The following is a 144,179-nucleotide window of genomic DNA, read 5'->3' as shown; positions in this document are numbered from 1 at the left end:
CAGCTCTGCATGACTGTTAGTGTCTGATTCCAAGGTTTCATACAGAAGACCCTCCATTGTTTTCTTTGTACCGTCTCTGTGAGGCAAAACTAACTTTTGACAGTCATAGTAAGTAGCAGTTATAACGTAGATATTAATTTAATCTGGAGTTGTATTACTCCTTAAGTAGTTCAGACTTTGCCTTTATGTTTTGATGGTCAGGAAAACACTGAAAAATTGAGTATGAATGGAGCCTAATCATGGCAAGGATGGCAAATCTTTTCAGTCTCTCTTAATTTTCCTGTTCTCAGACTTCTACCTCCAGGGCTAATTGAAAAGATGCAAGTGTTACGCAGGCGCAGTCACTTCTGCTTCTGTAACTAGAACCGTATTCTTCTTACTGTATTAAACATTTCTACACACTGAAAGTTTACAATTAAGCTACCAAACTTTTCAGCAGACATTTTTTTCTAAGCAGCAAAGTGTTTTATAGCTATGCTATTGGCTTAGAACAATACACTCACATAAATCTAACTGTAGAACATTTAGCAGGTATATTTATTAGGGCTGGATCCAATCAACCAGACTTGAGAATCTCAAGTTGAGCAGATGCCCATTTTGCTACTACTTTGTTATTTCATCTTCACGGTGCGCCCGGCAGTAAACAAAACTGTGAGGCCAACCTGTGAACGCATGGTGTGACGGACTCCGATGCAGTGGTATCTTTAGATTACAGTTCCTGGGCCAAAGTTTGTTCTCGGTTGAACAGGTGTAATTCCTGTTGAACCACGTGGGAATTCCGCAGTTTTAACTAAAAACAGCTCTTGGCCCATTATCCACTTCTACGCACTATGCCCAGGGGCCAAGACGCACAGAGCTGAGAAGTGACTGGGGGTTCCTCAAGAGCCTGAAGCTCTGCTACACCCAGCTGAAACAAAGCAGTGTTCCAGGCAGCAGGGAGCATGTGCCAGTTTCATTTGTCTGAATTTCCTCACCCAAAATAAAGGCCCTTAAAATCCCTAGTCACTTTCCAAGAAAGACCAAAACCCCCCAACTTAAAAATCATAGCAGTGTCAAAGCCTGAATAAATGCATATGTCAGCTGCCAGGATCCGGGATGTCAGTTTTCAAGGCAGATATTGCCCCAGACTAGTCTGTAAATAATTCCTTTTTTATTCGGGACTTTCAAACCACATCACTAGTGGGCTGGGCTTGTGGTTCTTCATTTGCATATTCTGTGTTTTGACCTAAATTGAGTTAAATGCAGGGGAGAAGAAACGAGAGTCAAATTTCATTAACAAAATAAAGCAGCTCGTGTGAAATCAACATCTAGTGATGGAAAAATATGCAACCGAACTGAGCCCTTCACTGGCTGTTTAACTAAAACAAGGTCTCCTTAATAACAAACACTCCCATCTTCAACTGCATCACAGACACTAATGGAAAATCTTGGCATCTCTCATTGTATGGGAATACGAGGCAGAGCTGGTGAGGACTTTTTCCTGCCATCCCCTTGCCAACTGTACATTCCATCTGACTGAGGATTACTGATAATTTTTGGCAACTTCATGGCTACAGAGGACTCTTCTGTACAACTATTTATTTATCCAAGACTTCAGGAATTTATTTTTAACAGAACTTTAAAAAATGCTGTAAGCACAAAATATGCTAATTGTATTAACAAAAGGATTCCTAAAACAAGCTTTCCTTTTTTTTAAGCATACTTTGGGGCCAAGTTCCTCAGTTGGTGTAAGTGGGTAGACCTGCTCTCACTTCAGTGGACTTCTGCCAAATTTACAACAGTTGTGGATCTTTCCCAGTAGAGCAAAATGCTTATAAAAATCTGAACAAAAGGCGTATTTAGTTGTATGCATATTTTTTCCTTAGTAGTAGTACCAGGGAACCTTTAATAGCCATGTCTCTATAACTAAGTAAGGGACTTAATATGCCAAGGCAGCATGTATAGACACAGACCCTGTCACACAAACCTGACAATCTAAAGAGAGAAGACAGGCCAGGGATATATTATTCCCATTTTACAGATGAAAAACTGAGACAAAAAAGCAGTCAGTATGTGACTGCGAGAGCGTCTCTAAGGATCTGGCCGCCTCCTGACCACACGGCTGCCTTGCAGACAGCCTGGAGACCATCTGTAGGCGACTGGCGCAAACGTGCCTTTTGAGGCACGATCCAGCAGGGATGGCGGACACGTGGGGTCTGGCACGACCACAAGGGCAGGCTTCAGCCCCCCGAGGCCGTGCCCTAAGGCGGGCCACCAGGGCGGCGGGTGAGCCTGGTCTGGGGGCAGCCTCGGTGCGGCTGGAGCCCCTTCTCGGAGGCGAAATGCCCTCCTGAGCTGCGCACAGGCGAGACGGGGCGGCAGTGACAGGGAGTCGAGCTTGCTAGAAGTGGTTTTAAACTGCCAATTTGTTAACTGACTTTTATTTTCTACGAAACCAGACAGCACTGACTCCAGCAGAGCCCTAGACCACCTCTCTCAGGCCATGTAGACATACCCAATCAGACTAAGTAGCTTGTCAAAAACCTTTGACAAAGCTGAGAACTGAGCTATGGTCTCCAGTGTCCCCATCCAGAGCACAGCCTGCTATTCCCTAAATGTCCTGGAAAATCTCAGGACTAGATTAGAAACTATTACTTTCACCACAAAAAATTCAGTGACAACTTTTTGGTTTTCAGCAAAAGAAAGCTGAAATGTTTTCGTTTTGAACAGAGTTCTTCCCCTCCACTTTTGGGTACTGAAAACCAAAGAATTTTTACAAGCAAACCCAGTTCCTGGTTTTAACAGAAAGTTTGCTACCCAGTGAGAGCCCCCAGTGTCTTCAGAACCTGAACCTGAACATTTTCAGGTATAGTACTGAAAAAAGAAAAGCAACTTTTGACCTTACCAAAACTTGCCATTAAAAATCACAAATAAAGAAGCTATTTTCTGTTTTCTTCCTCCTTTTCATCAATATTTTGGGTAGTGGGAAGGAAGCAAGGGGCTGTGTCCCAGCAGCACCTCTCCAGGCACGGCCCTGGGACGCCCGCATGGAGACTCATCACTGAGTCACAGCCTCTCGCACGTCCCCTCCTTGGACTGAGGAGGCAGCAGAAATTGCTTTTGACCTACATCAGCACTAAACCGTGCTGCCTGGCACGCGAGGGGTTCACCGGGGACAGCTCTTCGCCGCCACAGCTCCTCCCCACCCACGCTGTCTCCAAAGGGAGGCAGGTGAAGAGCCCCGGTGCCGCTGCACACATGCCATGAGGGAGGGTCCACTGCAGCGGGGAACCTAACTCGTGTACCTGCCATAACTAAAGATGGGCAATATAAAACTGGCTTTGGTTTAAATCTCCTGTGTTCGGTTTTCAAGACAGTCAGCGTTACCTTTTGCCTTGAATTAAGCGTACATGCACAAGCTACCAGCCAAGCTCAGCTGAAGCACAGTGACGTACGGGGCCATGGCTTCCTGAGCACATGCCTTAGTGCTGGGTGGCGGGGAGGCTGGCGCACAAGTGGCTGTGTAGCTCTGACGCAGGAGAAGCATTATTTTACAAAAATGAACATTTCTCCTTTATAAAAGGTTTAATTATTTTTAAATGTAAAATAAAATATCCATAAAGTAACCAAAAGAAGTTAAATGTTCCCTTTGAGGGAAATTCTCTCTTTTTAAAATTATCCGTTTTTCTAATAAACTAGTAATTTATGTAATCCATATAAAACCACTAACATTCATTCTTCTATTTTTAAATAACATTGGAGAGCTTTCCCAAGGCTTATTTTATTTTTATGTGAAGGATTAAAAATCATGATGGGCCAGATTCTTCCACACTTCTATCTGCTGACAAGTAACATGCTCCTGCCATAATCCTAGTGACTAGAAGTTGGGGATGTGTCACTGTGCCCAATTTGCATCACTCCATTGGCTGCAGGGGAATAATACCAGGCTGACAGATTCACTGCTCTGAATGCAGTGCCATCTGATCTGGAGTTTGACAAACAAGTCATAAATCAAGTGATCTTTATGTCTGTATATAAAAACTTCAGGAAAAAAATAGATAAAGGGTCTCTACATAGAGCAATTTGTTCTATCCAGTCTCTTACCCAGCTTCATTTTCATTTTGCTTCACAATGAACCTGCATATTGTGATTTGTCTAGATTGCATAGGAAGGAGTTCATGCTGCATCCCTATTTTGGACCCAGAAGATGATGATCATGGGAAGAAACTACGGCTGAGTCACCATGCTTCCTGAGGCTCTCTCTTTCAGGAATACAGCTGTGCACCAACCCATACCTACGACATGCAGAGAGCATAATCTATCCATGACATACCAGTGCTTTCATTTTGGATCCAGTTTAGATCATGTGCCAAAGTGCGGCAAGACTGTGTGACTGAAATGTCTAGAAATGACACACTCTCTGAGACAGCGTTGCAGACACAAACCAAGGGACACGCTAGCCGCAAACACTCAAAGGAGTGGTGGATGAAGTCTACCCGGAGAAGAGAATCCCTCCCACTCTCTCATTTCCCGTCTGCCCCTTATTGCTCACTCAAATAATTCAGATGTTTTAGCCCTTTCAGACAAAACCTGGAGCTTTAAATTAAAATGTCATCTGTTAGTAAAGAAACTAAGCTATGTTTTTCATTCCTGAGAAAGGACTCACTTATGCTTATAACTATAAGTTGCTAGTGATTAAGCAACTGGTATATTTTCACACTCATTAAAAGAAACATGGTGTGTTCACCTTTCTAAGAAAAGGCATCTTGTTTGTAATACTGTAATACATTGGGAACACCTTCTAATTGGCTTCTAGTGCCCCTTGCCAAAATTCAGACACAAGTTTGTTTATTTACACAGGAAAAAAAATAAAACATTGTATAATTAGTCAAGTAATGGACTCCTAAATTCAGCAACTCAGAGGTATGCAAAACTGACAAACTTTTTAAGATTCCATTTTGGTTTATGAAATATCTCAATAGGTAGCTCAGACTGCATCATGGCTATTGTAGCAATGTGCTGCTCAATGTGGTGTTTGTGTCGAGATGGAAAACTTTGACATGTTTGATTTTTATGCAAGTCAATTAACTTGTTTTTTAAAACTGTAAGGGCATGCTTTGCAAATAAGATTACTTACTATAAATTATGAGAACATAGGGCTCCATTCAGACAAAAATGTTACACACCCCTTACACATGCATAAGTCTGCAGAATATAGTTCTGCACCCTGACAACCTATTCAGCTAGGGGTAGGAGCTTATTTTGGTCTATTCCATGGGGGCCTTCCTAAAAAGATATGAACAAAAGGGGATAGAGACTTAATTAGAATGTCTCTCTACACCCCACCTCCCTTCGCACCACCCAGTCAATTCCAACAGGCCAAAACCTCTCCTTATGTGGTGAAGGAAGAATTTCTTTTTTCAGTTAAGTCAGCCCACAGCAGAATTAGCAATGGTATGTCCCCCTAACCACAGTACAGACAGACATTTGGCCATTCCCACCTGTGAATTCTGCTCTCAACACTCACACTTAAGCATGGTCTCTTGACTGACTGCAGTCATGTCCATCTGTTAACATAACATTCATTATGCTTGGCCCCAGCTCAGATGGGACCCTTAAACCAAGACATCAGGGTGAAGCTGTCTCTGGAAAAATGACACTGAGAAACAGAACTGACATACTTACAGCACAAATGAAGATGCCAGGGGTACTGAAGTCAGCAAGAATCGTTTTCATTTACTGAAATAGGCGTTTCGTCAAGACTTGAGTTGTGTCCATTTCTGGTTTCCAAAACTCAGATGCTTAGATGGGCGCATAAGAAACTCAGGATGTCTATCTGGCATTTAAAACACAACATAAAGAACTGCAGATATGTACTTGGGGCTTGAAGACAACCACAGTGCCAATACATACACAAAGCGAATCCAGAGACAAGTATGAGTCAGACAAAGAAAAAGTGCAGTATTTGTCCAGGCCCTTTCTACTTTTACACATGCAGAGAATCGTTACCTAAGCAAATCATCCCATTGATTACACATGCGAGAAGGAATTACTTGCATGGAGAAAGGTTACTGGATCTGGTCCCTGCTCTATGCACATTGTGATATAAAGCCAACTCTTACTAAGTCCAAGACTTGTTCCTATTAGTTCTGAGTATTAGGTTAAGGCACAGGAGACCACACGGCAGAACGTTTTGTCTTCCTTGCCAACTTCAGTCTAGGTAATGAAGTCATTCTCATCTGAGTTTGATGTCAGATTGTTGGTTCCAATTTAAAGTTTGCAGCACGGATAGACTCTATATTGCAGAGTTGCTCATTTCCTTGAAATGTCTTTTACCAATAAAAAAAGGTTAAAAACAGAGCAGAGTAAGGGACAAATGGCTTTCCTTGTTTCCTGGCTACATTCTGGAAGAACCTGCCCACACACTGTTTGCTATTAGAGCTAATTTCCAGCCTAGAGTTGCAAACTTGTACCCTTAGAAACAGTTGTACACATTCACAGGAACACACATATGCACATACACATTTAGAAAATGACCGTCAGTCAAAAGGCTTTCCAAAGTTAGATTCCCGTAATTGTGTTCAGGATAATGGAAGATGCTAGTCTGATTAGAAATTAGTCATGTCATTTACCAAAAGTGACCTGCCACGTAAGGGAAGATACCTCCCAGAACGGTAAAACCCATTCATCACGAGAACCAGCGTGGCTACGTGCCTCTGAGCAGCCTTACAATGTCGGGTCAACTGTTGTTACTGGCAAGACACTGCTGTGGAAAGCCTGCAACAGAATCAGGGACTCATCACTACCAGTATGTGTTGCTATGGACACCATTGAAGAAAAGCAAAATCATTTGAGAAGGAAATAAAAGACTCTTTTCCACCAATAGTGGCAGACACTCTAATAGGTTAGTGATCCTGGTGGAATGCTAATCAACAGCACATAGAAAGACTTGGAAGTCATGCAACTTTTAATATTCCCAGTGGAGGAGCGCAGAAGTAAAGTCATGTAATACGTGGCCATACACACAGGATTTGTATTAATCCTTAGTACTGAAAACACAGGCATCAAATGGTAATGCTACAAATAAATCAGATCATATTTCTGTCCTACGAATCTTTCTTCTCGTGGATCTCATATACAAACCGTATTCACCTGAAGACCTCCTCTACACAGTCCCAGTGAACCAGATGCTTAAGTGGACTTGGATTCCTTGCTTGTGTAAAGCTGAATAGCTCGCCCGACACCAGCAAAGCTATGCTGATTTATGGCAGCTATGGATCTGGCATCTGATTTGAGCTGTGAGACAATCTAATTTTTCCATTCCTAACAGCTCTGGTGAATAATTTAAATAAACGCTTGGAGCTCACCAAAAATAATATATTTTCAAAATTTTTGGTGAATGGAAAAGTAAAAAAATACTGGCTTAGAATCATGCAAATTGCTCTGTTCAGTCTTAAAGAGTTCAATTTTGACTGAGAGGTGTTTTTTGTCTTACATTGATTAAAAACTGATAGATTTTTATGTAATAGAACTGAAGGAGGATAGGACTTTCAAAATGAAAAACCACTTTAAATAAAAAAATCAACAGGCATTCATATTAATCTGAAAATGTCAAAACAAAATATTTGGATTTTTTAAAATTGTTTAATGGTTTCCAGTCTGGAAAATGGCCACATTTTTCAGCAGGTGTGAATCTGTAAATGTTACACTGCCACTGAATCACCAGAAAAACTGCTAATATATTTTTATATATTTTTATATATTTTTCTCAGCTGTAGGAGTAGGTAAATCCATTGACCTCAGTAAGACAACTTGCATAAGTAGGGTCAGGAGCATTTACTCTTTTAACAGAACCTAAAGTATTCTGAGCAATTTACGGCAGAGATATATAAGCACGGACATTTTCTCAAAGGGACCTTCAATCTACTTTCACTTGAAGTGCAATGAGATGAATTCAAAATACCACAAAGAAGGACAAGGTTTACAGCAGTAAACTATAAAAACGCTCAGGAAAGGCTAGAAAGCAGCAAAATCCTTTGAAATAAAATGTTTGACTCGCACATTGCAAGTACCATAGCAAAAATGACTCTCAAGAGCCTCTGAAGAAGATTTGGGGATGATCTGCAATAGGCTATTTAATACCTGCAGTACAGCTATTCAGGTATTCAAGGTATTCAGTCCTATAATTTAGTGTCGTGACAAATTGTTTTATTTTCAGTTTTGCAAAGAAATTAGGCTTACTGGGCTGTCCTGCCTGTAAGTCCGCATGCTCTCTCAGTTATTAATATTAAATTCCTGACAGTGACAACAAAACAGTGGCCATATTGGGAAGACAGACCCTATTAGCGCTTCCAGTTTCTAGGGTGAGCTAGAGCATGAGCTTAGCTTTTGTTAGAAGTGGAAGTGGAAGTGGAAGAAGTGCCTCCGCCGACGGGGCAGGCGGACAGCCCAGGACCCAGGTCAGGTCTCAGAGCGCAGCTCGGCTTATTCACAGTTGATGTCACCTGGCTTGCAGCGCCCAGCCAAGACATCACTCCCCAGAAATGGGAGGGTCAGGTTAGTGCTGTCCGAGTTTGGCTCCACATAGATTTGGCAAATGAGCTCCAGAAATTCACTGTCAAGACATAAAACCACAGGAAACCAGGTTTCACATGTTCCATGGCTCAATATATTCTAAATATTGCAATTTCCCCTCAGTGTTCAAATTATTGTTTCCAATGAGCAGCACAGCAGGTCATTAGAGGTTACAGTAAGAGCTGTCACAAACTTGAACATAGGAAGATATCCAGCACACTTGTAAAACACATGTATTGTACTCTTCTCTAATGGTAGGTCTGCATGGAAGACAGAAGCCTCCTACTGCTGCCAGCTAATGGTTTTCTTCAGATCAGGTGGCAGAGGTCTCGGCAGAGGCACCGGCGCTCCTGCTGCAAGCCGCTGCCAGGGACTATTATACCAGATACTGCAAACAGCAATGCAACAACTTTTCCTCAAAAAGCCCCTCAACACTACTGCTTTACGCTATGAAGTGTCCAAAAGAGTTCTTCTAATTACAGATTTTCATCTTAACTGCAGCAAAATCCCAATGGTTATACTGGAAATTTCTCATGAGCTTCTCATGAATGGGCAATATAACTTTAGAATGTATCTATTTTACAACAGGAAAAAGGAGTGATAAAAAGCCCATGTTTTGCTTTTTACAGAAAGCTACAGAAATTTCACAAAACTAAGCATTTTCGCAGAAAACTTTCAATTTCATAAAACATCTACTATTTGATCAAAAAATATTTAAATCAAAATATGTTGACCAGCTTTAGGGAAAATATGTTAACAGACAGAGTAACTTCAGTGACAGCTCGTTACTGTGCAAAAGGCAGAAAGATTTTAGGCCACAAGAAACAGAAAAGGGGACTTCTAAAAGGACTTAATTTATTTTATAAGCAGATTAAGATCTTCAATTGGCATAAAATAGCTGTATTGAAGTCAATAGGCTTATCCATTACATAGGCAGGGGCTGATGGAGAACTGAATGAAGAAGGGAGGGGACTCAACCACTCGGGTACTTCTTTAGCACGTGACAGCATCAACCGAGCTGCTGGGAGGCAGGAGAGGGAAGAAGTGAAAGCAAGGTAATGCTGTCTTAGCCCTGCCTCCCCCATCCTCCCTTCTTCCCCACAAATCCATCCTTCCAGAAGATATGGCTTAGAGCCTAATTATTTTGCTTTAGGATTTCTCTTGCCTGTGAGAAACTCTAAGTCCTCTTCTTTTTCTCATGACTTCAGAGCGAGCAGATTTGGGAATGAGTTTTGCTGTAGCTTCTAAGTAAGTTATATACCTAAATCACATACTTTTTTCTATGTGCACCTACCTCTGTTAGCTGGTTTTGAAAAAAAAATCTCAGTATAACCAGAATTTGCCAAATGTACATTCACAGTATCAGATATGAACTCAAGCAGTAAGACTCCATCTGCTGTTTTTTCACTGTGCGGAGTATTATCATTGTCTCCTACTGGGAGCTGTGAATTTAAACATCCAAAACTCGACCTACAGTTTTTTCCCTGATAGGTGTCTGAATGTGGAGTAAGATGCCTAATCTTAGGCATCCCAGCTTGAAAATGTTGGCCTTAAAATCTCTTGGCATCTCTCAAAAGCTTAAAAGTAAGAAGAACCTAGTCTGGCTGTCTGAAAGTTTCATTTAGATTGCTTTAAATATATTGTGGATGATTACAGTCTGAACATTTGACTACATGCCACTTCATTAGACTTGCCCACTTTTTTGTTCGTACCATAGATGGGAAATTAAAAATGATCTCTTTAAAAACTCTGATATTTAATTTCCCATAAGATATGAGAAAGATTCAGGGCAGTGTCTGGAAAAAAATTAGGATAATAAGGTGTATAAATCTCTGCTTCATTTGAAACAAAGCATAAAAGCCAACCCCACATTAGTTTTTTTGCTGAAAGAACTTCAATAAGTTTTAAAGTAAGTGTTTCATTTACTGCCACATGCCACACATACATGGCAAACAGTTTATACAAACCACAACACTCAGCTGTTCCTGGTTAGGTAAAACAGCGCTCCCCTGAACACCCAAGCTGCTTTCGGTTCCCGCGGGACTCTATAATATAGGGTGCTCAGCATTTTGGCCTGATCCAAGGAAGAACTTACATACGTGTTTTACTTTAATCAGGGGAACAGTCCTTCTGTGGGAGTACTCATGAAGCCTAGCTTGAGTATGTGCTTAAGATTTTGTTGGCTCAGACCAAAATGCTCTGCACTTTTGAAGACAGCTTAAGTACAGCGTAACTATCCCTGAGCTGGTGGTCTAGCATTAATGCCTTCTTCATGTAGGTTTAGTGAACTTTATTAGACTTTCCAGCTAAATAGGAGAACACTCCAGTGTGTATATATACAACATAAGATCCAGATCCTCCATGGAAAGGAACTGTTCACACGCTTCTGAAGCCAACAGCCTATGAGCAAATACAGCAAGACACAGGATAGATATCAAATGTTCCTAAGGCCATGAAAAGATTTCTAATGAAGCACTGAGACTGAATTTAGTGCTTGATTATAACTGCAACAGCAAGCCTCATTCGCAAGCGCATCAAGGTTCAAGTCAATGACCTCACCTATTGTACAAGTATTACCTACAAAACAAAATTCTAGCTGCTTACTCCAAAAGGACAAGATGCACCTGGAAATCCACTCAATTTTAAAAGAGAGTATTTCAGCCCATCTCACCTGCCTATAAATTCACTCTGTCAATATATACACATTTACAATCATATTTAAGCAATATTTTCCAGCACCCTGTTGCTACATGAAAGACACAGAGCGCCCTTAGAGGAGCAGATCTTTGCACAGGGCAAAATAAAACTGATGAGATATGTAGTATCTCTAAATGTCCAAAGCAAACTAGGAGGGGGAGTGAAGGAAAATTATTGTCTGTCCATTCGTCATCCACAGACAATATTATGAAGTGCTTGGAATACCAGAAGGTTCATTTTGAAACAGAAGAGTGATGTTTACACTGGCCCTTACATAAATATGTGCTGGGTTTATGTACTTCTTTTTCCTAATACATGAACTTAAATTCAGCTTATTTATTGCTGAGAAAAGGTGCTGGAGTTTTTATTGCACTGATCAGGTACAACACAGCAGCTTGGCAAACATATTCCGAGTCACGGCCTGTTCCATCCTTCGTTCAGTGAAAGGCTGCGTTCAAAAAGCTGCATGACTGGGGTCCTATGAAAGTGTAACCTCTAACCTGGCCTGGAAAGTTGTATTGCTTTAACCAAAGCAGACCAACCCAGCTAGCAGAATGTGTTTGTACTGGTATGGGTACAATGAATTTACTGGAAAATCATTTATACTACCCAGTGCAGCAAGCACTTCCAATTAACGTAACAGCAAAGTAGGCACTTACGTTTGCTGCATCCTCCTCTGGACCATGGTTTTGCATCCAAGCCAGGTAAAAAGATTATACCAGGTTTAGGCCAAGTATGAAGACATTACTGTGCCAGCAGGAATATACTATAAGCTATTAGAGTTGCATCTAAACAAGAGGCTATATTGGTCATATTCTCCTATATCAACCCCCTGAGAGAAACAACCTCCCCCCCCAACAACAATATACCCTTATTGTCACTTAATCACAAATGTAGACCAAACTCATTCCTGTTTCATTTTGCTCTTTCAATTGAGAATCCTTGCAAGCATGTCAGTTCTGGTGGTGGCTTTGTGATCTGGATCCTGCTTGGTAGGATCTATGCAGAGACCAACAACTCACTCTGCACAGCCCACTATGCAGGCATCAGATGACTGTGGCTTTCAGTTACTACCTCTGGACTGAAGCCAGAAGCCTAGCGGTGAAAAGCTCTTTATACCATTACCAATCCCCCGAGCCACCCAGTCCTTCTCCATTGCATACAGGTTTTTAGTGTTGTGCCTTAAGATCTGTTCTGGTTCTGAGTAACGTTCTTTGTGATGGGAATCTTGCCACTCCCCCTCTCATGAGGAAAAGAAAAAATACCCAAGGAGGGAGTGTGAAACCTATTTTGAAACTCCTTTCTGATTATCTGATGCAGCTAGCGCTCTTGGATTCTCTAAGGGAGAGACCTGAGTCCCAGGGAATGTCTGTCTTAGGTGAAGAGTAGACTCCACCTATGAAGTATTATTACCTGTGTGCCTTCAGTCAACACTGGTGGCTTTACCTTGGTGGTAGCTCACTTGCAAAGGTACATCTGCACACTGCCAGAGGAAGCCCTTGCAGGAATGGCTGTTTAGCTTTCTGGGATACTTGCAGACTGACTGGGCCTAAGCACACATCCAGGTTGGTCTGGTCCTGAGATTTGGCTCCGACCCATGCATGGGTCTGACCCACATTTAATGGCATCCCTAGAGAAGACTGAAGGTACAACCACTGAGCCCCCAGGACATCTGTTCTCCGTTGGCTTCCATCCAAACTATCCATCTAAAGAGTTAGGGGCTAAATTGTACCATCCCTGCAGCCCCTGTCCTCCACTTCAGCAGAGGAAAGTGACACTGTGAAGTCGTACCCAGGCAGATTTCTCTTCCAGTATGTTTTCTCCCAAAGTCCTTAGAAAGCACATCACATGTAACAGCTGGTTTTCCCTATGCAGAACAGCAGGAGACTTAACAGTAATACAGTGGTACCCAGCCTTCACGAAAGAGGGCTGTAAGCTGCTGATCCTGCAATAACACCTTTAAGGATTTAGAGCCTTTAATGTTGATTGCTGAATATTTCTGTTCCCCTCTGAACCATTCCACCAGTTGTTTCGAGTGAATGTATTCATTTCTTTCCTTTTAACCATTGGAGCTTCTTGCTCAGTTTGTGAGCAAGGAAGAGGGAATGAAAGGGTCTCTTCAAATTTGCTGTAGCTGCTCTCTTAAAAGAGAGCATTGACACAGATTCTGCAGCCCTTGCGTGTAGCAAAACTCCCAGAGGACTTACATGCACAGAAAGACTGCAGGATCCTTGTGGGTACTCCAGGAAGAGTGTGGCTATTCTCCTCCCCACTGGATGAGAGTATCGTATCTATTCCTAGCATGGATCTACCAGGTGGCAGCATTCCCCTGCCAACATACCTTTGGTTTGGCTTACCTTGAAAGCTATGATGTTACATTATATGATGACGTCATTATATTTATTTCAACTTTCAATGAAGAGTCCTGGCAAATCTCCGAGCTGGAATATCTTCTTTTTAATGGATCCAAGATCCAGCCAACATGGTACAGATTACATTAATATAACACAACCCAAGTAATGTGAACTGCTAGGAATTTTTTTAACAGCTGTTGACATTACTAAATTAAGGATATTTCTCTATTAAAACTATGGAAGAGGAAAAACTTGTCCAGTGTTTATACAAACACTAGTGCTCTAATGTTTAGCTGTGGTTATTTTTGTGATAATTCTACCATGTGTTCATCTAATCTCAAGAAGAACTTATCTTTGTGGTGGTATTTTTAAAGGGGCAAAATGAATCACATACACTTTCACAGTTAACTACAAGTGTGAGAACACCATATCTTAATGGTATGTGTAACAAAGTTTTCCTAGTTAGTTCTTTTTCTTCACGCGAACTGGACTCTTCTGGAATGGGCTTATTACAAACCTTTGGAAACCTTACCTCCGGACTTCATTTTTTATCCTTTTATCAACCATGTTACTCTTAGCACTTTCAAATCGGACTGCAACACAACAACTTGCTTTAAAAGTCACATACTTTTTCTGATAAACTGAAGTATAAAGTTTTCAAGAATGCTACATAAGATACTGTTCTGCACTGGCAAAAACATGCTTGGATGCTAAATCCAGTACCATCGAGGAATCCCCTTAAACACTGGGCCTTACTTTGCTAGATTTTGTATAATCACATGATGTGAGAAAACAAGTTACTCTGGACAGAGACAAACCACACAGATAAAGAAGACGAGGTCCTGTACGGCTGACAGGGAGCCGCAGCACACAAGTTAAAGGACTCACCCAAGGTTAGGGAGTTTGTGGCGGAGGTGGAAATGGATTTATATTTCCAATATTACACTTCAAGGCACTAAAATTGCAAAGAAAGAAACTGAACAGCAACTACGAGCTCACTTTCAACCCTTCCCTTCTTATTTCTTGCCCACAGTGGCCTCTATGAGGTCTTACAATACCACTACAAAGATCAGCAAACAAAACTTGGCTGTGTTATGAATTGATTTCAATTTAAAAGAGTCATAATTCAATTTTGTTTTAAAAACATATTACAAAATCTAATATTAAAAAGATTTGCATAGAAACATTCATCAGAAGGATATTTTATTTGTTTGGCTTGAAACACTTCCACTACAAGCCAAATATTTCAACACTAGAGCAGGAGGACCAGAAAGTGAACCTGACCAGAAACAACAGTGAAAACTATTAGTTTATTTTTGCTCTAACAGCTGACAAAATTTAGTTATTTATTTTTAAAAAAGCCTTGTGGATAGTGAAACCTGATTTTTTTAACCTGAAATATTCTTGGAAATTTATTAGGAACCGGGTGTTATTAGTAGAGAAAGTATGTATGTAATCTTATCGATTACAATCACTATCAGATTAAAAGATAAGACAGATATGGAGGTAGATATTTAGAGTATATATTAATAACACATTTACTTTACACTCACATAACACCCACAAACACATGCATCCCTGCATGCATAACATTTAAAAATCTTTAACCAAGCAGTCAAAGGTAGTTTCCAGATGAAGTCTCTGTTTGCCCCATTGCTCTGATCACAGACAGATAAATCACTGGGTGAGTCCTCTAGCTAAGTAGTGAGAATATTACTTTAGTAAAGTTTGCTAATGGGGCAAAGGACCTTGTATTGTAATCCAGTGACATTTTCAACCTTCGGAGAACTTTTGTTGACATTCCCGAGTCGCTGGCTGCCATCCCAGCATGAAATAGTTTCTGTTCACATAATTCTCGTGTTTACCAGTCATGAAAAACTCTTGCTTTTGGCTTTTTTTTTAAATAAACTTTTTTTTTTTTGCAAGTGAAACTCTGTCTAAAAAAATATTGGCCCCAGGCATAGAAGGTTTTGCATAAATTCATATGTGATGAATGGCTGATTTTAATGTTATTTGGGTATTTGTCAGAACCTAACAAATATACATGGTAATGGTGGTTCATAAACATCTCAATATCCCCTTTCTTCTAGAAATAAATTACGTTTGTTTGCCCTGCCTGGAGTCCTAAGGTAGCCGACATTAGGAATATTTTAAATGTGATCATCCATCCAGCATGTCTTTCAGGCGCCACGAAGATTAAATGAAAGAATCATAAGATGAAGGTCTTTAACTTTTAATCCTTTTACAATGAACCCTTAGATAGACATGGGGGCAGGGTGCTTTCTATGTGAGTAATAATGCCTCTGTTCCTCTTCACTAGGTTAATGAATACCCTAAATGTCCCAAGATCTGATTTTTTTTTTCCCAAACTATTGAAATTAGAAGCAAGGAGACGGGTGGTAAAACGCACCGAAAGAGCGAGTGAGGGAATGAATATGCGTCCGGAGATACGCGAACTAAGCGTCGCAGAGCGCAGGGCCGGGCCGGGTCAGTGGGAGACCCGCGGGTTTGAAATGATTAGCATAGATTCCCCGCGAGCTGCAAAAAAAAAGCTTTTCGGTTCCAAGGTAAATACGGGAAAGGCCGCCTGCGCTGTCAGGGAGCCTCGGCAGAGCACGTGCAGCGGCTGCTTCTGCAGTCGCGATCTCCGAGACACCCAGCGCGTAAAAGCCAAGCGCTCGGCGAATCGGGACGGGGCCGCCCGGGGCCGCGCGGCGGCGGCGGAGCGCTGCGCGGCCGCGCCCCGAAGGTCCTGCGGCTGGCGGACCGCACCGCCGCGGAGGGGCGCGGGCTGCGCGGCGCCGGGCGCACCGCCGCGCCGCTTTACGCGCGGGCCGTGTGCGCGGGAGGGGGCGCGCTCGGCGCTCGCAGCCCTTCCCAACCCGCGCGGGAATGCAAGCGGCGCCGCCGGGCAGCGCGCTGCCCTCCGCGGGGCGCGCAGCGAGGCGCCGCGCCAGCGGGCTCCGCAAAAGCCGGGGCGCGCCGCGGCGGCGGAGCTGCAGGAAAACGGCGCCGGGAGACCCTCGCTGCGCGCCCCCGCGGAGGCGGCTGCCGTCCTCCCCCCGGCGCAGCGCGGGGCCCCGCCACCGCGGAGAGCAGCGCGGCCGCGCGGGGCCCCGCCGGAGCCGGGCCTTGGCTGCCCGGGGCGGAGCGGCTCGCCGCGGCGGCGGGCGGGCGGGCGGGCGGGCGGACGCCGAGGAGTTAACCGGGCTGCGGGTGACTGCGAGCCGGTGCGGGAGGGTGTGCGCGCTGTCACGGGAGCAGGCGAATAACGTGTCTGCGCTAGAAACCCCCAGAGCCCCAGGGTCAAGTTTCAGCAGTGTCCCACCACAATGGTAGGTGTGAAAGACACGTGTCCCGTTGTAAATGAAATGTCAAGCGGTTACAGAAAATCCCAAGCCAGCTGCCATCGAGCCCGCCCTGCGAAAGCGGCTCGGAGCGGGGGATCCCGTCGGGCTGAGCAAGCGGGGAGCCCCGCACGCAAAGCCGGATCCCCCACGCATTTTTGTAGCGTAGGTGCCAAAGATTCCCCGCTAACACAGTCATGAGCAGGTTCCCACCTCCCCCTACCACCAGAAACGTCCTGCTGAGCATGGAGAATAAGGAGGAGACAGAAGAAAGCCCCCCCGAAGGTGGCCAAACCAAAAACCAAACAGAATCCAAACGGCTCGTGTTTTAGTGGTTGACTTTAATTCTGCACTGCACTTTTACTACAAGGATATAAAGAATAAATAGCAGATACTCTTCATTTACATAGGATTAAGTCATTCAAACTGTTCTCTCTATTTACAATAACATTGTGCTCTAGGCGTTTATTCTTTTTTTTTAAAATCTAAAGTCCATAAGGAAAAAGAAAAAAAAAAACCCACACACGCTTTCCGAAGAATGGAAAATAGCTTTAAAACGTTTTCTTATCAAAAAGTTTGGTTTTTATTTTTTAATCCTTTTATTAAAAAAACAACAAAAAACAACTTCGCCAAAGCGAAGCAACTTCTCTCTGGAATATAAATACCAAAAAAAAAGATACATTAGCAACGATCAGGGTAATAGTCTTAAAAATACAGTAGACACTGATTATTTCACGTATAATACTGACCTTTTAATAGTATATTAAAACGGTGCCATATATACACACAATATACATTCTCCTACACGTTACAGTGCATTACAACGTTAACCAGAAAGCAAATGTCTTTTATTTTTGTTGCAGCAAAGGTCCACGTGAGTCCGCTAGAGAAGGGGCAGAAGAGGTAAGTGCGAGCCCTAGCAGGAGCACTTGCACTCCGAAATGATGGGGTACTGGATGGGTATCCATGTGCACCTCTGCCCTCCCCGGCGCTGGCACCTCCACCTCAGGATCGTTAAATGCACGGACTTGGCAGGTTTGCAAACCATGCCTTCTGGGACTGAACAAGACCTTTTACTGTAGCAGCTGCCCACTTTGACATACCGGGGCCAAAAGCGGCTGCCGAGATCGTTCCACGTGTATAGGACCGGGCAGAAGGTCTGGGACCAGAGCCACATCTGCAGCTTCCTGCGCAGCTTCTTGCTCAGCCTGTGCTTCTTGCCCGGCTGCAGCCCGTCGTAAAACTCCAGCCCTTTGATTTCGCTGGGCATCGCTCCCGAGGGTCTCTGCCTGAGCAGCAAGTCCAGCTCAGCCAGATCGTCTACTCCTAGCCGGTCCTCGGGCAAGGAAATAGCCATAAAGTTAGGGTCGAAGTGTCCGCCCATGAGGTTCCTGAGCAAGGTCTCGTTAAGATCCTTCTCCTTGGGGTCAAAGATAGGGTCCGGGTGCTCGATTAGATCCACCAAGGGCAAGTTGTGGCTGGGAGCCGGACGGATGTGCAGATAGTGCTGGCAGGCGCCTTGCTCTAGCCGGAGACCCAGCAGAACCACTACGGCGTATATAGTCACAAGGCACTGGGAATGATCCATCCTTGGGAGAGCGGTGGGGGGGGGAGAGGGGGGCTGGGTTCACCAAACAGCAGGGGAAGAAGGTGCAAGCAAATACATCAGAAAACTTGTACGGGGATATCCAAAATAGCTTGTCTTTAAGGGGGATCACCTCCACTCCCCGCACCACCAGCAAAGACAGCCCCCTAATAAGCCAGGAGAACAAGCCCCCTGCAAATACTCTCTCTTGCAAGCTTCTCTATAAAATTTCTTCTGGTGGAGCCGCTCCAAAATTCTGCTGCTGCCGCTTCTTTTCACCTTCCCCAGGAAAGGCAGATGCCTCTTTTTGTTGCAAACTCTGTTTGCTGCTTCTGCTCCTCGTTGTCTGCCCGTCCGTACGGAAGAAGTTGCTGCCGATTCTTCCTCCCCGTTCCTCTCCGCCGTTTGCAAAGCAGCCTCCTCAGCAGCAACAGCAGCCACGCACGTTGGCACCAGTTTGTCTGCTTTGCAAGGACCCAAAGCCTTTAAATTTCCTGCACTTTCAGCTTCATCTCCATGGAAACCACAGACTCTCTTCTAACCCACCCCACCCCCCTTAAAAAAACACACACACACACATACACACACACACACCGCAACCCCCACTCCCACAAAAGTCCAGGAGAGCCTCGCCTCCCCCCTTCGCCACCCCAGCAGACACCCTCTGGTGGGGAAGGCTGCCGGCAGGACCCGCCGCTGCCGCCCCCCGCCTCCCGCGGCCGCTGCTCGCGCCGATCCCGCGGCGCCTCGGGAGATGCTGCTCTCCGAGGGAGCTGCGGCGCCTTCCCTCGCCCTGCCCGCCCGCCGCAAGGCAAAGGCTACCCCGAGCAGAAGTGACGGGTCCTTCCCCGGCCTCCCCGCCACGGCCCGCAACGCGGATCCCCCCAGGGGCCCGGCGGCGGCGAGGGCGCCCCCCTCGCTTGCCCCGCGCAGCGGCGCAGCCCGCCGCCGCCGCGGCTCGGCCAGCGGGGCGCCGCGCCGCTGCCCCCGGGCTCCCTGCCCCTCTCCGCGCTACCTGGCTGCCGCGGCCGCCTTTGCCCGGCTCCGCACATGGGCCCGTGATGTAATTGCCGCTAAGCGCCCGCGCTGGCTCCCCGCCCGCGGGGACTCGGCAGACACCTCCTCTGGCTGCGCGGGGCCGCGCCGGGCCGCGGCCCGCAGCGCCGGCGCGTTCCCGGGCCGAGCGAGCCCTCTGCTGGCGGCGCCGCGCCGGGCCGGGCCGGGCCGGGCCGGGGTCGCGGCGAGCCGGGCCGGGCCGAGCCGGACCGGGGCCGCCGCCCGGCAGGGGAGCGCGACAGCCGGCGGCACTGCCAGCACATCTTTCGGCACTGCGCCCTGATTTCTCGGGGAACTGGCAAAGCCTCTGGAATAAACCTCACTTGGCCATGCCGGGAAGCACAGGTAGACACAGTAACCCGCACAACCTCCTGCAGACTGCGAGAGGGGTGGAAGCAGGACATCTCCCCGGCCAGGGCGGTCAGACCCTCCGAGCCTACGGGAGAAGGAGATCCTCTGCAGAGGACTCCGAGATCCTCTACAAAGGAATCTGGCTGACTTGGTTTGGCTGCAGATTGCTCTGGCAGATCATCAGTCTTCAGTGAACTCCTAGGAAAACTTTTTTAGCATTTTTCTATTAAGTTCTCTAGGACTTTCCCATCAGTACAATTGGGAGTTAAGCACCCAGTCCATATAGAAAAGACAGAAAGTCCACCTCAACAGCAAATACATAAAACATTTTTAAAAATTGATACTAAATGCAGCTTCCATTGCAGAATTACTCTCTCACAAAGAGCACTTCAGAAGGCATGACAGCACGTATAAGGGTAGGTGAACAGTCTATTAAGATTTCAGTAAAATTTCCCGAAGTGCTTGAATCCCATTCCTGCAGGCTATTTAGGCACTTAGGAGCCTAAGTTTAATGGGTCTGAAGCTTAGTCATTTCACCTAAATTATTTATGTATTTTTATATGTTACTTTTCAAATTTAGGCTCATTATGAAAGTAATATACAGATTGTATTACCTAGGTTGAGCTGTTTTTCTAAAAATTAGCTATGTTTTTTCAACTGTTTTCACTTCCTAAGTAAAAATTAAAACAATGTTGCTTTAAATCTTGTTTTTCTTTATTCCTGAGCATGTAGGGCATTTTATAAAATAATACATAACAACTGAAATAAATGACATAAAAGGAGGAAAACCTACCTTAGCTCTACATAGTGACACTTGCTACTATGATGTCAGTTAAGGATCTGCTGGAGTTTTATTAGATTTTTTTTTTTATCTGGAAGTTTAGGTCTCTAGCTTCATCTAGAACCTGATGAGGACTATTGCTTATTGCTGAAACTTGGCATACAAGTTGTCCTTGGAAATAAGTGAGGAACTACACTTATCTTTCAAAATAAAATCAAAAAAAATTCAAGGAGCAGAAACTTATCAGGAACTCGAGACAAACATTTTACTGAATTTAGGACTTTGAAGCTGAACTGAACACAAGCAGGACCTGGAAGTGCAAAGGTCTGCACAGATCATGCAAGTGCACTCAGACACAAGCCACCTCTGGCTCAGGTTCTCACTGGGTGTCTCGGCCTGTTGCAGCGACTGCGCCGCTCCTGCCTCCCAAAAATTTGCCTAGAAGCAGCTGCTCTATCTCTGAGCTGAGCTGGGGAGGGTTTAGTCATCTCTCCTTTACTCCTACACACACCTTTTTTTTTGCCCACTGCAGGACAAAAACGGAGTTGTGTGTCTCTTGACACGCAGGGGCCTATGCCCACATTCAAAGTTGATCCATGGCTTCTCAGCACTGGAGGCAGCACTGAATTTTGTTGAGGAACAGTAATAAGGAACTAGGAACTTAATTGCCCAACTGTGCTGTACCAACAACATTCAGCTTTGTAGTATTGGTAGAGAGGTTTTGGAAAGGTTTCATGGGGCTGATTTCAGGAGGGAGAGCTTGTGAAGATGATGGATGAATCCTGGCAAGAAGTTAATGGTTTTTGGAGGTGTCTCTCTGTCTCTTTCTCCCTCCCCATCTTCTTGTGCCCAGCCAATCTGATCTCTGCAGGAACTGGAACTATTTTAGGGGGATTTTACTCGGACTGTGAGTAAGGGGATGCTGCTCTGACTAACTAAAACATGGACACGTGCAGTGTTAAGTGACTGAGGAACAGAGAATCTGCTCATCTTTCGATCCACTCCTCCTTTCTGATTCTTTTCAGGGAATCTTTCTTTGATGCTACACTTCTACTTCTTTGTAAAGGAATTCTACGAAGTTAGTCAAATACTAGGTTAGATCAGCCCCTTTTCCCAATGAAGCTACTGGCAAAATTTGCCACTGGTATGAGCCAATTACTCTTCATTGCGTACATGGCAATGCTGGCCAAAGAAAAGGCCAGGAAAAGGTAGTAAGCTGTAAGTCAGTGCAAATATTTTTGTATTCATTTTTAAACTTTCTTTAAATGCAGAGACACAGATAACAATACCAGGTTAAAATAACAGTATTTGAACAGAAAGCAAAACTTCAGAAGTTACATTCTGATGTCCTGTATTTCTTCTTCAATAATAAACTCAGTTTTACTCAGCTGGCACGAAAACAATTTTTAGTGACCAGTCTCTGAGTCTAAAGATAAAGCCTATGTCTGGTCTGCTTCATGCCACTTGTGTGTTTAAGATTCTACATTCAAAACTGTGATCCTAAGTCTGCAAGCACGCAAAGACCTTACTTTCATGAACCAAATCACATGCAGGAGACAAAGCCTTCAGGAATGAGGCTGCTGCAGGTGGCCTGCCTCTTTAAGGGCCAGAGTTTCCTTTCGGAGCAGAGCAGACCAGGCTTTGGTAATTCCTAAAGTGCAGGTGTCTGTGTGGGAGCACCAAACTCCTGGCAAGGCCGTGAAGGCTCTAGGGAAGCAGAAGTGACAGAAGTCACTTGTGGCCCAAGAATTTCTTGGTGGAATGGCTGATAGCAGGACTGGGGAAGAGCTGCCAGGAACAGTTCTGCCAGAGGCCTCTGGGTCAGAGGAAAAAGAGATCTGGATTCCCATCAGACTGGTTTATTTGGGGGTTTGCTGAAAACAGTCAATGAAACCAATAAATGAAACCCAGAGGTAAAGGGCCTGATCCAGACGCTGTGTATGACGCCAGCCTTTCCTGGGCTAGGGAGAGAGGCCAGCAGCTCGTGGAGGCCTTAGCTGGTCATTCTACTGGCAATGGTGCATGAAGCAGAAGAGAAAACAACTCCCTTCACCTCAGCTTTATTGGTTCTGGAGTGCTGACAGTAGTAAAAATGTGCTTTTTTCAGTAGACAAAGTAAATACAACTTTCAAGGCACAGAGGAAGCCAATGTGGGCAAGACTAAGATGCCATTGCTACAGGATCACATCTCTGATGAGGAGGGAAGAGGTATGCAGCAGGCACTACTTTGCTTATGACTCGAGGCACAGCTCAGAGAATATGATGAAAGGACCTGATTTCAGTCCACAGCAGCAAGGATGCACAGAAGAAATTCACAAAAGCTTTTTCCCCATTAAATTGACTAATAGAAAATGGCAGGCAACCGAATCCACTTTTAATCGCATGTCCTAGTTAGCTGATCGACCAGCTTTCCTGTTCCTTGGTCAGACCCCTATATGTTTTGTAAGGAACTTTTTAAGGATTGATTTTCAACCTTTTTTTAAACTGTGAATCCATGAAGTATTTCTAAAGGAGATGCAGAGCTTTCAGACATTGTATATAGTTCATACATGCCATGCAGCTATCTACCCAATCTATGTTCCTAGCTATTGTAGGCCTTAGCCACCTCTCCCAGGACTCCATTTTCCACAGGTAGAAAATCACTGTTTTACTGCTTTCATGCCAGATTCTTTACGCTGGAAAGATTCAGGGAGATCTAACTGCACCTTTGAAATCTGGTGCCACACCTCAAGGTACCTCACTCATTTCCTTTTCCCTTTCTAGATTCACAAAAAGAACCACAGAATAAATGTGTTAATGGATCAGCTAGTAGGTGATCAGCTACTCTGAAGGAAAACAATTATGAATCGCATACTTTGGAAGGAAAACAATATTCGAAAGAGAGGAAAGCTCTACCTTGAAATCCCAATGGAACGGAGACAGAGATGGATACATTTGGCAAAGAATCTGCATCTGCATTGATAAACAATGTATAAATAATATATTTTGAAACTAAGCTCTTGGATGAATGTTTTATAGTGAAGTAAATCCTAGGATGACTGATGCATTAAAGCAATGAAAAAAGCAAAAAGATGGAGACCTCCCAATAAAAAAATGCAAGTTATTTCTTAGTCTTCTCTAACTACAACTGTATGTAAAGAACAGCCTTGATGCTTGCCAAATGTATCCACTGCCTTAAAAAGAAGAAAAAAAGTGAAGGCTATAAAAGAAGAGAAAAAAAAATCTTTCGAGGTCCTTAAGGAATTGCTCTACTTTGCTCATTTCATGTCAATCCTGCTCTTAAAATACTGCATCTTCCTGATTCTCAGCCCACTCGCCTCTTGCTCCTGCATTTTTCCTAAGGTATAGACTTTTGTCTTTAGACCAGGGCTTGTGCATTCATCTGCTGATAAACTGTTTATCTTAGCTTTTATGAGGGCGCCTTGCTGCAAGCTAGCCAGAGACAGGATCCTGGGTGTTTGTCTTTTTTTTTTTAAAGAGGGTCCGGGAAGTGGTGGGTATTTATACCTCCCCTTGGCTCTATATATCATGGGAGGTGAACTCCACTGTCTCTGTCTCTCGTTTTTTCTTTCAGCAGTGTCTTCTGCCGTAAATCTGAATCTCAGAATGGAGCTCTGTTGGCTGCAACCTCACTTGGAGGAATTAAACAGAAGTTTTATTTATTTATTTATACAGAAGGTTTGCAACAGAGGAAAGGCAAAGCTCTTCTAACATTCTCCCCTACCCTTACCCCACCTAACCATCCTATTTTTTTGTGCCAGATATAAACATCTCAGCAGTCAAGTGAAGAGACCAAAGCTTGTTGAGTGTCTCACAGTTTGCAGACCAATTCATTACGGAGAGGGAGGCCAGTGGGAGAACTGGCAAAGATGAAACAGAAACCAAGACATTTTTTATGTTAAAAAATGACACTTATATTTACAAGCAATGGCTCCTGACGGGTATTTGAATTTCCACACAGGCAACATTGTTTATCCAAACAAACTCCCTGTAGCAGCATATATTACACATATACACTACATGACAAGTAGCAATGTATTTATGCTTTTTTTTTGCCTGCCAGCTTATTAAGATAAACATCTATTCAGATAAACTAAGTTTTTATTATTCCCTTTTTATAAAGCACTAAAGACAACTGAGTGGCAGGGATTCAATGAAGTGAAAAAATACAGCAATCACTCCCCCCCCCCCATCAAGCCTTGTGTGCATGTGAGTGATTCATTGATGCCAGCTACTGAATAACCCTGATACATAACATTTCCCACCTCTGATATTTAAAAAGACCCTCTCACCCTTTTAGCACCAATGGAGCCCTTGAAATGTTTTATTGCTAATTGTCTAATGCTACTTGATGAATAGCTGCTTGACTGAAAATGACAACCTCTCTTCTCTCAACTACTTCATTTTCCTGGCTCCAGTGGAGGTGAAGAGGAAAAAATAAATCCGATTACATCATATTTAGTCTTCTGGTTATGAATGAAGGAAAATTAAACTTATTTTAAAAGTACCTCTATCAGCTAAGCTTTAAGCTCCCAGGTTCCCTGCACTAAGTAACTCAGATGCCGGGGTAAAACGTTTCGAGAGACTCAAGGGTTTTGTGGAAGCACAAAATCCCAAAGGCAGGGTCTAATCCTGACCAGAAAGCCAGAGGGAGCAGGATCACAAATATATCTAACTCAGAAACCACTGGCCAAATCTAGAATAGCTTCACTTGGTGCTCAGAAGAAATATTTTGGCTACAGAGTAAAAAAACCAGCAGGATTTAGCCTAATATATGCCCGTATAGTCTGACTGTAGTTTGCTTCAGGAGTAAAGACAGCAAAGTAAGGTCCCACAAATTGGGAATCATTGTATTATTAGATATTGTTTAAATTTGTTCTGGCTAGAAAATCTGCAAAGATGAAGGAGCTTTAATAACTAGAACAAGATTAAACTGCATATCAGTTTAATCTTACATGTCTTGCCTCAGTGTTTTGTATTCATCACTTCTTTCCTGCTTCTTATGCTTTATCCCTTTAGGGAACCTGATATCTTCAAAAAGAAGTAGATCACAATGATCAGTCAGACTTCTGTGCCTAACAGTAGCCAGTCTTATCTTTGCAGCCGTCACAAAATGTCACAAAACATGAGTTCATGATGATTGGGCTGGCTGCGAAAGGCTGTGTGTTCAATAGGAGAATTCTCAAAGAAACTTGTATCTTTAATGGCAAGTGGAATGATTTCTGCTTTCTCTCCCAAGTGATAAAACAGGCATATTCATGGCGGTATATGATTAATTCAAATACAGAAACAGACACAAAGGAGACTGATCCCAAACCTGGTGGTGTTCAGTATGAATCTCTGGGATGCGTGTCTTTGGCTTGGGAGTTTCGAGCCTTTGCCTGTGAAGGCAAAGGGACCCAGGCGAGTAAAATAATGAATCTAGGCTTCCCAGACACAGATCTGACATTTGCTCTCTCCCTCTGACTCAGGCTTTGACTGGGTTCAGGGATTAATTAGGCCATGCAAACGAGTTAGGTTCTCTCTTCTGGCAACCGAGTCACGTAGGGAACCCCCACCCCTCCCCTTCCCCACACTCCTCTTCCCCATAATGAAGCATGACTGTAGTAAAACAAGTCTTTTGATGGTGCCTCTTCTCATCACTTTCAAGACAAACAATGTCTCAGAAGCCCCCCAGCTGCTTTTATTTTTCTTATATCTACAGTTACATCTTGGGTGTGTTTACTCATCCTCATTAAATATGTCCCCCCCTCTTTTTTGATATCCTTCCTTTATTGCAGTTTACACAACACATCAATTACAGGATAGAGTTAAAAGCTTTTAGAGTCATTCTTGGGTATAGTGCAACATGCCACAACACCACCACTTCTAAAAGAGAATTGATGCAGGGTATAGTAGGAGTGAGAGACGAACATCTTCTCAGCAAAGAAAGAAGTGGTCACAAATTACTACTTCACTCACAGCAAAACATCTCTTATGCAAAATCAATTTCCTTTGATGAACCTGGGTGAGGAGTTTGGGTTTTTTTTCATTCAAAAATACTCCCAAGTAACTATTATCAGAGGATAATAGTCCTCCTTTTAGCACAGACACTTGGAAAGTCTAAGACAGCACAGTAGGAATAATCACCCATCACAAGACTAACAATCAGCTAGACTTTCATGCATACACCTTGGTCTTAAGATTGTTTCCTTTCAAGCAAGATTGAAATAATGACATTTCAACTGAATACCCTCACTGTTTAGCATGCCTTCTGAAGTTACATCACCTTTTATAGTAGTTGTTTTCACAATAAACATATCAGCTGTCCATTAAGATACCACACAAGGGAGCTTTTTTTCAAAACCGTTATTGTGATTTGTTCTCTGACCACATATGCGTGTGTGCATGCATGTGCAATTGCTTCTCACGCAGGAATAGCCTTGCTGTTACTCCCATCTTGGTAGGACAGTGCGTCTTTGGAACAACTACTGTGTTTTATTTATAAAAAGATCAAAACTAAGCAAAAAAGAATTGTCATGACCTCTGTGGAAGTTCCACAAGAGTTTTCTATACTTTGAATGAGAGGGCTAACTCTTGTAAACAAACTGAGCACATCAACTCAAATATTATGCACTGAAACAGACTTGGACAAGTGATTCAAAGAAGAGACATGCCTTTGTGACAGAAAAGGAAGCAAAAGTAACACTGCTGATTTAGAGTGTCTCATAACAGAGGTGGCTTTTTATGCCACTTTCAGTTAAGATCTCCCCAGTTTTCTGATCGAAAGAAAGGTAAGAATAACCTTGCTCTGCAAACCCTAGCCCAGATCACTCTCTCTGTGAGGACATTTCGGCTCCAGGTATCAAAGTTTGCCTGTCATCACTGTGTTAGATCTCTTAAATAAATAAATAAATAAACAGCCTTCCCCTGCCAACCTAACAGTCCCTTGCGTGCCAAGACTTAGGTCTTGCCCAGTGGCTTACTGCTGCATGACTTGAAGGGAGCGGGGCAGAGGGCGAGGTGGGGGCCATCACCCTCCAACACTGGGAACCGTTTGTAAATTACCCTAAGCTTCCCTTAGTCATTATTCCATTAACTGCCTCTTGGTAGATCTGTCAGTTACTAAGCTGGGACTTATTTGTAGAGAATCAGAGGCTATTTGCTGTACTAAGTGAGCCATGAGAGCAAAAGGGTTTGGGATTTATTTGTAATTACAGTCAGGATTTTTTTCTTCTCCTTCTTGCCTGGACCCCACTGGTACTTTCATTCACATTCCCTAAGCTGAAGCTGGCGCCAGGATCACAGGCTGGCCCTGTGTTTATGTCATTGAGACTAGGACAATATTTCAGTGTGGAGCCAGACCGCAGGGATCCACTCTATAAAACCCTCACTAAAAATAGACAGCTGCCCTGCCCCCAGACCAGTGAACCGCCGGCACCCTGCACAGCGCGGAGCTCTGGGCTGGGCCGAACTCAGCCCTCCCAGCAGGGCCCGCTGGCCCCAGCAGCCCCCCGGTCTCTGCCGGCTCCCGGTCCCATCCTGCCGCTTTCTCGCAGTGCGGGTCCCCAGGAGCCGCCCTGGGAGCCGGTGGAGCCACTCAGGCTACAGCTGGCAGCAGCCTTCCCACGGCTTCTCTCACCCCCACAGCTCTTTGCATGCCTCCAGGTGCCTGCCTGATGCACACAGTGCTGTGGGCTCCCAAAGAAACAGCCTCCACAGTGCTCCCAGCCGGGCAGGAGAAGGCAGGCTGAAGAGAAGACCCCGTCCTGCAGCAATCTCCAACCAGCCCTGCAAAAGCGCAGTGCCAGATGTGGCTGCACAGGCTGAAATGCAGAGCCAGTGACGTATCCCAAAGCCTCACCAGATTGCTGGGGTGTCAGGGTTGCGGCTGGGAGAGTAAGAGACACCTGACAATATCAGCGCTTGGGACTTCTCCTTTCCCTCTGCAGCTTGTAAAGGCGTTCAGCGAGACCCCAGCAGGACAAAACTGGGTCAAAGACTTCACCTCTGTCTGATAAATCTTTCCTGTAGCAAATTAAGAAAAGAGCTGAAAATTTCCATCTCATAGACGTCAATTTTATTCACAAGCATGAACCGGAGCAAATCATTCAACCTTTCGAATGCCAGTGGTGCGTGATCCCCCAGCTTGGAAGGATAAATATAACTTGTAAAGTGTTTATTGATTAATTCAACAGCTACATAGATAAGATACTAGGCACTTAATGCATAAATTTTCAAGGTAAGAGCCTGATTCTGCAGTTCAGATCCTGACATTGGGAAGAGCTTCATTCCAGAACTGTGAATTTTAATTAAAAAAAAAAAAGTTGTTCTGAGTCTGCAGATCTCTGCACTCTCTTCAAATGAGCATCAAGACCTGTGAATTTAGCAATCAGCTGGATTTTATACTTATTTTTAAAGTATTGTTAGTATCTTCTGTGGGAGCAATCAGTGGACTGCCTTAGAAGTGTTTATAGACATGTATTCTTTCAAATAACTACCCAGCATTTCTCCCTACACTCCACCATTTCAGAACAGGAGCACATATACAGTTCTCTCTTTTCCTTGGCATCTGGACAACTCTTCTACTGTCACTGCCCTGTAGTCTTCAGCTGGCATAAGAATTCCAAAATAAATGAGCATGTTGTAATCAGGAGAAAAATATTGTGTCCTTGTGGTGTTGATGTTTTTGCAGCTCAGCTTCTCAATGGCCACCACAAATTGAACTGCATATTTCTTTACAAAAATATGCTGCATTGGTAGCTCGGCAGGCCACTCATTGAATAGACATTTAGCTATTTAACTGTTTACTGTTGCCAATAGAGTGCTATTGATGAACTTGAATTAGGGGGGAAGAGGCACCTTGACAAACAGTACGTGGTTAGCAAGCAGGCAGTCTTTATAGCAATCAGATGGTCTTTACTGCACAAGCAAATCTGCTGGTCAAGAGGCTTTTATGAGCTTTTGTGAAAGCTAAAAAGCTAACAAGAGCAACATATCATAGCAAAATGTCTTTAAATAGACAAAGATACTGACTAAATATCTTCTAAGTCTAAGTATGTTTCAGGAAATCACATTGGCAAAATAAACCTCAGCAGATAATTTATAAATCTGCCTACAGGCAACTAGAGAAGAGCATTCTAAGAAGAGCCTGAGCCAATATTCAAAACCAGCAGGAAAGTATTTAAAGATATGTTGCTACATACAGTCACACAGCCTAAGGGAATGTATTATCCTAGAGAACTAAAAGGGCAAGGATTGGATTTGCTAAAGCACTCACTGTTGGTTTGGCTCTTCCAGCCTCTACTGCCTCCAAAGTGAATCCAGAAAGGCAGATCTTATCTGTGTTCATCTCCCAGAACCAACACTCCTATTGGGGCAATTCAAATTCCAGTACCTTCACTTCTTCCAAAAAGTGAAGTTCTGGCTAAACTTCATTTCCAGTGAAAGTGGATGCACAAAGTCCCAATTTATTTATTTTGTAGTCTTAGTGCTCCTACATGTGTTTTTGCCTGCCCCCATCAATTCACAGAAAAATATCATCAAAGTATGCTTATTTGCACTTTCAACCTGTGCCTTCTTGCCAGGCTAGAGGATATGGGATAAAGCCAGAGCTGTATATTTGCTCAGGCAGGAAGATTTAAGTCAAGATCACTCAAACCGCCAATAGTTTTCCAATGTCCTTCCCACAAGTCTCAGTGGAACGACAGGTTCTCCTGCTGTTGCCTGGAACAGAATCAGCACAAAGAATTGAAGGATATACTCCCACATACAGACAGGCGAGTGCAAAACCAGCAAGGTCACAGTCGGTGGAATATTTGTACCAGACTTAAGAGAACCCAACTGATCAGACCACGTACTAGTCCCCCAAACTAACGGGGCAGCACAGACATGTTAGTGCACTGCAGCTCAGTGCTCTTTGCAGTATCTTCCAAATTGTGGGGCCCAGCGGACTAGGACAGGCCCAGAGAGAAAGGCAACAGAGGAATGGGCACTGCCTAATGGCACCATTTTTTGCAAAGTTGTCAATTTTCATTACAAAAGGGCAGTTACTGTGCGTTATGAAAGTTCACAAAATATGAAGCTAGTAATAAACTGCTAATCTTCATGTGCCAGGGTTTGTGGAGTCTAAAACCATTCTGCAAAGTGTGAACTACGTTTAATTCCAGCGACTATTAACATGCAGGCTAGACCAGCTAACAGTGTTGACTGAAATAATGTCTCACATGCTTTAATTCACACAGAAATTAAGATTTACACCAGCAAGAATAGCCCAACGTACGCTGAAAATACATACACCAAATGTAAATGATGAAGTTACAAGGGAAAGGCGACAATTGTTTTCATTTTCACAGATTTCACAGTAAAGAGGGGAATTGCTATTCTAAACCATCCAGTTCAGAAAGAGTATTCAACAGATAATTCTGAATTTAAAATACACCCCAATACAAGAAACATTTTCCTGAGGCAAAACTCAATTCATTCATCAGTTTTTTTGTGCAACTTTGCACGTAACCTTAAAAAACAAAGAAAACAAACAAACAAAAAAAGAAAATCTGACCCTAGGCTCACAAATTGGGCTGAAGTGTGACCACCTGAATTGATTCTTCTTTTAATGACTTCATCTTTATTCATTTTCCTCTATTTTCACAGAAATAAATGTGCACATGAATAATGCATGAACAGGGCCAAATACAACCTATTCTGAGAGCACGGCTCCTCATAAAATTTTCTTGGGACTACATGCTGTGCTATACTTACCTTATGGTATATGTGTTAAATACTACTTTTAAAGTTCATTGCAAGTTACATTTTTTCCTTTTCCCTACTTGTCAAAAAGTATGGGGTGGAGGCAAAGCATTTCCTTTTTTTCATATCTGATCAGAAAATGATTTTTAGAGAGGCAGTTCAGTGCAAAGGACGCATGTCAATTTTAGGCAAGTTTCTCCAACAGAAAATTGTTCTCACTGATACATTTTGCTCTTTCATCCTACTCAAAAATTCTCTAGTATCGAGACACTGGGTCTCACAATGCAGTTTCTTTTCAATTTAAAGACTCCTGCACAATCTGAGGCATCCTCCTCATGAACACACATCCTGAGTAGGAGCTAATAGTTCTTAGTCACCTCTTGGATAAAAGAACTAGAAAGAGTTTCTTAAGTATCTTGCTCTAAGATATGTTTCCCAATCCCTGAATCATTATAAATCTTTCCTGACCCTTCTGAACCTTTCTGAAGTCTGACTATCTGAACTGGATGAAGTGCTTTACTACTTGCATCACTAATGCGTTAGTATGTGTGGTAAATCCGATAATTTGGCAAAGAATTTAAGTTAAAATAATTGATTAAACCACAGATAGAAGAGACATTTAGCAAGAAAGACACCAGTAAAAGACATTAATTTGCCACTTCAAATGAGATTTTTAACACAGAAGCTGAAAACTAGACTATTACCTGCTTGGGATGTAAGCAGGTAGCTGATGCTCAATACAGGTGAGTTCTCTCCAGCTATCATGACTTCAGTGGATGCTGAAGTGAATCCCCAGTTTGTTTTAAAGCGAATTGCCAAAGCTAAAACATTTTTTTTCCCTCATTGCTTGAACTGATTTTCTGCAAACCAATTTAGCAAATAACATGGAACACAACAAAAATGAAATAATAAAGTTCCCTGTCACAAGAACAACAGGCCTATCATCAGCTTGCTTATTAGTGGGCCCAACAGCATCTGCTCCAAAGTGAAAGTTATCAGCAGGTGATTAAAGGATATTCTATTCATAAATTATAACTATTCCACTTTAAATATCATTTTATCCAATGGATATTAAAGACGCATTACTGAAAGATGGCTGAGGTGGATATGATGGCTGCAGAATGTAGGAGGCAGATGCATGAGATAAAAGGCAACTCAGAAGGAAGTTATTTCAGATATTGTGGGAGTTAGCTAAGATTTACTTTCAGGAAAAATATTACCATACAAACTCCTGCTGAGTAAATGTGGTTTTAAGAGCTTGTTGCCTTAAGCCTTTTATTTTGCTTTATTTTATGTACATTCTTACACAAATCCTCCCTTGACATTGGTACTTATCATGACAACTGTGGTCTTTGAATAAGTCCAGAACTGTTAAAATATAAATGGATGATAAATATAATATACAAACTATAATGCAGTTCTGGTAGCCTCATATTTTGAAAATTAGAGTGGTATCTGTTCAAAGAATCCCTAGGGCCCAATGCTAGCATGAAGCTTAACAACAGAAAGATCATCTGAACTTAAACAAAAGAAGATAAAGCTCCATTTCTTTTCAAGTACAATGGACTAACGTAGGGGAAAAATCAACTGGGCCAAATTCACCCTGAATGTTAAAACCATGGACTACAATGGCATTAAGGGTCAGAGATGAGTTTGGCCTGCTGTGGCTATGGCCATCCATTTGCAAGTACAAAGTAATACAATAAATATGGAACAAAATACCAGCAACAGCAGGGGAGATTTAAAATCTGCATCTTGAGTTTGGAGTCACTCAGAAACCTGTGGTGATACAATCATCCAAACAGAGTAATGTTTATGAGTTTCGCTTTGCCAAGAACGCGCATACAGACCACGTTGCAGCGAGCTGTTCAACGCGGAAGACACACGAGCTGCCCCCGATTGTCTGAACACCTCATGCGTGCGGGCCTACGCCTGAACGTGTTTGCACATCAGGTGTTTCCTGACAACTTAGCGCAGTGGTTTTCCATCTCTTTTGATTTGCAGACCCCTACAATGTTTCCGAGGCAAGATGCAGATCCCTGTACAGTGAATTTAAGGCTATGGGCACTAGGTCTCCGGCAGACCCCTTGGACGTAATGCCGAGGCGCGCAGGAGGCGGGGAGCACAGCTGAATGCTGTGGGGAGCGCGGGGCCCGGCTCCTTTCAGCAGCGGCCGAGGGGCAATGGCCGTGCGCTGCGCTGGGGGGTTCAGCCCCGACAGGGCTGCGCGAGGGGGAGCCGTGCGTGCCGCCCAAGCGCCATTTCTGTCGCGGCCCCTTCCCCTCGGGGGACCTGGCGCACCCCGGCCCTCCCACGCACGGTGATTACCTGGCGGGAGGCAGCGATGGCCATCGGCGGTTAGCGAGGAGGAAGCGATCCACGCGGGCCGCGCTTTAGCAACGAAGCGCCATTTCCTGAGGGCGGCACTGGCCGCAGCATCACCACTAGCGGCCCGGAGGCTGTGGAAAACACCGGAGTGTGTGGGTTTTTTTGTTTGTTTGTTTTTCCTTCCCCCATCCCACATGTTTAGAGGTCCCCACACACGCGAAGCCTGCAGAGCGCATCGGCTCCGGGGCTGGCAGCCGCCCTTACCTGAGGCTTCCCAGGAGAGGGCGCCGCGCCGCCCCGCGGGCGCCATTTTGGGCGGGCCTGTAGCGAGGCGCGGCGGGAAGCGCGGCGCGGCGGGAAGGCTGAGGCGAGGCGAGGCGCGGCGGGAGGCGCGGAGCGCAGCGAGTCTGAGGCGAGGCGGGAGGCGCGGAGCGCAGCGAGGCTGAGGCGAATCGCTCCCCCGGGGCTCTGGGCACAACAGGATAGCCCGTAGCCGCCGAGACCCACTTTTAGAGGGAAACTTGGCACAGCTGCGACATTTGGGCAGTAAAGGCGAAACGCAGCAGACTTCTCGTGTTCGTGTCGGTGTGTGTTAATGTGTGACTCATATCCCACCCGACCCTCAAGAGTTTTTTCCTGCTGCTGGGTGCTGCTGTCATCACGGCAGCATCCGAGGCATCGGTCCACTAGGGCATTACCTGCATAACCTGCGCTGTGGAGCTGACCTGATACACATTTTAAGTAGCAAACTAGGGAACTTGATAAGGATATATTGATTTAAGCTGGTAAAAATATCTATTCTTTTTTGAATAGAAAATGATCCTTCATAGTATCTCAAGACATGTTAGATAGGTATGGTGGGTGAATTAGTTATTTAAGATATGCAGTATATATATGTATAAAACAAAACGGTGTAGGAAGCTGCCAATAAATAAGATTTGAATTCAGAGCTTGCTGGAATCATTGAAGAGCTTTTCTTGACGAGGATGGCCTTTGGCTCACATTCCTGATATTTTGAGCAAAATAGCACAGCGCAGGAGTACAGGGCAGAAAGCGGAGATCCCTCCTGCGTTAGCCACCTACACTGGAGATATTCAAGGCTGAACAGCAAAAGCTGGCATGACTTAAGCGAAACTGCCAACATCTGTAACAGTGTTTTGTAAAATTCAGCTTCTCTGAGAATCTAAGAGAGGGTAAGGCGTACTCTGTGCTTCGCAGTTGTTTACACGCTTCCTCCACGCGTCCCTGAGGCCCACAGCACAGCAGCGTCTTATTTATCTAAATACTGTCTGTGGGACAGGCTGTGGAGTCGAGGTGGCTCGAGTCACGAGCGTGTATCTGTAGCCATGCGAAAGCTCAGTTTCAGGAATGTGGATTCAGACTAGGACCAATAACATGTACTGAAATGTTGGTTATACACGTCTATTCAAATAAAAAGGTGCGGGACAGCTGCAAGTTGCACGGGGGTACATCCGCCTTCGTAAGACACAGCAAAAAGTCAGCAGCGCTCTGTGGCGGCTTTGAAGAAGTACCTGAAACAGCAGTCTCCAGCTGAGCCTGCGGCGCACGAATTTACGCTTGGTGCATCTTACATCTGGAGACAAGCAGCGTATAACTCTATACGTTGGATCTGCGCCAGGGTTAAGCCCCCAGTAGTTGAAGCTGGATCCCTGGTAGCACTCGTGATGGGAGGTCAGGCGCAATGAAAGAGCCCTAGTCGTTCACGAAGGAACACACCAGCACCTCTCCTGATGGGAGGTCAGGCGCAGCGAGCGGGAGGGCCCCCCTCGTGCTGGCAGCTCCGCTCCAGCCTTTGGCCGGGCTCCAGAAGATTAAAATAGAGCCTTAGAATGTCCCCTCGGCAGCACCGCCAGCCCAAGCCCTGACAATCCGGGGGTTGTGCTCGAACGTGAGTCCCGCGGGAGCCCGGGCTTTACCCTAACAGCTGAGGCACTGAGTAGCTCTGAGCAGGCAGGGTTATTGCTCCTGTGACTCAGACCCGGGCAGGAGAGGGATCAGGACAGAGCCGTGAGACAGAAGGGGGTCAGAACGAAACCAGGCGGCAGCAAGGGGGGAAGGAGCAAGTGTGCCCCAGAAGAAAGCTTAAAAAAATCCTCGTTCTTCTGGGGCCGAGTTCAAAGCAAAAGTAGCCACGAGAATCAGGGGGGTTAAACTATTCCACCCCGAGTTCCAATTTAGCTCCTTTCTGTCACCAAAGAGAGACATAAATAAAAAAGCAACATTTTCCTTTCTCAATTTAAAAAGCAATATGGGAAGAGGTGAAGGCTGTGCAGGTTCTTTTGAAGAGCCTCCATATACATGACAAAATCATTTATGACCCAGAAATTATCACAGCTGAGGGGAACTAGACCCACATTTTCATACATGTTTGACTAATATTACGCACCTGAATGAAACGATCTGATTTTCAGAAGTGAGGAGCACTCCCAAGTACACTGAAATCAACAGCAGTGGCAGATGTCAGCATCTCTTACAGAAGGGCATTTCAACCTAATGTGGATTTATTTTTCATCATTTAATGTAGGCATCCACACCTGAAATGTTTTGCTTCAGGATTTTTAGAAAGTGATTACAGGAGTGCTGGACAAAATACTTTGGCCTTGCCTTTTTTTCTGAGAAGTCAAATTTGGTTGACTGAAATTTAAAAATAATTTATTTTGAAAATATCACGTTGCTTCAGTCAAAAGAATGCCCATATCACCAAATTCGAAGATTTTATTTTCATGTTTCCAAAACAAGACTTTTATATTTGCTGCTACAAAATAATGTTTTGACTTTAAATTGACTTTAGCATTAGTTTATAAAGCTTAAAAGCTGCTGTTCAGTTTACCATTTTTGTGTGTATTTGTGTGTATGTGAGTAGCAGAGCAGAGGAGTCTACCTGAATTTTTTCCTGCATGTTTGTTTTCTGTAATAAAAGTGGACTAAAAAATCAGAATAATTAGACCTGTTATTCATACAGTTAAGGACTAGAAGTTCTACTGATAAATATTAATTAAAAAAACTTTAAAGAAAACAGAAACATTTTTAATAACTCTTTTCTAAATGAACACAATTTGTTTAAAGAGAGAATCTGAAAACAGCAGTCCAGGGAAGAGAGAGGGGAATTTTATTAATAAAGATTTTTTGTATGTTTGCAAAACAAACAAACAAAAAACCCAAATCAAACCCAAAGTTTTTTATTTAAAGACAGAATTAAAAAATGAGTTAATAGAGTGCTCAGAAAGATGACAGTTTATATAAGTTAATACATTTGAATGGAACAACAAAATGGTTATCTTTTGCTGTCAGAAGATCAAGTCAAAAACATGCCTATAAGAGTTTGTTAAGTTCTTTCCAGTTGGTTTAAAAGCATTTCAGTAAAACAGCATACAACACAGAGGCAATTATAAAACAGCACTGTCTTTCTTCAAAAAACTGTGGCAGACTTGCTCTAAAGGTCTGTAAGAATTGCACTGTTCACCCACTTATCTTCTTATGTAAAGAAGAAATCTCAGCTCTGGGAAAGCAAAACCATATGAACAACCAGGGCCTAAAAATGCATGGTACATGCAAAAATGCACCAAAGTAATTTAAGTACATGCACACACAAAAATCCTTCTTTATCCTGTGGTGTTTTTTTCTAGTTAATTTCCTTAGTATTACTATACATGATTGATTACTTGCATTTTTTTTCACTTTTACTAGCTCAGTAAATGTTGTAACAATAATATACTGAAATTAAAAATCAAGGAAGCGAAAATGACAGTCATGTTTTATCTTACATTTCAAGAATTATTTTGTTCCGTTGTTTAGCTCCACTTTGGCTGCGTTTTAGTTAAAATATTTTCCATGTGTGAAAATATCCACAGATATTCAGTAGGATGCTGTTATTCTGAAGCTTGCAATGAGTTGGCATGTCATGGCTGAAATACAGACATTTGTCAACATTTACATTACCAAATATACCTATGCACAAGCTATGGATAATGGCAGATGATGTTGTAGGGATGCTAGTCAGAAAATTGTGTCTAACTCCCTGCTCTGTAACAAGCTCTCTGTGTGACCTTGGGCATATCACTTATTCCAGTTATGGCATTATCTGTACAAAGGGGAGAACAGTACATGAAACATGTTGAGAGGCTCAGACAGCATGGTAGTTAAAACAGATGTAACAAGCCGTCCATTTTTGAAACGAAGTAAACAATCAGTTACCCAAAGGAGAATCCTTCCAATTTCACTTCAGCATTCAAAATGGAATTGTTATTTCTCTTGCTTAAATACAGTAGAGCCCAATTTTATACTATATTAATAACGTTGCAGTGCTTTCCTGTTTCTGCTATAAGAATATGTGAAAAAGAGACCAAGAGGAATCACAGCAGAGGAGTGTGTTTCACTTTTATAAGGTAGTTCTCTCAGTAGGTAATATCTGGGGCGTTTCTTGACTATCATCAGATTATATATACCCACAATACAGTATGTTTACAACGTGACTTGAAAGCCTGGATTCACACCAGAAATACACAGCAGATTCTGTCTGGCCTGTTATTGTAAATACACAGCTGAAAACGACAGCGCCTGTACGACAGCCACCAGGCTGGGAGAAAGAAGGCTCAGTCTGTCAGCCTGCAAGGTTTTGATACTGTTCGCTGCTTGGATACAGATGCTTGTATGTCAGCAATTCCTCTACAGGGTACAATACACAGATTAGAAACATGCCTCTTCAACTCTGCCTACCAAGATATCACACCTGTATTAAGGCATTTACATTTATGTAAACTGGTTTTCAGTTTCTGTTGTCTTTGATGGAAGATTATTTTCACCCACAAACTCTGAAAGTCATGCCTGTTTTATTTAGATTTCTGAATAGGTAGACTGATGTAAAAATTTGGAGACCACGTCTGAAAGCTTGGCCTTAAAAAAATCACTTACTTTCCAATAAAAATAAAATAATTCTGAGAAAAAACAAACTACATTCAAATTTCCATTGATTGTAAAGCTCACGTATGTGGATATCTGATGATGGTCAGCTAGAACATATTTGAAAAAAATACAGTTTAAAGATTATATGTATGTATGGTATTTAAGATATTAATCTGTATGCTAGCATCTTTTTTGTTAAGGACAGAAGACTTGAAATGCATGATTTTAGAAGGTCATGAATGGTTTTAGAAGGTTTGTAAGAATATGAGAGCACTTCAAGTCTTTTAAAGCTTGAAAGAGCTAGTTTTCTGTGATATTAGATCAAACAACATCTATGTTAAGAATATTTTTATGACAACGATTCACTCGAATAAATCTAAGATTTCTTTTCCTGACCAATCTTTTTTCTAAAATAGTATCTAATATCTGAAGTTATAAAAAATATTTGTAGTCTTGAAAATTATTTTTATTGTCTATGTTATGTACTATACATGCCTCTTTCAGGAATTATTAAAGAAGCATGAGTCATACGGCACTCATTTACTCTTGGCTTGTGGCCATCCTCAATATATATTTTGCTATTTTCAAGCCATTTGTAGGTACATATGCATGAAAATACTGTTGTGTCAAGTCCCAAGGTCATAGTTAGCACAACATACATTGTTCATCTGTATATTTACAAAGTTTTAAAGCACATAAAATTGTGCATTATTATGTACCAAAGTTTAAACTTTAACATACACTTGGTTGCATATATAGCAACAAGTTACAATAAAAATCTGAACAAAGACAACCAATAAACAGCCAAATTGCTATGTACAAACAAGGCAGGAAGCAATTAAACACTGCCTTGCACATTTCACTTAAACTACTTTTTCTCTGAGGGGAAAAAAACAAGCAACCCCTCTTCCCCTCCCCCCAGTCCCCAACAACCCTAAACAGTCTTCATTTTTCAGTTAAATAACTGGGGGACAAATCCTTCATGGCACTCCCATTGCATTCGCCAGGAGATTCATTTGCATAATATGGGAGTGAAATCTGGTCCCTATTATAAAATGTAGCACTGTATTATGCAGTACCTGTTCCCATCGCAGTACAACTCGTAACACAGCAGCATGGTGGGCTGGCTCTGCGCCCTCCTCCGACAATGGTCCCTTTGACCTCTGCGGCAATATTCCACGAGATAAACAAACTTTTGTCTTTTTTGCATGTATTTTTTTTTAAACCAGCATTACTGTGTTGTTTTCATGATAACTCCACTGATCCAGATCCTCGGCTGTATTAAGCCAGCCTCCTGAGTGAGTGGAGCTATACCGATTTATACTAGGTAATATCTGACTCAGCTTCAGTGGACCTACTCTTCTTGATTCACATTGGTGCAAAAGAACCTGAAATGAGGTCCAAGGACAGCAGGCTTGGACCCAAACTGACCTCTATATAAAGTAAAACACAAAAAGTCTGTGCCATTTAGCTTAAAGTGTGCTTAATAAATTACTACAGTTCACAGTTGAAGGTAATTAGTGCTACACCAATCACTTTCTCTTATTTTAGATCAATTTCATAAAACTTTTTCAAAAAAAGAAAATGAAAATAACAATAAATATTAAAAATTATTATTCTTATTTGACCAGCAAAATAGGAGGTTTTCTGTAGCCTAGTGACAGACAAGCTTAATAACACATTACTCTATTATAGGATGATTGGGTTAAAGGCTAAGTCTTGCCTAAGATGCTGTGATACAAAAAGGCTGAGGAAGCTATTCCAGCCTGGCTCTTATTTCACCCCAAAAGTACAGTATGAGAGACAGCTAGCTGGGTGAGAGCTCATGAACGTCGGTACTGATGGGAGATGATCTCTGAGTTAGCAGTAGCTATATAGCTTCCAGTAGCATGTGGGGCCTGCTCCAAAGCCTAGTCAAATCAACAAGACCCCTAATGACTCTGCAAGCGGTAAGTCGCAGCTAGCAGAAGCGGTGGCTGTAGCTTGTGCCTGCACAAAAGAGCGGCAAAACTACTGGCCAGAGCACATTTCCCCAGCACAACTCTCAGCCTGCCTTGGGGAATGCTGCCCTTGGTTTTTGCAGGGAATTCAGCAGGACCAACAGCCCTGCTTCCCGTGTCTAGGCAGGATTTAGCCTTATGATTTCTACTTTATGGAATCAAAAGATAAATTATACTTACAAATAAAGTAATATTTGTAAGTATATTTGTAAGTTATTCTAGCTATTTAAAGTTTTGCTGTAGTGGAAAAATCAGAGACCCAAACTTGATGAAATCTCTGTTGTCTAAAAATTCAAGGCCCCTTTTCTAAAAATACTTTTTGCTGATGGCAAAGTTCAACACCTCAGAGAAATTCAGAGTGAGTTTCCAAGCTGTATACCATATTTTCAAATACACTATACCCTTGTTTGTAAGGCTGTATTGAAGTTTTACATAACAGTCATGAGCCATGTGTTTAAACACCTTAAAAGAGTTGACCAGCAACTTAATGCATTTCTTTATACCCTAGGGAATTTAAAGATGCACCATCTCTTTCCAAAACACTGGGATTTAAATACTCTAAACATAAATGTTCAGGATAAAATATTCCATCCTCTCCCTCCCCCTTTAATGGCTGTATTTAAAAATATTTATGCTTCAGCAGTGAAGGATTAATTTATAGATTTCTCTGTGTATGCTCTTACTACATAGAAAATTCAGTTGTTAATTAATATCTAAAAAAGGCAAAACACCACGCAAGCATGGGAGATACATGCTGTCAGCCACGGGTTTCTTGAGACAAACTACCCATGGGCAGACTACTGTCTTGTGGATGCAATGAATTGTGAGTATAAACCTTGCAGTTTACCTATATCATTCTTACTGCCAGCAGAAACCAGGAAGTTTTAGAACACAGGAGATACTGGTCCATAGTTTATTTATGGGGGCATAATATGAAAACATTATCTTTTTTTTCTGGCCAGTCCAATCATGTCTAGAAATAGCAGGGAGTGTGTTCAGCCCAGGGGAAAATATACTCCCTGGAAAATGCAGGACAAAATTTCTGTGGCAAGATTTAAGAATAAGAAAGATTGATATCCAGAAATTTGCAAAGCCTAAGTACCCATTTTAGGGTAGAGCTTCAGGTGATGTAAGCGGGTACTGGGTACAGACTTATCATTGCAGTGGAGCTGTCTGCTGGCTACTGAAGTTCTAGTACGCTGTGGTCTCTGAGCCTCAGTATTTGCTGTGTCTATGCAAGATTCCTTGGAGAGGGACCTGTGCTCAAACTGGAGAAAAGGTTCCTAAGAACACTGCAGAAGCAGTATAGTTAGTATTGTGACCATGCTTGAAAGGCACCTCTTACTACTATTTATTTTTCTCTGGGTGCTCATAACTATTCTTTTAGGGAGCTACCTTACTCAACGACTCACTGAATAGGTAGGGATAGCAAGTTAGAATTAAGAACAAATATTGCCACAAAAAGAGAACTCAGTGCTTTACAACCAAAAGCATTTAAGGTCAGAACTATCACTCACTGCTTCAACTATTAAAGTATGTGGAAGAACCTCAGTATGGAGGGAGCAGAATCAAGGAAGCATGTCCCGTTAGGTATCACATAAACATCACTTCCATATAACAAGGTTAAAACCAAGATGGGTTCGATTGTGGCTGGTGTCTGCACTCCCAGGGTCAAATTCTCTCTTAGCACAGGTAGGGATAGTTATTCCGAAGTCAAGCCCTTTCTACCATCAATGAATCCAGCTCTTTATTAGATACTTGACTACTAGAAAAGTCCATCAACAAGAGTAGATAACAGACATTTTTACATCCCTATCTAACTAGTAGTGTGTGCTTGTTCTTCTGCTGTAGATTTTGCCACTTCTAGCAAACTCACTGTTCCTGAAGAGCCACAGAAAAGCAAGGTGGGTTTCATTTTGGGAACATCTCATTTTATCTCATCATTTTCTGAAAAAACATATGGCCTCAACATATTGTTATTTTTATTCCTTAATAAACAGTTCTGTGGCAGTTTTGATTAGAGGCTGAACAGGTTGGGGAGCCTGGGCTAGGTGCTTTATACTCGAAAACAGTATAAAGTGTTCTGACATCTGAAAATAAGCATTACATTGCTCTGGCTCTCATAAAGAACATTTTGCTAATGAACATAATAATCTAATGAAAAAAGCTGGTACTATGACAGTAAAACACCCTGTTTGGTTCTATGGTGTCTGAGTCAGGTTTTCCCCATGCAATTCCATGTGGTGTAAAATGTACAATGTATGCCCTTCTAGCTGCAAGTTGGCACTGACGTTTCTCCCCCCCTTCACCTTCACACCCACAGGAATTTTCAGTGTGGGTCTCATTCAAAGCCTCTGGAAGTGAATGGAAGCCTTTCCATCCTCACTGAGCTTTGGATCAGGTAATGAATATTTTTGGTGCAAAAAGCTAACTTCCCTCTCCCAAAAAACAGGAATTACAAATGTAAAACCCTTATAGAAAGTTTTCTCCCTTATATCACAGTAAAGACTCTTCTTGGCTTCCGCATACTGACCAAGCATAAAATAGTGAATAACATTTATTTTTGAATTTATGGATTGAGTGCTCAGGGATTTTAATAGCACTGGGGTTATGGAAGTGCTATTTTAATAAGGACCACAGATCATGGGCCCAAATCCTTACCTTCACCTCAAGGACTTGTAAACTCAACTATTTAACTCAAATCTCTTTATTGGAGGCCTCAGAATGCATCCACCTGGAGGCTGAAAAATTGAAAGGGAGAAGGCTGCGCAAACATGGAGTGAGGGAATTTAACCAGCAGGAATGTGGCCTATAAAATTAAACTTCAAGAACTGTTTAAGAAAAAATAAAGCTTGTACAACAGCTGGGGTTTCTCTCCATATTAGTTCATTAGTTCTCCAAATGTTATGGCTCTTATTAATATTGATTACATTTCTGAGATCATCTTCTGTAGTACTTATTCTGTCTTACTCTGATTGCAAAGGACAAAATCATGACTCACTGTGATCTGCCTTTAGGCAAATATGGCATGCTAAAACACCATCTCTCACCCTCTTAATGATATTAATATTTATTGAGCCATCAGAGGTGGACTCAAATAAAAAATCTTAGATTCAAATTGCACCCAAATTCCCTAATCTGAATTGCCAGAATATTCCAAATTCAGACATAGTGATCAAATACCCCTGGAGATTACAGTGAGTATTCAGGAACAAAAGTTGGTGCATTTCTTTCCAATGGGTGTCTGAGGGTGCCTGCAATGTAAAGAAATGCACTCTTGGGTGGTGGGCAAAGGAAAAGACCGAGCTTCACTTCAGTCTCATTTAGACCCTGCATATTATTCATTCAGAGCTTGGCCTCATTCTTTCTGCTCTTGACCTTAAAGGTTCACTCCCTGCCTTCTAGGCTTTTAAAATAACTTGCTACTTATCTCATTTGAAATCTAAGCTCCTGAAGCAAAACCTTCAGTGATAATAATTGTCAGATAATTTTCAGTTCTCTAAATGGCTAGAAACTCTGGGATAACTGTGTTACTAGACCAGTTAGTAGTTTAACTGTATGCAAACTAAATCTATTCAAGAAGCAGGCTGAGAAGTAGAAAAAGTCATAGGAAATGGAGGAAAACAGGTTAATAGAAGTTTAGGACACAGTCCTAACATGACGACACCAAGGATGTTACAGTTTCTGCTAACTGGCAGGCAGAACCACTTGTGCTTAAAATTCTGCATGCTCGGAGATACGTAGGAATTAAGAGAATTGCAAAACCTGATTACCAGATTTGCAGCCAGAGAGTGTTCTGTTACATGGTGAATGTCGTGACCCTACCTGCAAAACTGCAGATGCAAATAATAATGCTTGCATCATGACGGATACTCCTGTAAGACCAGAAATCTGGTGGTGAAGAAGTCAAAAGATTAGGACTCTTTTGAGTAGCAAGAGTTGCCATTGGAGGATCTGGATTTTTAAATATGGTTTTGAAAATACGTCCCTATATGCATAATGCTCACTATCTCGTTGTGGAGCAGTGGGAAGAGATGCAGAAGTCTGGGGTTAAAGTGTGCTGCTGAATACTTCTGAGACAGAAGAACCTGACTGGTCATCTGGACCCATTTTCTGTTGCATAGCATTGTGCACACCCTTATGTTCTACAGACTGTGCGCTCATTGCCAAGGACTTGCCTTCTTCACCCAGTAATGTTGTTTTATAAGGCTCAACGTGTATCCTATGGACATGCTGCCTTGATTCCTCATACTTGCCTTTCCCATCTTCTGGAAGGCTGGATGCATGAGGTAAGAAAGTGCTCCGAGACCCATTGGCAGGAATCTTTATCTGCTCAGTGGAGGTAGGTTCTTGAGATAAATCTGTAGATCTCATGAGATGCTGAGTATACACGCCTTCAGACAGAGAGCCAGACTGTGTCTCACTGTGCACACGTAGCCAACGATGATGACGGCTGAAGTAGTTGTAATGCTGATGTTTCCCTAGCTTTTTTTTACCCAAAAAGCTCAATGGCTGCCTGGAGCTAGAGGACTTGTCGATGCCTTTTGATGTAAACCCTGACATTGTTAGATTGCTCATGTACTCTGTGCAATATTCAGCATTCGTATCAAAGGCACTACATTCTTTCAGGCCTTCTTTCAATGTTAGGCAAGGCTTCATGTCATGGACTTGGAGAACATCAGGTGCACTGCCACCTAGGCCACTGACTGCCTGCTGGGATATGTCATTTGAGGAAGAATATATCAAGTCTAATTCTTTGGGACTTAAAGCATCACTGGAATCATAGTCACTGTCAGTTGGAAGGAATACTTCAGAGCAGCCTTCTTCATCTGAGCAGGGCTGGGAATCTGAAAAGAGAACCGATTACTACTAACAAGACAAGCTCATTAGAGGAATTGCTTAAATGCCATTTATATATTTTTTCTTGACTTAGAATCATATCCACAATTCTGAAAATACATGTGCATTTTTTCTGTGAAAATTTCCATAAGCCTAGGAGACAGCAGCAAAGACAGTAATCAGGAAGGATTTGCAGATGTACTAGAGAGGTGGTGGTAAGAATTAGGAAAACCCAAAAGGATTCATGTATTGAAAGGAAAGCACAGGGAAGAATCTGAACTTGAATTGGGATTAAGTTTTGAAAGGATCTGTTTTCTTTTATCTTGTTTTCACCAAATTTTATAAAGGTAGGGATTTGGGAGGCAGAGAAGCTCTAATCCAGATTCTCCTTTCATTAAAGATGTCAGCCAGGTTACTCCAGACTCACACCTCTGTAACTGTGAATATGTTGCAACTGTATGTGTGTGGAAGAGGGCTGAGGCAAGGCATGGAGGTGGATAAGCAAAAACTCCCCACCAGGTGCATTATGTATGTTCAAATTCAAAACTGACACGCTTAATTCAAATGTGAACTTGATAATCAAAATTTGTGTTGGCACTGAAATCACTGTTGTCCTTTGGATACAGAAAGGTCAATAACATATTAAATAGTGTCATATATGACTGGAATGGACTGATGCTCCACTGCTGCCCTGGATAGTGTACATTAGATCCAAGGGAGAAAAACCCTACATTTTATGCAGTGCCAGCTATTCACTTTGACCTAGTGTAAATTACCATATAGCAGGGCAATAATGAATCAAGCCCATGCAGGGCAAGATAATGCTCTAGGTTACATGGTGCCAGAGCTAAGGCACAGAGGATTATTCTGCATTCATGGTATGTAATACAGGGAAAAATTTAGCTCAGGGAGAGGTGCTGAGAGAGAACACCACTGTGTAAAGGAGCAAATCAAAGCGTGTGACACCATAGTCTTTGGGTTTCTTTTAATCTAATCTAATCAGAGTAGATTTATGTGTTGTTCTTAACTGTAAAAAAATGCCACTTTGAAAAACAAATTATCATTACCAAAACGGTCATGGCAGTTGTTTAATGCAGCATCTGCTGCTTTTGTTTCTACCATTTCATTTACTTATTGCTTAAAGATAGACCAGCAGAATGATGTTTTACATTTTTCTCCAAAGTCCTTCCTCAGTTAGCAAATTACGTGTTACTGTTTCATTTACTTCCTCTTTATTTGATGTGATTAATTTCTTTCATTACTTTAATTTTGCAGCTGTTCGGAGAAGCAGTAATGGCCAATGAAGAGGGTACTTATTTGTGTAATTTTGTGTTTTAAAGGGCCTATCTAAACCACTGAGGACTCTGAGGTATGTAAAAATGACTGTTAAATCAAACTGGACTATCGACACTAAAATTTCTTCCATCAAAACAAAGGAAGAGGAGCATAAGAAAGAATTACTTCAAAGCAAAGGAACAGTCAATGGATGGAAAGAAAATGTCTGTAGTACTAGAGAAACAGAAGGTGACAAATGGTGACTGTGGAAAAGTATGACTTCCATCCTGGGCAAAATGTTAGCAATTCAAAGAAAAAGACACATGCACAGTAAGAAAGGGCCAATAGCTTTTGTTCAGTAACTCATCACCAATCTAGTAAAACTCTTTGAACATGTGGACAATGTAATACATAGGCACATTTGGATTTCTGAAGAGCTTTTGACAAGATTCTTCACCAAATGTTCTTAAGAAATGAAGCTGTAACTGAGATGAAAGGAAAGCTCCTTCCACAGATTAATAACAAATCGTTGGTGCAGAAAACAAATGGAGTAATAGTCAGCTTTCACTATGGATGGATTTTACTAATTCTGGAGGTCATGGAAGAATTAGTAGTAGGACCTGTCCTATCCAGCCTATTCATTAAATAATCTGGAATAGCAAGGCAACAAAGTTGGCTGATGATAAGCAAGTGTTCTGAGTAGTGGAAAGCAAAAAATGATTGTAAGGATTGTAGAGGGTTCTCAGGAAGAGAGATTAGCTAAATATTAGAGTAGCTAATGATTGGTAAAATGATTGGTAAAATACCTTGGCAGGCATGGGAAAAACCCCCACTCCTTTTATAAAATGAAGTTCAAGAATTGTTTTAATTAAAAGTGAGTTCAAAGATTTTCTTTGATAAACAAAATCTCTCTTACCACTCACAGCTTTTTTCCTCTGGCTTCTTGTCTCAGGTGAGGGGGGAGGTGAAGGAAGACAATCTAGATGTGACGATGTTGAACTGATTTTCTTTTGAGTCCGTTCTTCTGAAAGATTGACAAGCTTCTTTATGGGTAGGCCAGGGGCTGGCTGCTTGTATCTTGCATACTGCAGTGCTTCTGTGATCCACCTCATTTCCCGCCAGATCTCATCGATTTGCTTTGGAGGGAAAAAAAGTGGTAAAAAACTACAATTAATTCTGGACTATATTAATTCTATTAATTCTCCCTAACCCATAGAGGTTCTTATTAATAGGAGGGATGAATCCAGGCCTGAACTCTGACATTGATAGAAAAATGAAAATTGTTCTTTGACTGGAGGATAAACATCACCTCCAGGTTTTCTCCCTTATCATCATTTTTGGTCTGCATGCATTTCGTTAGTACTAATCTACCCTGGGGCAATTCTAAATCATGCCTGTTGATGGCAACAAGAGACAGGTGCCCAAATCAATAGCAGGATATGGCTTTAAGGATCTAGGCAGAGAGGAAAGATGCTGTTTAATGTGGATCTTGAGAGTCTTTTGATAATGGAACACTTTTAAGGTCTTCAAGCAATTCAAGGTCTTTGATGACTGAGTAAATGTTACCGCAACCAGTGAATGGGATGTAGCAGGGAGCACAATATTCTTCTGTTGCAGTATCCTTTCTAGAACTTCCCTTGAGTTTTGCTTCCTGCAGAAGCTACTGCATTTAAAGCACGACTGAGCCTTCACATTAATATTGCAGTGTTTAAGAGAAACTATTTCTCAGCTACACAAGCCACATTCTGCAAGAATGTAAAGGGAAAGAAGGGGGTCAGTAAAAGGATAGGCAAAAGTATGTGGTACTTGGCACAGTGAGTGTTATCAAATGGGGATATAGCAGAGGGATCAATGAAAAGGAGACTGTATATTGATACATTCTAAGACCGGTTCACTAGCACATTCTCTTAGCTGGAGATACTTTTTCAAGAAATGCATAATCCAGCTGTGGAACTTACCGTCAAAGGATACTGTAGATGCCAGAAACTTAGCCAGGGTAATTCTTGCTGGGCCCAGCTGGAGATAGTATAGCTGGCTAGATGAATCTCTAGCTTGACCTAGTAAGGCCATATTTATGTAAAGGTGAAATCCAGGCTCCAGAGAAGTCAGTGCAAGCCTTGCCATTGAGTTAATTTGGGCTAAGAATCTGCACCAATTAGAATAGCCAAGGGTTCAGGGATTCATTTCTAATCCTACTTTATTTCCAGACTTTGTAGCCCCATGAAGAAAATGCATTGGGTTGACTAGTTAGCAAACTCCTCAACTATTTGGTTTTGGAGACTTTGTATTTCCTTTCTGTAATCCTCCCCCAACCCCAAACAACTGCATGCAATTTATTAAAATGCAAAACCTATTGCTTTTCTCCCTGGTGTCATTCTACAGTGTCTCCTGGGATAATGGGCCAGTCATTTTTAATGAACTGTGGTTCTTATACAATTTAGGAACATTTGAAGCATTACGCTATATAAATTATAGCTTAACTGAGATTTTAGCTCCAGTGTCTGTAGGTTTCTTGTCTTGCTCTCTAAAATTCTGGTAAAGACGCTGAGTACCTTATCTGCTGGGGTTTTTTTAATCTTTACTTTTCAGTTGCCCTCTGACTCCTTTTCAGAGCTGCATTTATATAGACTCCTTTACTCTTTACAATGTTTGGTTTGTGTAGTGACTTCAACACTGTCTTAGATCTAGGATCACACAAATGCTCTTGCGGTTTTGTGGTCACCACTGAAGATTGCGGTATGCGGTGGGCTGAGATATTTTTGCCAATAGGTAGAATACAGCTGGTTTTCATTTGAGAGGAAACCTGACAAGGCTAATACACTGTCACAATAATTCAGCACAAAACACTGAAGTTTAAAATACTCTCCTATATTTTCCCAGCATACATAGGTGACCTGAACACTTTGGAGAAGAGGAACACAGAACTGCCTATGCAGTGTATGTGTATTAATAAAACATATATTTATTTTTGATGTGAAGGGTAACATTTTCCCAAATGCTCCTATACACTGGGAACAACTAGCTTTTCTGGGTGTGAGAATGGGAAGATGAGGAGGGAGAAGATGGTTGAAAGGTGGAAACACAGTGGAACATTCCCCTCTGGCCCCATGCAAGTTTCCAACAGCTCCAGTGTGGACAAGGCTAAAGGGATCTAAATTTAGAGCAAAGAGGAACAGAAATATTATCATCTGGTTCATAAATATGGAGGGTCACAAAAGCCATTAATGGGATACATGCTTGTCCTGGCCCCTATTCCAAGAGAAGGTCGCTTGAGTATTAACAATGTAGATCTGTAAACTGATCTGCGCCTCACTTGTAGAAAGACAGGTCAACCATATCCATCAATACACTATGCAAAGGCCATCAGTTTTATCAATAAATAATCAATCACCGAAATGGTTTGCAAAAGTACAGGCCTTGCTGCACTGCACAACGGGGTGTAGTTCAAAGATCCCTGAGATGAGCAGGTTAAGTCTTGGTCTGGGAACAGTACCGGAAGATTAGTGTGAGAGACAGAGGAAAAGCAAATTAGACAAGTGTGATAACATTTGTGGTCCTACTGCATCAGGGGAGTGAAACAGTATTTCTTCATTACCTACCAACTCTCTAAGGGCTAGCCTGCTATCTTTAACACAAAACTGCACTGTTCACTGTGATACTGTTAATGAAAATCGCCTCCATGACTGAATTTTCATTTACTTTTTTAATTGACATATTATCAGGGTGAAAAAATCTTTAATCCACTAAGATGGAGAAAAACTATTACCCAAATGAATGGCCATTAGCTTCCCTCACATAGATGGGAGGCAGTTTTACAAGCAGACTGACACATTTCTTTATAACAGTCTAGTATAACTGTCATTTGATTTTACCCATAAAAATCCTTGTATAAAAGCAACAACTAAGGAAATCATGTTCTGGGTTTTGAGTTTCATAAAAACAGAATTGCACTTCTGATACAACTGCTCTTTTTATGATGTCTGTGAATAATTCTCCATTTAGATTTCAAATTACAGCCCTATGCAATTTTTAAGAAAGCCACCTTAAAATCTCCTTGGAGTAGTCAAAAACAGACTATTACCTGTATGTAGTCTATAACTTGCTGGTGTCTTTGTTTGGCTGCAGCGACTTCACTGTCTGAAATTGCTTCCCTTAGGGACTGCTGGGTTTTCAGAGAGTCCAGCTCTATGACAGCAGAAAGGCGGCAATACAGGCTTATAAATTTTTCCTTGTAACAGCAAAAATGAACTGTGAAAAGACAAAATGCAAAGGAAACACTGTTATATTCTGGTCATGAAATATGAAATCCTTAGCTTTCAGAACACAAATTTTATTCAATATAATTACTAACACTCTGGATAGGTTACTTTAAGCTAGAAATAAATAATACAGGCTCTAATTCTTCTCTCATTTACACTGGTTTACTCTGTAACTTCCCTGGTTTCAAACAAATCATTTCTAGTTTATATCTAAGTGAGGGGATAATCAGGTCCTTAGTATGCAACTCCAGAGGCTATTTTGCCTTTGACAGCTTTAATCAGAAAGGCTGATATTAAGGCTTTTATAGTTCATTGTGCAATAGCAGGGTTCTTGTAACAGTGACAGTCTAAGAATATAAAAGAGGAAAGGTTTTCAGGAAGGGGTAATTTCTTTTATCAGGCAAGTAGTGATATGACTGGAAAATGGAACCCATCTTTTATTTTAATTGAGTGTTTCAGAAAGAAAGTATCATTCTGGAGGATGATAACTTTCTCTTGGGCTAGACTAACTTAAAATCAGTAACTCAAATGCAAGTGACTCAGCAGTAAAAGCATTTCTGGGATGTCACAATTTGGGTGAAACAATTAAAACTTTGTAGGTGTCAGTAATCACACACTGTCCCCTGACCTCTTATGCAGAAGGGCAAACAGAGGAAAGTCCGAACTGACCTCTTGCCTCATGTAATTTTTCAGGGTAGCACAGAGCTATCTGAGCTACCACTAAAAGAGCTAGTGCAGACAGCCGAGGCAGAACAGCTATGGTGTCACGGAGCTTCCCAAACGCGACTTTAGCTAGCCTCTCAAAGCTGTATTCTTCCAGAACCTGCATTTCCTCACGCAAAGCTTGCCAATCATCCCTACAAACTGCAGTACAGACATACCAAAACCTGCTGAGGGAGAACAGCTTTTCAGAAATACTCCCACATTCATTGGCACTTCAATAAATTCAAGCATACAGCACAATCTCGTTACAGCAGTGAATGGCAGCTGGCTTAATACTGCTGGATTGTGGGATGATATTTTTCAGGGTGTTTCAAGTGTAAATTGCATAAATTGTTCTTATGATAAATCTTAAAACATAAATAAAAATACATATCCTATCTGTTTCTCCTTTGCAAATAAATGATACCAAAAGTAAGAAATCCAACCACAGAAACATTATTAGCATAACAATAAAGGCCCAATCTGAACACAGAAATCCCACAAACGGGAGTGAAAGAAAGAATTCTACCTTCTGGCTTCCCAATGATGCCTAGATATTGCAGGGATCGAGTCTGAATAGTGTGTGGTCTTACAGTATATATGCCATATGTGGTGGACTCTTGAGTGAATTACAGCCGCGGTTTCAGCTTCAGTGCTGAAGTTTCTAGCCTTTGTGGTTTTAAGTCAGACCCTTTAATGTTACTTTAACAAATGTTACTTCAACATAGTCTTTTGTGGTTATGCAATTATATAGTTGGTAGCCACCAGCTAATGGGGAATGGAAGCTTCTAATATTTGAGATGTGAATCACAACCATTTTATAGAACGTCAGGGATACATATATAATAAGTCATACAGAAAATGTCACCTGCATTTGGTCAGATGATTGCTTACTTAAAAAAAAGTCAAAACTTAAAATTCAGCCTTCCTTACTGTTCTTTCCTCCATGAACTGCTTTCCCACTGCAGCAACACTGCTAAATAGAGAGGTCTGGGCCCAGGACGCTATTTTAGAAACTACCCTGTTGAATGTTTATCTGCACCACATCATCCCAATTCAGTGCCTACTGCTTTATCAGCTCAATGCAAACTGTGTCCCAGAGAAGAGAATGACTCCTGCCCAGGGCCCGTGTGCCACATAATGAGAGCTAAATAGTCTGCAAGACCTCTAGTGCAGAGATGACTTTCACCAGAGATGATACACTTCATGCATTAATTTGCACAGTGAATGCAGCAATCACCTCTCCTAGGGAGAAATAATATGCTTAATGCACAGAATCTAACTGTAGACCTTGAGGTTGCAGGTCAAGAAGATAGTAAACCTGGCTTTAGGGCACTACAGTCACATTAAGTGCCACAGACATGTGACCCAAAGCACTGAACTAACTCTGCTAGTTCAGTTATCTTAGTTTTCTTTCGAAGGGGTAACTTTACCCTGGCAGACTATACACCAGCTCACGCATTGTCTCTACCTCTCTTAATTTAACTAGCATGAAAACCTGAAGCTGTCATAGGCACCACTTTATGTGCTCTGGCTGATGTGACATAAACACAATTGTATGTTCCTGCCTGATCCAAATCAAATTTGTGCTGCTGAATGATGGCAGGTCACAGATCTACTGTGACTGCAGAAACACAGCCTTAGTGAGGCCCTCCATTATCATCCAGTCATCGTTCTCCTACATCAGTGACTCTGACGGCACTTTGCAATGATATATAGGAAACAGGATGGTGGTGGTAATGGTGTCACATAAACACTTGAGAGAGACATCACTGAGGACCCAGCTGCACTGGAGACCTACACTATAGTGGCTGCCTGTGTAGTGGCTCCATTGGTTCTGGCTCCTATCTCCTCCTCTCCTCCAAGGCAGAGGAAAGAAGTAAGATACCCAGTTGGGCAGGCCAGAAGGAAACAGCAGAGATTAATGTGTAAGGCTCAGAAGTCCCCTCACTTATCAGGTTCTTTCTAAAATGAACTATGAAGACTTTGTGTGCTGCTTTTATATGGAGCTTTTCTTTGCTCTGTGGACCCAACAGGAAGAAATGAGGAGTAAAGAACCTTGGAGCTAAAGCATCATCTCTTCTGCCTTATGATAAACAGCTGGAAAACCCTCCTTTTGGGAATTCCTACCTAGGCAGCAATGCAGTGGAACAGGAGAGCTGAATCTGCTCCAGCGCAGGATGTGCTCCCTAAAGAAGTGCATTCAAGTCTCAGTCCAGTGTTTTAGCCTTTCTCACTGTAACAGACTTTTCCTGCATCACAACAATAGGATTGAGTCTCCTGAATTATTTTCAGAAATTGAAAGAGATGACCCGGACCTGGGAAACTGCACTCAGACCTTTCACAAAGTTGTGAGCGTGCCGGACCTTGAGTAGGACTATCTGTAATCAGGAACTGCAAAAATTCTCCTCTACAAAACTGCTAATTATCCTTGTGACAATTTAAAGGGGTGTTTGAATCTGCTTTCACAGCTCTAACCTTGTTATCGTGTGTATAATTTTTGGTTCTGTTTTTTAAAGAGCATCATCTTCCAAATAAACTTAGACATATACTGGATAACTGTGGGCTTTTCTCTATGCTTTGCATTTCAATAACGATTGCTACAGTATATGCTTTAACTGCTCTGCTCCCTCTATAACTTGTACACAGTTATAGGTAGTGTTGTTGCCAAAGCCATCATGTGATTTATTGACTCTCCACTGGGACAAGGGGGAAAACAGATACAACTTTGTGATTTTATTATAAGGAGACTGGGTTAATATTTCTAGGTGAAGCAAGCTACTATACCGAGTTCAAACATCTGAAGAGGGAGGTTAAGAAATCCTGAGTGTGGGGTGTAAGGATTATTCTGTCCTGGGGCAGTGCAGACGTCGTCTGAGGCGGGGAGCAGGAGAAGAAAGGAGACATTGTGACCCAGTTCCAACACCTCCTGTGTATACAGACGGAAGTGCTTAGCCTGTAGAGGGACACGCGCGGGGGAAGAAATAGGAGAGAATTACAACATGGCACTTATATAAACAACACCCCAAATGATATAAAACATTAAAGAAAATTTGCACGACATCAAGCTCGGAATTTTTATAAAACATAAATATTTGGGGGGGGGCCCTAAATGTGGGTTCATGTCACTACATAAAATAAAGATTTAAAGCTGCAATGTTCCACATTAAAACAACACACACAGGCACAACCCCCCTGAAAACAACATTTATGTTTCTTATTAGGCAGAAAATGATCACATGCCATGTGCTTTTCAAGATTATGATTGCATAATTATGTGAAAACATGAAAATGGATTCAATTAAAAACCTTTAAGATTCAATTTAGGGTCGGTTAAGAGAAATATGCAACTCTCCCTCAACACAGCACCGAAAAGTTTTAACAAGTGCTGCAGCAAGAGAAAATGGCACACACAGGAGTTGGCCTGAGGCTGCTGTATAGCTGCTGTGTGCAGCAGTGCATTTTACTCTGTGTTTGCAAATGTCACTGTCCATGATTCCATTTACCACAATAATAATAAAAATACATAAATAAATCTGCTGAATCAAAAATTCAATTTATTAACCCGTAAGCTGGGTCCTGAGTCATCAAAAACATTTACAATTGTGTTTAACTGCAAAGTCACGTTTTTGCCTGTCTGTCATGCACAATGGATAGGCTAAAATGCTTGCCTAAACTGCAGCCTAATGAACAAACTGCACATTGATTTCAGTATTTTAGTCCCTAGCTTAAAAAAAGTAGGAGGCACAAAAGCTATGACCTCTAAGAAAATACACTGGCATAGAGATCTGTACACAGCCCTATTGAATTAGAGTGACTGACCACAAGGCAGCACACCATCTGTCTTAATTTTGGATTTACTTGAGTCTTACTTGGCTCTTCCCAGGCTAGAAGGTGCTGCACTGATGGATTCCTTTTACAAGTAAAGCCTAAACCTTTCAAAATCAAGAAATGTAGAAGCACATTAATTTATTTTAAGGCCACATCTTTCTAGCTGCACAAACAGACCTTGAAGAGAATATAAAGATGATTTACTTCTACTTTAAGCCCTCTTTCACTGGTAGACCAAAATACAATGGACTTTGTGTAAACAAGAAACAAATTCCTTAGCTTATTTCTTCGTGCATCTTTCACATCACTGATTATCCTCACTGACTTCTTTACTTATTCACATATGCATTTTTTGTACCTAAATTTAAAGCCAGAAGCCAGATACCTCTCCTACCCATAGCAATCTGGAGGCCTGGTACTATGTATTTTTAGAAGTGCTATGCTTACCTGTGTATAAAAGAATTGCAAAATGCTGTGTCTTCAGCAGGTCTTTTGTACAGCCTTGCTAGTACCTCCACTGAACAGTCAATTGCCCTGCTTCCCTGGGAAAATACCTATCTTTCTTTGCCAGCTGGGTATAAAGGTGCTCACAACCACTAGAGATGTGTGCAAAAAAGTGCTTGTTTGCACCTGCCTGAAGCTGCACAATATGCTGACAGACACAAAAATAGAAGCTAATTGAAAATTTGTCTCTTAATCCTTATATGTTCACATATCCAGGGAAAGAACTCTTCCTGGAGGTGTTCCCCCCCCACACACACACGCTTAGAGTAATTGGATACAAAACTTCTCTGCTTTTCTTCTCTTGCAACCTTACCATTTAATCCCTACTTGAAAGTTACACATTTTGTAGTTTCTAGTTGTGTTCCTAAGAATCAGTTTTTAAAAAGGTGATAAATACCACAAAGGAAAATACCTGATGTGGAGGTAGATTGATCTGTTTAAGGAGAGCTTTCACTGCCATCTGGAGCTCATACAAGAACAATTGAGTAGGGCAGTCTGAAGTATGATCCATACTTTCCACAGATTCTGAGCCAGAAAGTGTTTGGATCCATTCCCACTCATCTCTGTATGTTGAGTCAAGTTAAAATTAGAAATATAACAAAAGTTCAGTGCACAAGGAGGAATTCAGTGTATGTGCATTTGGGATCTGTTGATAGTTTAATCCTCATATAGCAAAACATTGTAAAATTGTGCAATCCCGATTGTTTGTGGTTAAAAATCCAACTTTGAAAAGTTTAATTTTTCTAGCATATGTACATCAGGCTGAACATTCCTTGCTAACATCTGAAGGTCCAACTGCCTTTGAAATTTCACTAAGGTTTTTCACTCCAGGTTTTCTTTTCCACATACTTTATTCCATATCTACCACAATCTTTTAAAAAGCATGCATTGGAAATGACAACAGTGACAATTACTGGGAAGTTCGTTTTCTGTTACAGACTCCCTGGTACCCACTGGAGCCAAAGAACTTCCTGTTTTGGTTTTCTTTTGCTAGACATTTACCCATTCTAGACCTGATAAACATGGGAATCATCTTTCTGGATCAAATTCTTAATTCACCCTGCCTATTATTCTGTCTTGAAAGGCTGCCAGCACCAAATGTTCCACAGAAAGTACAAGAAACCCCACTACAGGATGAATAATAGATGTGGGACAAATCTGCTCCGAAATAAAGATCTGATCTTAAACCTCAAGAATCAAAGATTGTTATAAGCTCTGAGGCATGAGGTTTTATATTCCTTCCAAAATTTTTGTTAGCATTAACTACTACACTCTGGATATCCTTGTTATCCATATAAATATTGAGTTCCTCTTTGAATCATGCAAAATTCTCAGCTGGTTGCTGAAACTGTGTGGGATTAAAAAGCACCAGAAAAAAAAAAAAAAGTGTTGTCCACCAGGCAAGGACTCAGCAGTGCAAATAAATGCACTTGCCCAATAAGACAAGGGAAGGAACAGACGAAGAACTTTCGTGGAAAAATGGCTTTTCCGGTACATAGCAGTTCCATAGCTGATAGCGTTTGTCTGAATACGTGTTTTCAGTTGCCATATGTTTGCTGTGGATTAGGGCTAGAAACCAGCTATTACACAAGAAAGTACACTGAAAAAACAGCAACATCCACATCCAGTGCTGAAAGAAAATCAACAGAAGGGGTGGAACTGAATTCACTGGAGGCTGAATAAGGGCTGCAGGCTATGATATTACCAACAGACACAGGGAAGATCACTATGACTGTGCAGAGCCCAGGATCAGCACTTGAGCAACCACAGCATACTATCCACAGAAACCAATGGCTTTGTATGTGTATGTTCTGGGGCCTTTAGAATTGCTGGAAATATGCAGGTGCACCTCTTTAGTTCAGCACTGATCTCTATAGTACACACCTGGGCCAAACTTTGCTGAAAGCTGTAGTTTTGCAATGGTAACTTGGCATTTGCTTTTTAATTTGACAAATTGTTTCAAAGTTAACACAAATGCTCTCTCTCTACATATATGTGTGTGTAAATACGTACATATTCACTTACTTGGAAACATTGCTGTTATCTCGGATTTTGACTTGACACAGGACATTAGGCAACTTCTGCAGTACAAGAACTTTGATTTGATCCACAGAGCTGCAGAGTTTAAGGTAACCCAAATACAAGCCAGGAGGGAGGCGTTGCTGACTTCGTTTGTGATAGGAAAGTATGTCCTGTTTTAAGAGAAACAGTCCTACATAAAAATCTCATTTTTTTTCCACATAAGCGGAAGAGTATGGGATCAAAAAGCAGCAAATGTTTTTACAGCCGTCTTTTTGTTTCAACAGTGTTCCCAATTCGCAAAGCATTTAAGCACATGCTTAAGCATATAAATAATCTCTGGTAGTTTGGATGCACTTGGACAACTTTCTACTGCCATACACAGATACTCAAAGTTCTCTGCGTCCTGCAGGAATTGGCCCTAAAAACCTGAGGTTTCACATTCTGTGAACTGTGCTATTTAAACTAGCTTAAATAACACTCATCTCTGTACTGTTGTCTGATCATTTCAGCAGTGAGCTGGGTCAGGGAACTGATTCAGCTGAAAACAACCCAGTAAAAGAAGCTGTTATTTTATTATGTTATTTTTTCAGCCAGATCAGTTCCCTGATTCACTTTGGTGTACAGCTACATAGATGGAGTAGAGCAGCACAGGGAAAAAGCTGTCTGCTGGGGAAGGCAGGAGAGAGGGGCTGCATAAGCCAGCACTGTCACCAAAGAAATGCATGTAGAGTCACAGCCTAGGTTTCTCAAAAAACTTGCTCTGTATCACTTGCTATCAACGGGGAAACCTCTATGAGCACAGGGGCTGTTGATTTGCAAAGTATAATTAATGGCTATGTTTTCAAAACAAACATCTTCATCAGCAAAAAGAGCTTGGAAAGAATTAATACTGATGGCATATTTGCTGAAGCCAGGAGACATTTCTAAGGCTATGTACAGCGATCCCCAAAGACTACCCTAAGAACGATGTCTGCTGCCATCCTTAGAAATGTGTGCCTTTGCAATGGGTGAGGATTAAGGCACCTGGCCTTATGCCTTTACTCTTGGAACCATCAAATTATCTGCCAATGCTATGCTTGGCTCTGACCAACGCAATTAGACCCTCATTTTCACAAGCACTTCATGAACAAAATATCCATTCCATGATTAAGCAAGTAATACAAGAAAGGGTGGGCATTAGATAGGAATGTGTAAACCATCAGGGGAACATTTTTTCCACTAGGATCTCTGTGGAAATCTGATCAGGCCTGTATTGTGCGTTTCCTAATATAAAACTTTTGCCCAGATTGACATTTTTCTACACCTTTAACACATTTTAATACAGTAAATCTAACATAGATCAGGTAAGTTTTATTGTCTTTTGGAAATTTTTTAATGTTCCGAAAACCTGGTAATGTGTATTTTGATTGCCTGTCAGTTTCCGGTATCAAAAGCACAGTCTCTGCAAGAAAATGCCTCTAATTCAAAAATTAGCCACAGCAGTCATCATCTAACTAAGGTGACTAAAGAAGAAACTAAGACAACAATATGTCTTGTATTATTTTCAGTAACTATGCAACTCATTAGTTTTAGAGATAAAAGAGACTGGCTAATGACACTTCATGAGAAACAAGTTGCTGTTACCTACAGAAAATATTTATTAATCTTATTGTGAACTATATAGATTCAAGATGAGAATATGGATACCCTGATTCTTGATGGTGCTGAAAACCTGTGACGCTCACTTTTTTAAGTGGGAAGTGGCTAAGCCTGTTCCAGGACCAATCCATTATTTTGGCATCATTCTAAACCTAAAGTCTGTGCAGCATGTTATGCAAAAATTAAATAAGAGATATGCTCAGTAAAGAATTCTTTAGCAACTAAACTGAGCTCCAAGAAAATCTGAACCACAAAGAACAAGTTGATGAAGTAGAATTGTATGGTTTTAAATCATACAAGGCTTAGTGTTCAAGGCTGGATGGAAAAATCTTACAGAGTGTAGAAATTGTAAGCATCTGTATAGGTGCTTAAGAACATCCTAGAGAATTTTAAAGGGTTTTATATCCCTTCCTAAAGAATTCTATTGCGTGGTTTCCCGAAACTGATAGAAATTGCACCGTTCTCTACTAGAACTTAAAAGCAATTTCTTTAGAATCTTATGAATATTTTACATAATAAGGATCTGATCCTAGCCCCATTGGAAGTAATATAAGTCTTTGCTCTTAATGGGAGCCTTGCCATTGATTTTATTGGGCACTGGATTAAGGCCTAAAATTCTACAAGACTCTTCCAAAAATCAGTGCTCTGGCATATGTCTTAAAAAAGCAAACAACATAGAGTAAGAGAAGCAAAGCACTACCTGGATAGTTATAAGCAAGATGTCTAATGCTGTTGGCTCCTCTGGAGTTGAAAGGGATTTCCTCTGGCTTTGTAGTTTGGATATCTGCATCCATTTGCCATTAAAATATGAATAAAGACTCTCCACTTCTCTTATAGTAACTATCAGTATATTGCCATGTCGATCCTTGATTGGCTCATAATAAACTCTGCCTAAGTTGTGAGTTCCCAGCAAATTCTAGAAAACAAGCAAATTATAAAATCAAAATGTTATTTAGAGCATACCAGGAGGGCAATATTTTTTGAAACTTAGCTCTGTGCTTACTGAAATCAGAATGAGCTTTCTTGTTGACTTCAACAAAAGCTAAACACACAGCATTTCTCAAACCCTTGCTCTACGGTCACATCATTCAGTGGCAATAGAAGAAATTTTGCCCCAGGCTGCATTTGCGAACTCAATTATGGATCCTCCAGTGTTTTTGGTCCAGTAATTTTAGTCCGAAGTTTAATGGATCAGTATGATCATAATGATCCCTATTTGTGCCCATGTAAAAACAGAGTATGCAATTTTCAAAAGCCCTCTGTCGGTCTAGTGGTGATTCCTTTGGTATCCATGAAGCCCTTCCGGTTTCAACACTGAAGAGCTAGATGCTTTATCTGAACCTCTCCATATCCAAATGGGCGATCCGGTGCACGTCAGAGATTCAAAATTCCTCTGCTATCCCCAAATCATTCATACTGGACACTTCAAATGCCTTCTGCTAGGGTCATTAACTATAATCTCAGTTTTCTGTTCTCTGTTTTAAAATGATGCAGATTATTTTCAGCAACAAAAGCAAGAGGCCCTCATATCTGTGCTGAAAGTAAATAATTCTGGAGCTAAAATGATGGGGCGTGCTAAGGAACACAAAGGAATCTGAAGAGACATGGACCCTTTTCCTTTTACTTCAGATACCAAGAATGTGCTAGGCAAAACCGGCAGAAAATAACAAACTACTAAAGCAAAGCTCTCCAGGAAAATATGTGATGATTAAAGAAAAGTAATTTTAAAAGACTCCACATAAAATACATAAAATACATATTTTGGTCAAAATCCTTTTCCTCACACAGTAAGGCATCTGCTTATAGGTGCAAACACACTCACTCCAGTGACCAGCCACTGAAGAGATTCCCAGATGTCTGAAAGAAAAATGCCTAACATTTAAAATATGCTCATTACTTTGGGACTTTTCAAGAGATCTACAGTAAGCTGGATAGGGATGGGAGCTGTTTAAAATGAAAACTTGAATTCACAATGTAGCACACTGTATGTTTAGGGAAGTGTACAGCTGTACATTAACTTAATGACATTGTAAACTGATAGATTATCCTGAATTTATTTATTTGCACTTAGCAGACAATATTTATTTAGAAACTGTATTATTAAGCTGTTTATAAACTCTAGATAGTCAGCACAGTAACTGCCACATATGTGTCATAACTTAGCTATTTTAGCTTTATGCATCCCTCTCTAGGGCATGCTGTTGAAGACTAGCTACACTACATCCTCTTTTATTTTACTGAAAACTTTTCTGCCTGTTGAGGTTAGCCTCCATAACTAATTAACATTGGGTATCTTAGGTATATATTTTGTATTAATTCATGTGCCCATAGGTGGGACAAATCATTGCAGCCAGATGTTAGTCATCTAGTTGTCATATTGATTTAATCACTACAATATATGGATGTGCCTAGATGAAAGAGCAAACAGATCTTTACTGTCACTGACAACTTTCTATTCTGAGTGGCATTCTAGCAGGAAAAATGGGAGTACCTACCATGAATCAGAATATATAGCTAATTCATATACTAAAAAAGTTTTGTGTATGCTCATCTTGACATCCCATCCCTTGTGTTTTGTTTGCTTTAGCTGTCTGGTGGTAACAGCAGGCAAAATTACAGTCCCTGTTGTCTCTGGATCCACTGATCTAGTCCCTCAGCAGCTGTGTTGTCACTGATCTTTTCCATTCTGTCCTAAATTCCTGTGGAGTCAGTCTGTTACTGCCTCAATAAAATGTATTCAACCATATAAACTTTATTGAGATCCTTCAGTTGGTGGATCCCATTAGGCTACATGCTGTTAAAGGCTGGCAGATCATTGATAATCCATGTGTTCATCTGGGGACCACGCTAACAGAACAAACGTTAAGGACAATAAATTTGCCACAAATTCTACAGAGCAATATACCCCACACGGACACATTTGCCGTATCTCCGTGCTTCAAGTTCTGCTTTTAACATTTCCGGTAGCAAGTAATAGCACAATGTACTAGGAATCGTGGGTATCTCAAAGTGCGGTCTGTGCATACTAACACTGCCTGTTAAGGACAATCTGCGCAGAAGAAATGAAACCGAGCTAACCAAAGGAACATGGGCTACCTAAGCTGAGCTAACCACCCTGCGGGGAACATTCAGCAGATACAGTTAAAGCTGTCTCTAGTGACAGCTCAGAGGACTGACAAGCAGCTGCTGCCTAACACAGGTGGTCCTCTAATAAAGGTACAGCAGGCTGGCACTGCATATATTTCGGGACATTTTGGGGAAATCAATCAAGACAGGTGGCTGCCCAGGAAGGCTGCTCTCCTGTACAGATTTCTTTGCCGAAAGATGTAAAACAAACCCCACATGGATATTTTTAATAATACTCACAAAGTATCTGGCTCTCATAGCTGCTATAAAACCTAGCTCATTACATTGACTGGCAATAACAAGAAGGATGGCTGTATGGCTAAAGCACGAGCCTAACAGTATGAATATCAACCATTCTGATTCTGTGATCTGCATTAACTCCAGGATTGTACCATAGATTTTTCTGGTTAGCTTTGGAGATTTCATTTAATTCTTGTGCCTCAGTTACTCTGTCTGTATAACAGGAAGAGTTGCATGCAAGCAGCCATAATGATATATGAAACACTGAGATGCTTGGGTTTTAGGAACCAAAGAAATACATAGGAAACTAGTACCACCTAAGCACTCTTTTATTATGCAATGTCCTCAAATCAATGAATTTTAGAAGAATACTATTATTATCAGTAATTATTTGCATCTGAAAGTTTTGAGGAAGAACATAGACACAGAATAAGAAGCCAGACATGCGGTACAAACAAAAGGTGAGAGAAAGTGAGGTCTGGGCATCCTTTTTCTGTAAGAATCACACACGCTTCTTTTTGAAAACGTATTTTTCCACAAAAGTAAATACTTTATGAAGGGTCTGCCTTCCAACTAGAGATTTCATGTTATCATTAAACCCATTCTTCAAATCTTTACAATAAAGCTCAAAATGTTCTGCTGAAGAAATCATGTCACAAAGTATAATTATTATTTGTGCAACAAATACTGGACCAAGACACAGAAGGATTAAGTGGCACTCAGTTATACCAGTAGCACGGGCTGGAAGAGAACTAGGTCTCTTGAAAATCACTACCTATGCCTTAACAATACGATATCAATAGCACTGTGCTGAGGAGTCAGCACAAGATCTATGCACCATTTAACCGGTCTTCATCTCTGTTCTTAAGGGTTTAAATACATCTCTGGCTGGTTCTCTGCACAGAGGTACATTTCACCCTAAAAATTTGGCAGCCCAATTAAGAACTTAATGAAAGGTTCATTCTTATTTCCACACTGACAATCCTATGTGATTTTGGTTTTGGGGGAGAGCACTCAGAACATCTGTCTTTGCTTAGTCCATTTTGCTTTTGTAGACCACCTTAATACACTATCCCTTATGGAATAGTTCTGTAGAATTTAATTAGGGATGAACTAAACAGGGGCCTATAAAAAACAGCTTTCTGTAGAAATGATTCTAAAACATATAGAATTTAATACAGAATGACCTACTCTATGAAAAGTTTTGATTCCACCAATAGGCTTTCATAGACAGTTACACCCCTGATTTAGAATTCTGTGTTTTACTTTAAAAAAGAAAGCCTATAAAAGTTAACCAATCTCTGTTAAACTCTACAGCATCTAGTGAAGAAAGTGGGTCTTGTAGATAACACTGGGCTGTGACTGTGAAGAACTAGATTCAGTTTCTCCCACAGAACCAGTCTGCTTATGTAACGTGGGCAGTTTGATGGGATCTTGGTATGTAAATCCTTTGTTTTGTTTTTTAATGTTACCAACATTAATTTCATTAAATCATGTATGATCAACCTTCCTGACCCTACAAGTTGCACATCTGTGCAGATAAAAGCCACAAGACACATCCTATATCCTTCGGAGGACTAAGAGGAGCACAGAGTGAGGAATAGTTCACAGCACGGAGGTGACAAGGGTCATCTGCCCTGTGGATGGGGCTCAGCTGTGAATGCAGGTGTGTCAGTGGTGACTCAGAAACACTAGGATACCAGGATTGCTTCCTCCTGTAGCCCAGGATATGGATTATCCATCAGCCTCACACAACCCACAACAGCATAGCCATGTTGTTTGTCAGACAGTGTAGCTCTGGCCTAGAAGCTGTACTTGAGCAGCTTGTAAGCCACAGGAGAATCAAGAACCCCATTTTGGCAACCTCAGCACCCTACTTGTCCTTGCTGTTGGGGGCAGAAGCTACCTACTGCTACCTACTACCAGGTAGCACAAGGGAATGCTAAGCCTCAGTTAGAGTTTAAATGTTTCATTAATATATTAATAATGAATAGGTCTTCTAAGGATTTTGAGCAGTGAATATTAGGGTTACAACTCTTGCACTCCCAATCTGCAAACCCACAGGCTGGTCACAGGCTCACCACATCTGTGGTCATTATTTACTATTTCATATCTGTTTGTTTCCTCTTCTGCCACTATTGTTTCTTTCCTTTCTTTTTCCTACTATTTACTTTTAATGTAACTCTTTTCTTCCAGCTGGCAAGACAGGCTCAGTAACTCATTTCACTGTAGATGATAATGCTACTCCAAAGAATAGGTCAATGCAGAGTGGTGAAGCAAAGGACAGCTGGCAGTACTTTCCCTTAGATACCAGAAAGTCACTGAAGTTAGTAGCTGAAAATATGCAATGCAACCAACCTGTAGCTGTGCTGCTGCTGAAAGCATCTTTTGCCTGGCCTGAAGTGCTGTTGATGAGGACATGGATATAGACATATTCTGCCTCAGCCATCTGATATCATCCCACATACAAGACAGCTGCAAAAACATGTCTAGTTCAGTCAGTCTTTGTTCTCAGCATTTACAAAAGCAGAAATGAAAATAAAAGCATTTTGGACTTGCAAAAATCAGTAGATATTGTTCATCAGTTTGAGTTTCTATGATGGCAATGAGTTGCCTCAATAGAAACAGATATCGAACCATAGGCACAAGAGGTCATTCTGTAAAAATCATGCACCTATTTCAGTTGCTTTCTAGATGGTCATGCAAGATTGATCTACTGTTCTCTGGGGTACAAAAATAGCTCAAAGATGTCTTGAATGATAGTATAACTGTAATATTATCTTTAAAACTTCCAGCTTTTTTTTTTTTAGGCTCTTCCCCTAACTGTTTATAAAACCTTTATATACCCAATTAGCTATTGTTTATGTAGTATCATACGTTTCAAATAGTTAATTGTGCCACTACCAGTGAGCCAGTCAGGATTTAACCCATATAAATGGTATATTAAAATTACATTTTAACATGAGTGACAAGTAAAGCACTTTGTCATTTAGCTTTTTCAATGACATCATTTCATATACTAAGAATGATCAGCTGAGGCCCATGCAAAGTCTAGCACCAAATCTGTAGAAGCGATATATGAAATTAGGCTCCTATTACCTTTGTGAACCACAGGAAATCTTGCGTAACTGAACTACTGTGAGAGTCATCAATTTCCACAATTGGAATTTGATCTTCATTGGTTACTAATAAGTTGTCCTTGTAAAAAAATATAACAGATAAGTAGAGTCCCCTAAAGAAAGAGAGAAACATTAAGTCAAACACCTTTCATGTCTATTCAAATCCACACCAAATCTTAGCTAATACAAATCTTAGCCAAAGAATCATAGATTTTAGGTGCTGAGGAGGCAAATCTAATCATCTGGTCTTAACTTTTGTGTCATACGGAGCATGCAATTTCAGCCAGTGAATTCTGAAAAATATTTGGGAAACTCATCACTTCAGATGATGTGAGATTACAAGAACCTAATAAATTATGAATCTGGGCAACTCACTGACATCAATTTTAATAAGAATTTTTCAGAGTAAAGAGTACACAGTGGAGGCTTTATGACCTCCAGAAATGAGAAATTTTACCAAAACTTTTTATCATTAATGGGCTTAAGATCTGCCCTCATTTACTTCAGAGTAAATCTGGAGTAACTCAGTTGAAATCAGGAGGGTTATTATGGATTTACGTTAGTGTAATTGAGTGTAATTTGGCCAGAATATCTGCAAAACTGTTTATAGAAATCATTCCTTTCAATATTTACCCTTGCAATTAGTTACATACATTAAGCAGTTGCCTTAGGGAATTTAAAGACCCTGGAGAGCTCTTCTGAAAGAATCAAACTCTTATCATAATACAAAGAAGAAAAAGCAAACTGAACACTCATGGCAATGAAAGAAGAAATAATCCAGTCTAAGAAACTTTCATTTGCTAAAACAAACTATCGAGGCTGAGGGTTGTTGGGTCATACTGGGTTGCAAACCTAGCTAAAAATATTAGGGAATTCTAAATGCACTGCTTCTGGCCAATGGGATATTAATATCTATTAAAACAGCTTATCCGAACCCTGCATTTTATGTTATGAATGAAATAAATTCCACAGTCTCATTACTGAGCAGTCACAGAGGCAGTATTTCAAAAATACTAAAGTAACTGTATGGTTGTGTCTGCATACAGTATTTCACTCTGTTACAATTCAAATCCATTTTCAGTAATAACAACGAAAAGATTGCTATTGATTTCAGTAGGAACTGGAACGTTATTTTCCAAACAGGTGCATCAATCTTACATATATGCAATTTTATCAGGTTTATTCTGATTGACTGCTGTTTAATTGGGAGTAAAATCTGTTTACATCTATTTTTAAGGTGCTTTTCACCATTACATAAAAGCAACAACTGTTAGCTAAAACTCAGCATATTTAGGAGATAAAATGGATGACAAACCGTTTCAGAGTCTTCACAAACTTGTTGGATGAATGGAAAAGATGCTTCAGGCTTCTAGATACTGATTGCTTGCGACCAGCATTCTGTAATTTAGAACTTTCTAAAATGGAAAAAAAAAACCAAACCAAACCCAGCACTTAAATTTCAGTTAGCATCTCATAATGAACCTTTGTCTCTTAAATCACAATCCTAAATTTCACTGAGTGCCCACTTTATTACTTTCAACAGACAACATTTAGAGACGTGCTCATAATACAACCTTTTGCTTATATTTTCATGATCTTAGTGATATGGGGCATAAAACAATTTCCTTAATCCCAGCAAACTCGGACCTGGTAAAAATATTGTTTTGTTCCTAGGAAAAGCATAGCCTGAACCAGTACCATGTACTCTCAGTGTTCATCTGGTTGTTCGAAATAGATATGAATTTTGCAAGTCATCTCAAAAACACAAGAGTGCCACCAGTCAACATTTTAGGATATTGTAATTCCTCAGTTTATGCCCATATATACTCTTAAAACTTCTCAGAACAGAATAATTGGTCCCCTGGCAATCACTAAATAATGTAGCAACATCAGTAATCTATTCTAAGTAAAACTATACTGTCCCTGATTTGTCCCTCTATACTGTCTCTCATCTTTCTTTGTATCTCATTAAATGCATGGCCTCTTGTTTGGAATGTATCTTTTTTCCTGTCACAACAATTTGCACTCACCTAAATTGCTTCAGCGCTTTCACATTTACATTTGCTCTTCAGGAATCCGGAATCCAAGGAAGAGCTGTTGACTCACTTCACATCAAAGCTGAGGCCTGCTGTATGCCTGTAGGGATCTCAGGACCAGCTCTCACAATGCAAGAACAGCCTCAAAATTTAAATATTTGCCCAATATTCTAAAAAATGTGGTTAAACTTGTATTTATTGTTTTCAATAAATATGACTGAATGTCTTTCCTTTTTCTCATGTATGGCCTGAACTTCCCTTTAAGCCAAAGAAGAATCTTCCATTGCGAACTGAAACCCTCAAGCTCTTTGAAACAGTTGTGTCCACCTGACCCGTAAGCAGTTTTTATATGCCAATAGGGGATATGCCAATAGGTGGCAGTCAGGAATATGCAACATTGTGTATGGATTGCAGTATTGTCATTGTCATTGGGTGCTATCTTTGCTCAAGTGTAAATGAAAAGTCACATGTGTCTTTCTACATATGGCTTTTAAAAAGAATGGGCACTAAAAATTCTTTTCTTGCATTGTCTTTAGTGATGTCTCTCTTGTTGTATGAGAATCAGCAAAACAAACAGTCCCAAAGATTTAAAGTCTTAAGATATTTACAATGATTGGAAAAGAAAAACAAAAAGAAAAATTAACTGTGAAATGACACCTCAGTTTTCCAGGGTCAGACTGTTCTCTTTATCTGAAGTCTGGATACTTATCCAGATTGAATTTACAAACATTTTGAGGATCACCCCTCTCCAGTGGGAAAAAACACGATTCCTGAAAGATCTTAGGAGAAAATTGTTTGCTGCAAGCTGCTAATCAGTCTGCTTACATGTTCTCAGACTAACATATTTTCCTGTTACCTCTAAAGCAAAATAGGAGGTGTCTATCTGTGACTCCTTAATGAGTTCTAAGTTTGAACATTTAAAGAACATCTAAATTTGCTCCTGTCAAAACCCCATCTGTGGAAGTGCTCAACATATTTTTAAATGATGAATAAATTTGCACCATAATTTGCACATTGAAAACCACAGAAAGAAGACACATTGTTAGCATAATTATCACTCTGCTGAACAGCAAGTACAAAGAGAACAAGATTCTATTGGGGGTGAAATCACACAATTCAGATATATATTAGATCATCAAATCCATTGTGTTTCCAGTGCGAACTGGTTCTCCATGGCATATTCTCCAATGCACTGTTCAGTTTAGTTTTAACAGACTCAGCTGAACCCATGACTGCTCCTTTCATGTAACTGATCTTTGTTTTCTTGTTCTTTTTAAAAATTTCATTTGTTTTTCTAGCCATATCTCCACAGATCATTTTTATTTTACTGTGAGCTTTTTTCAGTATATCACAATAATGTAAACCAAATGCTACATGAAAACTCCTGTCTTACTGTTTCCTTCTTCCAAGGTTAAGACCTATTTAAGAATACTGAGTTCATTCTAATTATGCAGTTTTTATTTTCTTCTATATTAAAGACAGAGGGAATGGAAGAGGAAATTGCTAAATGCAAAGCAACATAACTCTGTCTAAAACACCCAGAGATCACAGCATTAAGCATTAAAATAAGAGCGTACATTGCAAGTGAAATATATGTTATTGGGCTATTCAGCGGTTTGGGTTTGCTCCACAGCTTCTTAGAAGCCAGCAGCAAAAGAAATAATGTAAAGCTACATGAAAACTGTAAACTTCCCCCCATTGCTGCTTGCTTTTGTTTTACTGTATAGTGTATTTAGAAGCCAAAAACATGGACCTGGGATTGGAAGATAATATGGATCCACAGGAAATGGAACATTAACAGTCTGTTATTTAATTAAGTAATAAATAACACACAGTAACCTTTATAGTAAAACATCAGTAACAATAAAATAAACTTATATTAATAAATGATACAACGATTGAGCTGTGAGCTCTTTTAATAAAAGCTCAGGAACAAACATATCCTGGCAGAGATTAGATTTAGATCAGGAATATTCAAATCTGGATTGAAGTAGGAAATTAACTATCGAGGTGCATTTATAACATCAGCCATTTTTCTCTTCTAAGGCAAAATATATAAATGTTTCTTTGTTGTTCACTTAAATACAACAGATACTTCAAAGCAGCATAAGTAGGTTGCAGAGGAATAGGAACGAAGCCGCCTGCTCAGGCTGCGAGCATGCAGCCGCGGGCTCTCTGCAGGAATGCCTGTTATGCGGTGCTGCTCCGCTGGGGAGGAAGAGCATTTGGAATTCTTTGTCCTGTCACTAGACAAGCGGGTGCCTCTCCTCAAGTGGGGCATATGTGAAGTAAATGCAATTACATCAGTGCAAAATTATCCAAGGAGAGATTTTAGCCCCACAAATCTGACAGTCTGTGGAACAGCTAAATATCATTTAGGGTGATGCTGAATAATGAAACAAATCAGCACAAGATGAGCTAGATCCCACTGAAATCCTAGTGGAGGGCATAAAATGGGGCTTAGAGTTTTTACTAACTGGGTAACTTTATGAAAACAGATCAAATAACTGAAACTTCTAGACAAATTCAAACTCAATTTAAAGCTACACATTTTTAGCAGTGCCGACAACTGCCAATGGAATAATGCACATGGAGACATAATACCATGCAGAAGTTAAGGGCATAAATAGCATGCAGACACCTCAGTAACTGTTATGACTTGAGATCACGATATATTCCATATTACCTCACCTCAAGATGGATGTCTTTCAAAGGGCAATTCTGTACCTCGCAAAGAAGCTATAGGCATGACAATCATGTTACTGGGAGGTGTTTTTTGGATTTCGAAGTCAGGCTCAGCAGCAGAAATTGTAACTTCTTAAATTCCCTACCTGAAATTCTCAGTCTATGGCCTGTTTTTGTATATTTTCACAAATAATTATAATCAAAACTTCTAAAATGCCCTATGGAATCAGAGATCCTACTCTTTGTTAAATGTAATAAAAGTATGCAGTCTCCTTGTGAATCAAATTACAACATTTTTGTTTCATTCCTGACTTGTCTAGTAAAAGGCATTTCAACTAAATTTCAGAAAGAAAATATCTGGTAAGCATTTTAGTGAAGAGTTGGGTTCCTTTCTTAATGAGGCATCACACAATTACTTAATCCACTCAGAATTGTTTAGAATGAATGATCTATAAGAAAAAAAATACTTTAAAAATACATTTGAAATGTTGCCAGGACATACAATTGTAGTAACTCAGTTATGATAGTCTGTAGCATGGTATTATGAAGACAAATGGATGACTGTTGTTTGTAATCATCAGGGTTTTCCAGAAGATTAAACATATGAAAGCAAAGCTTCCTAAGTAATTCCCTAGGAGATTTCATGATATCACAGAGCAGGTTCAAAAGCAACAGCTGATCTAATTCCAAAAGCTCTTAAACTCACTGTACATTCCAATGTATTCTTCCTGGTATTTTTGTAAGCTTGTTTTCTTCAGCCTCTGAAATGCAAAGCATAGGGCAAAACAGCAGGCTTCAGCGCAAAGCCTGAATGAACAGAATTGAGCAAGAGATCTGTGTGGAATCTGGGCAATTTAACCCTCCCAGATCACACTGGAGCACTCGCACACAGTCACCGCTCTTGTAGCTCCTTCGCATACTGAGGCTTTTGTCTGTGTTATCCAAATCATCTTAGATCTTTTAGATCTATTGCGCTCTCAGTTTCTTTCACCTCCTTTGCGCTCCTCCTCCACTCTCCTCTTCCAGCCTGGCAGCACGCATGCGATATCCCCACAGGGGAATCATTTAGGGGCACACCAAGGTGTCAAGACGCCAGGTTTGAATTCTGTCTCTGCTATCACCTACCTTTCATTCTACTGTTTGTTCAGTACGAGGCTTGATTCTGCTCTCATTTATAAACCACTGCAAATCAGTGGTTGCAAACACGTTCAAAGATATTCTACAAACGATTCCCAGCTATTTACTTACATTTCTAAAACAAATGGGGGAAACAGAGCTAAAAAATATTCATTTATAATCAAACAGAAGCACAGTAAAGACTTGATAAATGCCAGGCTAGGTCCTCAGCTTATGTGTAACAGCAAATGCATGCTGACCTCTATCCATGTCAGTCTAATCATGCTAATTTACATTCACTAAGAATCTAGCTCTGACCTCTGTATTATATTAAGTGAAAACCATTATTGGGGCTTGTCAGTCACACAATAGCCTATCTCAGATCCTTGATCAAACTTCTCGGATTTTGCTGAGGTTGATAAATTCCTGAATCAAATTTCAGAGTCAAAGTGACCTCACAATTCTTACTTTTTCTGCAAACCATTTGTCTTGGTTCTTTAGCAAATTACTGAAATACAAGGGATTGACATCAGTCATATACTTAAGGTAAGTTCCAAAGGCTGTCCTATTATGTCACAATCCTGATTTATCCAAACTACACTACTACATTACAAGCAATTATGAGATTTTTATTTGGTTGGAGGCAAGGGTGTTGCTCAAGCTGACTTCACAATGTAGTACTGCCATATATAAGCTCACAGATCCTGCTTCTTACATGCAAGAAAATGTTCTGAGATAAACAGATCTTCTGTACTGTTGTTATTGATTATTTAAGGAAAAGGAGTTACAAGATCAGTTACAGAGTTGTCTGTGCTTTGCTTTTAGACTGGAGTTAATTTCTGGAGCAGAGGAATTTTATAAGTAGCAGGCACTGGTGTCATATTCTTAAAAGAAGGCATTTTCTGCATGTTTTTTATAACTGCTTCTGTTTAGGCCTGGTATGTCAGTAAAACAATTTATACTACGAATATTCTCAAATCTTCCATCATTTATTCCCTGTTGACTAGGAAGGCGGCCTGAAAGACCTGAGATATGTACTAACTTCATGAAAGGAAAACTGTATCAAGGAAAATGGCTTCTTTAATAGCATGAAAAAGCTATATAAGAAATAAAATACATCATCTGAATCTGCACTACCAAGACCACCTGCAAATGATAATGTTTGTACGAATTTTAATTAGAGAAACAACATTTTCTTGCAATATCTCCTTGCCCTTTCCAAGCAACATAGCTGAATAGTTTAAGTTGCTATGGTTACAGTGGGTTGTGGCAGACTGTGGATCATCATGATTGTGACATATTTGCACATAAAGAACAAAGGCTGCATCTTTCCATTTCAGCCAGATGATTTTAGCCCTAAGTATTTCTATGAATTTAAATCAATTGATGCAATTTGGAATATAACAGTCATACTAGGTAAAGAAAAAAGAAAACTTCATGGTAGTTCAACTCTTCAGTTTAAAATAAATTCCTTTGCCACAAAGCATTATTCCAGTTAGAAGTTTATTTTAAGAAAATAAATAGCAACTTTTCAACAACCCATATAGAACAGAAGTTTTTATATAGGCTTTAGAAAGAATGCCAAGCTGTTGCCTTGGCTCTTGAGCTATTAAAGGCACAGTCTGTTTCTCATGAATGAAGAGCAAAGAACCGGCTGAGATTCGTACTCTCTCCCAGTTTTGGTCCATTCTATTTGCAAATGTAGCAGTCTAGCCTTCCCACTGCACTGTGCAACTACTTTTTGTTATAGACTGGCATCATATCCACTAGAATACTTAGTGTCTTCCATTTAGAGGCAGCCAAGTCCCCTCTTCTGATCCAAGACAGTTGTTAACTTTTCAAAGTATTTATATGAAAAAACAAAAGAGAAATCCTTGAAACACTTTAGTGGAATCCTGTGTGACAATGATTTGTAGGAAAAAACAAATCAATAGATGCGTACAGCATAGAAGGAGAGAGGGTGTGTCTGTGCTTGTGTGTATTCTAGCTTTCAGATGTTTTCATCCAACTAATTTCAAGGGTTAAGAGCAAGATAGTGCACTAAAGTGATTCCAGATGGGCCAATATTAATATCTTTCTTTTCCTGATGAATGAGAAGGTATGACCTAGTTAGAAAACTGCTAAAATTACAGGCGCCACAGAGGCTTCAGCTGGTGCCCTACCACATAGATATTTATCCTTACCTCTGCAATTATAATGCTGATGAGCTGCTCGAACCTGCTGAAGGAGACGTTCCAGGGCCTCAGTGTGTCCCCTGTGCCGAGGTTCTCTTCCACTGCAGTCTTTCCAGTCTATTGAACAAACGAAATAAACAGAAATGAAACACAAAGGAGCAGGAGAGAGTTTCAAAAATATTTTCTTGCCTCTGATATTTCTTGGCTTTAGAGGAGTCTTGTATCTGGGCATGCAGGAAAAAATGGCAGTTGTTTTTAAGTGTGCTGTTGTTACTTCTACAATAAGCTTCCTCTGCCTCATGCCAGAGAGGTAATTAATCATAATGATTACTAACAAAGAGCTCACAATCAGCTCCCAGAAGCTCCTGTAGTGACTGGCTAGACAACATCTATTTCTCTTCAGTACCTAAATGGCCCCTGTTACTGCAGTGTCAGGGCTGCTCTCAGCCGTCACCATACAGACCCTCGCAATACCTCACTGAGGTGACGTTACTGCTTCTTCTGCGTTTCACTGAGGCACCAGGAGGCTAAATGACTCTCCTGCAGTTATACAGGAAACCCATTGTAAAGCAGAGAATGAACATCTTCCTACATCCAGGGCGAGCTCTGCAGCCACAGCAGCATGCTCTGAATAAAAGCACTTTTGAAAAGCTGCTCCCGGCAAAGAGGACTGACCGCTGGCAATTCCTGCCCTCGTGTCTACAGTCTGCTCAGCACTGCACTCATGAGGCAAGAAGCTGCGGTTTCTGTCCCACATCCCTTCAACCTACAAAACAGTTTGTTTTCATCCTAATTTGTTGCTAGCTACAATCTCAACCTTAATCAAAAAAACCCAAAAAACAGACAACCCTATCACAGGTGAAAGGATGAAACTGTGTGTATCAGAGAGGAGTCTTCTAATTCCAGTTTTGAACTGTTTTTATATTTTTATTATAATGAGAAAAAATTATCCCACCACAGTTTCCTGACTCAAAGTAGTGGTGGCTGATTAGGGTATTAAGAGATCCGTCTGCCTGCAAAGGAGACTTGCTTCCCCCTTGCTGGCACAGAGGCCATGTATGTATTCACCACCACCACCAAACTGTTTGCTCACTCACTAAGCATACAGTTCTAGTTCACAGTGCAAGTTCAGAGTCAAACATTCCTTCCAATGGGCTCACTATGCCAGGGATATAAATGGGTGGAAAGAGAAGGCAATGGCTACCCTGATAGCCTGTGGGCAGTCGCAACAGCTGCAGAGTGGCTATCCTGCATGTTGTATGCTACTGCGGAGATCAAGAGCCAGCTGCATTTACAGCTCTGTGTGAGGAGGTCAGTTCTCAGATCTCCTGTGGGCAGCCAAGAAGAATCAGCTAGAAGTCACCAACCCCAAGCTGTCTGGGGAGAGAGAGCAGTAGAGTTTAGAACAACCTCACGATTTCTCTAACCCCATGGTTCCCAAACTTTTTGGACCTCTGGATTGTTGACTACCTTCCAAATGACACGGAAATCAGACCAGCCCCCTTCGTCCATCACTCACATGCTAATCAATAAGCCTACAAATTTTACTGTCTACTATGGTTTCCTGGACCAGCTACACAACACTGGCCACAGCTTTCAGGCTGCTAGAGTCCATGTGTGGGAAACGGGCAGGCAGTGGCAAGTGCTCACTGTCATGCTACAAAGATGCATCTCCAAGGATGTCACCGAGCTTTGATGCTCTGGGATTGGAATAGATCAGGTTTAAGCCCTGAAGCTTTCATTTCCCTTGCATATTCTGGCTGCCATGACAAACACTTTTGTAGAGTGTTAATGTATTTACATTTAATTTTTAGCTTAGGGCCATATTCTGTTATGCAACACCAGTGTAATTTCAGGTTGCTTTCTTCTCACCAAGCACAGTCTGTTTGTTAGTTTTCAAAACCAATGGTGAAGGCAGCCAGGCGGATAAACTCTGCCCCCAGTAACTGCATCAGTAAACAGCATCTTGTCCCTCAAGCTAACATTGTGATATTAGTATTACTTAATAAAAATAATTTACATTTAGGTTCTGAGGGTCTCACTTGCTGTTAAGTGTAAGCATGTGTCACTAAGGATACTTAATGAAAACACCACATTCTTGCCAGCTATATGCAGTGAGAGCTGAGCCTGCCTAATGCTTCAGTGTTCACCAACAAAGAACACATACACATACAGCCATGAAGAAACACTGCTCTTTGCCACAAACTCTCCAAAGTTCCCATGCCTATGAACAGATGCTCCTGTTCTCCCACAGGGAAATCCAAAAGACTCCTTTTATTGCCTTGCTTACCTTTCAGAAAACACCACCACACTCATGGTCCAAGGCACTTCAGTAGTGCTCTAATGGATGCTACAAGCCCCAGAGACAGGGACTTCCTGAGTTCTGAGCAGCTGCACATGACAGTGTGGACAATTCTGACAATTCTAGGACTTTTTGCTACTCCAGAGCCCAGAATTCCTGAGACACTAAACACGGGAAAATGAAGTTCATTGTCTAGGTAGTTCTTGTGTTGATCCACTGAAATCTGCAGGAAACCTTCCCCTACTTCCCAAAGCTTTGGAACTGGCCCATATTGTCAGACTCCAAAAGATTGAAAGCAGTGGACAAGAAATAGGCAGGGAAGACAATGCAATATGTTCAAAGCAAAATTTCTTATCATACAAAGCTACAGTCTTAAATGCTATATGCCTTGCCAGGAGTGCCCTGTGCTGCTTGGTATATTTAGCTGACTAACAGGCAACTACTGTAAAACAGTCTTGTTTCTCAGCTGATGGAAATTTTTGGTTTGTGGGGCCAAATCCTGTGCAGTTACACTTGCATAAAGTCAATGTAATTGCATGTCACTGAGTTATTCAAAACAACTTCATGGTAGTGAGTCATCCACGTAACCAAGAGTAGAATTTTGTCCAAGGACTGTAGCGTATTTTTGTTCTCAAACAGAAGATTTCTTTAGTATAGTTCTGGCTTTATTCTGGGGTATATGAGAGCAAAATTTGAAGCAAAACAGGACAATAGTACTGCAACAGCCTCATTTATCTAACCCTCTCTGTTACCACTACTAAGAGTCAGTACAGCTTTCATTATTTTCTCACATTAGCAATGAAGGTTATTAAATTGTTACATTAGCCTAATAAAAACAAGTGCTAATGCAATAAAATAAAAAGAAAAAACACCCATTTTACTGCACTAATCAATACAAGGGAAGCTGTAACTTGCCTAGCCAGTTCAGCAGTGAACGCTAAGCCTAGAAGAGTCACTAACAATAGAATGTGATTTCACAGATTAGAAACTGCAAAGGAAAAATCATAGTCCTAATAGAGTATGAGAAAACTTATCATAGGTTTGTAAAGGCAGGTAGGTTTTTGGACGTGTCTTGAACATTTTATTGCTTATGGGCTAGATCCTACCAATATGCAAGACTGCACTAGAGTACTTTACATATTGGATGCATCCCCCAACTTCAGCAGGAACTGACATCTGCCAGAATTGGCCAGTGAATGGTATCTATAATGTCACAAATGAAGTTCCAAATAGCAGAACTCTAGTAAGAGAAATTAAGGTCAAAATCTTTCTAATTTGTCTTAAGTGTTTGTGAGGTTAGTGACTAAATAGACATTGTTCCATCAAAGGACTGAAGAAGAATGAAAGATAAGGCAAATAAATATGCATATAGAATTATTTCGCTTATTTGGGTGGGGGGACGGAGCTGAATTTTATTTATTTCATTCCTCCTAAATGACATGCCAACTAAATTTATGAGACTCCAGAATACTTGGCTTTTTTTTCTCTGTGAAAAAAAGCAAAATCATTAATCAAACTAGGAGGGTAGACAAACTCAACCTACTTGAAGGAGAAGCATATGCAGGAGTAGATTTGCGTGGAGGTCCCCATCCTCTCATGTTGTATGCTGAAACATGTACATAATACCTCTGGCCCTGCAAATGGAAACAACTGAAATCAAAACCAGCGCTTGACTTGGAATCTTAGCTATAATAACTAGATAGCTGTCCTTCCCAAAGTTGTTTTCTTTCAAAAACTCCTAAGTAGCTTTCAGGTGTGTCAACAGATGCATTATGATGGATTGAAATATAGTTCAAAGATCTCAGAACAGGTGATTTGCTGAGATTTAATGGAGTACACCAATTCCAATTGAGGAACTGCAATCTCTTCTACCAAAGCAGACCACTGGGAGCTCTTACAATCAGACTTAAAATCCCCTCTCCCCTGTAGTATTTGACAGAGTCCATCTGCCAGCACAGAGACTGAAGAAGTTTCATTTGGCTGCCACTGAAGCTGGTCAGACCTTTATTACTGATTTTGATGTGTAAATTTAGGCCAATGGAGAGTGCTTGTAAAAAATCTAGGTTTTAATTTAAAAAAATTACATAATTCAGAGAGCGTGGACAAACACCCTCCGCTGCACTGTTCTTGATATGTGCCTGTGAAAGTGACTGTGCAAGTTTGTAGCTTTTAACTTAAGAAAAATTACTCTGTGTTGCTGTTAAAAAATGAAAATCACAGGAAATGCATATTGTGGCTCAGCTCCCTGAAAAAACAATGTATTTCAAATCAAAGATTTCTCCAGATAAAAGACTGGAGAAAAATTATTTTCTATTTTATATAGGAGCTTTTTATATTGTGCCCATCACTTAGCTTCTTCTCATTTTATGAATTTCAACTTAAGAGCAGAGTCAACCATGTAAAAACCCATGTTCTGGGGCACTGGCCAAGGGCTTTTTGAACACACATGCCTCCCCGTACTATAACTTTTTAGGCCTGAATCAGTGTGAAGTGAATTCAAAGGAAAGCATCAAACAGGATTTCAGAGCTCTGGGGATGGTGGTCGAGGGTCTGGGAGCCCAGGTCATTTTCTCCTCAATCCTGCCAGTGAGGGGGAAGGATGGGAGGAGGAGCAGACGGATTTTTCAAGTTAACAACTGGCTGCGCCGCTGGTGTTGGCAACAGGGTTTTGGTTTCTACGATCACGGGACCCTGTTTGAAGATCAACAACTGGTGGGGAGAGATGGGATCCACCTCACTAAGCAGAGCACGTGTGTCTTTGCTAACAGGTTGGCCAGCCTGGTAAGGAGGGCTTTAAACTAGGAAAGTTGGGGGAAGGGGAGAGTTATAGTGACAGGGTAGTCAGCAAAACACGGCTCAAGTCGGGATGCCTCCAGCGGGTGCAAGCAGCCGGGGAAGTGCGCACAGGACATGGCTATGGAGGATCCTCTTGCATCCTCCTGGGAAACCTGAATGTTTGATTACCTCTCTGAAATGCCTGTACACCAATGCACGCAGCATGGGGAATAAACAGGAAGAATTAGAGATCTGTGTGCGGTCGCAGGGCCATGATCTCATTGCAATTACAGACACATTGTGGGATAGCTCGCATGAGTGGAATGCTGTCATGGATGGCTACGTGCTTTTTAGGAAAGACAGGCCAGGAAGGCGAGGTGGTGAAGTTGCTCTTTATGTGAGAGAGCAACTGGAATGTATCAAACTCTGCCTAGGGGTGGATGAAGAACGAGTCGAGAGCTTGTGGGTAAGGATTAAAGGGCAAGTCCAGCGTAGGGCTACGAAGATGATTAGGGGACTGGAGCATCTCTCATACAAGGAAAGGCTAGAGAGCTGGGCTTGTTTAGCCTGGAGAAGAGAAGACTGAGAGGGGGATCTTATCAATGTATATAAATATCTTAAGGGAGGGTGTCAAGAGGATGGGGCCAGACTCTTTTCAGTAGTGCCCAGTGACAGGAAAACAAAGGAGGTTCCATCTGAATATGAGGAAAAACTTCTTTACGGTGAGGGTGACAGAGCACTGAAACTGGTTGCCCAGAGAGGTTGTGGAGTCTCCTTCTCTGGAGATATTCAAACCCCGCCTGGACGTGATCCTGTGCAACGTACTCTAGGTGATCCTGCTTGAGCAGGGGGGTTGGACTAGATGATCTCCAGAGGTCCCTTCCAACCTCAACCATTCTGTGATTCTGTGTGAAAGACTCCAGTTCAGTGGATGGTGGATCGTGGAAATAGTTGTGTATATTTTGAGCAAGTATTTCATCAAGTATTTTGTGAACCAAAATGTGCTTGCAGAAATGGTCATGAACAACCAGCAGAAAAAAGGCTTTCAGACACACAGTTAGAATTATTCTGCTTAAGAATCATCATCAGCTTTCTCCATTGCTTACCCAGTTCTTATCAGTACAAAACATTTATACAAAAATAAAGAACAAAAATAAAAATGACTTCCATCAATGTATCTTGTTCTTGGAAGAAGCAGAAGAAAAAAAATTATCTTAGTTATTGGTCATCAGAGTCAGGACTAGATCTTTCAAGAGCCTTTGATCTGCACTAGGATTATCCTATGATCCAGAATACAGTACCTTTCATTCCAGCCTTTTCTGATCTCCTCATGACATGACAACTTATAAAACAGTTCATGCTGTCTGTCTATTCCTTTGCGACTTTCCGATTATGGATATCAGACCTATTATGCTTAATGACTGGAACTTGTTAGAGGAATGGCACTCTGCAGTTATTACCAACAGGCGTGGATGCAAATATCTGCCTTTGTATCATTGGTGGGGGGAAACAAGATCTAAATGAAACATTTGACACTTACTGTTCTGAGACCCGCGATGGTACACCTCAAAGACTGAAGATTATCGATAATTATTTCGCCAACCAAAGGACAGAAGTCTTCTGAACAGCTCCATTCCACTAGGAAACAAATAAAAAGAGAAAATTAAATCAGGTATCTGTCCAAGCAAAAACATCAAAATACTTTAATCACTTTACAGATTTTCCCATTCCATGCGAAAATGTTTAAAGTCAAAATAACATTTAGCAAAACTTTGCACAGTAATTAAGTTATGATTGTGCGTGGGTGAGAGAGAGAGAAAAGCAAAATATTACTCAAAAGCTTTTAATAAGAGAATGCTTAAAAATGCACTGGCATACAAATTACATTCAGTCAACATTTGCCCTCATTTAAGCAGCTTCCTTTTGAAGAAAGTGAAGTGGCAGAAAATAGAAGATTTGGACCTGCTAATGCCATTAGGCATCTTATACATCCAAACCAACAAAGAGCGCTGTTCTGCAATTGGATCTGCATAGGAAGGCTTGGGCACTTGCAGAAAGCCCTTTGGGTTCCCTTGCGCTGTAAAACTCTCATCACATAGCCTTGGCTGTTCCATATAGAAATATCCGCTTTGGTCCAGATCTGGCACTCACTAAAGTCTCTTCGCTGGTTTCAGTGGGCTCTGGCTCTGTAGTCCATGTCCGGTTCTGCTGTGGTCACTGAAATTACAGAGCTCCACAAGGACCTATTAAGTTTATCCACTTTCAAATTGAATTAACTGGCACTGGGCTGACACATCCCTCCCAACCAGTCCTGAGGCCAGTCCTGCAGCCTGAAATACAAAGGGAACCTTTACCAAAGTGCTCCCATCAACTTGTAGAGCCTGCTCATGTTCCTGCTTAAGAGGTTATGAAATTAGCACCCTGCTGTAAGTACGCCTCCTCATTACTTAAAAAAAATCAATGTGAATGTAAAATAGTATCAAACAGACCATGACGAACTACAGGATCATTTAAAAAAAAAAGAATACATGCAAGCGGGAAACTGATGACTGCAGATAGGAAAACGGCTTCTTTTTCTTAAATTATATTTTAGCAATGACAGGTACCATGATTAGATTTAAGGTTAATCCCACAGTCATACCTCCGGGATTTAATAACTTGTTCACTTAAAAAATCTTCATATTCAAGCTTTCAGACAAACCTATCAAAAATATAGTGAAATTCATCTCTAAACTATTCTACTACAGACATGGGAAAATACTATCGATTTTCTGGGTTTACACCAAAATAACTGGTGAATTATTCAGCCCAAAGCTTTTCCTTTAAGATACATAAAATGGCTTATAGATGCTTTATTTATGTATGTATTGGCATTGGAGGCAATATTTTAGACTACATCAGAAGGCATTTTAATTCCAGCATGTGAAAGCTTCATCTTCTCACTCTAAAAGTTCATTGTCTCTTACTGGTATTTTCATATTAAAAGGTGTCACAGATTTTTTTTCTCAGCATATACAGCATTTATCTAAAACTGCTGAAGTATCAACAGCACAACTCACTTTTCCTTTCTCTGCCACTCCCTTTCTGTGATTTCACTTTGTGAATGCACAGTACGTTCTGCAACATTTTCATATTTTCTGCAAAGAAAAATGATACTGTTTTTGTCTATTGTCTTTGAACTTTTTCAGTATATATTTTTGTAATTTTCCATAGATTTTAAAATACCTAATTACAGCCACCTTTAATGGAAGCTATCTCTATACACTAATAAGAATATGTAGAAACTGCTACTGTACCATGTTGTAGAGCTTTTGTTGATGACTTAATTATAACAGTGCCTAAAAGTACTATTAAACTTGATGGCCTGTCAGAGTTTCCATTGTAAACCACGATTTTCAGGGTTTTATAACTCCAGTGTATTAAATCATTGAGGACATTGTACACATGCTGCTAACTTAGACATGTTCTCCATTTTCCAAAAGGATAAATCAGAAAAGCCTTTCTCGAATTGCTGAATATGTTACTAACAGACTTGCAGTCACTTCAGATGCCATTTGTCTTTTCAAAGATTCATGTAAAGCAAGACAGTGTCACAATCTCAGAACAGACTGTGCCAGCAAATCCCATTTCTTCAGTGACATCCACGGGCATGACTGACAGTGCGCTGCTCAGCCTGAGAGGCAGCAGTAGGCTTGTGCTCCAGGCAGCACAGAACAAGAGCCAAGGGAGAAAGAAAGAGGCAGCTTTAAGCTACCTTTGAGCTTCCCTAATTTTCAGCTATTCTATGGACTGGAGAGTACCCAGACATAAACTGGTAGTTCAAGAGGCATATTTAAGTTGTGGTAGTTTACACAAATAATCCTATGCTTTAAGCACCCACCAGAAAACACTGCAGCCCTGTGCTTGACACATCTCTCTCTCTTAGCTCTTCCACTTTTACACCAGCATTTAGAAAAGTGCTCTGAATATTCAGAGATCCTAATACACTGCCGGAAGAGAAATCAAATGCCTTAATGTACATGAGATTTTAATCCTGTATCTTTGCATATGTGTTTACAGCAGGAACAACACAATACTATTATTATGACTAGCCACAACATAATCGTTGTTCTCAGAAATATTCAAAGACCACCGAGTTCAAAGAAAGAAGCTGAGTTACCAATGGGAGATCACACTAAGCAATACATAATGGCAAGAAAAGGCTGTCACTGCCTATAAAGCCATCACAGTAACACTGCCTAAGGAGGTGGCGTTTGAAGTAATAAATCACAGTTTTACTCTGATGTCCTGTCCTAGGACAAACTATTGCCCTGACTCACGTTGTTAGTAAGACCCCAGGTTCAGGGCACACGCCTTCATCCCCTTCCTGGGGGACACTGTAACCTCCCAGGCCCCGAGGGACGACTGCTCGCTAAGGAGAGCCACCGGCTCTGCCAGTCCGTTCACAACGGCGCTCAGCGCAGATGCGTAACCCTCCGATCGCCAGACCCAGCCTAGTCTTCGCTGGTTGCTAGACAGCAAATCAGTTGCATTTCTCCTTGCAGAGCCAAGTAATGCCAGGACTTTGCTCTTTTTTTGTTAGCTTACCTTGTGGTGGCTGAGTCCCATGAAATTGAAAATATATGAGCAATATGATATTAGCTTGTAGGCCTGGTTACAATACTCATTATGACTGAGAGCCCTCCTTTTAAAGCATATGTACCTTACAAGATGATGCATACAAAGCTTCTCAAAATTCAAATTTTAAATACATATTTTTAAAAACTTTACATTTGGAAAGAACCCTGCCCCTCAGTTTTAATAAAAATTTCCATAAATGAAAATAAACATTTTTGAGCAGCTGTGTTAGAATGGTGCCTTTCCCCCTTGTTTCAAAATACTTCTGAAAACATATCAACAGTATTTCACCTGCTTTCCTGAAATTTTTCAAATTTTTGGATGCACTGAAACATTGCTATTTTTTGATAGAATGTCATTCTCTGACTTCTATCTTCCTAAAGAAACTCATAACAAGTTGGATTTTTTCTTTTGCTTACTTTTGTTTTTAACTGACATTTTTTTCCATCATTTTACTGCTTCCATTGAGAAGTGGATGACATGGTATAGCTTTTTAAAAAAAAGCCACAAAAGTGCAAACTGACTTAAGTCATTTACCAATTATTAAATTTACATTCCCTGTTACACACTGCCAGGCTTTAGCTTTCTATCTTAATGGTTGTCTAAAAATAATACTCTACTATACTCATTTATCAGGTTTTATTCCTTTTAGAAAGATGTGAATACCAGTGTCCCTATTTTACAGATGGGAAAATGAAGGCAAGGAGAAACAGTATCTTGTTCACTCAACAGGCCCCAAAAGAAGAAGCGACAAACTCCTGTGACCTGTGCTGTATCCCTATTTATTAGGCCAGTGTTGCTAAGAATTTCTGGGTATGTCAGATGTACATAGCTCATTCTGGTACCTGTAGAAAACTACACGTCCATGGTCTTACCCTTGCAATGAACCTAGACCTAAAAATGATGTCACTGTGCATGAGCAAGCCAGCATGAAGGCATCGATAAATCTTTGCCCACTTTTTAAGAAAGTGAACTCTGGGAGAGACTGCTCTGGTAGTAAAATAAAAATACCAACTGTCTGTGTAATTCTAAAGTTCTTGGGACTTTAAGAAAGAACAAAAGGCAGGCTAACCTCAGCATTTTAGAAGCTGAACATAAAAATGCTCAAGCATAAAAACTTGAAGATGTAGAAGGTCCTTTATAAGAGCCCAGGAACAAGAGCTGGTCTTGTAGACTGCACCAACTGTGCTGCAAAGGACCTGAAAGCTGTTGGGTGAATTAAGGATGGAGCATGTTCCAGTCCTGTTCTGAACACCCGAAAGGCCTGCTTTGTCTTGAACGCTGAATGTCTTCGCTGTTGCGGGTTTCCATCTGACACTTCACGTTATGTCAGAGCAAGGGTTTTTTTTTGTGTTTAATATATTGGTGACTATGTGTTTTAATGAAGGTGCCCTGTATTCCAGAGCTTGCAAATGCACGATGTGTTGCTGCGGTCGCCAAGATAAGTAGTAATTTTTAAATAAACAGCAGTATAAACAGTTACATAAAACTCATGTAAATTGCTGGCACATAATTTTAGACTGGCTTCAGTTATGTAACTTACTTCTGGCCAAGTTTTTTTTTATTCTCAATTCATGCACTTAAAAATAAAGGGACAAGCTTCTTTTCACCTGTTTCTTTTCCACTCGCTATCTTTCTGGTATACTGAGCACATCTTCAACAGCTCATCAGAGAGACAGACGGGCAGACAAGTGACAAAGTGAAGGTACAAAACATCTCCTAACCTTACTGCAGATCCCTTCAGGAAAGGGGCATCTTCCCCCTAAGTAAATAGCCCAAGCCACAGTAGAATTTGTCACTTCTCTCGGCATTTGTTTTTACTTGCATTTCAATTATTCCCTGAATCACTGTGTAGATTAATTAGATTGAGGGACATGACTTATATGTTGCCAAGTTGATGGGGACTACTGAACAGCGTAGTGAGCTGGGGTTCTGGGTTTGATTCTTGCATTTGCTATGGACTCGCTGTGTGACCTTGGGCAAACCATTGTGCCACTACAGCTTTTAACCCAGACTCTTCAGGAGCAAGGATTTTCTCTCTTTCCCTTCCTCCCTGTGTCCAGGGCCTAAGGCTCAAGGACGCTGTGATCTTAGCTAGTGTTTCCAAGGACCTTCAAACAAATAATAATTACATTGCTCTGTAGCTTCCTTTGAAATGTAAAACTGAAAGAGTGAAAGCCCTAAAACCAGAAACCCCTTTACAACATCTTTTTCTGTCTGCTGATCTTTAAAAAATAATTACAATAATTTACACTCGTAGTGTCTTAGCAGCTTGATTCAAGGACACTGAGCACTGTCATTTGTCTGAATAAAGGTAAGATGAAAGTTCCTAAATATAGACTCAGAAGTATAACTCTAGTGAAGAGAGGTCCCACAAAGCCGACCACCCGCATAATATAATATTAATTAATAATTAATATAATCGTAGAAACCGCTAAACTTCAGACTTGACAAGACTTCAGGGCAATCAGTACCAGACAGAACATGCTTACAGACCTTGCTTACATTGGAGAAGTTTCTCTCATTATCACAAACTGAACTACCAAACTACTCCTCCAGTAGTTCAACTCGTAGGAAAGGCAGTATGAGGTTTTTGGGTAGTTTCCCCTGTGTAAACATTTCAGACATACAGAAAATACATTTCAGATAAGGGTTTCAAAATGAATTGAACCTTAGATGCTCCCTACATCGTATTATAATCCTGTTTGTTACAACTGTGGTCTCTAAGGAGATAAGTGACTTGCCATGGCTCTCACAGCAAGCTACCTTCACATAACAGAGTTGAATGCAGTAGTCCTGGTTCATACCATCTTCTCCAGTTCCTGGGCAATAATATCTAAGTTAGGCAACAGCTCTTCCTCTCACTTTTCCTTATGTCCTGAAGCCGTGGTAACAATGAGCACACACCACAGACAGATGCTTTTATGCATACGATCAAATGTGCAAATTCTGATCATCAATAACACACAGGAAGGAACTTGGAAAATTCCTGATTTCAAACTACTATACCACTCCCTTTATTATTTCATTCTGACAGTTTTCAGGAACATAGAGAACAATTACTGCATAATTAGATGGGCAAACTCCCATCCACTGCTGTCTAGCAGTTCAAGACCTAGATGACAAGTCAGTCCTGGGTTCTACTTATACAATATTCATCATTTCCTGAAGTCAGCAAGACTGCGTGTAGAAGAAAGATAAACAGGAATTGGCATAGTATCTCAGGGGGCAAAGATAACAATAGCTGATTCTGCAGCACTCAAATAGCAGTCAGCTGTAAGAGGAAAATCCAGGTTTTCTTTCATCCCAATATCACCTATACTAAATCACTGCACGGCCTGTTTTAGATCACTGTATCAACAAAAGCTAAACAGGCTTCCCTAAGGACACTGTTGCCAAATCTTGGTCTATGGATTACTGTTTCTCTGAAAGAAACATTTTGTAACTCAGACTACTAAATCTTTTCTTAATTCAGCCTAGAAGGGACAGTTCAAGGCAGCTAGGAGAAATCAGTTTGTTGGTGCACACAGCATCATCATCTCAGATGGAGAACAGAGGTGACTGAATACTGCAAAAAAGCTCTGCATTTATTCAATTTTTGCAGATTTGGGTTCTGGCTCTGTTAACATCTCTCATGTTTGGAAATTCTCCAAAGAATGATAGCAGAAAGACAAGTCATACCAACTGCATGCAGTACTTGCAGGGATCCCAGCATGGTGCCTCCACTGGGAAAAAAAAGGGTTTGGCACTGAGGAGTCTGTATGTGTTCCCGTTTTTCATATGAAGCTTGTAATCCATCCGTAAATGCAGGGTAACTCAGAATGTCCAGAGTCAGTGGCATTTTGCTTGATGAGAGTGTAGATAGGGACAATATGATACAAGCCACAACATTTACAGAAGGGACAGGTGAACTTTTCATTTGTTTGTTTGGAGACTGGAATTTACTACAGTGCCTAAGGGATTTAGGCATATTGCTGTGCAAACACAGAAGTTAAAACAATGTAGTCATGGCCTGGGACTACGACTTCTAGGTACTACACAAATTAAAAACTGAGTTCCTACCTGTCTTAAATAGCAGTCTTCTTTATTTTGGAGATCCAAAATCTATCATTTCAGTTGTTTCTGTAAACTTATTCAAGGCTTTTTGTACTGGAACAGCAGAAACATTAATAAGGCTGAAGAGGAATGAAGAAAAGGGATGAACCACTGTGTCCACTTGAAGTAAATAAAGCATTACTGTGTTTTAGTATGAAAGAGTATGGCAAACTATGCCTAGAGAGCATAACTTCATTTGAAACGTCCAGGGGTATGGGTATAAAGTTACTACTAGTTTTTGAGAATTTTTTAAATACTCAAATACTTACTTTATTTGCAGTAAAGCTTCTTCCCAAACAGCTATGGGCTCCTTTACCTTTTATGTCTGCTAATAATAACAGATGAAGTTAAATCACCTTTTCTGTGATATTGTTTCTGGATGTTCCTTTGACTGAGGCCAGAAAAATCAAGGCATAAAATAGATTATTATAGGTGGCACTATGACAACGGGCTTGGTATCAAAGAAACATCTTTGCTTGATCATGGTTTCACCAGTTCATTTTATGGCAGATATATATTACCTACATGACATATCATTTCTTATTGCTTTGCAATAAAATTCTCACCAACAGAAAATATGAAAAGGATTGACTGTTTTCTCTGAAGTATTTAATTAGTGTTGTCCAAGTGCTAACAATTCTTTATCTGTTCGTAGTGAGGTCAGTTACTGCAGTGGAAGAAGGAAATTTTTTCCTTTTTGTTAGTGCGAATGAAATTTCTTACTAACATTTATAAATAACTAAGAAAACATGCTGTAGGGGTGCATATTACCTTCCAATGTAGGCCAGTGGTTAAAAAGCTAATGTAGAACTCTACATTATAATACCATAAACCCAGTCTTGCTGCAAAAAGGAAATCAGGAGAAAATACATGTTAGAACTGTGAAAGGGGACTGCAGAATAAATGAAGCTCTCACAAAAAGGCTAGAGAAAGGTGTAACAGGCTCAGGCTCCAACTCTGCAGATTTCCACTCCCAGTGGGTAGTTTTTACTCATGTAATCTGTGTAACCAAAGCCAGTGGGGAAGCTTATGAAAGTAAGGACTACTCATTTGTGTGAAGCATGCATGGGTTAGGCTCAGCTTCTTCCCAAAACATAATACATTAAAATTCGATTAAAAATGAGCAGTTGGGAAAATGCAAACAAAAAAAAGTCATTTATCAAAATGTACAAGACATTCACGAAGTGGAACACTGCACAGCAGTGTCAACAAAGAGAGAAAATACACAAATCTGTATTCAATTAGCCTATTTAATGGGATTCCAGTGCTTTTCCTTTGGTTCTCTTGTAATCTTTTTTTAAAGAGGGCCTTATCTGAATAGATGCTAATTGATTACATTTAAGGCATTTATTTCTTTCTAAACTAATACCTACAGTAATTTAAAGTGCTTTCACCTCTCCATAACACCGCAGCCAGTTGTCATGGGCAAAACAGTCTTGATTTGGGGAATTTTTACTTAATTTAATTTATTGACAGTTAACACAAACTTCTAATCACTGATTCAGGTATTGAGAAGAAAGAAAACAAACAATTAAACAAACACTTAAGTAAACACCTTTCCTCCCCCTTTCCCAGGCTCAGCTTATCCAAACACCTATCTTCCCTCTTTCATAGTCTCTACTTCCCGTTTTCACCATGGATTGTGCTCAGTCCTTCCCAATTCCTTTGGGGAGGCAATGGGCAGCACAGGAGGGTGGGGTGGTGCCTGCCACTCCTCCATGCTTCTTGCTGGCTTTCCTCTGCTCCTCACTGTCCCTGCTCAGGTGTGGGTTGCCCATGGCTGTGGTCCCTTGGGGGCCCCTGCCCTGCTATGGGTTGCCCATGGGCTGCAGTCTCTCAAAGGTGCACCCTTGGGCATGGAGCTCCTCCTTCCAAGAGCACTTCTCCAGCCCCATGTCTTCTCAAGCATCTCTCCATGTGTCTCCTTACGTGTCTTCTCACGTGTCTTCTCCCCTAGTGGCTCCTGTTCTTAAATCTGAGCTGGGGTGCTGTGGGCTCCTCTGATGAGCTGATGTTTCGGGGTGTGATGGAGTGTTTTCATTGGTTTCAGAGCTGGCTGGGCCTGCCTGTGACTAGCACCTGTTAGTTCCTGGCATCTTCCCACACAAGCACCACTGCAGCCTTGGGCTACCAAAATCTGCCATGCGTGCCCAACACAGCACTCAGGCATGAGCTAATTGGGTGCTCATGCATGAACCAATTGGGTGCTCTCCCATGATTCAGTAGGGCTCTCATGTGTGAACCAGATGGGCAGTCATGAGTAAATTAATTGGGTGCTCATGCACGCACTGATTGGGTGCTCATGCATAAATTAGTTGGGTACTCATGCATGAACTAATTGGGCACTCATGCATGAATGCAATAAACCCTGCAGTTTATGTCCAATATACCTGGTAAGATCTTGAAGCAAGATCTAAGGGCCTGATTTCAAATTTACATTCATTTATCAGTCCTGTGCATCAGATCTAATCACTAGAAGAATATCAGGTTCTGGGTGGACAAGTAAACTGACTATGTTTCAGAACTTCTACACATGTAAGTGGACAAGGAAAGACCATGATGGACCAGAAAAGACTTCAGAAATAAGGCGGTGAGCAGAGAAACATTACCCCATTCCCTCTGAAGAGATTCTGCTAACTTAATCTTATTAGCAGCTAACATTGTTAAGTTTGCAGTAAGGAAGTATTCCCAAACCCATGGATCAAAAGATCTGCTAAAGAAGGATTCTCTTTCAAGACAGAAACAGAAGGTCTTGGGTTCCAGTCCTGTCACTGACTATAAGAAATTCACCTCTTCTATGCCAGTTTCCCTGCCTATAAACTGGAAGCTTTAATGCTTAGCCACATGCAAAGTATTTTTAAAAATGCTTATTAATGCTGCTAAGTCAAAGCAAATGTAAAAGGTAAAGTGATGTCTAAAATTAAGCCACATCATGATATGAGCCTTTTTCTTAGATGCACCAAAGACAGACAAAACCAGACCCTAGACGTCTGGGTTTTCTCATAGCCATTCATCTTGAGCTGCTGTTCAAAATTCTTATAAAACACAAAGCAGGAGGAAAGAATGATTGAATTGAATAATGTGTGTCTGATCAACTACATTACTTAATTATACCCTCACTTAATATGTAATCCAAGCTCAAAGGTGTCTTTAAATACATAGCAGACTTAACAGAAAAATTAAGAACTTCTATTTTTTTTAAGCTCCAATGCATACTACAGACATTGAAAGGAGTTAGAAATAGAAAGGTTTGTTTTAACATTTAAACATTTCTGTACTTGCTATGCATAAAAATAGAAGTCAAATTGCACAGTCCTGTTAGCTACCAAAATGTAATGTGCAAATAAAGTGCCCAGGAGACCTAATAAAATGCCATAAATGAACTACTGTAAAAAATATCAGACCACACCTATTCAGCAGGACAAATTCAAATGTCTTACAAAGAAATGTATTCTCTTTGCTTTTTATGGAGTAAAGAACTGATCTGGGGAAAGAAAGAATGAGTTTCAAAATATACATAGAAACTTTGACTAATAAGTGAAAAAGGTTTCAAGATCAAGTTGAATGCAGAATGCTACTTAATTCCACTACAAACTGGAACAGGATCAGGCTGTGACATAGCACCTACTGTATAAGGATGTATAGATATTAATGTTAAAGCAGCACAGTTTCATACATAAGATTCACTTCCACAAGCATTCACTTCCATAACCAGGGTTCTTCCAGAAATCAAACAAAGCTCAGGCTTCCTATTTTCTACTCTGTGTGACACTGCAATGTGAAGAGCCACCAACAAAGTAGAAGAAAAGATGGAATGGAGATATCTCATATTTTACACACACACATATATATACTTGCAAATAAATAAAAAAATATGCACAAGTATGTCCTTTGTGTGAACTCTACCTGATGGACTAGCCAAATCTGTGTGGAGCCAAACCCACACAGTACTGGTCCTGCCTGTGCAATACTGGAAGGATCACTGCTACAGAAGAATCCAAACTCAATCAAATATGGCAAGTCTACTACAGATAAACAAGTCAAATACACAATTACAAATTTAAGTGTGTGTGTGTGCGCGCGCGCGTGCACACGCACACAGGGATAATCAGAGGCCCATACAGATTTGTGAGATTATTTGGTTGTGGAAGGATTATTCATGTGAGTAAAACATGCAGAATCACACAAAATTCCTAGACAGTTTTTATAAAATTCTTGAGGCTTTTCACACAGAAATTTTCAATGACAGATTTCCACTGACACAGTGAGATGTCAATTGATAATCTCAGACAATGATTTTTTTGAGCTACAAAACATATAACATATAGGCCCACCTTGGCACACTTCCTCATCCTGTGATCTTGGATGCTGACCTTCAGGTTTGGTGTTCTGAGCTGCCTTTTCATTAGTCTGTTCCTTTGGCTGAGACTTCCAGTGATAACACCAAACCGCGCCAGCTCTCCTGGACAAATGTACTTGCCTATAACCAACACGTTCCATCCAGGCCACCAAACCATCCACCACACAGCAACATATTTTGGCTACTGCACATCTGACTAGGGCTGAACCAATGATTTAAAAACAATTTAAATTATTCTAATGCAAAAAATTTTGAAAAGAACTACAAATTGGCTAGGAGGAAGGGAGGCAGCAAGTGATTTTTTGTCAAGAACTGAGCAACACGTAACTCTCTTTCCTGATCTAAGCTCAGCTGGCTGAAATTTTTTTTTTTTTTTTTTAAGAGCTACATTGACATAGAAAATGAAAAAATCTTCACTCCATCCAACAGAAATCCTAGAAGGCAGTTGAGCAGTCCTGACAAACATAAAATATTCTGCTACAATAATGAACAAGCAAAAAAGGTAACAAGGACTAAAATGGCCTAGACAACTTAGCATTGCTATCTGGAAAATAGCACGGCATCTGAGTCCACAGCTACATTCAAACAGAAAGTAGATCAGCTCTGTTTACCACGTAAATGAGGCTCAGATTTTTTTCTCTTTCTCTCTCTTCAAAGATAAATAGTTGCAGTCTCTTAAATAAATTAGCTCAACTTTGGTTACAGAAGCTGCCTCAATTTTTCTCCAAAAAGGAATATAGATGTTTGTTCAGAAAATTGTAAATAAAGTATAAATGCAGATTTTCCATTACATGGTGGTCCTTCTCAGTAGGTAATGTTCAGCACGGTGTCTATTTTTCTTCCTTATCCTATACTTGGGGATTAGAGCACTATTATGACTACTTCTGATGGGAAATAGATGAAAAATATTATGCAATAAGAGGAGGTTAAACTATACTTATTCATCGTAGAAGCAAAACAATAATCAGGTTTAAAAGGAGCAGAAAATGTGTAATTTTTTCTTTGAACTGAACTGATTTCTCTATGCGTGTGTTGTGTGCTATATGTGAACCCCATCAGAAAGGCTAACTGGTGAAAGACAGCAATTCTTAAAAGCCCTACAAGCACCTACTACCCAGCTCCAAAGGGACTGCTCCTAGAAGTTAAGTGGTGCCTAACTGGATTATGAAGCTGCTGTGATTTTTTGCATCAAGGCAGTTACAGTAGCGTAGCTCTAGGGTAAAAAACCATCATGCAGTAACAACACGACAGTGTGTACAAGATGTTGTATAATAAGGTTCACCTTAGTTTCAAACTGTGGCAAGTTATTTTGTATATGAGTGTAGACCATCTTGATTGTGGTTTTAAAGGTATAAAACCAAGGCAGGTCTTAAGTTTTATTTCCACGATGGGGTGTATAGTTTGACTTCAGGGCATGATTAGCCAAGGACAGGGGCCTTTCCTCTCAGCACTACAGTGATGCTTCACATCCTTCCTAAAACTGGCTGGGGTAGAGTGTCTCTGGCTTTAAATCTCTCTCTAGTGCAGAAAAGATTACTACTATTGTTATTGATTTATGTCATGCCTGTCTGCTTCCAACCTCAAAACACTTTACTAAGTTACAATATACATAGGAATAATTTCACTGCAGCCACCACCACACTGTAGCCTTCTCTGGAGGGAAACTGAAGGGAGCCATTAGGATGGTGCCTGCAACATTAAACAACAATCCAGGAGAGGAAGCAAAGAATACGCTGGCTCCTTAAAGCAGTGGCTCAACAGAATGCAATCACTGAACGCCATCCAGCTGGGACACCAAAGTCAATACCCATTCACTGTGTGTGGTTAAAATTAAATCTCCTAATGAAGTGAGATGGTTTTAGTGGTTAGAGAGTGAGTGCAAAGTATTATCCTCCTCTATTATTATTTGTAAGTTATACAGCTAACAAGGAAAAGGATCACACACAAGAAAATAGCAGTAAGATAATGTTCCAAGCCCAGTTTCAAAATGACATTTGAGCAAATAAACCTTTGGAAAAACATGTAAAAAAAAAAAATGACACAGAAAAAAGGAATTGGCAGTTTCTCAATGTTTTTAAGGAACTGAACTAAACTGAACAGAAGTGATGTCAGTTTTTATCCCCTATAATTCAGGTCCAGAGAAAGAACATTAGCATTTGTTAATGAGCAGGTATTCCCTAAACACTGCTGCAAGTGCTCTTCACTAAAAAAAGCAGTATTGAGGAAAAAAACCCTAAGAGTTTATTTTTGGCCCTGAATTAGCAAAATGCTTAGATAGTTTTCTGGATTGGGGGTTTATATATCAGATTAAAAAGATCCTCAGACAGTGCTATCAAGCTCTTTTCACGGCTAGTAATTGCTAGCTGGTTCTAATCATTCTTGCGAGTGAACATTTGAAAGGTTCATTTTATGACCCCTCAAACTAGCACAAAGAATCTCACTCCATAATGTAATAAACAATTCTACAACCAGTGCTTAATTAATTCCCGAAAGTCACCAAAAGGAGCTATTAATGATCTTTCTTTTTATCTAACCATAAATATGCAGGTCTCCTGGGATAAAGGATTTTAAAAGAACATTCTGGCAGGACTAACTGTCAACTTGATAAAGCATAAAATGATCACCAGTGAGGATAATTCAAAATGTGATGACACTGCTACCTAGTCTGATTAGAAAGTCAGGTCATGTTGGATTAAATTTCTCTTAATGTTGTACTTACCAAAAAGAGAACAGAGCTGGCATGGTACAAAACAGATTCAAACCAAATGTATGTGCAAGAGGAGAAAACCACAACCTTTAGAAAATATTTTTTAAAATTCAATTGTATTTGGGGATTTGCTTTACTGTGAAAATACCAACATTTATTATGTATTGTGGACAATGTATCAGGGTGGTACAAAATCTGCTTATTACAAAGAGCAGGCTATTATTTTCAAGAGAACTTAAGTGTTTTAGGAGCCCAAGTATCATTTGCACAAGTAAATCAGGCAGTAGGAAGCCCTTAAATGAAATCTAGTTTCTTGGCAACCCAATCCATTGTTCAAAATTAGATTTAGGCTCCTAAAGGGCTTTGATGCTTTTCGAAATCACACTTCCTGCAGCACTCCACAGCTGACTAGGTATAATACAGTAATTTACCCTTCTGCTGAGGTTATAAACAATGGAATCACTCTGGCGGTCTTAGCGATGTCTGGGAGGTTGTGCTTTTTTTTTTTTTTTTTAAACACTGTAAAAAAATTTCTTCTGGCCAAACCCAGCTATGATAGGAAGCAGGGGGAGGAGAGAAAGCGAGAATCTGCCTATTCCAAAATAAACTTATGCAGTCCCCTGGGTGCAGATGTTAGCGGGACCTGTGCACCTGCATTTCCCACACTCAGAGGAGCCCCAGGAACTCTTGGGCACTCGCCTGGACTGGGCTCTCTGAACGTCTCCTGTTGGAGCAATCGCTGCAACACACACACACAGAAAGATGAAACAGACTGCCCCACAACCCAGCCACTACGCTTCTTGCTGCTATGAAAATCCAAGGTTCAAATACGTCTCCAATAAATCTTTAATTGTTAATGCAAACTGGAAGACACAACAGGAAGATTAAGATAGAAGTAGTAGGAAATCAACTACAAGGACATTCAGGGTCCCCCTTTGCCTCCCCTGGGGCAGGCAAAGGCGGTGCCAGTTCTTTAGAACAGTGCTTTTATGCAGAAGGAGAATCCTGATATATATCCCAGGGTCCATCTGGAAGATAGAGGCTGCTGATTGCTGCACTTAGCTTGGAAGAACTTGCTGTTCCAAACATTTTAGAAAACCTGGAAGTTCCTTTAAACAGGAAATTTTAAAATTTTTCATTTTTGTTCTAACCTGCAATAAAACTTTTTTTTAAAGTTGGAATTTCCTGTGGAACAGAAATTCTGTTTTGAAATGATTTCTATTCAACAGGGCTATTCAGATGGAAGCATTTTCCTATTCATTCCACTTTGCAACTAACTGGTGCCACCCCAATCGTATTGCTCTTCCAGGAATGATGTGGCAGCCGTGGAATAGCTAATTAGTTGGGCTGTATGATGCCGCTGCCAGAAGTTTCAGCTTCCAGAGGCATTCCTTTAAGAAATGGTGGTGTGGGTTTGGCATTTACAAAGATACACATGGTTTCAGAAGCCCACAGGCACCAAAAGTTAGCTTGTGTTTTATAGCTGGCTCATCTCAACCCAGTCACTGAGCAGATGTCCTAACCACAGCGAGTCGAGCAAACTTCTTCAAAACACTCGAGGAGAAAGCTTTTGGTTAACTTATTTTTCTTTTTTGAAAATTTCTTTCTTTGGGGAAAAAAATTTAACTTCTACAGCTATTGACAGGAAAAATAATTAAATTCAAATATGTATTACACTGCAATATACTCTCTTGTAGATAAATATCTTCGTCACTTAGCCCTCAAATTTTTGTACATTGTTAAGATAAATGAAAGATGTCTAAAACCAGTACCTTTATATTTGGTCACTACAGCTGAGTTGACACTCAGAGGTTCTTGGAAGGTGACAGTGAGTGATGTACTGCTTGTTACCATGAGACAGACATTGGTTGGCGCCTCAGGGGCTCCTGGGAGAGAAGAGAAAACATCAGCTCTTCAGCACAACAAATCCTATTCAAACAATGTTTCTGTGTCTTCAAAGAACCCACTGAAAATCACCCTGCAATTGTGAGCTTTGGGTTGTAGGTGTTTGTGTTCTCTGCCTTTTGAGCATTTTAATTAGTGCCCCTGCTAACAATATCCTGCAGACACCATTTGTTTCTATCATGGTTTTTGGCTCCTTTTGGTTAAAAATATCTTCCTGCATATATGTAACCCAATAAAACAGATTCATGCTAATTATGTCAATGAAAAGCCCCTATAAATCTCTTGGGGTGGGTAAGAGGGGAGAGAAAGGACAAAACCACAAAGAGCTAATTAAACCTTTATGGTTTGACTAACAAACTCAAATTTATCAAATGACAGAAACCATTTTTACATTATTGTGATTCAGAAATTGCGTATTCCACAAATGTTTCAGTGTAGCAGTTCCAAAATACATTTGTCAGTTGAGGCTTAATGTCTTTTAAAACAAAGCTGACTTCACAGACTATCAATCAGACTCAATTCAGAAATCAAACACAAAATGTCATGACTTACTGCTGGTGTGAATAACAATTTTTTCATTATAACAACTTACAATACTGCTGTATTTGCTGTATTTAGTATCTAATGCAAGGAACACCATATTTTTCTTGAAAAAATAATTTTAGAATACAGTAACCTTGCGAAAATTATTTGTAAGTACATTTATATAACGGTGGCTGTAAAAATATTAATGGCAATGATTGTATTTCACTGAATAGGATACAGTCAAAAGATCTAAATGTGAAACAGTTTGGCCCTGTTTGTTTACTCCTTGCCTTGGGTCCAAAGTAACTTTTACTTTGGGTACAGACTCACTTGTAGAACTGTTTAAAGTGGTCCAATCCGTGACTGCTCTTGTATGTAGATGCCAAAAATAAGATTACATTTTCACAGTTTTTATGTGAAAATTTAAATTTCATTGTCTGATCAAATACTTAAAATTCCATTTTTCTAAAACAGAAACGTTAAAAAAAAATTAAATTACAACAGAAAAAAGGCCAATGTTCTGTCCCTCTTCCTCTCTAGTCATATATTCCTAATAGTCCTATTTTAAATTCTGATCACACTAAATGAAATCCAGAAGTAAATGTGAAGAGAAAGAAGCAGGACAGAATGATCAGATCCTGAACCAAAAGTTTGTAGACCTCCTCTTAGCAGTTTTAAGCGGCCTGCTCCTAAAGGAGCTGTGCGCTTGCTGCTCTCACATTTTTGGTCCTTTTTTGTTCTAACATCATTTCTCATTTCATTATGGGTAATGCCATTTAGTTGTAGTTCTCGGTTTTCCCACCTTAACACTTGTCTGTTTCACAGCCGTGTTGTATCAGAACACCTCTGCTCGACAAAGGCAGAGTATTCACAGTGGCAGAGTTCTTGTCTTGAACTTCATAATTACTTTCTTCTACTTACTAGCATGCTCGTAGCCTGCCTTCATGCGCTTGTACAGCCTGTATCTCCATTCCCATGCTTTTAGTTGCTTCTCTTTTTCTGTATTGTCCATACCAAGGCCTTCATTCATCACTTGTGCAGACAGCTCAGTAACTCGCTGCTGTGCTTCCTGGACCAATGTGCTCAGATGCGCTGACCTGCTTTCCATGTTAACAACTACCAAGAAAAGGGAAAAGTAAATAATCACTTGCTGGACTTAAGCGATAAAATTGTGGCCTTAGGCAGTCCAGTATAACCCATATAAGGTCAAATCCTTGCAACACTGTCTTCTGGTAGATGTCCCGTAGTTAAGCAGATTAAAGCCATGCCAATTTATACCACTTGAGGATCTGATCACTTGAATAAATTGAGCAAATTTTACTTCTTAGTGTTTCTCACATACTTAAAAATGTCTTAAATAGACTGCAATAGACTGCTCTAAGTTGGTGGAACATTAAAAAAAGAACCAAGACAATAAAACATTTTGGTTTCTATCCAGCCTCTACTTAGCCATAACATCATAAGTTTCTAGGGAAAAAAAGAGGCTGTTATTGGTTATAGATAAACATATACAATATAGAAATCTCTGCAAGTGAAGAGAGAACTATTTGGCAAACCTAAGAATGAGTGCTGTGCTTAAGGGCCCTGACTGGGCTTCAAAAGATCTCTTTCCAGGTTTTCTTTGTGCCTTAGTCCCCCATGTACATATCTATTTAGTCCTCTGAGAGTCTTGACAAATAGTAAACAATTTGACACATGGAGGTTCTGTTTTTCTCCAGTGCACAGAACAATTTCTATCCGACATTTAGCAGTCCCTCCAGTATGCCCATACAAACTGCTAAGTGCTATATAAAGATGAAGATGACAATAACATAGGTTACAAGCTAAAACAGGCTTTGATCTCTGCCCAAGTCCACAGGACTGCCCTAAATTAGCCCCTATGCAGTGTAATATGTAGAATCAATCACTATTTTCAGAACTGCTTGTAGCCTGAGCTTCTTCAAACTACGTACAGGTTAGAAAATATAACTTGTAAAGCTGCTTAATGTGAAAAGGAATGCAACAACTGATTTGATGTTCAATACACAGGAAATAGCGTACAAGAGAAGGAATTCTGAAATCACAGAAAATAAAATTTATCTGGTATCTGGTAATTTTGCAGAAGAGCTCTCAGATACTCTTGATTTAAAAGGCCCCTATTTATCCAAAATGCTTCACTGCCACAAGCCACAACTCTTAGTAATGATGGGCAGTTGCTGCATAGGGACAGCCAGCTCCTGGTTTCTCCAACGTTTTTATGGGAACAGCATGAGTCTTGCACAGGCTGCACTGATCATTTACTTGTATAAGAAAGGAGTAGACATCTATGAAAACATCAAACTGCTGTATAAGAGACCAAGACTGGCTTTTGACATCAAAACACCACATGATAGAAGATATCTGCCAGGCACATAAGAATGTGTTATTCCTAACCTGGAATCATAGGATTATAGGATAATTCAGGTTGGAAGGGATCTTCTCTAGTCCAACCTCCTGTTCAAAACAAGGTCAGCTATTAGGTCAGACCAGGTTACTCAGGGCTTGATCCAGTCTGGTCTTGAAAACTTCCCAGAAAAATTTCTCAGGCTTTACAACCATTCTGGACAACTCGTTCCAATGCTTTATTGTCCTTAGGTGAAAGAGTTTTTCCTCTTATCCAGTCTGAACCTCTTTTTTTTTTTTTTAAACTTATGCCCATTGTCTCTCATCACAATCTCACAAGCAGTTTAACAGAGTCTAAGGATAGCCCTGCATACTACTGTGAAAAATGCCATTGGATCTTTAAAAACCACAGGGGGAGAGCAAAGAATTACTTAACACCTCTGACATCCAAAGGGTTTTTTTTTTGAAGAAGGTTTGTCTCTAAGATTTTGCTTTCAGAAGCTGGCTTGCTGCCACCCTTCTTGAAGTCTGATCATTCTTCATTCATTGGACATCAGAGACATATGGGCCAGGCTTACTGCAATCTGCTGGTATCCTCAGTACTGGCTGTCTACTGGGAGGCCAAAGGTGACAGGGTTTCCTGGATCCATGCCTACAATAAGCATGCAACACATCTGATAGCACACCAGGACTGAGAAAGGAGATTTCATGGGCCAGAACTTCAGGTGATTGTGAACTGGCATTGGTTCAAGTTCCAGCTGAGGATCTGGCTGTATCTCTTTAATCAAGATTCACATTTGTCAGGTCTTGGAAACATGTCAAATCAGCCACTGGAAATTTTAATCTTATTTTTATTTGGGTTTGCATGAACAAGCCAAGCCAAGAACATGTGATGAATAACAGTAACTGAAAAGATGGTAACACAGTGGACTTCGACAACAGTGAAAGTCCTGCCTCCTCCCCACTAAATTAATATTCTAAATGCTATACTCTCTGATCCTGCTTACTTTGTGTTTAAGAGATGCTAGGTTCCTGGTAAGATTTATACAGTCTGAGCTCCATGTGGAAATGAAGATCATAGTTTTATTTTCTATGGTTTTATCCTCTGCTCTGCCTACTCCAGGCAGCAGTCCAGGTGATACAGCTGGAAGCTATCTATCCTCAAGATCCTCTTTTCTATAGCATTATGTTAGTGGCTATACTGAGATTCCAGCCAGATCCCTATGGCTAAGATAGTAGAAGAGCAAGAGCTTTCCCTGTAGGAAGACTTCTGTGTGCACTTGGAAAGGACCTTCACCTTGCAACCTCCCAAATCTGTGCATATGTCCTATACAGTCACTTACAACCAGATTAAGTGATGCTTGTGTCCTGTCCCAAAATTGAGGTGAGTCAGAATTTTCCCTTGAAAACCCCACCCCTCCCACACAGCCTGGAGAAGTTTTGCTCAATTACCCACCACAGACAAGTGAAAATGCTCCTGCTGAGTGCTGGATCATGCTCTTACAGCCCTGAGATCATATAAACAGAACGGATTTCATTCTAACAGGGTTGGTTAAGTACAGGAGGCAAAGCAGAAAGACTGGAGAAAACAGAAAGCAACTGCTGTCAGTTCTACAAGAATGAAGCCAAATACAAACATGCTGCAAACCTTTGCTTTGAGTGCTGAAAATAATTTTTTGCATTTTGCTTTCAAGTAGCAACTATAAGTCCTTAAGGAAAAAAACAATCATTTGCCTTTTATGGAGAAAGCTTGATCCATTATTTCAATCAGAAAAATCAAGATAAGTGAAGTGGAAATTTGGTGGGTATATTTTGAAATGGAAATGAGGTGGTTATATATTCATATTCTCTGTGTTCATAGGCATGTTTGCATTAATTACAGGAAATGAATACTAATTTATGATTGCCCCTGCTCGCCATCAGACTGCATTTATTTACAGATGAGGTCAATGAAAAATTAGTTTAGTCTTTTTTACTGCTGTTTAGAACACTCAAGACTGTGTTTTCCTCTAGATTTGTCATGGTTAATGAATGTTGCTTCAGCAGTCAATCATGTACTCTAAATGCTGTCACACTTTTTTTTAAAGCCTCAGTCATGAACCATGACAGAAAAATAAACAAATAAATATAAAGCTAAAAAACTCTTTTCACTGAGCAGCTACACTATGCAAAAATCTCCAGGGAAGGTTAAAGGAGGCCAGAATAAATGATAATATAAGTGCTGCGGACATAGAAAAGCAATAAAGGTGTACCAACACTGAGGGTCTGGCAAAAAAACTCAACACACACACGCACATGCACACACACTCTCCAGTGAAAAAACTGGCAATGTTAGTAGCCTCAAGGTGCAATTTCCTGGAGCACTGAGATTGACATGCCAGCACTAAATGTTGTTAATTTAACTAACTTGAAATTAATGGCAGAGTCTGCAGTGGCCGAACCCCTCAAACACAGTCTCATTATGGCCTTGCTGGGAATGTCCTAAATATAGGCATTGACAGTTTAAAACAAATTCGCATACATTGGTGTATTTTTAGACACAAGGCGTCAGAGTTTGTGTCATAGTTTACAGTTGATTAATTGGGTTGGTAAGTCACCGTCCAACCCACAAATTGTGCATAAAAATGCCCATGAAGGAATACAAAGGACAGTTTTATAACTACAATAAGTAGTTATAAGCAATATTGGTATTCCAGTAAAGTGAGAAGACCTATCTCATGCTAAGGTTTTCACTGGTTCTGTAAGACTCTGAAATTCTCATTTGAGCGGGATTTTGGGTCATATGAAGACTAGGACTGAAGAGTTATGAGCAGGAGTCTTAGGTAATGGAAATGATAGATTTCAACACAATCTGTTTCCTGAAGGCGTCATGGCCAAGATCAAAAGGATAATCAGCACAAACCATAGTCAAGATAATCCATTATCCTGTCATTTTTGATGACAAACTCCATATTCCAGCCTACAATCTTTGGATTAGTCACTTAGGTTCTGTTTACATATTTTTAAAGATTTCTTCTCAGTACTGATACTAACTCAACTCCCTCGGTGTTAATCAGGTTAGAAGCTCAACCTGATTCATCAGTTGGTATGCCTGACTTAGGGAACAAAAAATATCTGCTGAGCACGCATCCAACAAGCAGACAGTCCTTCAAATACCCCCCAGCACTGTGGTACTATTGTTGGTATAATTATCTTAATGATAAAACCAGTCAAACTTGCGCATAACAATTAATTTTCCAAAACAACAGTAAACCTAATCTCCTACTGGCAATTATCTAAGCCAATTCAGTTTGTGTTCTTTACTTACAGTGTGGGCTTTCCTTCGCCCCAACCTGTAGAAGGGTCCTAGCAATAGGGACGTTGTTTGTCAAAATGGCAATATCCAAAGGAGTTAGTCCCTCACTGTTTGGTGTGTTTAGGTCCAGCTCCTCCGGTGTGTACTGATAGAGAAGAATCTGAACAGCATCCAGATCTTGCTGTTCCACGGCCTCAAACATAGCTTCATTGCACTGGAAATTCTGTATATTAATAAAAACAGAAATTCAGTACAACTTTTCAAATGTGTTTTAAAATAAATTGAAAAAACTGTATTTTTTGAGACTGCTACAAAATATTGATCCTTCAGCCCCAGCTTAGGTTCAATTAGAAACATGGAAATTATTTTCAGCAAAACTCTGCTTGCTCTGCTTCCCATTGTGTGCTTGAACTTAGTTCAGGTTTGTGGGAGGATTGAAATGAGATTCAAAACCACCCAAAACAAACCTACACTTATCTAGAGATCTGTCCTGAATTCAAACTACATGAATGATATTGCGTATTTTCAGTGTGAAACTGGATGAAAGACTATGATTTTGGCAGAGGTTTGGATGACTGAATTTTTCAGACCCAAAACTCAGAGTAACAATCTGGAGTATACAAACTCAGGTGATCAAAATCCAAATCAAGGAAGCCATTCTGGAGAAAATCTCCTACAGCTCCAGCATGAGCTAGAAATACCAAATCACCCCAAACACTTCAGTCATTTCTAGGTGCTCATATTTTTGCATTTAACTTGTAATTAGAAGCTTTGAAATGCATAGTCCTTAAATAAGAAAGTAGAAAGGAGACTGAACAAACTGACTGTCCAGTTTGTGTATTTAAAAAAAGATGCATCTGAACACCAAAGAACAAACAGACAAGCAAACAAGCAAAGCTGAGAACACAAATTGCACTGACTCTCAAGCAGGAAGAACCACTGAGGGCCTTTTCCCCACCAATGACAAGGAGATAAATGAAGAACTGTATGATACAAAGAATCCTATCATTTCTTAATTGAGCTGTGGAGAAGCAGGTGCAGGATGCTAGCATGGCCTGCAGGTTTCTGTTATGAAAACATCCTTCTGGAGCCTACAGTAATGACACATTACTTGCCAAGTTTCTTTAAATTCTCTTCCAGTGTCCCATTGCCGTAACTACCCAATAGGTTTTTTGTTTCTTTTAAGAATGAATTAGTAGAAGCAAGAGGCTCAGCAAAGCAAGGAGAGCTCAGCGTGTGGTCACATAACGGAGCAGAGATCTATGTAGACATATTGTGCCAGTGGGCATACTAAAGAAACGCATACACAAGAGAGCAAGCGATACAGATGCATGATGTAAACCAGCTTCCTGTGTCCTGAAACTCACAGTGGAAGAAACACAGAGGCAATTTTCATAAAATAACATATCATTTATGATATGAAATAAATATTGAATTGAAACCCTAAAACATTCTCTTCTACTGTGATCAGAAGTCAACATTTCAACCACATCAAAACACTTCATTTTCCCTTTTTAAAAGGGTGTAATTATATTTGGCATACTCTTGCACAACTTTTGCTCTCAGTGGAAACAATACTTTCTGATAGAGCATTGATCTGCTGCCACACATTTCATCTCCTTAAAAATGTATAGACTAGCGATTTGCAAGCAGTTCTGAAAACTGCAGCAGTAGCCCATGGCAGAGTCCGCAGCTACACCTGGAATCTCCATCAGCTCTGCAGGGGCCTTTTCAGCTGCGCTTGTAGGTAAAAGGGTCTTCAGAAATTCTGGGGCCTGACAGAGATCTTTGGGGCCAAAAAAATTTGTAAACTGCTGTTTTTAAGAACTGTTTTATTGCAGATACAATAAATGATTTGGATACAACCAACCAAGCTGCTCCAAGCACCTTCTAGGAAGGGAGAATATAGCTACTGTTTTGTTTGCAAAGTATTGGCATCACTCTAGGAAGTTGCAAAGATGGTATTATCTTAAAGTTTTAATATGGGTCCCAACTAAGCTGAATATTAAGGATCACCAGAACAAGTCAGATGTACATAAGATGATCTTTACCCAAAATTTTTAATGCACAGAAATGAGACATTTGTTAGATGAAATGAACTATGCAACAATGAAGTGAATCTAGAAGACTCATGCAAACTCAGAAATCTAATTTAGACAGCTAAGTTAGGAAAGATAACTCACTCTGAGGAAGTATTTTTTTTTTCTGTAGATTTCCATGCAAAATAAAAGACACCACTTAAACAAGTGTCTCATGACAATGGGTCTCTGTCAAATTCTTGTTTGGATTGTAAGATCAAGATTTTATTTCATTATCAAACACTTAGACCCTATTTCAGTGTTAGGTGCAAGAAATCTTGAAATAAGAGACAGCTGAATGGTAAGCAGCCAGGCTTATCATTCTCTATCCATTCCCTCTGTTCAAGGCAAAAGATTTTCTTTAAAGACAAATACTGTCATTAGGGAGGGCACAGTTACAGTACATTTTAGAAAAGAGGTTGTCCCATATTTCTCTAATTTTAAGGTAAAGCTTAAAACGACAGAAAATTTTACTGCAATGCACCAATATTTCCTTGCATTCCAGTAGCTCCACACATCTGCTGTCTCACTTATATAACACCTTATCCTGAAATCAGAGATTTCTTTCCTTCTGGGCATTCTCCCCTAACCCTTAAGTGATGAAGTGCTCTGAAATGTTCTAGAAATGTTTTTTTAAATTAATTTTAACTTAATTACAAAATATTTTAATTAATGGTATGATTCTGATACCTATTAAGTGTCTCTCACTCAAATCAATAACACAATAACATTTAACAGCTGTATGTCACTGTACTATGTTCTTAAAATTAACATGAACAGATCATTGATATTCCAGCTAAAGAGAAAAAAGCTATGCTCCTTTGCGCTTTGAAACTTTATTATTATGGGTGGAGAACTGGGAACTGATGCACTATTTTTTCATGTGAACGATTAGAAAAGCAAAATATGTTCACTAATTCTCCAAAAATATTTATGCATAATCTAAAAAGCATTAATTTCATCCCAATTTACATCCATTTCAAATTCTTTCTCTATCAGTTTTGGAACTTCCACTAAACTGTCATTTTTGAAATAAAGGCCGTTTATGATTCAGAAGCACCTCCACGTTTATCGACGCAGAAAACAAGCAAAATCATATTACTCTTGCAACTGATCACAGCTGGTAAAATCTACTTAACAACAAATTCATGAAGAGCTTATTACAAAGGGAATCAGGTGAAGTTAAATGAATGACTATATTAGTTTCAACTTTTATTAGTTAAGTTCATTTGAGGAAACACTGGCTAACAGTCTGAGTGCAGAACAAAAAGGTAGAGCTGATGATAGTAATCAATGACAAGCTTGCGGTACAGACTCAAGACAGAGAACTAGGTATTTCTCAGTTTGAATTTCCTCTTCCTCTGTGGCACTGGGTACATACGTAGTTTTCCCCTTTCTGAAATCAGAACAATCATTTTCTTTTAATTGACTTCATGGTATGTGCATAAGGGTTAAATGAATTAGTATTCGTAGAGTGTTACTTAAGTGCTGGATACCATCATTTGGTTTTAATTCAAATTCTGAATGAAACTCAAATCTTATACTGCATCTCAGGAGTTTCTTGCATTATATAAAAACAGAAAAACTGGAACATAATTAAAAAAGAAGGGCTACATTCTGCAGAATCAGTATTACAGCTGAAAATAACTCAGTTATATGGCTGACAAAAGCATTTGGCACTTTTTAAATATATACATACACTTTAACAATAGATTTTACCCACCTGAATGATTATTGTAAAATTCTTTCCAAAACTTTGTTTGAATTGTTATTTTTGGATTCAATTATCAAGATTAAAACCTTCCTAGATGCCTTTGAAAATGCATCTTTGGATTTTTGTTTGCCAAACTAAATATCTAAAGTATTTCTGAAATTTTGGCCCTTGGTAATTTGCTGAACAGAATCTAAGCACATGCTTAAGTTAGTTCCTCATAAATGTTCTTGCCAGCAAATCTATTGGCAGGAATGTTTCACCAAAAATGCAAAAATAGAAGCAAATTTCTATTTCTTCATTTCATTAGAAATCTGATTGAAAAAGCTGCACTCATTTAAACAAGAAACAGAGCATGAAGTTTATAACTTACTTTCATCCAATCCAAACAGTTCTGAGACCAAATTGCAAATATCAGGTTTTCCAAATGAACAATTCAGACACAACCAATAGTCTGAAATATGCTGGCATGTCTAGTAACTTCAAAGAGAGAAAAAACACGGGAATTGTGATATGGCCTTTCTAGCTAGGCATGTACGTAATCCCTCATCCACATAGTAGCGCGCATCTAACTGTAATAGACACATTTCAGTCAAACAACATCCTGGTGAGACAGCAAAATATTTACCACATTTTCAACCATGCCAGTAAATTTCTCCAATTTGCACTGGAAGTCTGCATTGAGTCCAGCTCTCCAGGCCCAAAAAATGTTCTATGCTCCAGATCAACTATTCCCCAACTATTTGCTGGACATCTTTGGATGATTATATTGTTTTCTGCAAAAGGCTAATCATATGCTATTTAAAAGTGTCTTTAATATTTCAGTATTATTCAGACATATCCAGCCCAGGAGTATGAAATTCAAACTGCGCTAAGATGACCATGTAATATTATTAGACCTACATGTTCAACTTGAGTCCAGCTGGTATTGTCACAAATACTAACAAGAGCCTTCTGATTTCTGTCTTCATTTATACCTACTAGATAATTTTCTTCTGCTATGAAAAGACAAACCACTGAATTCAAACAGAAACTGAATCACATTTACATGTGATCAGGCAAAGTTTGGGGACAATTTTTACATTTCTTTTTCCTTGACTCAGTCCTGCAGCCTCTAATCATTAGCTTTAGACAGCTGTGCTATGCGATTAATTTATTTAGGTGTTACACTGGTGCGCAAATGTATATACTGAAAAGGACTACAGTATTGCTTTGCTGTAAGTAATAACCATGTTCCAGTAAGTGATTCAGTGCTGGAGTGTTTAGAAATGCAATCTTATGTAGCTTAATTAAAATGAAGTACCCCTTTCAAGGTATTTGCTCTAGGTTAGCCTGAAAAAGTCTACTATGTGCTACTGGAGTTGGAAAAAATGTTAAAGCAGTTTCTGCAAAGACTTGTTTTGATAAACATGAGTTCAAGAATAAAGCTATTTTGGGATATTGCTATGTCTGCAGCAAGACAACAATTTACTGAATGGAAAGTGTTGCACAGCAAGAGAGAATGGAAAGAAAACTCTTCACTAGCCAAAGCTGAAAGAAAATAAATTTTAACAAATGTTGTTCACTTGTCTGGAGACTTGATTTCAGTCACAGAATTAGCTGAGTACCACAGAAACTCAATGATTACAAAATACATCAGCTAGCAACTTGACCTGTCATATATCTACCCCCTCACTGATTGTTTCCATGCTATTTATTTCTAGGGAAAACTGTGAAAACAACAGGCAACTGGAAGATTGGACAGAACAGGATCCAAAGCCTGATGAGTTCAATGGGAGTTTTTTCACTGACTGCTGTGGACACTGGCTCAGGCCCCACACCAGCAATACTTAGAGGTACCTACGGTCACAGTAGGCCAGGAGTGACAAAAGCTGCATCACTCTCATCACTGTGGAGTGGGCTGAGGGGAAATGGCATTTACAGAAGTCTATATTCCATTAACCACCATCCACACAACAGCGTACAATTGATTCTCCTCATTATGACTGCTGATTGAACAGGGCACAAACACTCCCACACCTCTAGCAGATTCTGGCAGATCTGAGCTGAAAAGAGAGAGAAGTCAGACTGCAAGTAATTAGCTCTGCAGATAGCAGAGGACTGGAGCCTCATGAGCAGTGAGCTGCTGCTCAGCCTTTGGGGTATGATCATTTGCAGTTTCTCTTCTCATCAGTAAAGTACAACAAGAGATCCCATATTCGAAGGAATATCTGAGAAACACCGGTCAGAAGATAGGTTAACAGCAGCACTCATTCAGTCCACATGTCAGCCTGCTCTGGTACAGTCCCCAGGACAGGTTTATCCTCCTTTTTTAACTTTCACAGGCACATAGAAACTTGCAATTGAAAAGAAAAAGGCAAGAAAAGATGGTGGCTGAAACAAACTGACCCAAGGGATCTTTTTTCATAGTTCACACTTAAAAAAAAGCCCAAATTCAAATGATCCCCAAACTGAAAGCACCTGGAAACCCACTGCCTCTAAAGCACATCTGTTGCCTGCTACATAAAGGCTGTTCTCCAGCTACCAAGCCTGGCCTGAGTTTCATGCTTCTCCTTCAGTAAAACAAGCTCTATTGGCTCTGGCAGAGGTGACGGGGGGAGCCATGATCCCATGTTTCCTTTGGATCGCAGTGCTTCTTCACAGGAGAGAGACAACAGCCTTTTGACTTCCCAGTGTATTAGAGCTACATGTCAGCTTATTGCTTCCATGGGCCATGCCTGGGTCCTCTAAATTCATGAAAGGAGTGATCCTCTGTCGGTTAGCATCATTTTGAATTGATTTTTAAATTAGTTTCAGTTCCTGCATTGATGCATATAATGTCTCATATCTAATACAGATTTGTGAGTGTTAAAGAAAACTAGACTGTGCTGCTTCTTCTGGCATAATGTAGTATTTTCATCATCTGGCCCAACCATGTTCAGCTTAGTCCTGCACTGTGCTGAACATCTGCTTTAGTGCAGCAGAGTAATGGTTTCAAGAGATGTCTCCTGGCATAGTCACAGGCACTGTCATAAGTCATTGCTCTTCGTAAGTGGAGAGGAACTCTTTTCCTCAAAATAATTCAGAGGAGAAGTTGAAGGATATGTCTTTTCTTCCTACTTATGGAAATAGCAGATGTTTTGTTATGACAGTCTCAGCAGCAGGTTCATCTTTCTCCAGCAAACAAACCAGATTCTATAGTGCACTGAGCTTATACTGCGCTATTATTTCAAGGATGCAGCTTGTTCTTCAAAATGTATGTGCTGGAGGTTGTGTAACTTTACCAGCACAGGCATAAATAGGAGCACTGGTGAGTGTTAAGTCCAGCAGGTACTTACATGCTTTCCTATACCAGGCCTAGAATGCTTGGCTGTAATGACACGTTCTGCAACGAGGGTAGAGTACCCAGACCAAACTGCTTCATGTATCATCCCCTTTTCCATTGTTTTATCTAGTGCCCATCACCACAGTACCTGATCAACCTTGCATTTATCTGTCATATCACATGAGTTCTATTTGCTCCGTTGCTCAGAAAAACTGGAATTTATACTAAATACATCTTCAGTTTTCTCAAAGTATTTTTTCTTCATGTCTTATGGGAGGCAAGCATTTTTATATTCTTTTTAATTCAGATTTTATTACATTTATGCTAAGTTAATATCTTTCTCCCAAAATAAAGCATCATCACTGTAAAGTAGCTTCTATTTAGCCTTCAAGAAGATCAGACATTACTAAACGTAATGTTAATTACTCTGTGCCTTGACACAGGACCATCCACAGTTGTAAGCTTAGGAATAAGAGTGTACATGACTGGTCAGGGAACAGGCAAAGTGAGATGATGGAAAGTATGGATTAAAAGCAAACTGATTAAGGAGACAGGGCAAAATTAATAAGACAGTAAACTGGCAATTTGATAAATATTAAGTAATTACCATTGAAGTCTTACGGAGACTGAGCCGGTCTGATCGGGCTCTGAAATATGCTTCATCAAAGGATGTATGACTCCCCTTCAGCTTTTCTGACAAGTTCCGATATAACCGCTTCGCAGCATTTGGAGAAGATGGCCCACTGTTCTTTTTAGTCTGGAGGAGACTTAAATTATGCATTTGCTGTGTCATTTTCACTTTGTGTTTCTAGAAGAAAAACAACATAGCTGTTTAACAAACTTTTGTTACTCTGACAATTGTGCCATTGAAACAAGCATTGCAAGACTTCTAAGGCAAAACGTACTTTCACAAACACAGTTTTTGTTCTGAATGTTAAGAACACTTAAAAGCACATTTTGGAGCCACCTCAATGGCAAATTGCTATTTATGGGATTAGTCCACTGGTATCTATGGGGAGGGAAGATTAAGGATGGAAAAATATAAGGGATCACTTTAGAAATGCCAGTTAGTGTAAGGAGAAGGGTTTACATTTAGTGAGAGAAGTGAAGAACTTCTGATAGAGCAAGTTCTGGTAATATGGGTATCAAAAAAAGCCTTTGTAAATATTTCTATAAACTTTGGATAACATGTACATAATTTGAATCTGAATTTTGCCAGAACACTGGTTTCTTAAAACAAAACTGAAGAGATGGAGAGGAAAGATACCTAACAGTGACTAGAGAACACTGCATGACTGAATTCTTTGAACTGGTCCAGTGACTTCAGTTTGACACAAGCTCAAGCAGAGACAAGGCAGGTACTTTATTTTACACATTAGTATCTGCTAGCAAATTGCATGACCCAAATTTTGCAACATATTTTCAGGCTTGTGGGTGGATTTGCTTCCTCTAGAGACTCCAAAGCAGTATTTTTCACTCAAAGTATGGCTTGATTCAAAATATTTTTCCATCTATGAAACCACCATAAGCTACTGGGGAAATAATGTGTGAGCTTACATTTAAGTGAATATTCATTAAAGGCTGACACATATCCTCCAGCCGAAAGACCCTGGTGACAGACTGAGATTTTTCTCAGAATTTTGAGCAGCATGTGTCTGGGACTTGGGGTGGGGGGGGCACTTGCTCTGTGACTAGGACTCCTAAAGCACGATGTTACAAAAAATAACAACTGAAACACAAAAAGTCATTCAGGCTCTGTTGTAGGCATAAGTGTTTGCAAAATGAAGCTTAAGTGCTCTTTCACTTCAAACCACCTATGGCCAACTAGTGTCTAGGCTACTGCAAACAAAAGCTTTACATCTTATGTTTTACAGTTAAAACAATCTGCGATTCTAAGTGTTGTTGCTGTTTACAATTTTACACTGAGTAGTTTCTTCCCTCAGTGAACAGGCACTGATTTTGTCTGTATATTATATAACTTTATCCTGCGCTGTTTACCCTGTTCATTTAGACCATAAACTCTTCCAATGAGGAACTACCTCCTGTCTTTAGGATTGCCTAGCCCAATAGGGCTTCCATATTATCTCAGCATTAAGTAAACCATAATACTTTCTATGCTCTATGGTTACAGCCATTTTTCAGTATTGAATTAACATTTAGTTTTCTGGAAATACTTTAAATACTTTACCCTTCTGAAGGGCAATTGAGAATCAGATTTGACCCAACTACAAACACAGGAAGATGTCTTCATGGATCTCCGTAAGGGCAAAGGTGAGGAAAATGTACGTTCTCTACATTGTTCTTTCCCCTGCCAAGAACGTGTACACGTTTAGAAGAGAGAACATCTATCTAGAAGATCTCACAGTTGCAATAGTTTATCTAGCTGCCTTTTAGACTACCTGCTCCTGGAAATAATTTTTAGATTCTATGTACTATGATACAAATCCTGTAACTTTCTAAGGGGTCTTAGCCTGCATCTGAGCAAATCACAGGAAATTGCAAATTGCAGGACTGGACTCTAACAATTATTTAGAATCATAAAAGCATTCTTCACTAAACATCTGAGGGCCCTCTACATCTTGCTTTCTCATTCGTAACTGGTAGTGAAGCAGACATCCTGAGCACACAAGTATCTGATTACACATAATCTCACACATTCCCCAAGCTCATGAGGTATTGAAGAGAGGCCAAGCCTCTGAATGAAGAGACAGAGTCAAGATAATTGCGATGCGTGACATGATGACTTAAATTAGCACGACAGTGTGTACAAACACAAGACTAGAACCCTGGGTGAGCTGCTTCCTCAAAGGAAGGAGCAAGAGCAGAGTGATAAGAAACAAGCTCTCTGGGACTTGGGGAGCTGCAGTACTACGCCTGATTTTGGATTGCCTTTCTCTGAGCATATGGACAAAAGCTAAAGTGAGGCTCACACACAAACAACTCAATTAATCCTGCTTTTAAAATATTACATGTATTTCAGCAGTTCCTACAAGGACTAACTGAAATCACTGACTCCTCAAATGAAGCATTTTATTCTGTGCCCCAAATAAGCCTGCACAGGCTAGAGAGAAAGGCTTACAGGGGAAACCAAGGAACACAGGGAAAAATGTTTAAAGTAAGAGTCAACAGACTGGCAGAGGCAGGAAAAGAACTGAAGCTGCAGAAATGAGAAGGTACTTCTTAGTGTTAAACTGGAGCAAACACTAAAACTATGATTCCCAGTATTACCTTGCAAAGGTGCCAGGAACACCGGAATTATTTGCAAGCATGTGACAGAATCAATATAGGTTAGGCTTTACTGTATGGAAGTGGCTGTTAAGTGCTGAGTGCCAACACTGAACACACTATGAAGACAGCCTTTTGTTTTACTGGTGCATCCATGAGATCAACAGGAGATAAACACATGAAACAAAACGCCTTTTTTAAGATGGTCATAAGAATGCCTTCTCATCTGTCTCCATTTAGAATAGCTTCCATTGTACAATTTATTTTCAGATATTTATTAAAAATAAGTTTAAGTAGTGGATTAGCCCAAGGGATCTTTATCTTCCACTATGTCATGCTATTAGTACTTTAAAGAAACTCAGCAATTCACCAAAAAATCTCAGTTACTCAGAGTAATGCTTCCACAGTGTTTATTATTATTCAGAGCTGCAAATTATCACACAGAAGTTTCTCCTCTTACCTCAATTTTCACCTGGGTCAAACTACTAACATCATCGGAGAATCTCTTCCTTACATCAAAAAAGCCTGGGTCAAGATCAGTCCCAAGTTGTGGACAAAAAGCAGGCCAATATAGGAATGTTTTAAAATAAAGTTTCAATATCCCAAAATCATTTGATTCCAAGATTAAAATCATTAAACACCAAATACTACACAGTTAGTAATAAAATCATGAGAGAGAGAACAATTTTCATTCACCACACAAAACCCAGATGCCATCAAGATGAGGACAAAAAGGGAAAGCAGATACATCCAGTACTTAATGAAAAGGTAGATCAGCATACTCCACTGTGTTAGCTTTGGAATTATTTTTTTTTGTATCAAAGGCAACAGGTTCGGCACCTCTGCGGGGCACAATGGTATCTTATGGAAAGGTGCCAAGTTTCCTTAAGTCTCTATGCCAATATGGAGACTTACTAAATGTCTGCACAGCTTCTCAGTAAGTTCACATTAAATAAATTAGGCATACCTACTTAGTAGGACTGCTCATACCTATTCAAACTGTTGTGGTACTATTAAAACCAATCAGGGATACCTGTTATTAAAGCTAACATGGCTTAGGCCTTATCATCAGTCCTCCCTAGGCTGTCACATCTTGCTGTACCAAACATCCTGATTATTGACTGTACGTGACTAAGCTGTCTCTGGAGAGGACAGTTGTTGAAGAGGAGCAGATTTTGGATGGAGATTATTAGGGCTGATGTCAACAGGCATTTATTTATATCTAAAGCCATGCTTATATAAAGCTATAGTGCCCAAACATACAAAGTTCATTGAATTAGTATTGTGGCAATACTCTTGAGGATTAAAATTATAATTAAAAAAGGAATTTTGCCAGCCTGACACCTACCAAAAAAAAAAAAAAAAGATCTCTTCACCACCCTTCACTATTGCAGGAAGCATATTCGTATCCTTCTCCTTAAACACATTTGACCAGATGTCTTCCACAGAGTGTCTGGAAAGTCAAATTTGAACTATTCTGGAGCAGGTAGAGAAGTGGTTTTCAGGAAGAATTAATTTTATTTATTTTTACAGAGAATACCTTGACAGCAACATTTTCTTTTATAAGGGGAATTTAATCTGAGCAAGTAAATGAGAAGCACCTCTCAGTCTTTGAACAGTCTTCCAAGAAATTCGAGGGTTTGGTAGGGGCATTAGTTTAGTCACACATCTCCTAACATACATTCAAAATTCAGACAGTTTGCAGGTTGATTCTCTCTATTTCAATTCCGCACACTGTAAACAGAAGAAAGGCCCTCAGTACCTCAGGAAGTTGGTGTAGCCTCAGGACCAAAGTAAATGCAAGTATCATCTGGCTGCTGGCCTATGTCTCCAACTCAGGAAAGCCAAGCAGCAACTTGATACCAAGCCTGTTCAGGCCCATTCCACACAGCAGAGGTTACTGTCCCCGTTCACTGTATCTAACCCCCAGTTTGACTCCAGCTATATAATCCCTAGGGCTTTCTGCAGTCTTTACCACTCTCATCAGGTCAAGAAAACAGGACTTAGATATCCAAAGAAAAATGATTGTGTTACTAACCATTTAAACGATAACTTACAAGGACTGTAACAATAGACTTCTCATATTATCTATGGAAACTTTCTGAGTATGTAGCCAAAGCAAATCCCTAAGACCAACATGAATGTGGAAAGAGCACAGAATCTTATTATATAACCTCATGGAAGTTTCTCTCCAGTCAAGAGCACGCAAGTCTACAGAAAAGCTAAATAAGCACTACAAAAATTGCAACTATTCAGTGATAAAACAGATGGCATCTTTGCTGTCCACACAGAACCAATGCATTACAAATGACTTGAAAAATGTCAAATACATTTTATCCTATATACTAACCATCAGAACCATGGAATATTGCATGAAATAAACACAGAACAGCAAAGCAATAGCTGGAATAATATAATGAAAATGAACCATATTCTTCCTCATTGCACTGAAACAAGATGCAAAGCACTGCTGAAAATTATTGTACTGAAGATATTTTGTGGTCACATACAAGCTAGGAAATTAAAAAAGGAAAGATAAATGTAAGCTGCATATTCTGGAAAACTTTCTGGAAGTGTGATCTTATTAAGCTGTAGAAATGACTCCCAAGAGGAGCAATGGAAATGAGATCAGGTAAAATCATGAGTAAAATATATAATAAGGAAAACAAAGACAAGTCAACTCACATAATTCTGTGATTCAAAACTTATTGCTTTTTATTGGATGCTGGCATGTGCTTATTTTTACAGATGCAAACCATTTTACGAGAACAGCTTTAGGCTCCTTTTTTAAGTCCTTTTTTTTCTTTCTTTCTTTCTTTTTTTTTTTAAACAACCATGTCCTCACTTCACCAGTCAGGTGAAACAGAAAAACGTGCATTGTCTTGAGTGAAATAGCAAATCCTGCAACTACCATATACAAGCCTGAAATATGCTAACATCATGATCTATCATTGCTGCAATTGAAATGGATACAATACATTAAAGACTAACAGTTTAGGCACAGGTGATGTCCACAATCGATCCTATTGAGATTTGCATCTTGGAAAGCTCTGTATGTAAATAGCATAAGTCAAAATGAAATGATTAAGGAGATTTCAGTATGGTTCAGAGTAGTTCTGTATGATACAACTAACTAGCATTCTCACAGCAGGTCAAGTACTACAATAGCAAATATTTTACAAGGTTTGTCATTAAAGGGTGGAACTGTACAGAGTAACAACAGCAGCTACCCTTGTAACAGTAACAGTTAACAGTAGCTTGCTTTTCTAAGAATTAAAAAAGAAAGGCTTGTGGCAGTAGTTCCAATAACAAGTAACCTTAATCTCTGGGGAAACAGTCACTGCACTACACTAGAAATAACCACCAAAACATAGTCTCATTCTTGGTACTATCCCCCTGCCACAGCATGTACCAAACCAGTGACAGAAGACTTCTAACACACAGTTCATGCTGCACACAGCGCAGCTTAATCTTTGTGATCAGATTTCTTCCTGTACTTCTAAGTGCTAAAGTAACCTTTTATTCCCCAACAGCAGTGTGCTGAAAAGTCAATTTCAAATACAAATGAATAAGTTACCCTTATAAAAGCATTTTTTGGATTGGTAAATATACATCTATTATTCATGCACAGCTTTTAAATCATACTGCAGAGAGAGGAAAAATCTAAATTACAGATCAGTGTCTGGTTTATGTGGCACATACACACTATACTCTACAGACAGGCACACCAGAAGGACACAGCATAGCTGTGTTAACTTCAGATTTTAGGAAAATGCACACAACAGGCAAGAAAACACTCAACACTATACGTGTACTTAAATAGTATGTTAAACAATTTTATACCTGAACTAATAATTAAAGAATATATGTATTAAAAATTAAATTTGACTTACCAGCTCAGGTTATTCAAGGCAAAATGTGAAAAAGTTGGTGGCAATTGTCCCTATCTTCATTCAATGAATCACATTGGCTTTGCTGTCTCTTCTGGTTCAGCCTCTGGGCAGAATGAGTAAACCTCTTCCTTATACTGCATGAATGATCAGAAATGAAAAAGCTTATTACTAGCAATTACTGAAATCCAAGATCATTGATTAGATCTCAGAGTAAAATAATTTTTAAAGCAAATAATGCCATATCATAGGTAAAAAATTTGGTGCCTTATTTCTACTAGTTACCACTGCAGCTAGAAGAATGTCTAGTATCTAAAGCTCTTGCCTCTGTAGTCAAAGATGCCATGACTTCTCTATGCTTTTAGCTTATTTTATTCCTTAAAATTGATCAGCAGCTCAGCATGCAAGTAGAACAAATAACTACTGCCAGAGTACACAAAACTGCAATTGTAATTAATTTGTCATGAAGTATGAGCAAAAAGACATTAATGCAGCCATCTTAAGGCAGTTAGTTTTATGTTAAATGAATAAAAGGGGGGGAAAAAAAGAATCACAATCCTACATTCTGTCCAGTAATGCATGTTGCATGTGATGTATTGTTTCTTCTTTCTTCAAGCAAGCTACACTACAGCTGTCTGCAATCATAGCAACAAAAGCAGCAACCATATCCATAGCTATGGGACATCTGCAAGATCATTTGAAAGCTCCCAGCCTGAACAGGTTACCTTTAAAAAATGCTATTAAATAAGAAAAACATACTTTACTGATACCTAAATTTCAGCTAAAACAGATCTTGCAGCATTAATACCTTCCAAAATATTAGAATGGTGATATTTCAAAATAAAAATTGCTTACAATAGGCAAAAAATGAAAACTCTGGATCCCATAGAAACCTACAAAGATGCTACAAAGTCAGAATATGGAATAACCATGCACAGCCTTAGAATTCTAAAAACACTGTAGGTGATAAACAAAGATAAGCAACAATTTGGAAGAGCACTAGCCTGCCTAGGCAGTCTACTGGGTTAAATTCACGTAACTGGAATACTCCTGTTTAACACGTGGCAACAGAAAAAAAAAAAAAAAGAAAAAGGACACACGCTTTCCTGGGTCTGTCAAAACCACTGATTTTTAATACCTACAGTAAACACTTTTTGTTTGTTTTTAATGAGATACCAAAGCTACTGTTACAATCTGCAGAAAACTTCACTGGCTATATTCAGACATGATACTTGATTATGGAAAATATTGGAAACCTCCCAAAAGCTGGTGACCAGTCTGATTCTCCCGCCCTTTAAAACTTAAGGGCACTCAACCTCAAACCAAAAAGTATCCTTTTGCCAGAGTTGCTGAAGCCAAAATCTGGTCTTGGGCCTGACATTTGTATGTGTCATGGGACTTGAACTTATTCTATACAGTTTTAATGAATCTGGATATGGACCAAATCATTTTTAAGAGCTAATATATGTGTATATATATAGACTAGACTTACCAAGTGTTATGACAATACACTATGCCAAATGTTTCTTCTGCTGTATTGTCACAATCACAGGCTAAATCTGTACAAGATTCTCTTTTGTCCTGCTCCTTCCGAGCATCATTAGGCTGCAGGACGGCGGACTGAAGTCCCTGCTCCTTGCCAACAGGAGGAAGATTGGAAATCTTTTGAAAACTACTGAATACCTCTTTAACACTGGATACTATCTGGAAAAACAACATATTGAAAATCTGAAATGTCTAAGCACTAAGTAAAATATTAATATAGTATAGTATGATTAATATTATAAGTAAATTTAAATGTAAGCTTTAAAATTCCATTTTCAGTGCTGTCCTGAATGGGTATGCTTCTTCCAAGTCAAAATCCTTGGTTAAGTTTTTTTGGTATCTATGGACTCCACTTGTGGAATTCACTTGTGAGGGAGCTCTCTCTTTCTAGCTGCTTCCAGGGGAAAAAGCTGAAGTGAATTTATTAAAATTAGTCTATTCTTAAACACTCTGTAGCAGTTTCGCATTGTGGATCAATGTTCCCCTTGTCTCTTTTGCTTTCTCCCCTCAGCTTAATGAAAAGTAGACATTTTGTAGCTGCCATTTCCATTTCTATGATGCTTAGCACTTCTCCATTGCTACCCAAATATCATTTGGTAGAACAGTAAAATACAAGATGATTTGTTGCCCAAGCTAGTTCTTTGAAAGATAATTAGTGAATATATTTCTAATTCTTCCTGTCACATGGATTTAAGTTTATTGTTAAACTGTTCAAAACCAGAAAACACAAAATAACCTTTACTAAGATAAGAGAGGTAATCATAAATTTACCAAAAGATAAAACATAAAATTACTAAAAATCCTGACTGAATGTAAGTCAGTGCAAGATGCACCTATATCTAGTTCTGGAAGTGGAAAAAAATGAAAGATCTACAGAAAACAAAGATATGGATTTATGATAAAACACATGTAAGCAGAATCGTTGGTCTGATCTTGGACAGGAACCTGCATGTTCTTAAGCCTTGATGATTCCATTAGATGACTCAGACGTCACCTGTTTATTCTTTCACTTGCCTGTATAGTTCATACTTAGTTAGTTGAGTCACATATTTCCTTTGCTGTACTTTTTACTACTTAATTAGTTAAGCAACCTATTGCAACAGAGAGATTTTCATTCCATGTTTGATCACTCTACAAGTTTACCTACATGCAGCACACAACATGAGCTGATTCCAGAAGCTATTATTATTATTGCTAAAGCTGCATATTTGTATGATGTGAGTTCAGCAATACATTTTATTTAAAGAGGCCGCCCAAATTAGCTGATAACTGACACATTTAGCAAAATATGTACCCTCTACTAATCTCAGTTTTATACATAATAGATATTTTCAGCAGCCAAGCAGCACATTTTGTTGGCGCTTAATTTAATTTATCAAATTCTGTTTGTTTCTTCTGGCCATAGGTAACAATTCTGGAATGAGCAAAGGAATGCTCATGCTGAGGATGATAAATTCAATGTAAAATCTCAAGGCAGCTGGGAGACATTCATTTTTACTTAATCAATCAATAGGTGGCAGTATTCACCCAGTTCTTCAAAAGCAGGATGTGGTCCATGGAACAGCAGCCACACACATGTATTACATTGTCCCAGGGCCACAATGTCCAACACTTAATTGCATATGATATTTCTGTAGCAAGCACTTCCTCGGTAAACTGACACTAATGTCCCTCTGCTTTATATCACCTTGTGTTCTGGCTCTGTGCAGATACTGAATTTGTGAAAAATGCTCAGTAGACCAGTAGAGTCTAGAAATTGGGTATGCAGCTTGGGACTAAGAAATACACTCAAACATAGGGAATTTTAAAGCTTCACATGGCGTTTGACTTTACTTCTTAATCAATGAATGGCAAAACTGTCGTCATGATTAGAGGGAGAGCTGTATTTTAGGCTGCTTGGAATCCATTGAGAAGAGCGCTCCTCAGGCATCAGGTTTGGCATCCTGCAAACCTTTGTAGCTGGAATCAGGCAGTGTTGCAGGCAGATTAGATATCGGGAAGTTGGAATCCAACCTTCCTCCCAAAGTAGCATAGTCAGCCAACTCCATCTGGCATCTGTATGCTGTCTGATTTTGGAAATCTATGACTAGAAAGGTGGTCAAAGTGACTCAGCTCCTTGAAACAAGATACTGGATTTTGTTGTTTCGGGTTTTGGGTTTTTTTCATACACCCAAAGGCATACAGTGGGAAAAGGGGGGGAAAAAAAAAAGGCCTACAGACATGTCTTTCTTGCAAGCTGTTACACACACAAGCTATTGCAGCAAATTCCAACCCTGGTTTTAGCCATTTCTGCCTCTCTGGCTCCCTGCTTACCTATCATCTTCAATTCTGTGTCCCAGTTCTTTGTGTTTCCTCAAGGACACTGATGTAAATCCTATTGTCTTACCAGTTCCTGTAGCCAGTGTTCTTGATCCAAATCCATAGCAAAAAATCTATTATCCACAGAGACACAGAAGTATTCAGTATATTCATTAAAAAAAAGGCATTTCCCAGCTCATCTGTCACAGAAGTGATCAAACTCAAGAAATTCTGAAATTCTCTGAGCGAAGAAAAAATAATTGTGTTTGTATGAAGTTTAGAAAATTTCCCAATGAAATAATTTTTCCAAATGTTTTGAAATGTTTGAGACACCTGTGATTAAGTGACTAGACGAAAGTGAGCTTGACAGCCCAAGCTCGAAGCTTCCTGACTTGGCCATGGTTCCTAATCTAAAATCCTCCCAACTCAACTTGGACTTCAATGGCATCCAGGCTCTGCTGCAGAGCTGACACGGGCAGAAACGCTAGTGTCTGAGGCTCGTGGACTCCCAGTACCGCAAGGAGTAACGCAGAGGCCAGGAGATCTCTGACTTTGGGGCAGTCTATACGGCAGCGGTGCCTTGGAGCCAGGGATCCTGGTTACTTATACTTCAGAATACCCTTTCAGATGAACTAGCAGGAAACCAGAATTTAGTCAGAACTCTTAAAAGATGGTATGTTTCTATACAGTTTGCTTTTGATAAAGTGACATCTTCTTTTTCTAGTCTCTTTAATTGGAAAATTCCTGACAAATTCTAATCTCTGGCTCCAGTGGAAGAGAATCAGGCCTGGAGTTTTTGAGCCACAAAACGCTAAGTCTTTTTGGATCATTTGGAGTATAAGTTAAAGTTAACAATGATACCTTAGCACGAAGAGTTCATCAGATCCTTAAAGATATTACCATTTCAAACTAGGAATCAAAAAGCAGCTGCTTTTGGTCAGAGCTTCTCACTAAGGTTGCCTGATGGAGATGCTGCCCTATTACAAAAACAAAGACCTGAATGCTGTTGGGTTACTGCAATTGTTCTCCATATTAGGAAAAATCTAAACATGAGGGAACATATCCATGTTCAGAAAGCTTATAAAATTACGTGCAGATCATTAGACAAAAATGAAGATATTGTGGTTCCTCAAAAATAAATTACCCAGCTGAACATCACAGAAATAATGAAGCTGTCAGCAACAGCAGCCCGGTGAGGCTTTGTCAGTCACACGTTGGTTCTGCTCTCTAGCCGGGCACTGCGTACAGAGATAATTCGTGCCCTGTGTTGTCTGGCCGTGACCGCTCCCAGCTGCACTGCAACAGCATCTAAGCCAAGTCAGAGCAAAACGTTTCACAAACAGAAGTTAACAAGCTTTTCAGAGCAGGCAATTTCCAGATTAGGAAAGAATAAAGGAAAAGACAGCATTTACCAAAACTGGGCATGGGAAAGAGCTGAAGAGAAGCAGAACCACACATGACTCCAGAGAAAGTTTTTTTGTTTGTTTTTTTTTGTTTTTTTTTTTAATAGAGGTGTAAACTGATGCTGTCTTCCAAGATCAGAATAATTTTAGGATTGCAAGACAGTCACTAGAAAGACCGAAAGGTACTTAAATATATATAGACATGTGTCATGGTAACTTACGTATGATTACCATAATTAGCAATGTAATTACTAATATAAGGCCTCTTTCTGAAAGAGGATCTATTTTTTCTTCAAAATTTGATGTATAAAAGCATCACTATAAAGCACTGAACAAGTGTCATTCTTTTTCATGTTGAGCAAAGAAAAAACTTTGATAACAAAAGAACAACTTCCTACTATTCTCTGAACTCCAGACAACATTCATTACACTAAACAGATATTCCAGAAAGAGCAGCTTGTTTGTGCTGATAAAAGCACAAATCTGTTTAAGGGCAATGATCTCTCTTTAACAAATTTTACAGTGATAAAATCAGGCATTTCAATAAACAGCAAAGAAGCACCAGCACCATTTCAGAAAAACTGGGATACTGAGGACAAGGAATAGGAAGAGGGGAATCATTTAGAAAGACTAACTAACCTGGGGAGAATAATCTCTCCAGATCCTGGTAGAGACAGTCTATTCTAGACAAGGAGCATTCAAAACAGGAATTATCTGCATTATCATAGAAAGAACCACAAGGAGAACTGTCTCACTGGACCAGCTTTTGTGAATAGCCCCATGGGTCATTTTTACAACAAAGAAACAACACTTGCGGGCTGGGCTAGTTTTGCAGACTGGAATTCATCCTGCAATCATTTCCTCCAATGTGACTGTTCATTTATTAGTTAGAATGAAAATAACTGTGAGGAGTTCCAAACCAGCCTCTCCTAGGAGCAATACAAAAACCAAAACAGAACAGAAATGATTGCTGCGAAGTAACTCCAGGCTTTCCAGGGCAATTCTATTTCACATTGAGTTAAAGAGCTCATTCTAACATTCATTTTGCTGAGCATTTATGATAGCTTTCAAAACATGAAGATCCAAGGTTTACTATGGAGGCAATGTACATGCACATAATAAGGGAGAGTTTTTGTTAAAGATTTTTTTTATAATTTGCAGAGACAAGGACATGATTGTGTCTATTTTATAAGGGGGTACAAGGTACAGCAAAATCAGTGGCAAAACGGAAAGTACAGGATCATTTTTTCCTGAAGTCCAACATTTCAATAAAAGGAAAATTAAAAGGCAGGAAATGCAACCAAATCTTTCCTGTGCAGAATTTAGATCTGTAATGTATTATGCCAAAAATCATTACTTTTTATTGCAGTAGAGGCTTTTAAAATATGTAGCAGTTAGAACAGTAGTTCATGAAAAGATCTTCTCATCACTTTCCTTAAGCCCTAAAGCTGATGAATTTATTTCCTTTCTATTAGTTATGTTACCCTCTCTGTAAGAATCAACATTATTCCCAGTCCTCACTTTGTTGCCACATGAATCACAACTCTACCACCACAAACCAGAACAGAATAGAAAGCGATCATTGCTCTTTAATGAGCACATACATATTTTTGGATAGATTTGGTTCACACCTTCTCTTTCCATTCCCACATCTTCATCATGTCCTAACTGATGCATCAATCAACACCAAAGGCGAGAAACGAATCTGAAATAAACTCCTACTTTTCACCTTTCATGGCAGGTTGCAGCAAGTCGCTACTCTGTGTTTCATAACTGGTCAAAGAGAATCTGACTCAGACCATGACATTCTTGATTTTATTTCCTACATTCAGATTCCACTCTAGCAAGGTACATACATCAATCTTTAAGCAAGCCAGTATTTCTTTCAGAACTGAAAAACAAATGGTAACCTCTTCACAAGGGATTGTGGTGCAGGCCAAATCCTATGTTAGCAAAAGTCTCCTCTGAACTTCCATCTTGCTAACAGGCCAACAGGGATATGCTTTATTCATGTGCACTCATCCTGAAATCAGAAAGGACAATGGAGGCTAATCTGGGGGCAAACATGGTTGCAAGAGACAGCATCACTCTGGCGAGTGTAGGGACCCGCTGGAGACAGGACAACAGGCCCGGCCTGCGCTGCAGTCACCCTGAGCCGGTTCAGTCTGCAGCCGGGCCGAGGTTCCAAGTACCTCTGGTTCTGCAAGTCCTGCTAAAACACCTGTTGCTCCCGGAGTACATAGGCATTGGCTGGGACAGCCTTTATGGTACCAAGCTCGCTTACCCTAGAAGTTTACAGCATCAAGAATATTTTGTTTTCTACGTATCCACTTATGTTTCAGTTACATGCAGCAAATTAAAAAGAACTTTAAAAATTAACTTCAAAAGTGTAAAAAAAAATTTAATATGCTATTATAAATAACTAACTAAAATTTAATAAATGAAGTACTTAGAAAGGGTCTGTACTTCACCATCTAGATGCTACTTTAGTTGTAGTTGTCATAAGAGACAGATGGGCAGAATAACTTGCTGTTGTGTTAAAAGATTGAATACTAATTTGAAAACAAGGACTTGTAGTCCAATGAAACAAACATTCACTGCAGCTAGAAGTGCTAATCTGACTTCATCTGAACTGAGTTAATAAATGTTTGTAAAAGCAGGCAGCTTAGGTGGCTTAATTAAGAAAACACTTGCTTTTCACCTTTAGGAATTCATTTCCTCCAGGGTCAGGGTTTGGTGGTCTTACTGCTATCGCACAAACTTCTACACAATTCGGAATGATTAATGACCTCTGTTCAGAAAAATTATGAGGTGCTATAAAGGAGAAATTAACTGAATTCACACAATGCGAAAGCTCTCACCAAGCACCTTTTCCCTGTATTATTTTTTATAAAACCAGTGGCATGTTCTGCGTGCAGGTATTTCATAGAAAACATGTATATGAGTAACCTACGAACCTGCACAGAACTAGCATCTTACATGGTAATGTAGGTAGTGTCTTCTGCAGGTGCACACCTGAGTGAAACCCAGCTCTTGCGGATATTAAATGCTGCATAAGAGAATTACCCTTTCAAACATCCCTGACCAGTATGACACCTGAGTCCTTGGTCAGAAAAAATACCCAAACACTTTAATTCAGGTGCTCTTCTGCCCTTTAAGATTTTTAAAAATCTGCAGCTTTACCACAGTAATGAATAGATTTGAAATTTTGTGATTTTTTTTCCTGGTTGTTAAATAAAATACTTCAGACCATACTCTACAGTTTTTCACTCATTGCAGATCTTCCAAATGATTGCAACTGAAAATACAATTTGTCGCTTTGAAGAAACCATTCTGGGCCAGCTCTAACCTCTGGACCCCAATTTACTAACCACATTTCCAAATAAGTACTGATGCAACAGGATCCATACAGCATAAGGTATTGCTGCTCAGCTAGCATTAAAGCCATTTATTTGCTCTGAGAAATTTGGGTTAAGATTTGCACTAAAAGATTCAAGCAATATCAGCAAATATGCATATGCTGTTTGGAAAATGAGTACTTATTTTTTCTATCCTTTAGTGATAATGTTCTTTATCTCCTTCTAAAATCATGTATTACCAAGCTATTAACCAAAAACACTTCTACTCTGATGATTGCCTATTAATTTAAAAGTTGGTAGCAACAGCTTTTTAGGCATAATAACCTGTTTCTTTAAGAAGAGAAAAAGGAAGCCATGGAGACTAATGAACAAGTTGAAGGTTCAAGAAACCCAGGTGGCAGCACGAGTTCCAGTATGAGCACGTACACATCATTTTGATGTGCGCATGTTATAATTTTCTTTCCTCAATTTCTGCTCTATAAAGTATATGCCTAATAGGTAATTATGAAGCTTAAATAATTAATAGTTGTAAAGCATTAAGAGATTCTCAGACGGAATGTAGTTTTATTATATATAGTCCTCTAACACAAAATCTTGTGCTCTAATACACTGGAAACACCTGATGTTTTCTATAGTTTGTGCTTTACAATACAACTTTTTTTAAAAATAAAGGCCCCAATGGTAACTTCAGAGTTATCCACTAACAGTGCACAGGATGAACTTTGAGATCTTGTTCCAGTAATTCTTTCTTACAGATGAAATAAATGAGGATTAAAAACAATCAATTTTAAGCCCTCACATCCTGAAAGCCCTCCAACTTTTACACAATGTGCCTGTATCTCAACAGACACAGCCTCTATCTAGGAAACAGTCTCCTCCATCTGGAAAACCAAACTCTGCTGAAAGACAAAAGTTCAAATTAATTATTTCAGCTGCTCTTAGTAAGAAGCAGTGTTACAAAATAAAATCATGTAAGATTCTTTCTCAGAATTGCTCATACAGTTTGCTCTATTGCCTACTGCTCAATACAAATCAGATGAATTTCCTTGAGACAAATAAAAAAAAAAAATCAGGCTGATAAAAATTACTTCAACCTTAATCATGGATAATGGGTAGCCATGAAAAGAACATGTTAAAATTCCATTTTAAATTAAAAAAGGAGAACTCAGTGATGGAGTAATCCCTTTTACAGTATTCTATTAGAAAACTCTGATATACTTTCACACTCACTTCAGCACAGAAACATATGTTTTAAATGTACAAAACAGAAAAGGTTTTAAGTTTAAATCTAGAATCACTTTCTCACAATCAGGTGATTTGTACCGGTTGGAATTACTGTAGTCTGTTACAACCCTTGAAAGAAACTACAACATGCAACTGGCTGCAATGAGGCAAGACAGTGATTTGTCCAATGTTTGCTCAGTATATCTGCAACAGAGCTAGAATTGAACATTTATTCTGTTCTTCTGCCTACTTATACTTCATCATACTGCTTAAAAGAAATTGAGAATTTTGTCCAAGCTTGGCTCATCTGATGTTCTGTTTTTTTGCCTTGGGGAACTACCACTGAACTGAATTTTAAAATTACTCACAGGCTACACTGATGTTTCTATTAAAAAACATAATTAGATTATACAAAATTAGAATAGAATAGATAAAGTTAGTGCCTGATGAATGATGCTGAAGTGTTTAAAAATTGAATGCTCTGACGTATCAGACAAACTCTGATGGGAGAATAATAAATTGTGGGAAACACAAATACAAGTGAAACAAAAACAGCATATGTTTTCTAATAGCGGAGAACAGAGATACCAGCTTAGAAGTTATTTGCTGGGTTTGCTAGATTGAAGCTAGAAGGTAACCCACCACAAAGATTGTCTAGATTTTCTTCCATTTCATTTATACTATAATTTAACTTTTTCAATATAAGAAAGTAACGAAAAAACCTTACATTTCATAGACTTCCAGATAGTTCTAATATGCATCTAATAGTTATTTAACGAAATAACTCAGTATTAGTTACCACTTACAAAAGATGAGGTTGCTTCCCTCTTGAAGACTAGGAATCAAAAATCCCTCTAGTCAGCGTAGAAAACTAAGTAATCTTCTACAGAGTTAATCAACTTATTTAGTCATTGTGTTTTTATTTTGCTGTCATACCAGTTATACACCATTAAAAACAGAATTTTTATTGGAGCATTTATCTATGAAGAACTGAATGTGATTTTAGTGAGGAGAGTAACACAGCTGGTTACTTATAGCCGGGAACATCTATACAGCTCTCACGGAAATTAGGGAGTTCAGGCTCTAAAGTGATATGAATCTTCTCCAAGTGAAGCTTCACAGCTCCAAGTGATATGATATTCAGTCCATGATGGGGGCTCTTATTTATTAACAAATAATAAACACTTCTAAGTTAATGGCTTTTAGTATATCCACTAAAGATCTCAGAGTGGTTTGTACACTTCCTTAACTCTTTGATCTTTGGTTGAATAGATCGAATCTCTCATTAGTTTAGAGATATGAAACCTCACTGAATACCTACTTTCTTCAACCCTAGATCCAGCTATTGCTAACAGACGATCGCAACAGAAACGCCACTGCTGGCGAACTTCGGCACCGCTGAGCTACTGCTGTTCTGTGTCGCTAATTCATTGTCAAGAGAACTGTATCTCCGTTCAGAGAGCATTTCCAGTCGCGCTCATGGTGCCTACATCAGACTACAGCTCCAGCGTTAAATGCCACCCACATGCCAGCAATACATTTGACATGTGAAGCTAGCAATAACAAGCGATTACAAATATACATGAAAATAAAATGGTTAGAATTGCAGTGGTAAGTTTTGAATTTGCAGTAAAAGCTGTCTGCCTGCAAGGGGTGTTTTTTAGAATGAATAGCACCAAAGCAAACAGTCAATTCCTTTTCATTTCTTTGACCTAGCTTTCAATCCAAGGAAGAATCTGAACTGTATTTCCAAGCAAACAATAAAAGAAAGCTAGATGATTTCACAGAGATCACTAATTCTTTCCTTGAAAATCAGTGCAGAAAATAATTGCTGCAAAATATTTAGTGATCCATACATTCCGTTCTCCAATTCAGGAGAACAGAGACTACTGTACTGAAAATTACTATATCAAATACATATCCATCAAATAAAAACCAAGAGAGTTGAAATGTAAAAATTCAAATACACACAATGAGCTGTTTAGGCTGATCAGAGACCAACAGTATTTCCCCAAGTATATCTACTAAGTAAATAATTGTTAATAGCACTTTCGAGAAAATGGCTTGCAGATTATTTCCGAATAAAGTCAAATTCACTTAAGTATTTGCTTCGAAATATACAAACAACTAACTAAGTATTTTTTCAATATGGAATAACTAATACAACTGTACAGCATACACAGATGGATGAGAAAATGAAGCTTATGAGTGAAATCTGAAAGCCAGTGAAGTATGAAAGTAATTATAATGGAATTTTATTCCATTAGTTCTATATGAAGATATTAGCTCATTTTCACCTCTGGCTCTAAGAAGATAATGCAGCGCAAACTGATATATAATTTCTTGTATTTTAAATAACAAAGGACTTTACACTGTTATTAATCCAGGAAAAAATAGGAAAGAAAAAAACCCACCTTTCTTACAGCTGACAGGTCATGATTAGAAAAGGTCAGAAAATGTCATTTGTATTATCTGTGCAGTTCTGAAAAATAATGCTCTATTAAGTAGATGCAAAAAATATCTTCAAAGAACCCTCAACAAATCACAAATGAAGAGGACAGTCATAAATCAGAAATCATGATCCAAAGCTGCTGACCACTGTTAACTGCAATAGGATTAGAGCCAAACTGTTAACTGCTTCAAGAATATATTTTGACTGGTTTAATTATTTTGCTAGACTGCACAGACAACACGTGGAAGTCTTGTCCTGACAACAGCCTGAGCACGCTGCCACTTGTTCCCATTACCCAGAACTCACCTCTCTGTGTCCTCTCAGGGCATCTTTCATGGACTCAGCACACCAAACGCTGGAAGCTTCTTTAACTTCCACTGATATCATCATAGCATAGATAAGAAGTTCTCATGGAGTCAAAATGCGCAGCATCTGCCTATCATTGTTTTGGAGTAGGATTTTTAAAAACTTGAAACATTTTGTTTTAAAAAAATGCAAATGCTTAGAAGTCAAATATAAAGTTTATACTGCATCTGTAGCATTCTTGCAAGATAGAGAGACCAAGGCAGGAATCTTTCACATTTTGAAAGTTAATTCAGCACCAAAGGATAGATGCTTAGTGAGATTAAACTAGATGAAAATGTCATTCCAGTGATGGAGTAGTGTCTTGTCTTAGTCTAACTCTTGCCAATTTAAATTGATAGATTTCAATCAGTACAAGAAAGCCAGGCTCTATGGAAACGACACAAAAAGAAAAAAAATACGTGTGAATTTGATATCAGTTTCTGGTTGTATTTCTTCAACTACAGTAGCAGTTTGTAAACAGCTGGAAAAATAGGACACATTCGGCCACTAGGTAAACCCTGTGACAAGAGAAATAAGAATTTGCTTTTCCTAAAGCTAAATGAAGCACAATGACATGAACTTAATGTAGCAGTGAAAGCAACATTCTGATTTATTCCATCATGACAGTGTAACCTGATAGCAGAGGATCTCCGTTAGAGTACATACACGTAGACCATTTTATCTTTCAGAAAGCCTCAAGAATCTCTGTCTCTTGGTTGAGGTATTATGCTGGGAAATAACTAATACCAGCTTATTGAAAAGGTGGACCAACAGTATTCCAATAACTTTTGTGTACTAGAAAGATATTACAAATCTGAAAATTGAAAAACCTGTGCAACTGTTCAAATGGCAGCTTTCCATTGCAATTTAGCAACTGTTTATTAAAGTCTAAAGATGCTCCAGTTATTGCTACTGTGCTGACTAACTGCAAGGTAATAGAAGATGACTCTCCTCTTTTTTAAATATTTAAGTAACTGTTCAATTGTGTCACTTTTAGAAAATCAGGACCTTGATTTTCTCACTGCTTTGATGGTCACCTTACAAGGTCACCACAATAATTCTAAAAAAAACAAAGCTTGAGAGAGGGACTGAAGATAAATGGATCTGGCAGCTCTTCCTTTAATTCATGCTTTGTACTGAAAGGTCAGAAGCATGATGCATTCAGCAAGCATTGTCGATATTTTCAGTTCATGCAAACTATTATTCAGAAACCAGAGCTGCTTGTTACCCAGAAAAATACTCTTCTGTCAATTCGCAACCAGCTAGTTTAAGCAAAACTATTTAATGAAAGCTTAATATACCCAGAAACTTATTGCAATGATGGAAAACTACTTCCTTGTATTTGGAATTATGTCAAAGCATTTTTAGAAATAACAGGAAAACATGAAAGTCTTCTTTCACATTAACACTCTGCAATAAAAGTAATAATTTGGAGGACTGGCAAAATAATACTCTGGAGTGACAGCTCTGATCAAACTGCAAAGCAGTGGTTAATACCTCATTAACTTTGCTACTGCAGGAACAAACCCTTCCTGATCAATGTCTAGATGAAAATGTTAATTTTTATTGACTTAATTATGTTATAAACATAAACCATAACATATTAATTTCATATACATTGGCAAGCATTTCCCTCCTCTCTCAACAGAAAGACAAACTGCTCTCACATCCATTCCTCATCCTTTAAATGAAAGCGGAAAACCTATTAACCTGATGATGTAAAAGCCACATTCATGATAAAGTAGGCAAAATTATCAGCAGAAAGATGTTACACATTAATGGTGTCCTAAAGTAACCTCTGTAATGCTTCCCGAATAGCTGTGTGGCATACTTCTACTTCAAAGGTTAGGCAACTGAAGGTATTTTTGCACCAATTTACATAACAAAACAGGCTTTCATGCAATTCCAAGCAGGTTTGCTAGATATTTAAACTGCAAATTTAATTATTAACAGACACTCCTTTAAGCTTCTAATGTAGCTGAAATTGCTTCCATTCTAGGAAATAAAATAGAATGAATCCTGCTTCCATTTATGCTTTTATGACCTTAAGGTTTTGTTTAAGTAAACCAAAATTTTTTTTTACAGAAGAGTCTAAATCCTTTACAAATTATTGTGAAATTTAAAGAGGCAAACGTCATTTGATGAGCTGAATGAGCAGACATCATAACTGGTGAGACTACATTCAATCAGCTCTGCACTGGTGTAAATCTGGAATCAACCCAAAGTAGTCAAGAAAACTGCAGAGAGACGACCATATTTATTCATTAATATTTTTGTAAAACAGTTTCCACTGTGAAATTTTTATATATAAAATATGGGAGAAGAGGGACAAGAGGAAATGCATTGGATTTGACCCTGCAAACTCGTGAGCATATGCTTCACTTTATGCACATCACTAGAGCTGCTGTAGGAGCAAAGCTATCAGTACAGTGGGGACTACACATTTCTGGAGTTGAGAGGCAGGGAGGAGAAAAGGGGAAAGGGTAGAAGGAAAGTTTTTTTTTGTAGGGTTACCTGCTTCTAGAGCATATTGAAGGGAGTTATTTTAGGAGGTATGAAAAAAGACTAGACAGAATTTAGACAATCCTTTCACAGATTGCAAGGTGAGGGGCCATAGCTAAATATTGCTTTAAGCTGCCTCAAGTGTGCAGTCCAGAGCTATAGGTCTACAAGCAGGCCCAATACCAAAAAAAATAGTGAAGGGATTTGCACACGTCAAGACGAACTCTGACTTTTAAGGCCAAATGTTATTAAAGCACTTACACAGCTGTTAAACCATACGTCACTTCACCATGGCCACTTTGCTAGTGATTGCAGAAAGAAATTGTTCCTTGATGAGTACCCTAATGAACCAGACATTTTAGACTTTTCTTCATTATTACTCTTGTTTTGCCCACCCACTTACAACCTCCTCCATAATAAGGCTATTTATGGTAACTATTACAAGATAAATTAAAACCACATTTTTGAAGTGTATATACAAACCCAGCACTCCACTCAGTAGAGCAACCTTGTGTCTCTCTCGTAAGGGCTTGACTGGACTTGTGGCTGTCCTGTGCAGTTCTGCCATTTTAATACGTCCTCTCCAACCCTTTGCTGGGATTCCTATGCCACAGGACATGTGGCATCAAGGAGCAGCACCATGCCGTACAGCTCTAGCATCAAAATCAATTTTCTTCTTAAAATTTAAGAAATGTCTCCCTGGTCTTGCAGAATGCAGTGACTTCCAAGTACGCATACGACACTAGGACTCAGAGCTTTGTCACTGGCATACGGGGCATCTCCTAGATCCAGTGCAACCCCAGTTAAATTTACTGCAAAAATCTTTCCACTGAATTTGATATTAATCACATCCCAAATTTAAAGTACTTGCCAATTCATTCAGGCCTCAAGAGGGCAGTTACTTCATTTGACCTCAAAGGTACAATTGAATTAATAAGTGTGCATTCTTAAAAGCCTTGAGAAAAACCTGATTTGAGGGCAAAAGCAGTACCTCAGAAAGACTGCTGATATTTGGTGTTATATAAGAAAAGTTATGATTTTGGAACACTGAAATAAATCCAAGACCTTTCACTTTTGTTCCTCCCTGATACATTAAACAGTTGTTTATATGAAGTGGGGCAGTTCTGACAGATTGGCTTGGCTTTATATTATTACAGTTAGACCACTAACCTGATATGAGGGAAACTCATTCCTTCTGCACACCCACTCTGCAGCCAGATTTTGGATTTTTAATTACTCTCTGATCTGCTTCTTTCAGAGAAGAAATGTAAACATGAGTTGGAAGATCACAAATTCAAAGTGCAGTAGTCAAAGCTTCTGGTTATTTTGGCATCTCTCTTTAGTCAGAAATTCCACCCTGAGCCTGAGAAAATTACTAATGAAAGTGTTGACATCATTCTATTTTGTAAAAAAAAAAAAAAAAAAAAAACCTTAATTCTTTGTAAAAAAAAATTTCAAGTAAAAAACACAATAGAAATCCCTGATTAGCTCTTTTCAGAGTGCTGTGAATTCACCATAATGACCACCTTCCATTTTGAGCACACCATCAGAAAGACAACCTTGGCAAATGCAGAACAGCAGCTTACAATGTTCTGCAGTGTGCACAAAAATCTGTGAAATAGAAAAAATGCCGCTGAAATCTTTACACTACCAAGATATGAATAACAAAGATGTACATCTATTACACAGTGAGCAACAAGCATAAAACCTTCATCTCGCTTCTTGGGAAGTCTCATAGGAGGTGAATAAATCCATAAAACACAGTGGCAGGAATTCATACCATACTGTCTGGCAAATTTTTCTTTTATCCCAATAATGCACAATGAAGTGTACATATTTATAACAGATCTCTTTTTCTGTAGATCTGCTGCTAACTGCAATTTTTTTAACCATTAGTTTAACTACCAGTCTCAACAGAGGATGTTGTCATCTGGGGGTGGGGGGAGGATAAAAATCAGTTTAATTTGGCATTTTCCTTATTCACTCTTCCACACTAGTCCTAGCTTATAAATGGTTATTCTCCCTTCTCTTCAGATCCTTCTCTAAGCCCTCTCATCAGGATTTCAAAGTTAGATGATCAAATGTGCAGAGAGGCACTTAATTTCTCACAGCCACTTCTGAAAGCTCCAGCCTAGGTCTACAGCGAACTATTTTCTCTCTCTCCCTCCTCCCCTCCTTTTTTGGCCTTTGATCTTTAGAAAGCACAAATGCCATTACAGTGAATAAAGTCATAGCCCACAAAGTCAATCCCCTACTATTTACCTCTTTCCTCCCTGCCCCCTTCAAGACCAAGACTCTAGCACGACCAAGCTAGTTAAGCTGGGCTAAGATACAGCGGCAGGTATCATCAGCACTGTGACAAATGAGAATGTGTGTCAGGGGAGACTGTTTAAACAAACAGTTGGATGCTTGGGAACGCAGACAGAAGACCTAAGATCTTGCTCTTTTTTCTTTTTCTTTCCCCCTCCGTCTTCAAAACAGAAGATTAAGTTTGCTGTGAACATGAGCTGATGAAAAGAATTCAAATAGTGCTTTGAATAGTGCCACTGGGAGCGTCACAGGAGAATTACAAATTGCTGCTGGAGACACCAGTCTCCCTTTACAGAAAGTTAACATAAAAGTACACATATCTTCTTTCTATAAGGTACTAACTTGTAAATTAACCTTTAATGGAGTATAAATGATGTCCTGAAAGAACTGCTTATGCAGCTATATTTATGATCTAGAAAATTGCAAATATTTACAAGATTATAGGTGTTAATGGTCTGTCAAAAATGTTTGTATATTGTACATACATTAAACCCTGGTTTAAGACCACCCTGCTATAAAGACCACCCCATTTCTAGTCCCATATAGAATTTCACTTTGATTCCATATATTCCATTCCTTATAATGAGGCTGGGCCCCAGCACACACCCAAACCACTCAATACAAGGAACTTCTCCAGAGGGTCCACATATTTTACTGTCAGTTCCCAGATTGCCTCTGCAGCTCTCCAGTGGACAATATTATCTATAAAATTCGTAATTAGCAAGAGATCTGAAGAACATTTCAAGTTGCTCCTGTGCTCATGACACACTCCCAATGGAAAGCAAAGCTGGACGGGATATTCAGATACAGGTTTAGGAAAACTGAACAATATTTGACTGCAATACAAGCAACATCGCCCCCTCCCAACGTTTCTGCCTCAGTTTCCCCACTCTGCTATAAGCCTGAGACCATCTCTCCAGTCACACTTTTTAATGAACCATCTCTGGTATCACTGTATCCTCCTCTAAGGAACATGTCTACTGTTCAAACACAGGTCATCAATAAAGAAAACAGATAAACCAAATCCTGCTGTCTGGCTTCTCTTAAGACCTCTGTTTCCAAGAGCTTCTGCTGCTGTCCACCCAGCAGGTGGACCCAGCAAGGCCTTTCATCTAGCTGGTAGAGCAAGGTCCCTCTCCCTGACCCAGCGCTTGGGCTCTAGCCCCTGTTCCCCACAGCTCACTCTCAGCTAAGCTGCTTGTTGTTCTTTTATCTCACCACCTGGGTGCAGCTAATTAATCACATGTGGGGCTACACACCCAACCTCTTAATACAATATTCTCTCCCTGTGGCTCAATAAAATTCAAACATTTCATTTTCTACATTCAGCTCTCAGGTTTGAGCTTTCTTTTTTGCACTAGGCTCATTATTTAAACCATAATTTTCCTTGCAACTATTTTTAATTGGGGTTTTCTACCAGTGAGTCAGTGAAATAAAAAACACACCCTCCCCTTTGAATTAACAGCAAATTCTATATTTGTCTGTGGTTTAATAATTATTTAGCAAATAAAAATTAATATAGCTTCTCCAGCCATAACTTTGTATGTTGTAATAACAACTTCAATAGGAGGTATTTACCATACTGACTTGCTATTCAAAGGGTGCAACCAACTTGTCACCTGATCTATTACAGGTTTTTTTCTGGGCAACTAAGTCATTTACCATGTCAGAAATTTGATAGGAGATTGAGACTTTTGAATTCAAAAAAATTTTTGCAAACATTTTCAAATAAGAAACTTGGAATTTGTCAATTTTGACACTGAGATTTCAAAAAGTGAAAGTGTGAATTCTGAAAAAGGAAAAACATTTGTTAAAACATGTATAACTTGTAAGAATTATTTTTACTCACAGGATTTTTTTTTTCTTTAGAAATCTCACTTTTCAGGCATAAATACAGCTGAGGAAAAATAAATATTTTAGGAACAAATACTTGGGACTCTGCCTGGGTTTTATTACAACAGATTATTTTCTTTTGTAATTTATCATTCACTGTACATTGCCTTGCTCAATGACTGAATAAAAAAAAGTTCTTCTTTAGGGTAAAAAGTCAAAGGAAAACTTGAAAGGGCTCTGTCCCCACTGACTTCATGCACATTTTGATTAACATCAAATTGCTTGTATTTTTTTGCCTTGCCATTTTCATTTTTATACCTGGTGGGTCAGATCTTCAGCTGATGTAAACTGGCATAGAACTAATGGTTTCAATGGAGCCGTGTGAGCTGAGGATCCGTCATTAATCATTGGGGATTTTCTGTTAAACAGTAGTGTAAAAGCAGTTCCTAACTTTGAAACAGAACTATCTGTAAAGTAACTATAGAGATATGTCTCAAGTGAACTGCTATTAGGAAAATATTAACTTTTAAAACTGTATGTAGGTCTTCAAATGATCTATTTTTATGCCATAAGCCATATCAAGAGAAGAATAAAAGTTAAGTTTCTCACAAATTATGAAACATTTAATTTTCTTTGAAATACAGTACATGCTTGATTGTCTCAACAAAACGATGCTATTTCAATTTTAGTGTTGGTTTTACACAGAATGAGCTGGCTTATATCAGCTGCTAATAAGCAGCACAGCAAACAAAGTCTATATATAATCTCCAGTTTACAAGCATTACGTCTGATCTGTTTTTTTCGCTGGCATAACCAGGCACACTAACAGATTCCCAAGTATTCCTCTCATCTCGAGTGCAGTAAGAGTTTCAGTGAGTCTTCTAAGATTAGTCAATCAAAAGGGCTTTTTATGTGAGTCCCTAGATGAAGTTCAGAATTTGGTTTTTATACTCCTACAGGTTATCTTCCAATTTCTGGGCATCCACTGAGCAGATCAAAAGCCCAAGATCTTTAGCAGATCAAAAAGTCCATTTGCTATAAGCAAATACAGCATAGGTCATACAGCTTCTGTACTTCTGACATGTATTTCTCATGTTAAACAAAGGCATTGTAAAACTCAGTATTTATAACTGATTATAGAACAAACAAAACCTTCATATAAACACGAGGCTGGGTCAATAAACCTTGAAGCCGCTAAACTAAGATTCCAAGATGAAACTCCAAGATCTGCTTGACTAGATTTCTGTGACACCTCTTAATTTTCTTAGATGTTCAGAGGACTGTGCTATAAATTTCCATGAATATAGTTAGCTTTTCTGCTGCCAATACTCATACTGGAATAGTGTTTTCAAACTGATAGATGGAAACCTCCTGATTTGCCATATGTATTTATTCATGGCTAGTTTATATTATTTTGGGTTTGTGCCAGTGTTTTTATTTGGAAGCTCATATCCAACTTTGGTGTCTTCCTTCCTTATACTTATATAGAGAGTGATCATGGACCTTGACTCAATTCTTAGTTAACTTCAACAGCAGTTAAGTGGCTAAACGCCTTTGTGGAGCTAAACCTTCATTTTCCTGCATCTAAGTTTTTTGTCTGTAGAAGAAGAATAAACAGTCCTTCCTTTCCTCTCTTCTCCTGTATACGTCCACCTTGTCTGCTCAGACCATAAATTCTTCAGAGCAAGAATTCTGTTAATAAATGTTGGTTTAGTGCCTAATACAATGGGTGTCTGCTCACAGTGGGGTACTACTATACTACAAAAAACTATACAGCAAACATTACTGACAGTAAAAATACAGCTCGTCGACTAAAGGTGCATGAAAAGAATTTTGTCCTGTAGGACATCAAAGTTCTTAAAAATTCATATGTCAAGTATTGCCATCTGAACTAAATTAGTTTTGTGGAACTAAGATTTCATGGCAAATAAAAATAGTATATCATCTTAATAAAAGCATCATGTGCAAAGGGAAAATAAAAGCAAGAAAGATATAATTTTACAGTACTTGCACAGTTCTTCTTACTCTGAACTGAAATTTAAAACTACCAAAAGCAGCAGCCATCAGCAGCCACGTAATCAATCTGCTGCAAAACTGGTGCTGGTCTCTACCTTATTTGATACAAAGGACAGTGGAAACAATAGAAAAGTTTGCAGGACTGTAGTAAATAACTCTAATGCCTTGAATTGCAGAGGGTAAGCAGCCTACCAAAAGTATTTATCAAAGTCATATTGGAGGAAAGAAACATCACCAAACAGAGCAGTGCAAGCCAGATGCTTGGAGATTAAATGGGGTCAAAAATGCATCCCTAATTTTCATAACATCCTCATAAAAATTCACAGGAAACTGCCTTCTGAACCTGTTATAGAAGATATTTTTTTTCCAAAGGTAAAGTGGAATTGCAAAGTGGGATTCAACTGAGTAGGATCAGAACTACAGATGAAGGGGAAAAAATGCACAACTACAAAAGAAGGGCAAAATAACCTGTTCATTAAATAAGACTAACAATATAAAAACAATGGCTAAAAGTACCTGACAGTTATGTCTAGACTTGTGAGATGAGATTTACATCTTCCAATTTGCACTTGTGTTGCAGGTTCAGATCAGAGTTAGATCTTTAACCCCTGCAATGACGGATCTGGATTTCCAGGATATGAGGGAGCAGACATACCTGACCTTTGTGAACTCCCTAGACATGCCTCTAAAAAAAAGAAAACCACTACTACCACCACCAAAAATACACACTCCAAAAAACCTGCAAACCTTTCTAACATTTGCACCTGCTTTCAACCCTTGTGTCACTCCTCCTTTACTATTGCACACCATCTACTCAGCAAACTGAAATCACATATCTGAAAATCCACATTAAAATGATTGTTTTCTAGTGTTATTTTTAGAAGCTGCTCAGGATCACAGAAAAAGGTTTAGTTGTATTGATTATTTTCATTTCCTTTTTCTTTGGAATCTCAAATTTCAGTTAAATTTCTTATTTAAAAAATCACGTTTGCTTTTTCATTTGTTACACAATCAGTTGAAAATGCAAAAAAAGATTTTTCCATCTAATTTTCAAATTTATATTGAAAATACATACATTGAAAATACATACAAGATTCCAACTGCACTACTGATAACCTGTATTCTCACATATCTGTGCATTCTGGGAAATCATAACCAAGTGAGCCAAGAGACATGTAATAAGTAAGGAATGGAGGGAAGGATGTGGGCAAGGGGTTACATCAGTCTCAGTATACAGATACTGTACTACAACCTCACCCTTTAGTAATGAGCTGCTTTGATCTGAAAACAGGCATAAAGGGTGGGAGCAATATGTGCATTTCTAACATTGCACTTTTTTGGTACATAAAAACCCTAGTCTAAAGTCTGCTGAAGATAATGGAAGTAGTCCCAGATTATTTCTATGCAGTACAGACTAAGCAAAAGAGGATTTTACTCGCCAGGAAAACTTAAGATTGAATTCACCCATGTACAAAGGCCAGGATATCAAAAGCCTCAAACAGGTAAATTGAGGCCATGCTATTCAATGTCTCTTACGTGCAATGAGTCCTGAAGCCCATTAGAAATTATGTCAACAGACTTTTTAAAAATCTTCATGATGCCCCTTAGCTGCCATTCAAACAGCCATAAAAAAGCCACATTAAATTCTTACTCACCACTAGCAGTTCCAATGCTAGCAGCACTAGGACAATGCCCAAAGCAATGACAGGCATCTAATTATGAGGCTTTGATTTTGCAAAACAGTGAAGCAAAGAGAAATGAAAACTTAACAAATTGGTTGACAATTTTCTTTTAAGCTGTTCCCTTTCATTTCTACCATTCCAATTTACCTCCTGCTGTTTTGCAAAACCACCACACTGTCACTAATTTGCTTTAGTGGACAGTGAAGGAATACAGAATGTGGATATGGGAACCGTAACTTTGGCATATTTTTAGCTGACAGTTTAAGCTGTAATTATTATCTGCCAACTGTTTGCACAAAAGTGTAATCTCTAATGCAAATGAATTCTTGGAAGAGCAAACAATGAAGTTTAAAACAATGAGGTAAAAATAGCCACATCTGAACGTGCCTTTTGGAAAGGGCATACAACATACTGTCTTTTTGGAAACAAAAATTTAGTAAGTTGATATGTTGGCAGGACATGTAGCATAAACTATGCACAGGAGGGACTATACAACGCAAATTATCTCCATCAGTGATTAAAATAACTTACCATGATTATAAAGGTCATCTTCTTACTTTTATGGAAATTTAGGAACAAAATAATTCTGTATCTCAGAAGAAAAATAAGTTTGCAATAAAAATGCACCTGAAGCACAAGTTGTTACCATCTCCTACATATTCAAAGCCACCATGGCTGCAAAGCATGATTACGTTTTGTGCTCCTGCAGCCTATGGATGAGTCTATGCTCAGTGCTGATATGATCTATGCATCACAGACAGTAAATCTAACACTTCTGGAAATCATCAGACCTAGTGCCCACGTGCTGCGCAGACAGTCTGTTCATGATCAGTTCCCCCAACCTGATGGGCTGTGCTGGATAATGCGCTTGCTTGAAGTTACTCTACAGCACATGCACAAGAGGGATGGAGTACCACAAGCAGTTCCTCTGATGGCAGAGAGGGCTTAAGGTGTTTCTACTCCCTCTCATCTCCAGATCCCACCACAGAGTAACAATTCAGTGCCCTGTGTTCTGCTAGAGCAACTGTTTGTGACTGCAGTTGTTTGGGCTAAACATAAGACATAGCCAAGACATTTTGGGGTTCCTATAAGTCCGGACTGAAGCACTTACACATGTGCTGTGCAACACCTGTGCAGCCAGCCTAACACCTTGAAAACATCATGTCAGATCTACTGTACATCCATGGTACAATTGTTCTGCACATGAACAGAGCAAATCTTCCATGCGTGTAAAGAGAAAATACACAGAGCACGTGGAGCAGGTCAGATGCTTCCTGAAAGACTTGACTTACTGAGTGAGTGCAGGCTGAACTGAAAGCACGTTTGGTAGGGCAGGTCTGTCCAAAACTTCCAGAAAGTGTCAGGTCTATTGCAGGCAGACAGCACCTGTGTACTGCATACACACTTATTCAAATATTTCTTGAAAGAACCAGGCTTACTACATCTTATTGTGCAGCACAAGACACAGTCACTGATGCTCCAGTTGGTCTGCTGTGTTACCAGAAATCCTGGAAAAGTATCTGAATATTTCAAAATCTTTGTAAATAAAACTTCTACTCAGAAAGAGGATATCCAAAGGAAAATCTGGAGGTATGGCAGCCCATATTTCTTCTTCAGTAAACTCTGGTTTGAAGAACTATGATTGAAGTTAATTCACTCTAATGACTATATGTTGAAACATGTCAGCTGTATCTAGTTTGACAATGACCAAAGCACAACCAGCCCAACATTCACATATTGGAACTGTGAAATAATCTACACGTATGCAACATGGACAATGTTTATTGTAACTGTTGAATACTTCACCTCTCTCCCTGTGTCTTTTGCTACACTCGCACTGCAGTATAAATGAAACAGCCTAACTCACCTTCCTTTCACTACAGAAGGGATTCAGCCTTGTTGTAGCATTGCATGTTTGATTTAGAACAGTATGACTGCCTTCCTCTTTTTACAAAAAAGGGAGCTTATTAGAAGATGAATATGAGCTTCCAGGGAAGTGTCCACTTATTCAAAACAGAGGTTATGATTAAGCTTGAAAGCTGGTACAAATTCATTATTCTTTTCAAAGTTAAAACGGCTTAGAGAGAGGTTTCCTTTGACAATGATGCCTAAATCTAAAATTTGGCTGCAGAGACCACCAGTCTACTGTCCTTCCTTCACACTACCCTTTTGTCTGTGAAGCAACCAGAGGTGAAAATTTGAATCTGTTGTACATACAGAGGAAACAAAGAGACTATGAACTCATTATTTAGGCCAAATTCTTTTTGCCTAATGTGTTATTTCAGTGTTAAAATCCAACTGGAATGATGCTCTCTGCAGATAAAACTAGAAAGCTGACACTAGGTTTGCTAAGCAATTTGCTACTCCTGCACATTCAACTTAAAACTTTGGCAGTGCTTATTGTCACATGCAGGATAGACCAGGCTCAAATGTCAGATTTCAAGCAGTAGTTGTACCTAAGAAATAACGAAGTATAGAGATGGAGCAGCAACGTGGAATACTGGCTAACATGCTGGGTTTGGGAGTGAGGAGACTTTGTTTCTATTCTTGTTATGTGACCGTGACCAAGTCACTTCCTGTTTCTCTGACCCCTTCCACCCTTATCCATCATCTGTCTGCACAGCAAGCTTGCTTTCTTACATGCAGTACCTATTAAAACAGGCCCTCTAGGTGATCCCCTAACACAAATAATACCTGTACTATTCCTGCCTATGTTCATTTAGGCATGTTCCCTCCATGATACTCTCTCTGGTTATGATTCAAGAGACTGCATAGTTTAACCATAAAACCCAGAGAATACATTACTATCATAATTCCTCAGGGCAAAACATTCTTGCAAACACGTGAATCCTTAATGATGCCAAAGGCTTTTTGTTTTCTTTGTACTCTGTAAAGCTTCTAAGACATATCAGAGAAATATATTTTCAAGCACCAATTAACGTACTTTATCATATTAGAATGTGGAAAACTTGGTCTCTGAGAATGCATCAGGCTACTATATCTATGCATCTGACTATCTGTCTACTATCCTAAACTCGCATTTTTATACCCACAATTTCATAGATTTTAAGTCTTATTATTTATTTCACATAAGCTTTTGATAGAAAAAGCCATCAGGAATCACTGGTTCTTGAAAGTTTAATTTTCTCAAACAACTTGTAACTTATCACCGATGCAAAAAGGGAACAAAAATTATGCTCAACAAAATGAATACAGACTAAGGAACTAAAAATTGTATTTATTACTCCTTCCTAAAACATCTGAACAATAGGAAAAATGTGGGTAAGCGTATGAAGGGGAATGGGAACTTTTTAACCATTATCAGAAGACCAAAAAATATAATTTTTATTATGCATATGCTTAATTACCAGCTGACATACAGACTTTTTTGAGCTACACGCCTGATCAAACCATAGAACAGCAGGGATAACAGCTGGCAAATGAACTTTAACCAGGGAGTGTGTGTTACATGTCATCAACAGAGTAAAATGCATAGAGTTAAACCCTAAAATGTGTCTACTATTCTGTTTTTAACCCTGGAAAGCATTAAGTGCATGATTTTCTTTAACCTCTTAGAAGTATAAGTAGTTCCACTGAAATGAATGAGACCACATAAATACTAAAAACTAAGCGCAAACTCAGGCAGGGTGCTGGATTGGGACCGACACTTTGCAGACCAGAGCACTAATCCCATTCTGGGTTTTAGCTGAACGCAATTAGATCACTCAGCTAGGTACGCTGCTCGACACAACAACCTACAGGTAAGTACTGAAACAACAACTCTGTGAAAG

The 144,179-nt window shown here is 39.7% G+C and overlaps 2 protein-coding genes across 2 annotated transcripts; both read right to left on the bottom strand.

The window, feature by feature from the left end:
- Positions 1 to 17,734: 17,734 nt before the first annotated feature.
- Positions 17,735 to 18,539, bottom strand: NOG (noggin). The gene has a single exon (XM_013953073.2). The coding sequence runs from the start codon at positions 18,537 to 18,539 to the stop codon at positions 17,868 to 17,870; it is 672 nt and encodes a 223-aa protein (XP_013808527.1). The 3' UTR covers positions 17,735 to 17,867.
- A 26,214-nt stretch (positions 18,540 to 44,753) lies between these two features.
- ANKFN1 (ankyrin repeat and fibronectin type III domain containing 1) lies at positions 44,754 to 111,112 on the bottom strand. The gene is made up of 17 exons (XM_067308403.1): positions 110,912 to 111,112; positions 103,224 to 103,434; positions 98,477 to 98,671; positions 96,898 to 97,011; positions 80,887 to 80,984; positions 78,115 to 78,205; positions 74,279 to 74,386; positions 67,574 to 67,673; positions 66,239 to 66,371; positions 65,498 to 65,614; positions 60,474 to 60,689; positions 58,139 to 58,305; positions 56,526 to 56,676; positions 54,566 to 54,734; positions 50,899 to 51,065; positions 47,734 to 47,953; positions 44,754 to 45,550 (listed from the first exon to the last, which is right to left on the bottom strand). The coding sequence occupies exons 1-17, from the start codon at positions 111,095 to 111,097 to the stop codon at positions 44,754 to 44,756; spliced, it is 3,240 nt and encodes a 1,079-aa protein (XP_067164504.1). The 5' UTR covers positions 111,098 to 111,112.
- Positions 111,113 to 144,179: the final 33,067 nt, after the last annotated feature.

Source organism: Apteryx mantelli, chromosome 19 (genome assembly GCF_036417845.1).
Source record: "Apteryx mantelli isolate bAptMan1 chromosome 19, bAptMan1.hap1, whole genome shotgun sequence".
In the NCBI taxonomy this organism is placed as follows: domain Eukaryota; kingdom Metazoa; phylum Chordata; class Aves; order Apterygiformes; family Apterygidae; genus Apteryx; species Apteryx mantelli.
Note: the sequence above shows the minus strand (reverse complement) of the source record. Positions and strands in the feature narration are given on the sequence as shown.

Excerpts from the sequence above, each read along its gene's own strand:
- NOG (XM_013953073.2), bottom strand. The coding sequence starts at position 18,539 with ATGGATCATTCCCAGTGCCTTGTGACTATATACGCCGTAGTGGTTCTG.
- ANKFN1 (XM_067308403.1), bottom strand. The coding sequence starts at position 111,097 with ATGACACAGCAAATGCATAATTTAAGTCTCCTCCAGACTAAAAAGAAC. Across the intron at positions 80,985-96,897 it reads TGTAGTGACCAAATATAAAG|TGGAATGGAGCTGTTCAGAA; the intron begins GTACTGGTTTTA and ends TTTGTTTCCTAG. Across the intron at positions 65,615-66,238 it reads ATTTCCTGTGGTTCACAAAG|CTGTCTTGTATGTGGGATGA; the intron begins GTAATAGGAGCC and ends ATGTTTTTGCAG.